Source organism: Diabrotica undecimpunctata, chromosome 7 (genome assembly GCF_040954645.1).
Source record: "Diabrotica undecimpunctata isolate CICGRU chromosome 7, icDiaUnde3, whole genome shotgun sequence".
NCBI classification, from domain to species: domain Eukaryota; kingdom Metazoa; phylum Arthropoda; class Insecta; order Coleoptera; family Chrysomelidae; genus Diabrotica; species Diabrotica undecimpunctata.
In genome coordinates this window covers 76683136-76827314 of record NC_092809.1, presented here as the reverse complement: position 1 = coordinate 76827314, position 144179 = coordinate 76683136, and positions in this window count along the sequence as shown.

Here is a 144179-nt window from a genome sequence, read left to right as displayed (position 1 = left end):
GATATGACCTGGGCCCGCATAAACGCAGAAAAAACAACAGAGCATCTTGCAATTGTATTCTCAGCACCACATACTAATAACGTAATGACGATAATGCTCGAAACTCCATGTCAACTATCTTTTCCTCTGACAACATTTACTCTGACAGAGGTTCGACAACAAATCACAGATCTCATAAGAATCATAAAAAATTGCAAAAATCGCGCTACGTTTATTTATTTAACACTTTTATAAAAACAGTTCATTCGCTGCAAAATACAAAAACTGCATACAAAAGCTGCACTCTTTACCTTTAAAACGCCTTCATTTTTGTCGATAGGACACTTGGATCAAAAGATATCGATTTTTTACCGTCGAGTTGATACAAATTTTATTGAACATTGATTTCGCTCACGTGACTGACATTCAAAATCAACGGTCGATTCAAGCGTTGCTTCTGAGACAACGGTTCACTCTACACAAAAAGTGCTTATAAACATTTTTGTTTAAAATTATCTCAGCAGTTTTTTCTACGGCATATAGATTCTTGGTAAATCGATTTTGTTGCGTTTTTACCCCCCTACGAGGGGGGTTTTAGGGGGAAGCCCGGGGATAAAAGTGGTAAACTTTATTGCATTTTTTGGGGGTCCCAGTTTTCCCCAAAGATTCCTGCTTAGAAGGTTAATTACAAAAGCATCCGTAATAAAAACGTTTTCTAGAATAATAGTTCTAGGTCGGTCAGCTTTTCACTTGTGAGTTTGATAGGTCCGTTTCAAGTTAGCAGCGATTAAGCAACACATAAAGTAAATTTACTCAGTGACATTAGAAGTGTTACACCCAGAAGGAATAATTTCTTGAACTTAACTTTTTTGGCAACATGGTAGATTTGCATCAAGAATGAAATGATGACGTTGTCAAGAATTTTTATTAACAAGTAAAAAAATTAATTGCCTTTCTAGGCATTGACAAAATCAGATGATCGATGTCTGCTTTTGGCATCTCGTTCCAAGTAACTTGAACTTCATGTATTAACTGTGCCAGGGTCTGTGGAGGATGGTGCAAAGTGGACAGTCTCCTTAACATCATATCCCGTACATGTTTGATAGGATTTAAATCCGGAGCACGAGGCAGTCAAAACATTAACGTCAGCTTCTCGGAGAGACTCCATAGTTTGGCGAGCAATATGGGAATGCGCGTTGTCTTGCTGAAAAAGGACGTCTCAACGGCCGTCGAGATAAGGCAGTCAAGTTGTTTGTAAGATGTCATGGCTCGTCATGTCATTGCCTCCAATAAACAATACATAGGCAATAGCTCCTCCAACCATTACTACAACTGTCCTGTGTACTTGCCTATCAACAGCAAACTCTATATCTCGTCGCTCTCCATGGCGGCGTCTTACCATCCTACGACCATCATGCATTCCTAAATAGAATCGTGATTCATCGCTGAATGCTGCATTGTGCCATTCTGCTACCCAATGTTGCCGTTCTCTGCACCAATTCAAACGTTGATGACAGTGGTCCTCAGTCAAAGGAAGCAGTAGCCGTGGGCGGAATGAAACCAGTTCAAAGGTTCGAATGCGACGGCATAGTGTACGCATACTAACAGGTCTACCTAGTACTCCAAACCATGGGGCAAAGTAGTAGCAAAACAGTAATCTTGACACTCTGTGGTACGCTTCGGTTGACCAGTTGGTCTTCTTCGTGTTATTCTACCTTCGTTTGTTCACACACGACAGACACGCATAACCGTCATTGCCGTACAATTAACACGACGGCCAATTTCGCGATACGACAAACCCATATCTCTATACGCAATAATTCTACCCCTGTCATAATCGCTAACATGGTGGTAATTTTGGTGTCTTCGAACTCGAGGTATTTTCTTACACTGAATACAATTAGATTGAGGAATAATAACTAAAAATTTCTATACGAACCGGTTTTCACAAAGCGGTCTCTTCACAAAAAAATTTAAAGATAAAACTTTTATTCTTATTCTTATTTTTACAAAAAGTAGAAAAGATAAAACGTTGGTATTGTTATCATAGCATGTTTTAAATGTATCATTCTGTTACCAAAAAATTAATTTTAAGAAATTATTCCTTCTGTATGTAACACTTCTAATGTCACTGAATATTTAAACATTTGCCTAAAATTGACTAAAATTATAATATAGAAATCCGGTATTGATCATTGTATGGCCATTCTGTAGTGTTGAATTGAATTACAATTTCAGTGATAAATGTTAATAAAAAAAGCTGACCAGGTGGACATTAATTGGGGATCATTAGAAGTGGATTGAAATAATTTTACACACTTAAAGAGGAACGACTCTAAATCGCTTTAAAAATGAACAAGTTGGACCCAAAAATTTTTAACTATTTTAACTAGTAATTAAAAAACTTTATATAAACCGATTATTTAAAAACTAGAAAGTCATTTGTATAAAACGAATATATTAAGTAGACAAATTCTTAAAAATCTATATTTGCATATTTCTAGTTTTCATAACCTACTTTTACAATTCGATTTAAAATTCAACAAGTTCTCCCCTCGCTGGTGCTCAACAAGGGAGCGAAATAAATTTTTAACCGTACTCAAACCTTTTCCAGAACTTTCCACTCCTGTTTAGCCCTCATGCAAATTTGTAACTTTTATTTTCGTCCATTTTTTAACCGTCTCTCTGACATCGTCGTCGTTCCAAGACGGCGACGCGTTCAGGTCTCGAGATGTGCGAATGCCGCTTTTACCTCCATAAATTATCCTTTTTGTACTTGTGCTCCGATCGGGGCCACTTTTATATATTCCCGTACACAGCAAAATGTCACAAATTAAGGTAATTGATACAACTAATTTAAACTGTAATTCTTTTAAATAGTTTATATGTTTTTTATATAAAAATTTTGGAAATTAAACAAAAATAAAATTAAGTGATGAATTCGACAAGTGACGGATTTGATAATAATTAAGTATATATTATACAAATAACAATGCATGACTTAGGATGGGTAATCCTCGAAGCCCATTGCTATCAGATATTTTTATGGATCATCTGGAGACAAAGATTTCAAAACATCCCGTAATCAAACAGTTTTTATATTGGTGGAGATACGCAGACGGTGTACTGGTATGTTTTACAGGAACTAACAGACAACTTGATCAATTTTTATTGTATATTAATTCACTCCATAGTCATATTGAATTTACAATAGAAACGGAACAAAATCAATCCATAAATTTTTTAGATTTAAAAATTATCAGACTTAAAAACAAACATGACTTCTCCATATTTCATAAACCTACACATACTGACACGACTATTCACAATTCATCATCCCATCCCACAGTATGTTACATAGATTACCAGAAATTCCGATTTCAAAATACAACTTTGAGACAGAATTAAGTATTATTAAGCAAATAGCAGTAAACAATGATTACAACGAACAAACAATTAATAAAATTTTAAATAAAAAACTACGCAAGAAAACCCTGAAATTAGTATTTCCACCATCAGAGAAAAAACCCAGTGCCTTCTGCTCGATTACATATACAGGCAAAATAACAACAAAAATAGCCAAACACATAAAAAAGAAAGGAATAACACCAGTTTTTAGAACAAACAACAACTTAGGAAAATATATTAAAAACAACAAGAGTTACAATAAAAAGCATTTACACAGTGGTGTTTACAAACTTAAATGTGGCGACTGTCCAAAAACTTACTTCAGTCAAACTGGTAGAACCTTTAACAAACGTATAGCAGAACATAAAAGCTTTCAATAATAGAAAAACAGATTCTACATACGCACTTCGCCTTCTAGATCATAGTAATTCTTTTAATGACGAATTTCAAATTCTTCACATCCAAAATAAAGGCTTTAAGCAATCTTTATTAGAGTCTATGGAAATTAATGAATTAAAAAACAAAGATATAATTCTGAATGACCAACTTGACACGAACAGTTCTCCCCTTCTCAATCTACTTCGTTAAAGACTATAAATTGTAAACACATCCAAAAATAGATCACTTGAGAAAGGCACTCTGCCGAAACAGCTGTAGTGATAAAATATTATAATAAATTTTGTGGAAGTTTTGAAAACATAGTTTTTAGTGTTTTATTGTTATATAAAAAATATAAATGTTTTGTTAAATAAAACTTTGGATGATCAACTAAAGTTTTTGGAAACGAAATTCTTTTATCACCTTTAGTTGGGCAATTCATGACACATTAAATATTTGCTAAGCAAGGGATTTTATATGGGATCCAGAAATCGATTTTATAGATACAGGTGATTAAGTGCGACACTCAAGTAAACCTTAAAAAAATTGGCATTCTACAATCGAAGATACAATCTTTATGCCAAAATTCATCCTGTTTTATCTATTGAGTTTTTGCTGTAAGATGTTATCCCAATAGAAATGTCATTTATATTTTGTTAAATGTCTTTTTAATTAAGAGACTGTCAATCTTTTATACACATTCACAAAATGTGTTCACAAATTCAGATACTTAAGAGTATTACTATAAAATGATAAGTGGGATCCAGATACTCGTATAGAAATAAAAACACGAATAGAACAGGCTAGGAACATGTACAAAAAATAAAAGCAAATTATCTATAACTGAAAACTAAGCTTACACATCCGAATTAGAGTTATTGCATGCTTCGTTTTATAAACAAGGAATAGATGGAGTGAGAAGGAGAGGCAGACCCAGAGCACGATTTAAGGATCAGGTGGAGGAAGACTTGAGAATGTTGGGAGTACGAAACTGGAAAGCCAAGGCGAAGAATAGGAGAGAATGGAGACTTATCCTTGAGCAGGCCAAGACCCACCATGGGTTGTGGAGCCAATGTTGATGACATGCTTCGTTTCTGTATGGAGTTGAAGCCTGGACATTAAAATTAAATACCATAAGACGACTAGAAGCCTTTGAAATGTGGCTTTACCGGAGAATGCTCAAAATATCATGAACACATTACGAATCCGACAGTATTAAACACCATAAATAGAGAGTTAAAAAACTGAAACATCGAAGTAAAACACTTCTGTTATGTGGTATATTTAATTTAAATTAAATTTAAAAATTCAAATGGATTAAAAGTTCTGAACGTTTTCAGACTAATCAGTCCGTCTTCAGTGAACTTTTGTAGTAGTTACGTAAATAACCGCAAAACCAAACAGTGGTTGGGTTTATATTGATATACCTTACTTGAAAGTATTAAATTATACGGCAGTATGCTGATGAAATTTGATTACTAATCGGGAGCATAAGTCTATACTCGAAAAAATGATTTCTACATCTGAACTGTCGAAATGAATAAATACTCTGACGTTTAACGTCCCTACTGCCAATTTGTCCGCTTCGGGCAAGTGGGAGAATTTTGGGTTTCTCAACATTTACAGTTAGCTGGTTTTGGTCACTATATTTTTCTAGATAACTTAAATGTTTACTGAGTTCAACTTTCGAGTCAGAAAGATTGACCAAATCGTGAGCATAAAGTAGCATTATTATTTGATTTTTGCTATCAATGGGCCTTTTGAGCCTTGACTGATAAAAAATTGCTCTATATCCGCAATAAATAAACTAAGTCATAGTGGACTCAAAGGTTTTCCCTGTAAGACTTCTGTTGCGATATCAAATGGTCTTGTGTAGTCGTTTGTAGTTTTAATGTACATTCTATCGTTATCATATATCTTTTTCAAAATAGCCCGTTTATAATTTACAAATGTAGCATACTTTGCGTTTTTTCAGTCGCAGTTGCAGTAGTGCAGCAGAAATGAGGACGAATACATTATAAATGTAACACTTTGATCCCCTGAACCCTGACTGACACACTGGAAGAATATTATTTTCTTTCCAATTTCTCTTTAACAAAATATTATTAAATATTTTCTCAACAGAGTTAAGTTAAGTAGGGAATACCTCTGTAGTTTGCTGGATTATCTCTGTTGCCCTTTTTAAATATCATGGTAAAAATGACTTTACTCCAGCTATACGGGGTAATGGTTGTTTCCAATATTCTATTAGACATGCCCGTTAAATAAATTATCCAATTATTTGGAAGATTTAAAAAAAATAAAAGCGTCAAGAATGGGATGTCTTGCATAAAAAAAAAACAAATATGGCTTTGATATTTTTTTTGTGTTAAGGTTAATTTTCATGACTTTTATACATTCTTTTGTAGCTTGCATTTTCTCCCCTTTTTACTGGGTTTGTCTCAAACTTTAATACAAATTTAAAAATTTTCTAGATATTAGACGTAAAAAATGAAATTAAAAACTTTTCTGTAGTAAAGGGTGCGTGTTTAAATTTTTGTGTTAATCAAATAAACCAAATTTTTAAAAGTCAAAGCTCTGTGTTCAAATTTAATGCACAATATGTACCAACGATCGCTTATTAAATGCGGAATATTTTTGTATTTATAAATAATTTTACAGTGTACTTTTACACGAAGAAAATAGTGATTTTCCTGAGAATTTCCGCGGTCCGAGAATGTGTATGTGTGTGGAAATCGCATTCGCCACTACATTTATCATAGTAGGAAGGAAAATGCGGCTAAAGGAAATTGAAACGATATTTTAAGAGACGAGACGTTTTCCTTTACAGTTTGTGCAATGTTTAGGATTTTTTCGGCAGTAGCCGAAGATGGAGGAGGAAATAAAAGAATATTCCCGAGTGTACATAAAAACTTTTTATGTTGAAAGTGAAATATTAAGGGTCCGCTTAATTGGACTTTACAATTTGGCATGCAATATATAATTGAAAACTTTCACTTTCTTTAATAAATAATAATGACACTTTAGAACTTGGGATTATAAATGTCAAAAGCAAGTAAGAATATCTAATAGACTGCCAGCAAAATTATTAAATTCTTTTGACTGGACCCAAAACATTTATTTTTGATCATTTGCTAAAAGTATGGAAATTTAATAAAAGAGGGAACAGAAATTTCCATGTTCTAATACAATGATCTTAGCCTCTACTCGTATTTCTATTTATTAAACATATACTTTTGGTTCATTATTATAAGAAAATTTTTAAGAGTTATATATATTCTACACTGGAGTGGTGAAAATGAAAGCCAATTTGTAGAAACTGAAGACCAGAGTGGTTTCAGATATGGGCGATCTTACGTAGATAATACCTTTTGTATTCGACAAATTACATATAAAAGGCAAACGCATAATCTAGAAACGCATATAGTTTTTATCGTTTAAAAAATAGCGAAAGGAGCGTGTAGGTACTGGAGTATAAGTTAGCGGAATCGGATTTGAATCTGGCCAGGCTCTCGGCTCCCATGCATCAGTCTTTTATGCCGAGATCTTTCCGATCCTGGTATGGGCTCAGGAAATAATAGATAGGGCTTGCTCAGGCAGGACTATCTCTATCTCCTCTGACAGTCAAGCAGCGAAGGGCTTTGGAAAGCGCTCAAAGTCAGATCTAAGCTGGTTCTTCAGTTCAAGAGAGCACTGTCTGATGTTGCGCTGACAAATATGGTTAACTTAGTGCGATTACCGGCACACAGGCGTGGAAGAGAACAAACGGGCTGACGCCCTGGCAAGCCAGGGCTCATCTACACTGTCTATGGGACCCACACCTGTGATTAGTGTGCTCTTCAGTACTGGCCGGGGTAGTCTCAAAGAGCTGCTTCTGCGGAGGTTACAGAACTACTGGACCAGTTGTGGAGGTATGAGACAGGCTAAGCTCCAAATAGGGGGGCCATCCAAAAGTCTTACAGCACAAGTTCTCCTTCTAGACCGTAGAAGATGCTCTCTGGTGGTCAGTATGCTTACCGGCCACTGTAGACTCGCGGCATTTTCACCTGCTTAGATTGGCGGATGGCCTACGGTGCCATCTGTGTAATGAGGAGAAGGAAACCTCCTCACATGCCTTCTGGGAGTGCCCAGTGCCCATCAGAGATGGCAGATCCTGGGTTTGGTCTTGTAACCGAGCCAAATCAGTGAGTTACCCTTGAAGAGACTTGCGGCTTTTTGTGAAGCCACAAAATTGGTAAAGGATTAGACGCTCGGAACGGCTCTTGCTGATTGTAGCAGATATGGTGGCCCGAAGCAGCCTGGGCACCAGAAACGTCGAAGTCTAGGTCCTATGGGCCTAGTCTGTATGGTATGGGTGATACAACGGATACAACTAATCCCAGAGGATAGATGGCCTTTGAAAAACCGGAAGTGGAAGTCAGCTCATCGAAGGAGAAGAGCAGGAGGTATAATTGGAACAAAGCAATGCAAATAATCAGAAAACTCCAAAGTAATGATTGGAGAAATAGAAAAAGATAAGGGCTAGGAAGCGAGAGACGCCGAATGGTGTAGATCCACTCGCAAATAACAGGTTATAAAAAATACATTGCCTTTCTAATGTTTACTTACGATAGTCTTTTGTCTAGGAAAAGGATATGCAATGTTATACAGGATAATTGCAAAATAGTTATAATTATCCATTTATCCAATTACCATAATAATTATCATTTCATTAACTTGATTTCGATCCCTAAGACATAATTTGTGAGATTTGTATCCTCTCTAATTACAAACATTTTCATCAATGATTCTCTCGTTTTAAGGAATTTCACGGCATAAATGTTTTCTTCCATTTATGTATTTTTCTTTTTGAAAAAATTACTTCAGACAAGTATCTAGGACTCTATCGGCTTTCCTCTTTCTCCGGTTGCTATTATCTTCAAATTTTTTGTCTTTTGCTCTGCAATCACATTCCCTTTAATCACAAACCAGGGACCAGAATTAATGCCAGAAAATGCAGGAAATTGTCATGGAAAATGCAGTCATTGTTTTATTCATCGAGCAAAAAGACAAAAGAGGGAATCTAATCGTTATGAAAAGGCGACCAAAAAAGTGGCCTCTGATGGCCGACATATCCGGAAATGCGAATGCGCCAAATTTAAATTTTCCGACACTTATTAACAGTAGCTATAAAATAGTTTTCAGAATGTGTCTTAGACGAGAAAATTTTAATTAAATATTAACGATAACAGGCTAAAATGTGAAACAATTGTTAAAAAACTTCAATATAAATAAGATTTCATGTGACATTTGGGACAAATAATAACATAACCCAACTAAATTTGATTTCTTAAACAAGGAAAGACTCTCTTTCCTTGTTTAATTTGGCCTCTCAAGATGGCACTTCCTGTCTAACAATATTTTTGCCCCCACTACCTTTACATTCCCTCTTTTGTCTTTTTGCTCGATGGTTTTATTACACAAGCAAGGAGACATAACAGGTCTAAAAACTATCATCCTAACAGTTTGCACTGACACAGATATAAACTTTTCACAAAAATGATCAAACAAGGACTGGACGCTAAGTTAGACTTCTATCAAACTAGAGAATAAGCTAACAATAGTGTGACAAAGAACCTAAAAAAAAGTCTGCAGAAGACAACAAACCATTGGCACTGATATTCGTGTACTACGAGAAAGCATTCGATAGCATAAGTCAGCACAAAATGTTAAAAGCATTGACAGAATGCCTAATAGACCATCTACACTAACATAATCAAATATATCTACCAAAATGCCACAACTAGCGTAAGACCATCTAAAGAAGAAATAAATAAATTCTGTATACAGCGAGGTGTACGCCAAGGAGACACCGTTTCTCCAAAACTATTTACGACGCTCTTAGAACATACTAGTAAGAAGGCAGATCTGATCAAGCTTGGTATTAACATAAAGGGATATAATCTAGGTCATTTGAGATTCACAGATGACCTAGTATGGATGATGCAATAATAATGTTGGAAAAATTAATTCACGCTACCTTGGAGGTCTAACTAAAGATTAATATGAACAAGACGCAAATAATGACTAATCTGGTGCTAAATCGAAATATTGCTGTTGATGAATGGGATATGGTCCAGACTACATCGTATAAGTACTTAGGACATGAAATTCGGTTGGGCAGAGAGAACCAGGCATGTGGGCTCCCACGTCGCATAGGATTAGTGTGAGAGCGTTTGGTAAATTAGTCTATGTATACAGGGTGGTCCTTAAGTAATTGTACAAACAGAAACCGTAGATTCTGCACTTTAAAATATTACGATTTAAGCCAACTTGCTTTAATAAATTGTTGATATTAAGAAAGATACAGGGTGTTAAAGTGGGAATTTAAAATTTTATTTTTCGCTATAACTTTTAAGTTTGTAAATATTTCTGGACAAAAATTTACAATTGGATGCTTTTGAGTAGGATAAATTATAATTTTATACATACTTTAATGTAACTGATAGAGGGCGCCACATATGCCACATGTGTGGCATAAATTTGCGCTTAACTTTTTTGTTCTTTAAAGGCGCGTGTGACTTGAGCACACATGCTGCGGGCCAGAGTGGTGTCGGTTTTTTTCGCACACATTAAAGAAACATACGTGTGCGTTCGCGCTCAGTTTAGACGGATAGCGTGGGGATTTGTTGCATTTGCAAGACAAGTTCTGATTTATTGAGTTTTATTCATTTTATTGATTTATGTGTAAAATGGAGTGGTCAAATGAACAATGTTTGCAATTATTAGATTTGTATAAAGAAAACCCTATATTATGGGATCCAAAAAATAAGTTTTATTATTCAAAAACAAAAAAAAGAAGATGCATGGGAGTCGATTTCAAGAAATCTTGATATAGATTCAGCAGTGATGAAGATGAAAATGAGCAGAAATTGTCCAGTATTAGATTCTAACGCCAAATCTACTAGTAAATCGGACTTCATTTGTAGGTTTCTTCTTTTAAATAAATGCGTCGTCCATCATAGCCTATTTTTCCTTTGTTTTTTCTTTGTTAATGAACTAATAACCACAAACGCGGCACTAACCATAAGCAGACATTTTTTCACGAATGGATGGAGGGCCTTGAGCACGCATACATATGCGGTGAATTCTAATTTTAACGAATGCTCTGAGCGCGAATGGTTTGGGTACGCACGCATATGCGTGGCTTCTCACCGCATGCGTGTGCTAGTCTGTACGCGCCTTAAGATAACTTTATTTGTGTTAAAAAATATTAAAGATACATTATTTTTACAAAGAAAAGGTATACTTGTTAGTAACCTCAAAATTCAACCGTTTTCGAGATAATCGCATTTTATAAGTCAGCTGCATAATAATTCTTAGTTTGATATTTGTGCGGTAAAGCACTGAATACCTCAAGATAAGCATAATTCATAGTTTATTCTTATTAAAATAACTTGAATATGAATGAAAAATGATAATGTAACATCACAAAATGCTTTGTTATACATCTTCTTCTTTAGGTGCCGTGTCCGTATTCAGACGTTTGCTGTCATCATGTTTACAATTTCCCTTTTCTATCGCTTCTTAAGTTTCTATACTGGCGTTGTATTACTTTTTCTCTATTATAAAATGCTGAAAACCAAAAATATGTGGTTAATGCAAAATGGTACACCACCACATTCTAGAGAGAAGGCAGTTAGAACATACTTAAATACAACTTTTCTGAACGTTGGATTAGTCGTGATAGTCATATTCCTTCGCAATGTGGTGAGATATTGATATAATTATTTAATTCATAAAAAATCCGAAAAGAATATTTATTATTCATTACGAAAATTGTTTACCCATTTTTATTAGGACAAATAATAGAAACTAGAGCATAGGTATTGAATAACACATATGTGTCTTGTTTCATAATACTTTTGCTACAAATCTAGCCTTAAAGACTTAGCATTTTTACAAAAACATCTTTATAAATATAGTAAACACACGGGCAATTTAGTTTAGCATAATATTAGTTCGTTAGTAAATAATAATAGTCCATTTGTTCGAGATGTAATTATAGTTACTCGTAAACTGTAACAATCATATAAATAAGTAATGTCATCGATAGGTTATTCCGTGTGTATAGAAGTAACCACTGAACGAGATACATCACAGTTTAATACATTATTTAACCTCTGCGACAAATAAGATGTAGTTCCATACTATACCATAACATTTGGATATGTATCCAAAAGAATATATTCATACATTACACATTATAGCCACCAAGTAGCCCAGAATTTAATCCGCTTGATTTGTTTGTATGGGGCGCATTAAAACAACGTGTCTATAAGAATCCCATTCATATTCGCAACCAACTATGGGAAGAAATAAATACTGCAGCAGTTTCTTTAGAACCAATGATGCTATTTAATATGAGAGGATCTTTTATGGAATATATCGACAAATGAATTAAATAAAATGGTGGACATATCGAACACTTACTTTGACAAAAAGTTATGTTATTTAGTTTAACTATTTCTTAATTTGGTTTGTAAACAAAATGTTTTGATTATGACTTTAATTTAACATAAAACGTAAAATGTTTGGTGTAAAATTCTATTATTCTGTTATTTTGTCAAATCCTGTTATTAATTATACTGCTGATATATTTATTTTATTTAATATTTCGTTAACTATTAACTTTAGTTTAAAGTATTTTATACCAAAATTCAGAAGTATTAATGTTTTTGTCTATTTTTCCTTCGTTGCCTGGAGTAATTGCTTTAAATCAGAATTATGCAGCTGATTTGTAAAATGCGATTATCTCGAAAACTGTTGAGTTTTGAAGTTATTAACAGGTCTACCTTTTTGGTTTTATGTCATTATTTTTGTGTTTTAATTTTTTTTTAAATAATGTATCTTTAATATTTTTTGTCCCAAATATAGGTAACTTAAAGAGCAAAAAAGTTAAGCGCAAATTTATGCCACATATGTGGCGTATGTGGCGCCCTCTATCAGTTACATCAAAGTGTGCATCAAATTATAATTTCTCATATTTAAAAGTACCCAGTTGTAAATGTTTATACATAAATGTTTACAAACATGAAAGTTATAGCGAAAAATAAAATTTTAAATTTGCACTTTAACACCCTGTATCTTTCTTAATATCAATATTTTATTAAGGCAATTTGGCTTAAATCGTAATATTTTAAAGCGTAGAATCTACTGTTTCTTATTGTACAATTACTTAAGGACCACCGTGTATAAATCGGATCTACCCATATGCCTCAAAAGTAAAATGTTTGACCAAGGTGTGTTATCTGTACTCACTTAAGAAGCGGAAAGATTAACACTGACAAAAAAGATAAACATTTTCGTGACTCAGATGGCTATGGAGCGCCAGATGTTGGGTGTCTCTCTGAGAAACTGAATCCCAAACGAAGAAATACGTCGTAGAACAAAAACAACAGAAGCTATCGAAAAAATCGCGTCGTTAAAATGGAATTGGACAGGACACGTTGTCATAGTATCAGACAATCGATGGACAAAAAGTTATCTGTATTGCCATGTTATCTAATCCACTGGGAACTTTAACATCCTAATATATAAGACTAAAATAATGTAAACTAAATTGTAAACTATAACTTTTAACGGGTTTTTACACAGATATTTAGTGGCTCACTACATGTACACCTAGACACTGATGATGGAACATGGTTTCCGAAAACGTTTTGTCTTCATGACATAGCTTGATTGGGTTTTTTAATTTATATACCTTTTATAAAGGATTTTAACAAAAAAATTTTTTAGTGGTATTTTTGTAAATATTGTAAATAAGTTCACTATACCTATGGTCAATTATGCTGTCTTCATTGCTTCTATAAGACTGTCTATTTCGATCGTGTCAAACGCTGTATGAAAATCTATGAAAGTGGGGACAGGAGGTAATTCTATAGATTTTTTATTGTGTCTTTACTGTATGGAGGTGATCATTGCTACCATAATTTGATCGGAATTTTATCGTAAAATTTCATCCTCTCCTGGGCCTTTGTTATTTTTTATTTTTGTTAATGCTTGTCGAATCTCATCTACTCAGTGATAGTTAAAGTAAATCCACTTTAATTTAAGCAAAGGGTAAAATTTAGACTGAATAATCAACATGTAGTGTTATTACTTACTTGAAACATTTGCAAACAGCCACTAACAAAATAGTATAAAATCTTTAATTTACATACAAAATATTGTGTTAATATATTTATAAATAAATAATTAAATAATTTTAGTAATATATTTATATAAAACAGTTCACATAATTGCTACATTAAGATTTCTAAAACTAAATCGGTCGATTATTACATAATTTATAATTGAAAATTAAATTCCAATTGTTAAAGTCTTCTCTTGATCAGTAGATGAGTATTTCCAAACTCTATATTTAAAGTCTATTTACTTGAATGCGCAATTAAAAAGTATAGATTAAGTAGTAAATAATTAAATTAGAAAAGTATTAATTGCAATTCATGAAACAAAGGAAATCGAAGCAGGTGGTAATCAAGGGAATTGGATAATATCAGTTACTGTTCTGAAATTTGCTAAGTGCATTGTATTCATCGGAAATATCGTTCAGTTCATCGAAAAGCAAAGAGTAAGTAGCGAAAATCGGTAGATCGCATCAATACTCTTAATTAAGTTGAAAGCAGTCATCCGATTGAATTTTCCATTATACCCACTACACAGTAGTAGTGTTGGTTTTCGTGAAATGACAATTACTCTAATTAATTCGGTACCTGAAGGCGGCTCATATAAAATACGAAATAATAGCTGCGCTTTGTTCTAGTTAGATCTTCTAATGAACGGGAAACTACGAGTACTTCAGACGTACATGGAAAATGGTGACGGAACTATTGTATTTTATGGGATTGTATTAATAATTCTGTTGTATAGAATCGGCTGTTGTATATTTTACTATATTGTTTAAACCATTGTGTATTACTTGTTTGAGTATATAAACACAAGCAAATCATTCAAGTAATGGCAGCCTAACTTAATGCAACTGAATTCGTTGAGGGTAAGGTTTCCTAATTTGGACCACTTTTTAAATATCTACTGTACTACACATGTTAATAATTATTTCAAAATTTTATCATAAAAATCATTTACTGAATACTGTTTATATTAAAAAAAAATACAAATAATAGATACATGGTAGTTTATAATATTTTATTTTTCAAAAGAAAAAAATATAAACGAAAGTCCAATTTGATATACCGGCATTTTTAATTGGACCATTAGCGCCCTAAATTGGACCGACTTTAAAACCCATATTTAAACATCAGAAACGTGTTAAAAAATATATATTAACATAACAAAAACTAATATTCACCGTTTTGTAATTGATAAACTTAATCTAAATATAAAAAATCTGTATTGTAATGTGATTTTCAATCTTAATTGGATCATTTCTTCGGCTGATTCAGACTCGCATATTTCACAATACTGGCTGTCAGATTTAGCTATACTCTATTCCATGAATATACGACTGTTTTAAATTCGGTTTAAGGTATCGATTTAAATGGTCCAATGTGCTGAATTGTACAATAGTAAATTCTCCCCATTTTTAAAATACTGTTATGGCAGATATAAACCTTAGATTTAAATATGAAGTCATGATATAAATATAGAGTTGATAGTTTATAGAACAGTTATAATTCAGATTTTGAATTATATAATTACTATCATTGGGTTTAGTATTGGAAACAAGTTAGTTTTTGAATTAAATGATTTAAACGAAGTGGAGCAATACTTAAGTGATTAAATAGTGTACTTTATTTAGTCGAATATTCAATTAGTATTAAAAAAAAACAAAAAAACTTACTTATTCTCTTATTCTCCCAATCTCCTAAAACTATCATCAACCATCAGATTCACAGCCATAATCACTGTCGTCGCTATCCTCATTCGGATGGTAAATTATAACAGGATTAACTGCTTTGATGCGACCTTCACGGATCCACCATTCTTCAATTAAGTCTTCACATTTTTTTACACTTTTTCCCCAAATTTCAGGAGTGGCAATGTCCAATGCTTGTCGCCATGTTTCCAAGACTGCCTCGTCACTGTAACCCTTATATCCAATATGGTTATCATAATATGTTTTGCATATCCCCAAATATATTGAATTGGCAATGATAGGGCGGTAGTCTTAACACAGGATGTCCAAAGCTATGTATAACTTCGTCTACTATATATATATATATATATATATATATATATATATATATATATATATATATATATATATATATGTTTAGTTGTGCATGACTTTTAGCTAACGTTAGTAATTGAGGCTTAAAACAGTATGGAGGAAATGTAATATTTTTATTCGTTAACCATTTTTTTATTTTATCTACGGTCCAGGTGTTTGTTGGTTGCTTATTTAAAATTTCCGAATGGTACACAGCATTATCCAGTACTATAATGGATGGTTCATGTAAACTTGGCAACAGTTTTTCTTTCAACCATTTCACACACATCTCCGTATTCATATTGTCATGATAATCGGCTGATTTTGATTTTGATGAAAACACAAGATCTGATCCCTCAATAAAACCATGTTTTCCACCTGCATGCACTATAATATATGTCTTTCCCTCGTTATCGATGTGTTTTATGGATTTTATGCTCTCGTCCTGCCAAATTCGTTTGATACCGCCTTTAACAAAAATCCATGTTTCGTCTAAATAAACAAAGGAAGAACATTTTTTTTTAAATTTGTTATAATTTCTTAAAAATTCTATTCTTTTGTGAACGACACTAGCTCTTTCACACAAAGCCTTTCTATTGTCTTCCTTTTTGAACTTAAAACCAATCTCTCTTAAAACTCTCCAGAGACTTGTTCTGGAAATTTCAAATATATTTTTGTCTTTTAATTTTTGTAGCACTGAATCTAAAGAAACATGTTTTTTTGTTTTCGCGCATTTTATATATTGTCTCACGGATTTCAAATTTGCAACCTTCGGGAAGATCTATAGTCTTTGGTTGTCGGCGAGATTTATATTGTGCGACATTTTGTTCACTTTGTCCACTTTTTTTTTTTTGCTTTTTGCAAAACCCACTTTAGTTTTGTTTCACAGTGCATCACACACACGTCTATGTACGGACTGAACAGGTCGCAAAGGGCCCCCGTTTGTTTTCTCAGCAGTAAAATAAGAAAGTACATTAAATATAAAGTTGTCTACATCTAAAACACGTCTCGGCATTTTTGGGTCCAATAAACAAATACACTACACTAAACTCTCTCTTAGCGGACCCCTCTTCACCGGAAACCTCTATACGGACGGTTTTTAAAACTAAAATCAGTCGGCGATATATAACACTGTATGTAAATTTTCGTTAATTTTTAATATCTGTAACGACTCGGTATTTTATACCCGTTACTTTCGGAACTTTGAAGAGTACATCCACTCAAAGCAAATAAATATTTAAAACTAACAAAGTGAAATATTATATAGATTCTTTTTCTGGTTTCTGAACCATCGTTCTGCCAATTTCTTTTCATTTATATTAAAAATAGTACATTTATTTTTATTACAGTTGTAGTACCTAATAAAGTAATAAAATAGTGTAATATCAAAGTAACCAGGCACGCCTCTTTGGTGTATACATTTCACCGAAATCCAACCCAAATGTCTGATGAACACATTTGCGTAAAAATGAGCGTTTGCGTAAAAATTTTTGTTATTTTCGGATTAAAATTCACAATAAATTTTGCGTCTATCTGAACATCCATTAACTGAAATAATTTTAGTTCAGATGTCATACTAACAGTAGACTCTTTTTATTGGAATAATAATTAGACCAATTTACTTTCATACTTCTACTTGTACAGTAAAATATTCGTTGTCGCTATAATCCCAAACAGTCGTATATTCGTGGAATAACCTATACATATAATTTTGCTACCTTTTTCACAACCAATTTTTGACAATTTTAAATGTCCTGAAATGAAATAGTATTTAGGGAAGTTAATGCTGCTCTCTTCGTTCGTTCTGCCAATGGAGAAGATAATGCTTCCTATTGAGATTCGTGGTTAGAGTTTGATGCACTGTCAAACATCATTGGAGCTGCAAAATCAGTTTCTCTAAAAACATTTTTATCTATAGGCCAAATGCCACTAGCACGAAAAGCGTTCAAAGTGCATTTTTCACTGTTACGGGAAGCCCATAAGCCTCTCCAATTATCCAGGAAACCTGAAACATTGATAAAGTTCCACCCACGTTATTCCGCAACCATTTTTGAATGCATTATCCATAAACATTTTGAAAGGATCTGAATAATCCAACATCCAACGGTTGAAGTCTGTGTGTGGCGTGACTTGGTAGCTGCAATAACCTAATTCCATTATCACTGGCAATTTGTAGAGCTTTTAGGTTTTTACTGTGGATGCTGTGGCCGTCCAATCCTGAAAAAACAGGTGTCTCACGGATTGGATTAACTGTTTCAATGACATGATTAAGCCATGTTACAAAAAGATCGTTACTGATATATCCAGTATCGCTAATATGTAGTAACAATGCTGCCAGGCAGACCACGTAATGAAAGTTCTTCTCGAAAACGTTTCCTTTTAAAAATTATTAGAGATGGTACAAACTGCCCTGCTGCACTAGCACAACAAACCACAGTAGTACTTACCCCCTCTTTACACTAGAAATGCCCCCAATTGATGTTTTTCCTTCTTGGCTAATATTTTTTGACATTGCCGTTGTACGGTTGAGCATCCTGTCTCATCGACGTTGAATACGCGTGTGGTGGTCCCTTTTTCCTCTTCACAAATTCTTTGTAAAAGTTTATAGGAAGTTGTCAATTCGTGCTTTGATAAATCCTGCAGCCCTTGCCATTGATGTTTTCTCCGGCTGCCGTAACGATATTTCTTTATGTCTTGACATAAAGCCATAATACCACTTCTTGCCTGCCATATGTGCTCATTTTTGCCTTGTCTCGTATCCTCATCCCGAACATTCGCTCTTCGAAAATCAAAATATGCTTAGCCAATTCTGCTTCAACTTTTTCATTAAATACAGTAAACCTGACCATTTTTTTAATTGCATTATTTGCTCGTTTGTTTTTCTCTTCGAGATATCTATTTAGTGTAGCTTTGGATACTTCAAACAACATTGCACATTCATTAAGCACATAAGAATCATTACGAAAAGCGGAAATAGCACTGCTTAAATCTTCTGTGCTCCACTTGCCGTATTTACCACGTGATGACATTCTAAAATAAAAAATAAATCTATCAAAAACTAAGTGGGACTGGTTTAATTTACAATACGGTTGCCTAAATTGGACAGGTCCAATTTGTGAGTCAATTGCTGGGCCAATTTAGGAAACCTTGTTCTAAACCTAATCAATATCAAATTTCACCCACAACGGGTTTGACCAATTTGGAGGTTAGGTCACGAAAATAATCTCTAAACTATAGCCTCTTTAATGAATCTTAAGAAATAAAGATATTATAAATATTGTGATTACTTACTTGAACGGTAAGTAGTAGTATCTCTGTATCGGAAGTTAAATAATCACGAAAACACTAATATTTTCTCAACTGTTGTTTACAGCTGCACACGTGTTGAAACTTCGGGTTTCGGGATGTAGTTCTAGTTGATATTAACGGATAGCACCACTCTTGTTCTTGCAAGGTCCAATTTAGGAGCTGGTCCAATATAGGCGACTCTACCCTATAGCGAAATAAACACTCCCGTTCTAAATCACGAGCAAAACCATGAAAAATTTTTAATCCTTTTCCAAAAGAAGAAAATTCTAATTTTAGTAATTGTTTTTCTTGGAATACCGTTGCAAATTTCATTGCATTCTTTATAGTAGATCCGCCGGATCTTTACACATTGTCATTATTTCTATTATAGGAAATAAATCAAAACATGTGAGCCGTACTTACGTTGGTTTTAAGAATTGAATCCTCGATTTCTAAAGGGACATAAGTATTCATATTCATGACACAACAATTCGAAAAAATGTCCCGAATAAAAGTTACTTATTTTTGCATAAAACTTCAAATTTGTAATAAAGGGGGTTTTTATTTAAGATTTCTTAGTTGTCCCCAGACCCACTTTCAGGGATTGGGTTTGGTAGGTTGTTTGGTGTTATATTGAACACGTGTTTTTCAGTTTTTTTTATTCGATCGACGTAAATTTCGCGAAATATTAGATCGTCCTCCTTCTTTTGGTATACCCGGTATAGTAATTTCATGGTACAACTGTATTTCAGATTATCGATATCGGTGAACTCAAGTGAACTGTTATTGGCATTTTATTATTATCTTTCAATTAATTTTATAAAAATTTCCATAGGTAAACTAACGAACCTTTTTCATTCAAAATAGATTTGTTTCGAAACATATCTTATGTAACAACTATTGTTAAATCAGCATAGGTTCCAATTATCCCTATAGTGGTATATTATTTCGTAAAGCATCAAAGATCGATGACCACAGGACCTGCAGTGCATTCGGAATTACGACGTCAAATATACATTACGTATTGCAATGGGGCATCCACCACCAGACATGTAATTGACTGAGTTTTAATTAATAGAACAAGGCGTTTGAATCGAGACTGGGAAACAGAACAAACCCAACGATGCAAGATGTAACGATACAGTCGCTAGCGCCGAATTGGTTACTCATTTTACCAGACATCTGTCGTCTCTGAGGCTTTTCTGGTTGTAATAAATCCTCGAATATCATTGAGCTTGTGTTTGATATTTACATGCACAAACGGTGCATTTATTGCGGTGCCAGCAAATCCATTTGATTCTGTTTGATTAAACACTGGACTACAAAGCCTAGAATATTAACTAGATTACATAAGACAGAATGTAGTGAAGCTAATTTAATGAAATGAGCTACAAAATGTAGCTTAAGAAATTTAAACTCAAACTAAAATAAAGGTAATGGTAAAACTAACGTTCTTAAACTGTTAGTCTGACATGTGTAAGTTAAATAATTAAATATTGTGTTTATATAGGATTAAGCAGCAATTGAGTTTTTTCGAAAATCAATCCTTTTAGACTTATTCGTCATTGAAAATTTCAATTTTTTTTATGTTTTCAATCGATTTGTCACAGGTGACTTAAAAACATTTTATCAAAAAAACTTAATGGATAAAATGTAGCTTATAAAAAATCAAACAGATTGCTTTTTTATTTTGGCTGTAAGCCTAAAACAAATCACTAAAATCACCGAAGAAAAATTTAATGTAGAATCACTCTGGAACGACTTTACAAGAGAAATGTACCAAAGAAACTAGCACAGAAGATACAGCTGAAACAAATAGACGACATCGAAGATATAAACGCGAGCTGGGAGAAAATTAAAAACAACTTTGAAGAAGCAGAAACAGAAGCTCTAGGAAAACGCAAAGTCATACCGAACAAAAGAAACAACATCAATATACCATGGTTCAGAAAAGAAATAAAAGAGAAATGCAAATAGAAACCCGACGCCTACACGAAATACAAAAATTCAAATACTCTAGAATACTGAGACACCTGCCTGTTTTCTTCTTTATTGACACGATATGAATAAATATACGTAGTCACAAAAAGGAATAAAAATATGGACCAGTTTTGTCCTGGTATAATACCAAAATATAGTTTACATGTAAAACAAGAAAAAGCCGTTTTCGTTAGAAAATTGATAGAATAACATGATTTAAACTGGAAGAGTATTGAAGAATTAGGCTATTTTAAACATATCTTTGAACAAGATAACTTTGGAAGACATCCACCTGCAGACAATTTCATAAATAATTAGTTTAGTTTCAACAAAAATACTAGTAAAATAAACAAGTTCCACTGTTTTCCTGTTTATCGACACGATATGAATAAATATAAATAGTCATAAAAAAGCATAGAAACATGGGCCAGTTTTGCCCTGGTATAATACCAAAGTATAGTTTACAAGTAAAACAAGAAAAAACAGTTGATGTTAGAAAATTGATAGAAAAACATTATGATTTAAACTGGAAGAGTATTGAAGAATTAAGCTATTTTAAACTTTGGAAAACATCCACCTGCAGACAAGTTCATGAATAATTAGTTTATTTTCAACAACAATAACTAGTAAATTAAACAGGTTCCACTGTTTTCTTGTTTATCGACACGATATGAATAAATATAAACATCTCGTTCTGCGCATGCACGCTTCGAACTAGACGGTCTTGCAACATTACGTTTTATTACTATATATATAATAAATCACAAAATTCCGAAACCGCTAATGCATGTATTTATTTTAGAATATATCTGAATGGCTGACGAAAACAGAACTGACTAACTGATTTCTAACGAAGGACAGACCCATATTACTTGAAAATAGTCACATGCACAGCATGCACTCGACGCACATGGTGAGCCGTTCGACATTAGCCGATGGCGAACGGTGTGTACCGTCGGCACTGAAAGTGTTAAATTGAATTTACCTGTCCTTTTATGACAAACTTTAAAAGGGAGAGGGAATAAGGAGGACATATTCCATAAAAAGGAAGAAAAATAAGGAACAGAACATTTTATGCGTAAGAATTATAAATGCCAGCTTCAATTTACTAACCACAGAAATAGATTTGCCAGTAAACAAAGCTTGAAAGGAGGAAATCAGAAGAAATAACTCTCTTAAAAACTATCAACAAAACTTTTATGTTTAATTATTTGCAGAAAGATTAATTAAACTAAAGTTATGCCGTTAATATCTTGAGAAACTCGTACATTTTCTTATTATAAACATCTTTTAACAAATAACTTTCGAAACTGACGATTACGTCCAGAAGTTAATCTCTAATTAACCCCTTTCCGGAGAAATAGAACTTTCGCAACAGCAAACTTCTTCAAAGGCAAAGAAATAATCATTAATCACTGAACTTTTTGTGAAAAAAGACGCTTCAAAAATATTTTTACTGCTCGTCCGTCTTATTCCGTTCGAATAAATCTTTTCAATTTCTGGAAAACTTCCTACTTTTATAATTACGAACCTGCCATGGGTTTCCTTCAATGAATATTCTTTTCGTGGTATTTTGCCGCTAGGCCAATTCCAGAATGTTAAGAGAATAAAAAGGCAAGAGTAAGATCAACTCACTAGTACTGATTGTGATCTACAAAAATTAAAAATAGAGTTTTTTCAAATGTTTCTTGGATGTCTTCTATGAATAAAATACTAAATATTGCTGGTTCCTAAAGTTTCATAAAGTTTTTAGGCTTTTATACTTTTTAGGTTTTGTATAAATACATTGATTTCTAGGCTTACCTGGTGTGCGACAGTATTTACTAAAATTAAGCTGCATTGGTGCTACTGGTCTTCAGAACAACTGGTTACTGACATGTGTCACTATTCGACGGTGTATATTATAGTTAAATCTTTTTCTATTGCTAAGTTAAAGAGGGCGCTTGCTAACACAGAATTTCTGTTTTGCGCAGCGCAACCATCGCTATACAAAATATAATTAGTTTTTTTATCACGAGGATTGGCCTCATTCTTTTTGAGGAAATTCACTATTATGGTTGCAAACTCATTAGCTGTTACCCGACCCTCTGTTTCATTCCACAAAAAACATTCACCTTGCTGACGTTTTAGACCGTAAATCGTAAAATTACGGTAAGTTTTGTTTTGTTATAGATAGAGCTCACATTGGACTTTGGACAGAGTAGCACATATTGCAAATCAACTGTAAAAACTTCATTATTTGATTCTTTTTCAGTAACCTTTTCTTGATGTTCTTCGTTTTTCAGCAGAATGTGAAAATTGTACTCATCTTGCGAAATATTCTTTGTTTCAAAAGCTACACAAACATCGACCTTATCCTGTTTGAGGCTGTTATAAAGATAGATTTTGCTGATCGAAAATTATGGAAAAGGTGGCTCTTGACATGGGTTTTATATTATTTTCCCCAGCAAAATTTTTGCAGTATGCTCTATATAATTGTGCTTTTGATTGCCATACTGTTTCCAAGTATAACTTTGAACTATTTGTCCTGCAGTAATGGACTTAAGTTTGGGTAATTTGTCGATAAAATTTGTTAAGTTTTTTATTGCTTCTCCGCTTTTCGGCTGCTGTTCAACTTGCTTATTATCTGTAACTGTTTCTGTGGTCCTCTTCTTTATGGCAATTTCTCCAATACAGAGTGTATTTAAAAACATCTTTTTGCATACTCGTATTCGATTATGTTCAGCGTTTAAATAAAACTCGGTCGATGTTTGCCTTCTAAATATTTCACGTTCTCCCCTTCTCTCGTCTCGTCTCTGTAGGTTTCACAATTACTAATGTATTCACAAAAGTTTTTTTCCCACCCCAAGTTTTTCTGCAAAAGTTGTCGAATATTTCGTTTTTAGCCTTGTCAAAAATAGAACCATATTTCAATTTTGTCTTGTAGTCCCTACTTAACTTGCAATTGCAACGAGGTTTCATAGTTTTTGCCGCCTTTTCTATATTGTAATTCCATGAATCATTTTCTCTTTTTCTTCCCTGATATTTAAGCTCATTTTCTCTATTCTTGTAGTTTTCGTGTTTGCTCCATTTGTTTTTGTCTGTTTTACTCCTTTTAGACGACCTTGAATGCTTCGTTGATTCTTTTGGATTCAGCGTACTGTTGTTCGGATCGTTTTCTTTACATCCTTCATTACTCCTAAATTCTTCAAAAAGCTACCTATCTCTTCTTCCATCTCTACTTCCATGATTATGCAGTCCGGGTCTTTGGACGTTTTATTGTCTTGGCAGTTCGTTTTTTTTGTTATTTGGCTACATACTGTTTGTTTGCACGGTAATAACACTCTCGATGGTATTTTGTTTCATGGATGAAGCAAGAGCAAGAGTAAAGATGTCTAAATCAGGCTCTTTAACTTGAAAAGGGTCCTCTTTTCAGTGTTGTCTAACTTTCACGGCACTGGTAGAAGGTTTATAATCCTGTGCTCTTTTGGCCATTTATATAACAAAAATAAAATGTGTAGTCTTATTTTACGTTTTACTTTAATATGAAAAAAAAAGAAATTAACTTTACACAGAATTTTTTTTATTTAGAGAGAACAATTACTCTGACTTAAAATAGGTATGCATATTATTAAACACTAAATCTGTACAAATAAAAATTAAAATTGTTTAATAACAGTAAAAACTAGTCATATTTATTGTGAAAATATTCGTATCTCCGTTGTGTGTTATCTTTTCAGTTTGGCGTATAGTGGGTATATCCAAACGTAAATAAATATTAATTTATATTAGTCATTCTTAAACTTTTTCGATTATTGCATAAATAATAATAAAAAATAGACTTACCTTTCTTATGATAGATGAAACAACAGGCAGAATTTAAGCAAAAATTGAAGATTTTTGCGATAAAGTTCAAGAACAACTACTGACTTGCGTCAACCAATACGAATGGCGGAAGATAAGCATTGTGCTTACGGCAAATGCTGCAGAGATGGGTATTTTTCAGGCTAAAGATATGGTATCGTTGTACCAGATGGCGCAAAAAGTCATATTTGAAAAAAAAAATGGAGTTACGCACTATGCGAATTACAATAACGTATTGTGATATCTATAGTCTTAGTATTAGGCGAAAATGTGAATCGATATAGTGAAATCGATAGATACAATCTAAATCAATTCTTACTTCTAATATACAATACTGTTTCCACAAAGTATTTTTATTAAAAATTTATAAATTATATAAAAAGTTAGAGAGTCCTTAATTGTAACGCATTATCAATTGTTTTACTAAAATCCCTAGTGTCTTCTTCTACAATATAAAGGTTAATCTTTAATGCTTCTGTCTACAAACGAAGAACTTTTTCGTGATCTTCATAGCCGAAAAATCTTTATAATTAGCATTAAATGCTCGGAAAAGTTTCGCGGTTAGCACAATTAAAACTAAAACTAAGATTAATATTATTACAAAAATTAATATTAAGCTCACCAGAGTTAAACCGCGTCGATTGTCACTGTGCCGAGCTTTCGACATCCTCTTTGATGTCTTCTTCGGGGCTTCTGGTGTCTCAGTCTCCTCAGTCTCCTGAACCCCCAGACACTACACTGTTTACTACTCACTGCAGTATTGCAATACTGTAGTAGAATAGTGAACAGTGTAGTGTCTGGGGGCTCAGGAGGTAATGTTGGGACATGTTTTTGTTGTTTTTATTTTTAAGTTTATATTGACAATATTTCATATATGCCTAAACGATGGAGAATGGGACAACAGAGATAGATGGAAACGGTTGAGCGAGGGAAGGCAGTGAATACTGTAGAATCTCTGAATATATATATATATATATATATATATATATATATATATATATATATATATATATATATATATATATATATATATATATATATATATATATATATAAGTTTAATTCATCATCATCGTCGGATGTAAGCCTCCCTTAGGTGTACCAGCCATTCGCTTGATGTCATCAGTCGATCTGGTTTAAGGTCTGCCCCTAGCTACTTAGTCCAAATTGTAGCTCAATCGTAATTAAGATACAAAATTTTTATGTTTAAGAAAAAATTAAAGGCTGGCCTAGATATTAACCTCGCGAAAACAGAGTACCTATCTACAAGTGAAGAAGACATAGAAGATCTACAGATTGATGACAACGTAACAATCAAAGGAAAGGATAAATTCAAATACCTGGGGTTTATAATCACGAAAAAGGCAACAACAGAGGAAGAAATTACACAAAGATTAGGACAAACAAGAACAGCAATCCGACAACTTAACTAACTTAACATATGGTGGGATAGACACCTAAATATGAAGAAAAAAACGCAGATTTATAAAAAATTAGTGCGAAGTATTATGACATATGGGGCTGAAAATTGGATCATAAACAAGAAAACCAGCAATAAGATAGTAGCAACAGAGATGGAATGATTGCGAAGATGCTGCAGAGTAACAAGAATGGATAGGAGAAGTAATGACGAAATAAAGCAAAGAACGTCAATAGAAACAGACATACTAACATATATAGAACAAAAAAGACTAAAGTGGTATGGACATGTAAGAAGAACTAGCGACAGCAGATGGATAAAGAGAATAACCGAATGGAGCCCCATAGGAAGGAGGAAAAGAGGACGACCCCGTAAATCCTGGAAGAACGAAGTAGACGACGCCATGAGTAAGAGAGGACTAAACGATGGAGAATGGAACAACAGAGAGAGATGGAAACGGTTGAGCGAGGGAAGGCAGTGAATACTGTAGAATCCCTAAATATATATATAAAAAATCCAAAATATTTTGTTTGACATTTCACCCATAAAAATGTTGAAAAAACCTCATCGGACTCCAACCAGTCTTCACTCGACTGGCCTAGTTCATCCGCTTCGTATATTTCTTTTTTTTTCAGAGTATAACTACAATTAATCTTAGATAATAAGAAATCTTCTCGAATAATCAATGTATTAGTGTTCGACGATATATAAAAATCTATTTTTTCACGGAGTCAGCTTTTCGCTTTTCTTGGGAGAAAATGTAATAGATGTCGATTTGGAGCATCTTTTTACAGATAAAGGCTAAAACTGATGGTCTGGAACAATTGCTTGTGAAATTGCTTTTTTTTGTAGTGACATTTGGTAGTAGAGAAATTAAATTTGTAGAGTTTTTTATTTAAATTAAAATGTTTCGATGCCACAAGAAAATCGTTTCAGAACCATAATAATATGATTACAAAACGGATTTTAATAATATTTTTTATGTTGTACATAATTATACAAACAAAAAAATGGATAGTTTTGGATTTATTAGTGGTGTATTTGTTTCCTTTAACTTCGTTTTTTTTTCTGGCAGTGTTACATTTCCACTACAGTTTTATATTAAATTTTATATTATTTTGAAGCTATTTTCTTGAGGCATCTTAATCCAATTACTACCTTTAATGGGAATAAGCCACAATTTTAGTTTAGTTTATTTTTTCGTTTACTCTCAATAAACACCAAATTCTGATTTTATATGTATTTTATTTAAACATAAATGATGTATCCTCGATATGTTATTTACTTACTAATAGTGGTATTTTCTTTTTATTGATTTCCTCTTTTAATAAGGGTAACCAGATCCTACTGCATTCTGCCTAGGAATTTGCGACGGAATTGGCCTCATTTAGCATAATTAATAAAAAATAAAAAAACTACTCACTTCATCGCATCTACACAAAAAGCAACGAAGAACGAAAAAAATTCTTCATGATTTACTGTGGAATCACTAACAGGAGAATTTTACTGTCATCATTGCATGTGGTTGTCTTTTTAAAGACGAACCACATGCTTTGATTTTTCATACGGATATTCTTAAGTTATAAAGTTGATTTCATGTAATCGAATGATCTTACAATAAAGTCGTCCCAGGAACGCAACTCAGCAATACATTGACAGTATCATTTTAAAATCGTCTACTTTTAAAATGTATAATGTATGTCTGAATTGACAATATGAATTTGTCAGATAAAATTAAATTATTATAAGAATTTTTCACCAAGGAACACAAAATCAAAATTTGTTTAATTTATTTTTTTGTATTTCGAGAACGATTTCCGAAGTGGAAATCGAAACGTCAGAAATAAACTTGTTTAAACTTAAATTGTGGGTTATTCCCATTAAAAGTAGTAATTGCATTAAATTTTATATTAAAATACGATCGAATAAATTGTCTCTTAAAAGTTTCGTTTAAAAGAAATCACCTCCCTTTTTCTTATAATACTCAGTATAAAAGAACTGTGTGTATTTATTATAAAATTGCAAGTAAATAATTTGTATATTAACGAATTTTTCTTTTCAGGTGAGTAATAATTCAGATATATAATTGGGAAGGATGAAGCATCGGATTTGGTAAGTTCATATTGTTTTATCTATATGCTGTAAAAGAATGAATACATTATACTCTTTTTCTACTACTACTACTACTACTTACTATTATTCACAAAATGCTGAATTCATTATTGTTATTATTCGAAAGCTGTATTATTTACAATAAATTTGTTATCTATGTTTTATAGACCTGACAAAGGCATCCAAGTCGAAGACGTGTTACACCTACTATATAAAAGAAACATACCAAGAAATATTATACAGACCATCGAAAACATCTACTTACATAATCGGATACAGGCAAAGATAAATGGAAAACTAAACACAGTGTATACCAGTACAAAGCGGAGTCAGACAGGGTGACTCGTTAATCCCACTTCTCTTTAATATAATAATAGACGAAATAATACAAGCAGTACGTAAAGGTCATGGTTACAGAATGGGGAATAAAGAAATACAAATATTATGTTATGCAGACAACGCCGCATTAATCGCCGGGACAGAAGACGAGCTCCAACGATTAACACATATCTTCAATACAACAGCCAAGAAATACAATATGATAATATCAGCAGAAAAAAACCAAATGTATGACAACATCTAAATACCCACTACGATAAAAAATCAAAATTGATGGGAAAATAAAACCAGGAAGCAATGTTTAGATATCTGGGAATAAATACTACGATAAACTAGTTACGGAGATGTTGAAGAAGAAGTACAACAACAAAGCTTAAAAGCAAGTAATGCGGCGGAAGACACATTCGGGAATAACAAACAAACAAACATACGAATAAACATAACAAACGAATATTAGGGAAAAGTCTGTTGGATAGGGAGAGAAACGAAAAAAAAAAAATGAAGAACATGCAATATAGAGACTTCAATGGATTGGTGACAAAACGGAAACAGGAGTGGAACGAACATATTACTAGAATGGCAGAGGATAGGATAAAAGGAATAGCACGAGATGTCACCAAATGGACGAAGAAGTATTGGCAGACCAAAAAAAAGATGTTGCGATAATGTAAACAATTTAGGAGGCTAATATTAAAGAAGAAACAGGCTTTAAAGCCTACATACAAGAAAAAGAAGAATTTTTTATCTGTATGAAAAACATATTTTATGTTTATTTTAAGACTGCTCTTTACAGACCAGGCGAAAATTTCGGCTTCGTTAAAATAATATATTATTCCCAGAATAACACTGACCAACAAAAAAAATATTGACTGCTTCTTATAGTACTTTTTATACTGAATCCAAAATTTTTATAATTGTTTTTCTATCACGTATGGTTTCCTTGTGGTATTTACTACATTAAAATTGAAAAATCTTGATAAAAACGTTCTACATGTTTATCACTAACATCTCCAAGATTTTGTCTGAACATGTTTAAGTGGGAATCAAGCAAATGGATTTTAAGAGACATGTTGCAGCCCAAATCACTATAGTTTTTCAGTAGATTGTTCACATATTCCTTGTAGTTATCATATTTATAGTACCTGACGTTTTTAAGCACTTTTTAAAAAAGGTGCATGCCCTTTTTTTAAGTCATTAGTCGTCTTTCGAAATTGTTATCTTTTATCAAATCTCGTATTTGTGAACCTACAAAGATGTCCTCGTTGATTTTAGCCTAGGAAACCTTTTTTTAAGTAGAAAAAATCTTGTCCATTCTTGTCTACAGCCTTGACAAATATCCATAATTCTTAACTTAATATTTTATTACCTAATAATTATGCCTGTGTAGACACAGACATAATCCTGAATGACCAACTTGAGACAAACAGTTCTCCCCTCCTCAACCTATTTCGTCAAAGAATATAAAGTGTAAACGCGTACCAAAAATAGATCATTCGAGAAAGCCACTATCCCGAAACAGCTGTAGTGATAAGATTTTTTAATAAATTTTGTGGAAGTTTTGAAAACAAAGATTTCAGTGTTTTATTGTTACATATAGCGACTTCTTTAGAAGCAGCAAAATCTCCTTGTGACAGTGCTTGTATCTTTGTAAAATGAAAAGGGTATAAATTTTCGTTGTGTAAAATATTGTAACGTTTTTAAATAAAACGAGCGGTTCGAATTTATATAAATATATTTATTTATAAGTTTACAGCACGATTATATCTTAAAGACTAACTTAACTCATAGAAGGTATGTTTATATATAAATTTAATTATGTACTAGAACATTCTGGAGTATCCCACCTCTAATTCGCCTATTTGACGGGTCGATCCCTCCCGCGCTCCATACATCGCTGGAAACTTCTAGTCGCTTTCGAGATGCAACCGTTACACGGGCCACGCCGAATGCATGTTCATAACACTACTCCCCTCTTAGATCTGAGCGTCCCGATTAGCAACTCTATATGTAGGCTCTGAAGCTTAGTTTCTGTATCATCATCGTTCTCAAAGGTTCAATACAGAAGATCATCTTTTAGCACTAGGTAATTCCATTGGCTCCAGTAACACTTGACTTCTGGACTACATGCACTAATGTCTTGCCAAGAGGGTCTTTCACTTCGACGCACCCAATCCAATACTCCTTTTATAGATGGATCATCTGCTTGAGCGTCTTGTAGCTGTTGAGGCTGCCGTTGATCATTAATGACGGTGGTTCCTCTCACGGGGCAAAGTCGTTCTTCTAATTTAAGACAGTGGTTACAATTTGCACTGTATAGCCGTCTTGACTGAGCATCAGCATTTGAATGACTTTTTCCAGCCCTGTGTTCGATTTGTTTTAGCTTTCGAACTGTTATATTATTTTCTTGCAATTTACGGCGAATGTGACCTACGTCGCCACCATTCCAACATCTGGTTTCGCGTCTCTTCGGCATCATGTTACGAACTACTTTCCGTACGATTTCCTCACATCTGCTTCAAACTCTTGGAAATTTTCACTTGCTCGTTGAATTCTACTTCTTAGTTGCGCCTAGTAGACTTATTGTAGATGGGTATCTCCGTAACGTTTGTCTAGTCGAGTGAACAAGGTCTGGTAACATTTTTCTTGATCCTTGGGAATCGATCTTAGGATATCTGCAGCATCACCTCGTAAAACAGCAGTCAAGGAAACAGCCTTTTCTTGTTCTGTCCAATGATTGGCTGTCGCAATAGCTTCAAATTGTCTAAGGTATATGGACCAAGAGGACTTTCCATCAAATGGTAGCAATTTGAATCTCATATGATGTGTCGTTTCGCCTTTAGGTGATTATTCTTTCACTACCGGATCTAAGGCTACTGTATTAACTGGTGGCAGCACTTTTGTATTGGTTATCATGCTCTCTAACTGTTTGATCTTCTCTTCTACTTTATCGAATGTTTTAGACACTTCTTCAAATTTCTCACTGTTTTGAATACATACTTCGTCGAATCTTCTGGAAACATTTTCGAGTTTCTCGTCGTTTTGTCTAGCTACTTCTTTAATAATTTGAGACGTTTCATCGAATCTTTCATCATTTTTTTTAGAAGTTTCTTCAATAATTTGCGAGACATTTTGAAATTTCTCATTTATTTTTGTTAAAACTGTTTCTTGTGCTGGTTGAAACTGGAATGTCTCTGGGTCATCTCCATTCTTCTTATGAACATTCTTCAGTCGTTATTGGAGGATCTTCGTGGGCCCGCTTCAGTCTTCATCGCGTTCTTCTAGTTGCTCACGCAACTATTTTACTGAGAGTTGTACTAGCAGCATCTTTGATCAGGCACACACGTACTTTTAAAATGTTCTTTTTTTTTACAAAGATCACTACCGAACTACGTGGATGTTCCCGACGAACAATACTTTTCAAAAGTTCAGAAGTCTTTTTTTTTTAAGTCACTGCTGAATTTATTTTTAAATAAATCAATTGTCCTCACACTGTGACACCAACTGTAACGTTTTTAAATAAAACGAGCGGTTCGAATTTATATAAATATATTTATTTATAAGTTTACACCACGATTATATCTTAAAGACTAATTATACTCATAGAAGGTATGTTTATATATAAAAGTAATTATGTACTAGAACATTCTGGAGTATCCCACCTCTAATTCGCCTATTTGACGGGTCGATCCCTCCGGCGCTCCATACATCGTTGGGAATTTCTAGTCGCTTTCGAGATGCAACCGTTACTCGGGCCACGCTTAATGCATGTTCGTAACAATTTCTGCGTTTTCTTTCGTTTTCGTTTTCTTTCGTTTTCTGCGGAAGATTTTGAAATTGTGGGATACATGGCAGATAGTCTTCGAACGCTAATTTTGAAATTTTCCTCAACTTCAGTTAAAGTAACATCTTCATGTCCTGCTTTTATATTATTATGTCACCCTGTTTCATTATTTTTGGAGAACACTGAACTTCTTTCTTTTAAATGGGGAAAATTTTCAGCGCATCTACGTTACTGCTCGAGCGTTACACCTCAATTCGCAATAAACTAAACGTATATCAGCGTATTCTTCATTAGTAAGAACTATTTTTTTTTAATTTAAATTATTTTGTTTTAATGCCACAAAGTAAAAACAACAAGAGAAACGAACTGACAAAAATTTGATAATAAAAAACCTAGGATATACTTCTATTGACAGTTCAAAGCCAACTAGTGTAAAGAATATTACGGCAAAATAATACGGTGTATGCTACCGACATAAATTAGGAGTACCTTTTAGTACTAGAATACCTGAAAATCTAATAATCTAGTATCACAAATGCTTAAAAGTTAAAAACAAAAAAGGTATGCGGTAAAATAACCGTTGACCTACCCAAACCGAACGATTATGACCAGTACTAGAAATTGGCAATTGATGGAATCGATTCAACTCTGGACGATAATTAATCGTACAAGTTTTCGTTTTTCTAAATAGAAGAGTTCTGTAGGTATTTAAAAAAATTAATTACACTCAGCCATATTTAAAAAGCTCTAGCCCTTTTAGGAAGCATTTTCAAACTAGGTGAATTGGGTTAAATTTTCTTAAAATTATTTTTGGAATCTCGGGTCTTCGTTTGTCGGGAGAGTTTCTGGAAACCCTGTATAATATTGGCATAATTGCTATATATTTTCTACCATGCAGCACCCTAATACGGGTTATTGTAATTTCAGCATTTAATTTGCCATGTACCGTAGACCTGATGATGCATAGAAAATTGTAGTATGCGAAACCGGTCGTAGGGCGTAAAATAAATTGATTGTAAGTCTTATTCATATTTATCTTTACCTAAATAGATAATAGTTAATCATTTACTTTATTTAATACTTAACTTGTCCGGATCATTCAATAAAACTGATTTTCCTTTCTTAACCGTTAACCTTACTACAGTAGCTTTTCTTCTCTCGGATATAATTAAAATTTCGAATACTATCCCTTTAACTCGCACGACTATGGATATTTGAACAGATAATCTTAAATGATTTTCCGATATTTAAGCATCTGTCGAACAAGCCGTCCTTTATTTTGTTTCTTAGATAAGATTTGGAAGATAATGGAATTAATATCTTTTAGTACTAAGTCATTTTTCATTTTCGACAAAAATTCGTTTTCTGGACAGTTCTGATAACAAATGACTATCGGCAGATTCAGTGTCGGGTTATTCACTCCGTTTTTTTTTTAAACTACGTTTATGATTAAAAAACACACTATGTTTCGCTCACAGTTTGATATTACTGGTAATATACTAGAACTATTTATAACACCTGGCCAACGCCGTTCTCAAAGAAATATTGACCGAAAATTCAGTTTGTTGACGTAATCATTCATTCAAAAATTCGGATTCTCCTGCACACGGACAGCGGTACAGATACAGCGATACAGATCTTACCTTTCGTTGCCCGAACATAATAACCATTTTGGTCAAACAATTGTATCATTGCAAGTATCAACCTCTTTATGTTGTGAACGATTGGCTAAATATTTTTAAAAGTACGAGGTTTGGACGAGATAAAAATAAAACTTATGAACTATATGTTACCAAAATACTTACGGTTGAATGGATTCCTACAATTAAACGAAGAAACGATAAATCGAAGAATTTGCTAGAAAATAGGGTAGTCTGTAACGATGTCCCGATCAACGCTTGCTCTCACCCTATGTACCCGCACTCCCATCAACAACCTACCACTACCATTGATGAGCACTTGAGATAGATCACTGGCAAGAGTATAAATTGCCATGAAGAACGTCGGCAAATAAGTTCGATCCGGAGTATTGATCTGGTAAGAACTTCTACCTCCGGGTCTCTGAGTATTGATGAGAGGCCACTTTCTTTTTCATACCTGCGATCGAGTATTAATCGGTCGCTTCCCTTCTTTGTCTGGGTCAAGTATTGATTTATATAAACAAGTTTTAGGTATTAAACTTAATTTGTAATTGTAAGTATTGTACTTGTAATTGAGTTAATATTCCTTTGTAGTTTGTTAAAATATTAAAATAAAAAAAGTTGACGAGCTTGGACAGTCCATAACAAAGTAATTATCGACTTGAGTGGAGAACTACAAATGCGTTGGCTGTGGAACTCTGAGTACCTTATCGTCTTGTTTATATATAAATAAAAAAGCATGTAATAGGAAAAAAAGTAGTTATAAACAAATTACCATAGTGACCGGTCAATGAAAGTGATAAAATTTATTGATCTCATAAGAATCGTAAAAAGTGGAAAAATAGCGCAACATTTATTTATTTAACTCCTTTATTAAAACTGACTTTATTTGACAAATACAAAAATTGCATACGAAAACTGCATTCTTCATCTTTAAAACTATTTTGATTTTTGTCGATAGAGCACTCTGATCAAAAGATATTGAATTTTTACCGACGAGTTGATACAAATTTTATTTAAAATTGATTTCGCTGGCGTAACTGACATTTAAAACTGCCGACGGCTTCAAGCGTTGTTTCTAAGAGAACGGTTCATTCTACAGAAAAAGTGCTAATAAACATTTTTGTTTAACCCTTTCCCGCCGGACCGTCATACGGTAAGTGGCACCTACATAAGGATTCACGCGCTTACTATTATCGGTTAACAGTACTTTTTTGAACCAGTAGTTTTTTTGGCAGTATTATATGGTTTGATTTCTTGATCAATCATATCTACTGCACCCATGTTCATGTTATAATACTCTTATATTTATAGTACCTGTTACACAAGTATTTTTTGATATTAAAAATTGAGCCAAGCGGCCAGACAAATACCAGCTGTCCAGGATTACTTCACGACCTTCTTCCAATAGATTTCAGGAAAAGAACTATTCGCTCAGTCATTGATAATGATGCTGTGCCTGGTATATAAGATACATCATATATATATATATATATATATATATATATATATATATATATATATATATCTTTTCCAATATACAGTCCGAAGTTGAATGTACAAACCCTCATTAATTATTTTAATAATTTTAATAATACAAATAATTTTCTTCCAAATCTGGACCTCTTTTAAAAAAAAAAATGCTGTTTCAAATGCAAGCGGCCTTTGTATATCATGAGACATTCATCAATTGCACATGTTTCACCTATGCCAATTACAAGTGTGCTATTTTCACTTAACGGCGCGAAAAAAAAAACAGCTAAAAACAGACTGGATCTCAAAAACTTAAAAACAAACATAAACTTACATATAAAATGAAAAAAATCTACATTTCTTATTTGTCTCTAGTCATAATTTTTCCAGAAAACACCGGTGGTCCTCTTAGTAGAAACGATTTTCTCCAATAGCCATGCATTTTAGATGAGTTATCCCCATCAACAATAAATGAGAAATAAAAAACATACATGTTTTTTACAGAAGCATCCTTCCATATTAGACCATAAATTTTGCCATACAAAGTTTCATTTTCCTAAAAATACAGTTTGGCACGTTGGTTGGTCCAGTCACAAATGCTTCTAACTATTTTAGGTGAAACAAATGCTTCAAAGCATTCTCTGGCGGATTTCTAAGAATTAATGTCTATAGCAGGCTGAAAATCATTAGAAAGTTCAACACGATTCATTGAATATCTTTGGTCGTAAAATGGATTTGAAATAACTGTTTAATACCCGAATTGTACTGGTTTGTCATCTTCCTTCTCGTCTGTAGTTGAATAATCACTTTCTGAACTCATATCATTGTCAAAACCTTCTTAACTAGGATCTGCGACGGATTGATAACTTTATTAATCGCTGCTCTGAGACGTTATAAACACCTACTACTTTAACGACAAAAGCTCAAAGGGTGAGTAAGTAGTAAATGGCAGGGCAGTAACCTCACTTGCGTGCACACATTCCTATGTGATTTCCCCACCTCTAGATTTGAATAAGAACATTCGGATCGAACAAAAACAGCTTAAATATGACGGGGCTGCACTGCCGTATATGGCGAACGCAAACTTATGCTGGATGGGGTTAAAATTATCTCAGCTACATTTTTTATTTAAAACGTTTTTTTCTATGGCGTACAGACTCTTGGTAAATCGATTTTTTTCCATACAAATGGGGGTTTTAACGAAGGTAGTAGTAGTAAACTCTATTTTAAATTCTATTTATTAGTAAAATCTATCTTTTTATCAAAATAGACATTCTCGGCAAAATTCAGCTTGTTCGGACGATGTTTGAGGTTGAGTGGCGTTTTCGTCTCTGACGACTGCAGTAAGTGAATTTTCTATGACAGTCACATTTTTGTAAAATACGTCTTGTAACTATTTTTTATTGTCCTCTTAATAAAAGATTTTCCATATTTTGGGCCATAAGGATGGAATGTTTGCAGATTTGTGTAATTAAATCAACAGAAAAGTTGGTCTGACTTATTGAAGCAAATTTTTAGGCGCTCTTTTTTCAAACAATCTTCCCCGGAAAATGGCCATATCTTTTACGTGGATCTGAGTTATATTCGGTAATCCAAACTTCCGTAATATACCCACTTCTACGAAAATTTATCACCGCGGAAGTTAAAATTGCTTTTGTTCTTTTGTTTTACGTAATCAAATGCTGATGTGGAAAATAGGTTTAGATTTCCCGGGAGTATTTACAACACGTTCGACCATGTTACCGGCAAAATTGTTCGGAAAACTCAATTTAGAACGCAAAAGATACTTTATTTCGAAGAAAAATGTTTGCACTCGGCGTAGGCAACTGAAAATAGGTTTTGGGCTTTTAAGAGAACATGATCTACTCTGCATAAACGGGAGGAAGGATACATGGCGATTTAAAATAGTTTCTCGATCAAATAAATCAGAAAAACCCTTTTATAGAATATACTTGCGTTTGTTACGAGAAAAAGACGTAAGATTGATTTGGAGTTCTACTTACACAGAGTTAGGATAAAGTATGGATAAAGTACGTTAATATGTTTAAAACGAAAAAGACGATATTTATGAAACTTTGCATTCAAGTACAATGGCACATAACGCATTTGATGTGATATTTTTTGTTACTACTCTACTTCCGGTTTTACTTGGAATACCCCCAATAGATTTTATTTAAATGAGACACCTGTTGATTGTTATTTCCTAATTCATATATATATATATATATATATATATATATATATATATATATATATATATATATAAACACTGGAAAGCACGTGTTTTGTCCCATTTATTATTTCCACTGTTTAATGTCATTTGGTTACTGTTATTTTGGTGAGTAGAATTTACTTTAAAAGTTCTACTTTATTTTTTGTTTTTTCCTATTTTTTGAAATTTCATTATATATTTACAATAACCCTTAAATATGTATATGTATATGGATGTACATTCAGTTTTATTAGTATCTTCCCGCGTACAAGATCATAGGCACGTCGAACAATGCTCGCTTTTGTTGACTCAAGCTTAGTCAGTGCTGTGCCGTCTCCCAAACAGTAAGCTTCATTCAAGTCACACTGCTTTTAAGTTGTGTTATGCATAGTTACTTGCCTCGTAGATGTCTAAATCACATAGACACGTTTGGTTATATGTGTGGTGAGTTAACTTTTAAATCACTGAGGAGAAATTTTAGTCCTTTGCTGAGCTTTATTTTTGGCTGTAAAGTGAGTGACCAGGGCAAAAACTGAACACCTCAAATATGGGTTAAACGGAAATCCATTGAACCTGGTAAGAAAATTCTTGAAAACACGCCTTTGTTTGATCCTAAAGAAGTGTATCTTTTTTTTTTGGTCTTTATAGAGAGGGGGTCTGAAATCTTCAAAAAACATCTCAGTCCAGGACGCCGCCTGACTGACTTTAGTGCAGGATTCGTTCTTCGTACTCCCGGCGATAGTTCTCGAGGTACTTTAAAATACCCTCTCGTCGCCGAGTCTACGCCGAACGCCTACCTGCTAAACCAGACACTCCTCGTTTATCCAGCGATCTGGAAGCGGAATGGCCGCTGTAAGGCCGGCATCACTTCCGAAACACTACCTTCATTCATTCATTCTCCATTCATCCACATCCACAGTCCATTCATCAGCAAGGAGGCTCCCTGTCTCGTTCCAGGTAGCGCGTAGAAGACCCTCATCACTCCTAGTACGGCATCACTCGGGCATTTCCTCCTTCCCCACAGTCTGACTCACGCATTCTAACTCATACAGTCTGACCCACTTTTCTAGCTTCAACGTCCAGCATCTTTCCCTCTTACCTTTGCCGTTGGTCCAGCTGTCTTTCTTCCTTTTCTTTTTTCTTGATCACTGCACGGATATAGTTGTGTACGCTAGTCCAACCTTTTATTTTCAATCATTCTCTCAATCATTTCCCTCACTGTAACAAAATTCACACCTGTCTCTCTTTCCATTCTGTTCCTTTCTACTATCCATCTGTTGCAATATAACATCGTATGTGTCACAGTGTCCGAGTGTCCCCAGTATAGGCATTCATCTGTGTCAGCCTTTCCGAACCTAGCGAGGTAGGCTCTAAAACACCCGTGTCGTGTGAGCACCTGCGTCAGGAAATAATCCAGTCGCTTGTGGTCACAGTCCACCCGATCTCTTATGTTCGGTATCAGTATTTTCATCCACTGTGCCACATCCTCCGTGTTGTTCCATTCTTCTTGCCAGTGTATTAAGATACATTATATATATTATAAAGAAATGTATCTACCACCGTTGCATATCAAGTTAGGATTGATTAAAAACTTTTTCAAAATCAAAGAGGGCATCTTTGTAGGCCCACAAATACGAGATTTGATAAAAGATAACAATTTCGAACGCAGACTTCAAGACATAGAAAAAAGAGCATGGAACTGTTTCAAAAATGTGGTAAAATCTTGGAAATGTTGGTGATAAACATTAAGGATTAACATTTCCATTAGGATATTTGAAGTATGGAAAAACGTTATCAAGTAAAACGGAGTCCGACAATGCTGGCTGACTACTGCTGGACACTTAAAAGAGATGTTTCAGAAACAAAATACTCTCACAATTACCTTTTAAAATAAGCTTTCACAGGTCCGCATAGTACATATCGGACGCATCGTATGCATCTGATTTTAGTTTAACTTGTATAAAAACTTATGTACCTGCGTCCGTTATACGTAATTCCCATTATGCGTTATACGGAATTCTGATCCGTGGACGCACTCCGCGCGCTTTGTTCGCAATTTCGCATGGTAGCAAGGTCCAGTGGGAGCTAATGTACGGCTATTTGCATTTGACGATCGTCTTGTTAACACCTATTTTTGTTCCGAAAAAACCAAAGTTTAAAAATGTCGATCTCCCCAGCTTTTTAATATTTGACATTTTTAATTATTTTTAATGTATAACTTTTTGTACGTAATCAAACAAGTAAACTCAGTTTTAACTTTAATTTTATATATACATAGGTATATTCAGAAAAAAATATTACAGGCCATGATAAGTTGATTATGGGGATTAAAATATCATAAATTTTACTCATTTTTCATGTTTATTGGTCTTTCTCAAGATATCTTGAGTATCTAACTATGAAAATTATTTTCGTTAAAAAAACAACACATTTTTTAATTACATACACCTATTAGAGTTGTTAATGATGTTACTGAGTGAAGTGTAAAATTGAATGTTTACAAAGTGAATAACGCGTAAATTATAAGAATTATTATGTTAATTTTACGAATTAATACTTAATAATAATAATCTATTTGTCAAATCAATTTGAAATTTTATTCGGATTATCCGATTGCCGATACTCGTGGCAGCAAATCCGATTGCTGCCGATACAGTGGACGACGCAGTATGAAAAATTAATCCGATGCGTCCGATGCATCCGTATAATACGATGCGGATTTATGGACGCTTAGCTTTAATGTAGTAGATCCATAGCCATAGCTATACATATGTAGGTAAAAAAGTGTATTATTTGAATTTGACTGTCACAAGAAAACCATACGCGATAGAAAAATAACTAATATCATTTTTGGATTCAGTGTAAAAAGTATTATAAGAATCAGTCAATAAAACTTTTAGAGCAAAATATTATATTTTTTTTTGTGGCTCAGTTTAATCATATTTTCGATTACTGATCTAAGTAATCTTAAGTCTCGAAACATTAGATCAGTTATCTCGATAAACATATTAATCGTATTATATTATTTGTGGCAATACAATTTGCCAAATTTTCATGAATATTAAGAAAGCTTAAATTAACAAAAAAATATTTTAGACATTTACAATAAATAAATACTGATTCATGCACCTAGGATGTATTTTTTTAATTGAACAAGAACTTAAATTAATCAAGGTATTTTTTAAATAATCATTATAAATTAAGATGTCTATCTTTGAATGTTTATTGGTTTTTACCTTCTCAATATTGTTGCTTCTTATGTCTTTGAATAAATTTAAAGGCAATAAACCTAGTCAGATTTAATTGCACCGACATTTATGATAATTAATAATCGTAAATTTCGACAAACTATAAATTGAAATTATTTCTGTTTAAGTTTTAGAGATATCTGTGATATTATAATTAACCAAATATTATACTGAAGTGGTAGTATCTGTCAGAGAAACGGAAGGAATGTACGTTATACCTAATAGTTATAATTTGTTGAACATTAAACTTAATGAGTTTGAGAACTGCGAAGCTTGCTTGATAGAACCGCAGCGTATCAATGAATCAAGAAAAGTGAATTTGTACTTTAACAGTAACTAAATATAAGTTAATAACCAGCATATATTTACAATAATTGGTTCTTTTTATAAACACATTAGCGACATGGTACAATTTTTTTTATTAATTTTATTTTTTATTACCTATTTTTTATCATCATCATCATCATTCTGGCTTTACAACCCTGTGTGGGTCCTAGTCTCCTTAAGAATTTCTCTCCAGTCTTCCCTATCCATCTTCTTTTTTTACCAACCACATATTCCCATATTTATCATGTCTTCATCGATATTATCAAGGAGCTATCAAGGAGCGTTTTATTAGCTGGGTCATTTTGTTCCATCTACATTACATGCCCTATCCACCTCAGACGTCATATCTTAATATGTTTTACGATATCAGGTTCCTGGTATATTCGATAAAGATCGTTGTATCGTCTTCTCCACACTCTATTGTCATTCCATTCCATACATTTGCCTTAGTACTTTTCTTTCGAAACATTCCAACATGTTTTCTTTACTTTTTGTTAGAGTCCAGGTCTCTGAACCATATGTTAGGACTGGGCGTATTATTGTTTTGTAGAGTTTTATTTTTGTATTTATCGATATAATTGAGGCCAGGAGATTGAGCCCAAAACAGCATCTGTTGGACGTACAGATTCTGCGGTAGTATTATTTTCAGTGTTAAGGAGCGCTCCCAGGTATACAAATTCGTTCACTGCTTCGATGACGTCGTTTTCTATAACAAGTGGCCGTAGTATTTGTGGTTGCGTGCTTATTTTAATATACTTCTTTTTGTTGGTGTTTATTATTAAACTCATTTTTATAGCTGATCCTTTTAATGCTACATACGCCTCTCGTACAGCGTTTTCCGTTCTGCCAACAATATTGATATCATCAGCATAGGCCAGGATTTACACTAATTTATTAAATATTGAACAAGTGGTTATGATTTGTGACATACGTATTACTTCTCCAGAGCCAGATTGAACAGTATAAAAAGAGAGGGTCTCCCTGTCGCCTGACAGCTCCCCCTGAATTCGTACTCTATATTCAACTTTCAAAGAGTCAGTTTTGTAAAATTTACCATTTGATTTGGTATTTCATCCTATTTTATTGCTTTAAATATATCTCTTCTATTCACAAAGTCGTAGGCTGCTTTGTAGTCTAAAAATATGTGATAAGTTTCGATGCCATATTCCAGTGTTTTTTTCAAAATTTGTTTCAGGATTGCAATCTGGTGAATTGTCGATTTACCACCTCTGAAGCCAGCCTGATATTTTGCTACTATCCGTTCTGCATATGGTGCCATACGGTGACATAGTACTGTGGAAAATAGTTTATACGCTGCATTTAGAAGCGTAATTCCTCTGTGGTTAGAGCATTCAAAGATATCTCCTTTTTTGTGTATTTTGGGGAAGGGCTAGGGAGGATTTCTGTGTCCTATTTTTATCACTTTACCAATACACATTGATATAACGATATATTAACGATAACGAAATAGAGCACAACTAAAACCACTCAAGTGAAGACATTTATTTCAAATAACCATCTGTTTAGAACTAAGACAAAGAATGATTGAAGTGCTATGTTTGGTCTGCACCCTTGCATGGAACAAAAGTGCGGATCCTTAAATTATCAAGCATGAACTTGCTTGATACTTTAAGGAAGTATAAGGAATGCATGAACTACTTAATGAAGGGAAAATCGATATAGAATACTACAACTAATTCTTCGGTGGGAGAGGTGTAGGACGAAAATAGATTTCTTAACTAAAAAACATTCGTGAATAGACTCAGATACCAAATGCTGGACAATAATTATTCCATGTAGCAAACAATCTCTATATATATATATATATATATATATATATATATATATATATATATATATATATATATATAATTCTAATATGGCACGTGAAGAAGAAGGGCTCCTCTACAAGTAAAAATTGACGGGTCTGAGAGTTTATTTTTTGTTTTTTGCATCAATAAGAGCCAAACCTGGATGAAGAGTTTTTATTTACCCACACAGTATTTATTTTTATAACATTGCTTCATAAATAAATCAATATTTGCACTATAGTGTCGCAAGTGTTCAGAGGGGGGTCTACGCGGCTTTAGACAGTAGACAGAAAGCACTACTGCTCTCAACACCTAGAAGCGTAAGAAAATTTTTGGGAGATACTCCGACGTACCAAGTCACCTATGGCTCATTAACACGGGAGGAGTACCACCAGAACTCAATCCTTTTGATACCGTAGACATCTGGGATGAGTGAATTTTCCTCTTATAGGGAGTGTGAAACGTATTGCTAAATCTGAAAAATTTTCGGTAAGTCGTTCCCCCCTATTATGAATTTCTAGATCAGCGCCTGCCTGTTTTTTCATATTCATGATAAATGCGTTATCACGTCATTTTCACCCACATAACTTTTAATGTTAAATCCAAATCCATCAACAGTTTTTTCTGAATCTGTTTGTAGTTTTGGCTGCACTAGTGCGGACGCGCACACTGATACAAAAGTAAAGAATAAATATTAGAGAATGTATCTGTCAACTTTGCGAGCAAACTGAGAAGGCTGAATAACGATAATGTCAGTTATTATTTTAATACCGTTTAATTAAAACAGTTCTCCAGAGTTCTTCGGCAATTATTTTTTCCTTACATAATTTCGCTATGTATAATTAATTGGGAGTACGGACAAAGAATGGTTTGTCCGTCTACGAATGTGACAAGCTTATATAACTGAAAGATAAAAAAACTGAACAAAATTAAAACGACGATTTCATTAACTCTCTTTTTCAAAGTTGTAATGAAAAAGTACGAAAGTACAGTGTTCTTGCTCTGTACAAACATACATGCGGATTAGTGCAATTATTTTCTGCCTCAGGAGATCTGTGAATCCAAACATGAACGGATTCCAATTTGTAGGATCTACTTTATTTCTTTGTATACATTTTAATTAAATTAAATATAAAATGTAATAATATAATGTATATATATACATACATATTTATATGAAATTTTTTATTCGTTTTAAAGGCCCTCGATGTTGACATTAAATATGTATGGAATATTTGAAACATCGTTCAAAACTCCTCCGCGGCTTGGCTCTGTGGCGCGCATCCGAAATGGCCAATTTTACATGACTCTGGAGCATAAATTTAACCGTTCGCACGGGTTATGTTGACTTTTGAGAGCTGCTGTGGTTTGAGACATATTCGCATAGACCTGTAACTTAAGAAAACCCTAGAAGAAATAGTCTTATGGGGTAAAATCTCGGGGTCAATTCAGAATACCTCCACGTGAGATGGCCATGCCCTCGTGCTTGAGTAGAATGTCGGGCATGAGCTGTGTGACACGTGGCGCCGTTATGCTGAAACCACAGATCGTTGACGTCCATATCATCCAATTCAGGCCAAAAGAAGTTGGTAATCATTGCTCTTGGGCAATCAAAGCTCTTGGGTTTTGAAAATTTAAAAACTAATAAAGAAATTAAAAAATGATACCAAAAAACTGGTTAAATTGAAAACACGACGATTTAAATACCGCTATAAAGTACCTACCATAAAAATCAGCCAAAAAAGTAATGTAAAAAAACATGAAATAGTTAAGATATATCTATCTATTTATACATAAAGGGCTATGATGACAAGTCACACCATTTGTCCAGTAAACTAACGACGCCATCTAGGAAAGAAATCTGAACTACCAACGTTTGACATTTCAATCAAATTTTGTTCTTGAAACGATACTACTGACATTTCAACCTATGAGTCAATCATACTTTGTTTTTGAAACGATTAGTTTAATTAATAATACAAAAAATATTGATTACATGTATTAATATAATTAATAAATAATATTTTTAATGTACGATTTAATAAAAAATAATTTAAAGTTTTATGTTAGTTTATATTTAAAATTCTAGCGTCACCTAGGAAAGAAATCTGAAAAGATAAACTGACAGATAAAATATTTATTTGCCAAATAAAGTACTGAATAAAACTGGAAAATAAATTGTGTTTATTTTAGTTCGTTATGTTGTAGGTTATCGAGAAATCAAAAATATAACCCAAATATTGTTGTTTAGTATAGGTTAGAGACATGGATATTAAAAGATTTAATGAAATCGGACAGTATGATCAGTATGATGTTTAATGTTTATAAACTTAGTGCGAGAATATATTATTTGATGCAGAATTAAATATTTTAATTTTTGTAATAATAAAGACTTTTTTAAAAGATTAAGATTAAGTAAATCGAGAGTGATCTATATTCTGAGAAAATATTATAAATAGTTGTTAATAAATAATTGTAAAAGTAGGTGTATACATATTTTCATTTAATTAGTTTAGGGTTTCAATATTTTCATAATCTTGATAATTAAAAAATAGATTAATTAACCTTTTTCAAGAGATATTGGTGCTATTGATTCAATAATGAAAAATATGCACATAGTATAATATAGTATATAGTCAGATTCTTTTAATAATTATAAAATACATTCAATTATATATAAACAAGACTCAGAGTAAGTATACAAGATATCCAGAGTATAGTAGGAAATTTTCAAAACTTTCAATAAATCTTCTATAATTTGAAATCCTTGAGACAATAATATATAAAATGCGCGAAAAGAAAGAACATGTTTCTTTAGATTCAGCTCTACAAAAATTAAAAGACAGAAATATATTTGAAATTTCCAGTCCAAGTCTCTGGAGAGTTTTAAGACAGATTGACTTTAAATTCAAAAAGGAAGACAATAGAAAGGCTTTGTGTGAAAGAGTGTCGTTCACAAAAGAATAGAATTTTTAAGAAATATCAAATTTAAAAAAGAATGTTCTTCCTTCGTTTATTTAGACGAAACATGGATTTTTGCTAAAGGCAGTATCAAACGAATTCGGCAGGGCGAGAGTATGAAATCCATAAAACACATCGATAACGAGGGAAAGAGATATATTATAGTTCATGCAGGTGGAAAACATGGTTTTATTGAGGGAGCCGATCTTGTGTTTTCATCAAAATCAAAATCAGCCGATTATCATGACAATATGAATACGGAGATTTTTGTGAAATGGTTGAAAGAAAAACTGTTGCCAAGTTTTCATGAATCATCCGTTATAGTACTGGATAATGCTGCGTACCATTCGGAAATTTTAAATAAGCAACCAACAAACACCTGGACCGAGGATAAAATAAAATAATGGTTAACGAATAAAAATATTACATTTCCTCAATACTCTTTTAAGCCTCAATTACTAACGTTAGCTAAAAGTCATGCACATCCAAACATAATATATTATATTATATAGTAGACGAAATTATACATAGCTTTGGACATCGTATGTTAAGACTACCGCCCTATCATTGCCAATTCAATCCAATTGAATATATTTGGGGGATATGCAAAACATATTATGATAACCATATTGGATACAAGGGTTACAGTGACGAAGCAGTCTTGGAAACATGGCAACAAGCATTGGATATTGCCACTCCTGAAATTAGGGAAAAAAGTGTAAAAAAATGTGAAGACTTAATTGAAGAATGGTGGATCCGTGAAGGTGGCATAGAAGCAGTTAATCCTGTTATAATTTACGGATAGTCACGACAGTGATTATGGCTGTGAATCTGATGATTGATGATAGTTTTAGTAGATTAGGAGAATAAGAGAATAAGTAAGTTTTTTTACTAATTAAATATTCGACTAAATAAATTACACTATTTAATCACTTAAGTATTGTTACACTTCGTGTAAATCACTTAATTCAAAAACCACCTTGTGTACAATACTAAATTCAATGAGAGTAAACATATACTTCAAAATCTGAATTACAATTATTCTATAAACTATCAACTCTATATTTATATCATGACTTCATATTTAAATCTAAGGTTTATATCTCTGTCAAACAGTATTTTAAAAATGAGGAGAATTTACTATTGTACAATTCAGCACATTGGACAATTTAAATCGATACCTTAAACCGAATTTAAAACAGTCATATATTCGTGCAATGGAGTATATTATAATATATGGGATATTGATTTTAAATTCTGACAATTTCGTGATACTTCTTGGATATGTTTTTATAGGAATAAATAATTCTGTATTCTTGATAAGAAGTTTAAATGGAGATAATTGAAATGGGTTCTTACAAGGAGATTCTGACTATAATATAATGCCATTTTGAAGAAGTCCACTAAACAATACAATTTCTATAATGAATTTCATATTAGACCCAGATGTGCAACATAACTTTTTATGTATGGAAGAGAAGGTTAACGTACTATTTCATCCAGTGGAAGTGGCTGTAAGGTTGAAAAGATTCAATTGTTCTAATCTACAGCAACATTTTTGTTAGAGCTAACCTTATATAATGTTTTAGTGTTAAGGACAAACCTGAGAAGATTCATTAAACATGTATTATTTTTTTATTCGTTATTAAATTTTTCTTAGGCAAGGTTAGACAAGGTGATGCCTTATCAACAACACTTTTTAATCTAACTTTAGAAGCTGTTGTTAGAAAACTGGATATAAATGACTGTATTAATACAAGATCAATGCAAATATGCGCTTATGCGGATGGTGTTGCCATAATAAGCCGCAACAAAAGGGTATTAAGCTAAAAAGTTATAGAACTGAAACCAGAAGCTGTTACGTTTTGTCTATATATAAATGAAAGCAAAACAAAATATATGGAGTGCACAAAATTGAATGAACATGAGAATCTGAAGGTAGACAACCATATCTACAAATATACCTCCACTTTTCCCTACCTAGGCTCAAGAATAAATGACAACAACATCAGTCAAGAAATACAAGCACAGATTCTTAGCGGTAGTAAGTGCTTTTATGCATACAAAGACTTAATGAAAAGTAAGTTACTGAATCGTGAGTCTAAGCTTAGAATCTACAAAACAGTAATTAGACCAGTGGTCACATATGGATGTGAAACGTGGACCCTCTCAATCACTGATGAAAATCAACTGAGAATATTTGAGCGCAAAATACTAAGGAAGATATTTGGACCAACCCAATGCAGCGATGGATTTGTAAAGTCACAAAAACTAAACTGGCTTGGCCACCTATAAAAAATGACAGATAATCGAGCTGTAAAAGTAGTCCAGAGATGAAAGTCCCAAGGAAACAGAACAAGCGGAATGCCCCGTAAAAGATGGATAGACGACGTAGAGAGGGATCTTAAAACCATGAACATCAGGCAGTGGCGAAGGAAAGTATCCGACGGAGCAGAATGGAAGAACATTGTTAAGCAGGCCAAGACTCACAAAGGGTTGTAGCGCCATTAGAAGAAGAAGAAAAAGATTACATTTTTCTTAACATAATTTAATTTATTACTGCCATCACAAATTGTATAATTAAAACAGATATTAAAACATTACTGTAATTTTTCTGACAATTAATTAAATATTGGTGTGTTCCGAAATAAAAGTTTACATTTATCTTACAGATAAGTAACTGCAACATAATTTGACGTGAAAAGACGGGTACATTTTATTTTATAAATAAATGTCTATCCTTCATACAACTATCTGTCAGATAGGAATATATTTATCTGGAGGTGAATAGACCGGCCCTTTCATTCAAGAAGTTTATTATTTTAAAAAATTAATTTTTAATTCTTTTGAAAATTTTGTTGATCCTAAAAAATTGGCTGCGAATTATGTGATCGGTAAGAAATATAATACAAAACTCGAGCTTTCCCAACAAATAAATTGTCAAACTAGAATTACGCTGGTTTTATACGTAGGTCGATTTCGTAAGACGACTTTACGCAAACAGTGACTTATTTGTTATGAAAGTTGTACAACAGATTAAAATATTATTCTGTTCTAGCCTTAAATAGGAGAAAGACAGAAAAATTAAGTGGAGTGATTGTAGATGCAATTGGTTGGATCCCCCATCGCATGGTGACAGGCAAAATCGCTAGTAGTAATATAAATGGTGATAAATTGACATTTAAAAGAATTTTGTCAAAATAATGTCATGTATTTATTTAGAATAATTAAGTGTTTTTGGATGTATAATAATTTTTTTAAATTTTTAAACATAAAAATAGTTTTTATATATTGAAAAAAGATGAGAGACTATGATAAATTTTATCAACACATCATTTATTATAATACATCTTCGTTGATACAACCTCATTAATTTTGTAAGTAGAAACATTTTTTAATTAATTATACCAACGCCAACAATTTATTCATCACATTTGTAGCTCCCTGATGAAGGACAACCAATGTCCGAAAGCTTGGAATAAAAATTTAAAAGAGTACTCGTTTCATTTTTTATTGCTGCAAACCCACTATTTAACGTTTACTTATATATATATATATATATATATATATATATATATATATATATATATATATATATATATATATATATATATATATATTATATATATATATGTATATATATATACATATATATATATATATATATATATATATATATATATATATATATATATATACATATATAGTAAACTCTTAAATATTGGGGAAATCTGCAAGAAATACTCTAATGTGTATCAATTGTTTCGCCGAACGTTTTCGCCAAAGAGAATTAATTTGGCTTCTTCAGGGCTGAAAGAGAATAAATTATAATTAGCTACCATATATTATCTATTAAAACATTATTGATCTTACCGTAACTTAGAATTGTAGAGTTAGAATATTAAAAAACTTTGCTAGTAACATAGTGGTGTTTTTTGTTACTATGTGCAAAAAAAGTTTTTTATAAGGATTGAAATGTATGGTAGCTTCGAACTTGACACGTAAAGGCTTACCCAAGGTTAATCGAAAAACCCAATGCAACTACATTTAAAAGGAGGTAATTCTTTGAAATGTCGGCAATAACTAAATTTTTGATTTTTAGATAGTTAAAAGTGAGGTTCTGTTTAAGCCAGAACGCAAGCGCTGACAACTTCATTATTAGCTGGTAGGAATCTTTATGTCGTTAAGGTTCATTGGTAAAAAACGAATGAATTTAAATCCCAGTAAAGGGAAATATTATTTTGATTTTCTTTATTTAATTATATTATATTGTTCATGTATTATTGAATCTTATTGAGACGTATCTAAGAAAAGCAAGGGAATGTTATATATTTTTTGTTAATGAAAATTAATTATAAAGGTATGTTAGTTGTTAATGGATATATCAGTCAAGTTAGTAATCTGTGATCTAGTATTGTTCTTGGTATCTGATTTAAGTAACAGGTGGTATATATCGCTTAGATTCTTGATGTCACTCTTAACATTAATGGAGAAATCGTTAAGGAAAATATAAGACATTTCAATGAACTCTCTTTTAGATTTATTGTTCTCACGGTGGAGAATTGTGGTGTTAGTATAGTCCATGAGATGACCAGTGGAATGGACATGTTTGGCTAATGCACAACGGTCAGGGTGAAGTCGAGAATCACTTTTGTGTAGTGTAATACGTGATTTCAATAATTGAGATGTTTGACCGATGTAGGAATTGTTGCAAGAGAGACATGGAATGTTGTAGACAATATTACTAAGCCTATCTATGGGAGTCTTATCTTTTATCTTAGAATAAAGATTATTAATTGTTAGGGCTGATCTACAAGCTACATTAAGTTTAATGTTGTCATTATTATTGCCAAAGCTATTTTCAACACTTTTCAGAATCCTTGTTAACCCCGGAGTGATATCTCTGAAATATGGTAATGAAAAATATTTGTTTATAGGAGTATCAGAGACTGGGTTCCCACTTAAGACATCAGGATCAGCATTGTTAGTCGCGAAGGAAGGTGAAATATCTTCGTCATGGATAGTATTAAACAAAATCTTATTAACTAATGGTGTTGGATAAGCGTTTGAAATAAAAAGTTTCTGTAGGATTTGTAGGTTTTTTGTATGAAATGAAGGATCTGATAGTTTTGTTAATCTATTTTTCATCTGTTTGATTAAGTTGACTTTGGTAGAATTATTATGGTATGAGTTGTAGTTAAGGTATCTACCAGAATGGGTCGGTTTTTGATACCAATCTATTTTGATGTTGTTGGTTTCCCTGATCATCCTTATGTCGAGAAAGGGGACGGACCAATTACCATCTTCCCTCTCTATAGTGAACTGGATGTAGGGGTCATAATCATTAAAAGTGTCTAATAGTTCATCTACCTTGTCATTGGGTATAGCCAAAAGGATATCATCAACATATTTTTTAATAAATGGAATATTAAAGGATAGTAAAGGAATGACTGAGTCTAATACATAATCCATAACGTAAGTTGCAATGATAGGAGAAATCTTAGCTCCCATAGGGGTACCGAAAGTTTGTTGATAGAATTTATCATTAAATGAGAAGTAAGTGTTGTTAAAGAGAAATTCGACGATGCTGATGAATCTGTCGTAAGACATGGAACAACAACCTCTAATACGGTCCCAGTTGATCTCTATTGATGTCAAACATATTCCTAGATGAACATTGCTGAATAAGGATACAACGTCAAGGCTAACGAGGACATAATTTGATGGAAGTATGTAGCCATTATATTTATTTACCATCTCAAAAGAATCTTTAATGTAATATTGACTTTCATAATTATATGCATTAGTAAGTATGTCTGTAACAAAAGCTGAGATATTTTCAGTGGGTGTTCCAATGGAAGCTACTATGGGACGAACCGATAGTGTTGGTTTGTGGATTTTTGGCAAAGCATAAAACTTTGCAATGTTCCCATTATATGTTGTTAGTTTTTTCTTTGTGTTACGGTCAATCTCATTGGAAGAGGCTAAGGATGCGATTAATGTATTGCATTTCCTTTGCAGAGAAGGAGTGGGATTGGATGTAAGTGAAACATAAGATCTATCATTATCTATAAGAGAAGAACACAGTTGTAAGTAGTGAGTTTTTTCTAAGATGACTGTAACATTACCTTTGTCTGCTTTTGTTACTAAGAGCTCAGGATTGTATTTAAGAAATTTTTTTGTTTTAGTATATAAGTTATGAAAAAAAGTATTAGATGATTTAGAAGTATTCAAAATGTGATTAGTGATAATGTTGGTGGTTCTTGATCGGATTAAGTTTTGTTCTAATTCAGATGGCAATGAAGAAATTATGTATTCTAAGTCTGCTAAAAGTGTTTTTACTTGAAAATCTTTTCCTAACTTTGGTTCGATGCTAAATTTATTTCCTAATGCCAAGAAACCTAGAATATCATCAGGAATAGTTGTGGTAGATAAATTTTTAATCCATTTTGGATCAGTTTTAAGAACAGATTTACAACAGGACTGATATAGTGAGTTAATTTTTTTGATATTGTCTGATTTAATTGAATAAAATATTTTATTATATCTAATAGATTGAATATGTGAAAATTGCATCCAATCATATTCCGAGGTTGATCTAATGATTTCGGTTTTTTGTTCAGTGAGTGATTTTTCTAACTGTTTGAGAACTCTATGATTGGTTGCAATCTCAACATTTAAAAGTTTGCTATCTAACCTGATAATTTGTTGACATCCCTGCAATTGCCAGAAACCATTTCTGTGAATATAGTTTTGGACAGAGGAGGTGGCATGAACAATGTGTTTTGGTGTTATACCTTTAGAACGACATGACAATAAAAAAAGTCTCCGATTCCTTTCTTTTGCTAGTCTTACATTAGTTTTTTGGTAATCCTTGAGCAACCTCAACGCCTCAGCACCATAATTAACCCATATCTTGTTATAGAACCCCATGTTCCTCTAAAAAGAAAAGAAATTTAATCTTTGCAGATTAGTTAAATAGTAAACTCTTAAATATTGGGGAAATCTGCAAGAAATACTCTAATGTGTATCAATTGTTTCGCCGAACGTTTTCGCCAAAGAGAATTAATTTGGCTTCTTCAGGGCTGAAAGAGAATAAATTATAATTAGCTACCATATATTATCTATTAAAACATTATTGATCTTACCGTAACTTAGAATTGTAGAGTTAGAATATTAAAAAACTTTGCTAGTAACATAGTGGTGTTTTTTGTTACTATGTGCAAAAAAAGTTTTTTATAAGGATTGAAATGTATGGTAGCTTCGAACTTGACACGTAAAGGCTTACCCAAGGTTAATCGAAAAACCCAATGCAACTACATTTAAAAGGAGGTAATTCTTTGAAATGTCGGCAATAACTAAATTTTTGATTTTTAGATAGTTAAAAGTGAGGTTCTGTTTAAGCCAGAACGCAAGCGCTGACAACTTCATTATTAGCTGGTATGAATCTTTATGTCGTTAAGGTTCATTGGTAAAAAACGAATGAATTTAAATCCCAGTAAAGGGAAATATTATTTTGATTTTCTTTATTTAATTATATTATATTGTTCATGTATTATTGAATCTTATTGAGACGTATCTAAGAAAAGCAAGGGAATGTTATATATTTTTTGTTAATGAAAATTAATTATAAAGGTATGTTAGTTGTTAATGGATATATCAGTCAAGTTAGTAATCTGTGATCTAGTATTGTTCTTGGTATCTGATTTAAGTAACAGGTGGTATATATCGCTTAGATTCTTGATGTCACTCTTAACATTAATGGAGAAATCGTTAAGGAAAATATAAGACATTTCAATGAACTCTCTTTTAGATTTATTGTTCTCACGGTGGAGAATTGTGGTGTTAGTATAGTCCATGAGATGACCAGTGGAATGGACATGTTTGGCTAATGCACAACGGTCAGGGTGAAGTCGAGAATCACTTTTGTGTAGTGTAATACGTGATTTCAATAATTGAGATGTTTGACCGATGTAGGAATTGTTGCAAGAGAGACATGGAATGTTGTAGACAATATTACTAAGCCTATCTATGGGAGTCTTATCTTTTATCTTAGAATAAAGATTATTAATTGTTAGGGCTGATCTACAAGCTACATTAAGTTTAATGTTGTCATTATTATTGCCAAAGCTATTTTCAACACTTTTCAGAATCCTTGTTAACCCCGGAGTGATATCTCTGAAATATGGTAATGAAAAATATTTGTTTATAGGAGTATCAGAGACTGGGTTCCCACTTAAGACATCAGGATCAGCATTGTTAGTCGCGAAGGAAGGTGAAATATCTTCGTCATGGATAGTATTAAACAAAATCTTATTAACTAATGGTGTTGGATAAGCGTTTGAAATAAAAAGTTTCTGTATGATTTGTAGGTTTTTTGTATGAAATGAAGGATCTGATAGTTTTGTTAATCTATTTTTCATCTGTTTGATTAAGTTGACTTTGGTAGAATTATTATGGTATGAGTTGTAGTTAAGGTATCTACCAGAATGGGTCGGTTTTTGATACCAATCTATTTTGATGTTGTTGGTTTCCCTGATCATCCTTATGTCGAGAAAGGGGACGGACCAATTACCATCTTCCCTCTCTATAGTGAACTGGATGTAGGGGTCATAACCATTAAAAGTGTCTAATAGTTCATCTACCTTGTCATTGGGTATAGCCAAAATGATATCATCAACATATTTTTTAATAAATGGAATATTAAAGGATAGTAAAGGAATGACTGAGTCTAATACATAATCCATAACGTAAGTTGCAATGATAGGAGAAATCTTAGCTCCCATAGGGGTACCGAAAGTTTGTTGATAGAATTTATCATTAAATGAGAAGTAAGTGTTGTTAAAGAGAAATTCGACGATGCTGATGAATCTGTCGTAAGACATGGAACAACAACCTCTAATACGGTCCCAGTTGATCTCTATTGATGTCAAACATATTCCTAGATGAACATTGCTGAATAAGGATACAACGTCAAGGCTAACGAGGACATAATTTGATGGAAGTATGTAGCCATTATATTTATTTACCATCTCAAAAGAATCTTTAATGTAATATTGACTTTCATAATTATATGCATTAGTAAGTATGTCTGTAACAAAAGCTGAGATATTTTCAGTGGGTGTTCCAATGGAAGCTACTATGGGACGAACCGATAGTGTTGGTTTGTGGATTTTTGGCAAAGCATAAAACTTTGCAATGTTCCCATTATATGTTGTTAGTTTTTTCTTTGTGTTACGGTCAATCTCATTGGAAGAGGCTAAGGATGCGATTAATGTATTGCATTTCCTTTGCAGAGAAGGAGTGGGATTGGATGTAAGTGAAACATAAGATCTATCATTATCTATAAGAGAAGAACACAGTTGTAAGTAGTGAGTTTTTTCTAAGATGACTGTAACATTACCTTTGTCTGCTTTTGTTACTAAGAGCTCAGGATTGTATTTAAGAAATTTTTTTGTTTTAGTATATAAGTTATGAAAAAAAGTATTAGATGATTTAGAAGTATTCAAAATGTGATTAGTGATAATGTTGGTGGTTCTTGATCGGATTAAGTTTTGTTCTAATTCAGATGGCAATGAAGAAATTATGTATTCTAAGTCTGCTAAAAGTGTTTTTACTTGAAAATCTTTTCCTAACTTTGGTTCGATGCTAAATTTATTTCCTAATGCCAAGAAACCTAGAATATCATCAGGAATAGTTGTGGTAGATAAATTTTTAATCCATTTTGGATCAGTTTTAAGAACAGATTTACAACAGGACTGATATAGTGAGTTAATTTTTTTGATATTGTCTGATTTAATTGAATAAAATATTTTATTATATCTAATAGATTGAATATGTGAAAATTGCATCCAATCATATTCCGAGGTTGATCTAATGATTTCGGTTTTTTGTTCAGTGAGTGATTTTTCTAACTGTTTGAGAACTCTATGATTGGTTGCAATCTCAACATTTAAAAGTTTGCTATCTAACCTGATAATTTGTTGACATCCCTGCAATTGCCAGAAACCATTTCTGTGAATATAGTTTTGGACAGAGGAGGTGGCATGAACAATGTGTTTTGGTGTTATACCTTTAGAACGACATGACAATAAAAAAAGTCTCCGATTCCTTTCTTTTGCTAGTCTTACATTAGTTTTTTGGTAATCCTTGAGCAACCTCAACGCCTCAGCACCATAATTAACCCATATCTTGTTATAGAACCCCATGTTCCTCTAAAAAGAAAAGAAATTTAATCTTTGCAGATTAGTTAAATAGTAAACTCTTAAATATTGGGGAAATCTGCAAGAAATACTCTAATGTGTATCAATTGTTTCGCCGAACGTTTTCGCCAAAGAGAATTAATTTGGCTTCTTCAGGGCTGAAAGAGAATAAATTATAATTAGCTACCATATATTATCTATTAAAACATTATTGATCTTACCGTAACTTAGAATTGTAGAGTTAGAATATTAAAAAACTTTGCTAGTAACATAGTGGTGTTTTTTGTTACTATGTGCAAAAAAAGTTTTTTATAAGGATTGAAATGTATGGTAGCTTCGAACTTGACACGTAAAGGCTTACCCAAGGTTAATCGAAAAACCCAATGCAACTACATTTAAAAGGAGGTAATTCTTTGAAATGTCGGCAATAACTAAATTTTTGATTTTTAGATAGTTAAAAGTGAGGTTCTGTTTAAGCCAGAACGCAAGCGCTGACAACTTCATTATTAGCTGGTATGAATCTTTATGTCGTTAAGGTTCATTGGTAAAAAACGAATGAATTTAAATCCCAGTAAAGGGAAATATTATTTTGATTTTCTTTATTTAATTATATTATATTGTTCATGTATTATTGAATCTTATTGAGACGTATCTAAGAAAAGCAAGGGAATGTTATATATTTTTTGTTAATGAAAATTAATTATAAAGGTATGTTAGTTGTTAATGGATATATCAGTCAAGTTAGTAATCTGTGATCTAGTATTGTTCTTGGTATCTGATTTAAGTAACAGGTGGTATATATCGCTTAGATTCTTGATGTCACTCTTAACATTAATGGAGAAATCGTTAAGGAAAATATAAGACATTTCAATGAACTCTCTTTTAGATTTATTGTTCTCACGGTGGAGAATTGTGGTGTTAGTATAGTCCATGAGATGACCAGTGGAATGGACATGTTTGGCTAATGCACAACGGTCAGGGTGAAGTCGAGAATCACTTTTGTGTAGTGTAATACGTGATTTCAATAATTGAGATGTTTGACCGATGTAGGAATTGTTGCAAGAGAGACATGGAATGTTGTAGACAATATTACTAAGCCTATCTATGGGAGTCTTATCTTTTATCTTAGAATAAAGATTATTAATTGTTAGGGCTGATCTACAAGCTACATTAAGTTTAATGTTGTCATTATTATTGCCAAAGCTATTTTCAACACTTTTCAGAATCCTTGTTAACCCCGGAGTGATATCTCTGAAATATGGTAATGAAAAATATTTGTTTATAGGAGTATCAGAGACTGGGTTCCCACTTAAGACATCAGGATCAGCATTGTTAGTCGCGAAGGAAGGTGAAATATCTTCGTCATGGATAGTATTAAACAAAATCTTATTAACTAATGGTGTTGGATAAGCGTTTGAAATAAAAAGTTTCTGTATGATTTGTAGGTTTTTTGTATGAAATGAAGGATCTGATAGTTTTGTTAATCTATTTTTCATCTGTTTGATTAAGTTGACTTTGGTAGAATTATTATGGTATGAGTTGTAGTTAAGGTATCTACCAGAATGGGTCGGTTTTTGATACCAATCTATTTTGATGTTGTTGGTTTCCCTGATCATCCTTATGTCGAGAAAGGGGACGGACCAATTACCATCTTCCCTCTCTATAGTGAACTGGATGTAGGGGTCATAACCATTAAAAGTGTCTAATAGTTCATCTACCTTGTCATTGGGTATAGCCAAAATGATATCATCAACATATTTTTTAATAAATGGAATATTAAAGGATAGTAAAGGAATGACTGAGTCTAATACATAATCCATAACGTAAGTTGCAATGATAGGAGAAATCTTAGCTCCCATAGGGGTACCGAAAGTTTGTTGATAGAATTTATCATTAAATGAGAAGTAAGTGTTGTTAAAGAGAAATTCGACGATGCTGATGAATCTGTCGTAAGACATGGAACAACAACCTCTAATACGGTCCCAGTTGATCTCTATTGATGTCAAACATATTCCTAGATGAACATTGCTGAATAAGGATACAACGTCAAGGCTAACGAGGACATAATTTGATGGAAGTATGTAGCCATTATATTTATTTACCATCTCAAAAGAATCTTTAATGTAATATTGACTTTCATAATTATATGCATTAGTAAGTATGTCTGTAACAAAAGCTGAGATATTTTCAGTGGGTGTTCCAATGGAAGCTACTATGGGACGAACCGATAGTGTTGGTTTGTGGATTTTTGGCAAAGCATAAAACTTTGCAATGTTCCCATTATATGTTGTTAGTTTTTTCTTTGTGTTACGGTCAATCTCATTGGAAGAGGCTAAGGATGCGATTAATGTATTGCATTTCCTTTGCAGAGAAGGAGTGGGATTGGATGTAAGTGAAACATAAGATCTATCATTATCTATAAGAGAAGAACACAGTTGTAAGTAGTGAGTTTTTTCTAAGATGACTGTAACATTACCTTTGTCTGCTTTTGTTACTAAGAGCTCAGGATTGTATTTAAGAAATTTTTTTGTTTTAGTATATAAGTTATGAAAAAAAGTATTAGATGATTTAGAAGTATTCAAAATGTGATTAGTGATAATGTTGGTGGTTCTTGATCGGATTAAGTTTTGTTCTAATTCAGATGGCAATGAAGAAATTATGTATTCTAAGTCTGCTAAAAGTGTTTTTACTTGAAAATCTTTTCCTAACTTTGGTTCGATGCTAAATTTATTTCCTAATGCCAAGAAACCTAGAATATCATCAGGAATAGTTGTGGTAGATAAATTTTTAATCCATTTTGGATCAGTTTTAAGAACAGATTTACAACAGGACTGATATAGTGAGTTAATTTTTTTGATATTGTCTGATTTAATTGAATAAAATATTTTATTATATCTAATAGATTGAATATGTGAAAATTGCATCCAATCATATTCCGAGGTTGATCTAATGATTTCGGTTTTTTGTTCAGTGAGTGATTTTTCTAACTGTTTGAGAACTCTATGATTGGTTGCAATCTCAACATTTAAAAGTTTGCTATCTAACCTGATAATTTGTTGACATCCCTGCAATTGCCAGAAACCATTTCTGTGAATATAGTTTTGGACAGAGGAGGTGGCATGAACAATGTGTTTTGGTGTTATACCTTTAGAACGACATGACAATAAAAAAAGTCTCCGATTCCTTTCTTTTGCTAGTCTTACATTAGTTTTTTGGTAATCCTTGAGCAACCTCAACGCCTCAGCACCATAATTAACCCATATCTTGTTATAGAACCCCATGTTCCTCTAAAAAGAAAAGAAATTTAATCTTTGCAGATTAGTTAAATAGTAAACTCTTAAATATTGGGGAAATCTGCAAGAAATACTCTAATGTGTATCAATTGTTTCGCCGAACGTTTTCGCCAAAGAGAATTAATTTGGCTTCTTCAGGGCTGAAAGAGAATAAATTATAATTAGCTACCATATATTATCTATTAAAACATTATTGATCTTACCGTAACTTAGAATTGTAGAGTTAGAATATTAAAAAACTTTGCTAGTAACATAGTGGTGTTTTTTGTTACTATGTGCAAAAAAAGTTTTTTATAAGGATTGAAATGTATGGTAGCTTCGAACTTGACACGTAAAGGCTTACCCAAGGTTAATCGAAAAACCCAATGCAACTACATTTAAAAGGAGGTAATTCTTTGAAATGTCGGCAATAACTAAATTTTTGATTTTTAGATAGTTAAAAGTGAGGTTCTGTTTAAGCCAGAACGCAAGCGCTGACAACTTCATTATTAGCTGGTATGAATCTTTATGTCGTTAAGGTTCATTGGTAAAAAACGAATGAATTTAAATCCCAGTAAAGGGAAATATTATTTTGATTTTCTTTATTTAATTATATTATATTGTTCATGTATTATTGAATCTTATTGAGACGTATCTAAGAAAAGCAAGGGAATGTTATATATTTTTTGTTAATGAAAATTAATTATAAAGGTATGTTAGTTGTTAATGGATATATCAGTCAAGTTAGTAATCTGTGATCTAGTATTGTTCTTGGTATCTGATTTAAGTAACAGGTGGTATATATCGCTTAGATTCTTGATGTCACTCTTAACATTAATGGAGAAATCGTTAAGGAAAATATAAGACATTTCAATGAACTCTCTTTTAGATTTATTGTTCTCACGGTGGAGAATTGTGGTGTTAGTATAGTCTATGAGATGACCAGTGGAATGGACATGTTTGGCTAATGCACAACGGTCAGGGTGAAGTCGAGAATCACTTTTGTGTAGTGTAATACGTGATTTCAATAATTGAGATGTTTGACCGATGTAGGAATTGTTGCAAGAGAGACATGGAATGTTGTAGACAATATTACTAAGCCTATCTATGGGAGTCTTATCTTTTATCTTAGAATAAAGATTATTAATTGTTAGGGCTGATCTACAAGCTACATTAAGTTTAATGTTGTCATTATTATTGCCAAAGCTATTTTCAACACTTTTCAGAATCCTTGTTAACCCCGGAGTGATATCTCTGAAATATGGTAATGAAAAATATTTGTTTATAGGAGTATCAGAGACTGGGTTCCCACTTAAGACATCAGGATCAGCATTGTTAGTCGCGAAGGAAGGTGAAATATCTTCGTCATGGATAGTATTAAACAAAATCTTATTAACTAATGGTGTTGGATAAGCGTTTGAAATAAAAAGTTTCTGTATGATTTGTAGGTTTTTTGTATGAAATGAAGGATCTGATAGTTTTGTTAATCTATTTTTCATCTGTTTGATTAAGTTGACTTTGGTAGAATTATTATGGTATGAGTTGTAGTTAAGGTATCTACCAGAATGGGTCGGTTTTTGATACCAATCTATTTTGATGTTGTTGGTTTCCCTGATCATCCTTATGTCGAGAAAGGGGACGGACCAATTACCATCTTCCCTCTCTATAGTGAACTGGATGTAGGGGTCATAACCATTAAAAGTGTCTAATAGTTCATCTACCTTGTCATTGGGTATAGCCAAAAGGATATCATCAACATATTTTTTAATAAATGGAATATTAAAGGATAGTAAAGGAATGACTGAGTCTAATACATAATCCATAACGTAAGTTGCAATGATAGGAGAAATCTTAGCTCCCATAGGGGTACCGAAAGTTTGTTGATAGAATTTATCATTAAATGAGAAGTAAGTGTTGTTAAAGAGAAATTCGACGATGCTGATGAATCTGTCGTAAGACATGGAACAACAACCTCTAATACGGTCCCAGTTGATCTCTATTGATGTCAAACATATTCCTAGATGAACATTGCTGAATAAGGATACAACGTCAAGGCTAACGAGGACATAATTTGATGGAAGTATGTAGCCATTATATTTATTTACCATCTCAAAAGAATCTTTAATGTAATATTGACTTTCATAATTATATGCATTAGTAAGTATGTCTGTAACAAAAGCTGAGATATTTTCAGTGGGTGTTCCAATGGAAGCTACTATGGGACGAACCGATAGTGTTGGTTTGTGGATTTTTGGCAAAGCATAAAACTTTGCAATGTTCCCATTATATGTTGTTAGTTTTTTCTTTGTGTTACGGTCAATCTCATTGGAAGAGGCTAAGGATGCGATTAATGTATTGCATTTCCTTTGCAGAGAAGAAGTGGGATTGGATGTAAGTGAAACATAAGATCTATCATTATCTATAAGAGAAGAACACAGTTGTAAGTAGGTGTATATATACATATATATATATATATATATATATATATATATATATATATATATATATATATATACATAATATATTATCTGTTAATATAAATAATTTATAACACCATTTTTTGCTAAATATATATATATATATATATATATATATATATATATATATATATATATATATATATACTAATAATAAAAATAAATTTGAATTTACCTACCTACTCTCATGAATAGTAATAATACTCACAATAAGATACCGTTTTTTTTTCTGAACGTAAAACTGTAAAATTTATAAAGAATTGCGCAAAGCTATATCGCTTTTTCTAAAAGAAGAAAAAAGGGAGTGAACAATGGATGAGGAAAACAATCAGTTAAAGGGGGTGGAAAACCGGAATCCGTAGGTAAATAATCACTCTTTTCCGCTTGGCTTTGATTCAACCGCTGACACTCAACATATCTACTCAACCTGTTCATCCATTGCTGTGTTTGCTGGGGGTATAATATTAAATTTTCCACTTTGAAAAACACGTATATAAACACCACGCGGCGAGGAAAATTTGTCGAGTTTTTATGACTTTTGACGTTTCATTTCCATAAAGGGGATTATAAATGCAATAATTTAATACAGATTTTACATTTTTGTACACGCATTGAAAATACTGTCATGTTGAAAACAAGATTAACGATATTTAGGATTATTCTGAAATACTGTTACATATTCGTTTACAATTTTTTAGTTGAAATCTCAATTTGAAAAACGTGATCACCAATACAACCGTCATAACACATACTTTGAGAGATATTCTTACATTTTACCTTACACAAAACACCCTTAGACTAAATTTATATTTTTGTTTATTTATTTACAATAAAAATAGAAATTCTATCCTCTAATGTACTTAATGTCTTTTTTTATTATTTCATTCATAATCAGGTTGAAGAAGAGGACTCAGGAATCAGAAACTGAGCATTGGCTAAAAAAGCATTACCGGAACTCTGCTCCATCGATTACAACTATTAAACGATGATTTGCTGAATTCAAACGTGGTCGTACCGAAACCAATAATGCTGATCGCTCCGGAAGGCAAAATCATGCAGTTATTCCCAAAAACATAAAAAATTATTATGGAAAACCGCAAAGTTAACTTGCAAGAGATAGCTGACACTTATAAAGGGGTTTTGCCTATTATACTTGAACATTTGGGTATGAGAAAGCTGTTTTCCAAATGGATGCCGCGATTTCAAATATGGATTTATCACTTCACTCCAGAATCAAATCGGCAGTCATTTGAGTAGACAGCGGAGAAAGCCGTCCAAAGCAACCAAAGACGCATCCAAGCCGCCAGAAAGGTTATGTTTTCTGTAATTCTGGGACCCGCAAGAAATTATTTTTAGAGACTCTTTGAAACGTAAAGAAACTATCACCAGCGAATAATATATTGTGATATATGGTTAAATGCTCGAATAAATGAACTTTAATCAAATAAAAGGCAGATATCAAGCATAGTTTTTTTATTAAGTCTTGTCTAAGTACGCTCCTAGAGCATCTTCACATCAAAATTATAGTCTATCCAACAATTTGGTGAATGTCATAAACATTAAATATTACTTAGGAGGAGTGATTCTCTCTCCTACTGTCACCCACTATGTAGCTTCTTCAAATTTAAAAAACTTTTTAAACTGTTTGTCCTTTGTCTAATGTTGTGCAAATGTATTATTTAATGTTTATGACATTCACCAAATTATTAGGATAGCCTATAATTTTGACAAAGTACCCCAGAAGATGCTCTAGGAGCGAAAGTACTTGGGCAAGATTTAATAAAAAACTGTGCTCGATATCTGCCTTTTATTTGATTAAAGTTTAAATAGTATATTGGGTTATTAGAGCGTTTTAAGGCCTCATTTATTCAAGAAAATTTGTGGTTTCAACAAGACAATGCACTGTGTCACAAGTAGATGAAAACGATTGCAAAAATGCACGAATTGGGCTTTGAGTTGCTTCCACACACACCGTGTAGTCCAGATGTGGCTCATAGCAATTACCACCTTTTTTTTCAATCTAAAAAATACTCTGTGGCAAGAGATATCGCTGCAATGAGAAAGTAATCGCCGAAACTGAAGCAAATTTTGAAGGCAAAGAGATTTAAAGGGTTTTACAAGGGCGGCATCAAAATATTAGAAAACTATTGGAATGATTATCGCATAAAGGAGGTTATATTGATGAATAAATAATAATTTTAATAAAAAAAAGTTGTTTCAATGTTGTTTTAGCCTGGGACTCTGATATTTATTGATCGACGGATTATAACTGAATCGGCAAATTAAAAGACAGCCTAATATAAATTTAATAATATAAAACGTTTATTTAAATCACTAAAAAGTAATAACAGAAAAAATAAGTATCCCAAAAGAACGAAAAAATTAACATTCTTCCAAAAATTAAAGAAAAGAAAAAATAAAATTTTAGTTGCTCACAGTTCGCTGTTTTTTAGGTTTATTATCGGGTATTACATTCCCTACATCTGCATAGGATTTCAATGCGCCCATACTTGCAATAAGTTGCTGAATCTGTTCTTGTGGCAGGTATAACAAACATTAAAAAACGGAATTCAACTTTCAAACCCATCAAAACACATCAAAAAGTGTCCGGATTTTTTTGACCAGGAGTGTACTTGTGTATTATACTAATATGAATTGCGAATTTCAATCAATTGAAAATCGTCATTATTACCAGCTATTGATAAGCCATTTCAGTTGAAGCCGTTAATGGATTTTCGAGATCATGTCTGTCGACAAGTTGCTGGTACTTAATTCCCAGTTAGACATACTTGGCTCATCCATCACACAAGGAAGGAATCCATTACGTGTTGGCGAGCTTGTGTCGGTGGACTGTCGGCTTATTATGAATTAGGAATGCAATGTCAAGGCGGTCATGAGATATGCAGATCGCTTTCAACCTGCTGTCGCTATTATTAGCGTATAATGGCCTCCTAGATTGACCATCTTGTCGCTTACGGAAAACGACGAATTTGTTAGTGCTCCGTGAGATCTCAAAGCAGTTAAATTTATGTTTAGTTACTATTTAAACACAAGGTTGTAGCTGTAGTTTCCATATCGTTATTTTTAATCAAATTTGAAAAAAAAATTTCAAACAATGTTTAAAGTAGTTAGTTTATTTATAAAGGACATCGTAGTGAAGCTATTTTCTTGTGTCATTTTAATTTTATCAGTTCGATATTTCGTTGATATTTATTTTTCAATCTTATCAGGAACACACTACAAAATTAACTAAAAATTAGATAAACATAACATTCACAATATTATTACATTACATACACAATAGGATTATATTCGAAGCCCCATTGATATTGGCCAAAAAAGAACCGCGTTGAGAATTTAAAACTTGATGTTTCGGTAAACCCATTATTGGAGCCATTAATAAGAGGGATATAGTTCCGTTCGAGTTCGGGGTCTCAATCTGCCTACTCCCCTTACTCGTGACGTACCAGTATCTTGTTCTCCAGAAATCCAAGAACCGTCAAACGGCACTAAGGTCTCAATCTGCCTCTTAATGTTTTACAGATATAGAATTTTCGTAAATACGGTTGTAGATTCGTTAATTTGTCTGTCCTATGTATGTTCATGGGCAACTGGAACAAGGTATCTCGTAGACACCATGATCTTCATTGGGGATTTGGTATGTTACGGATCTGACGAAATTGGACAACATGGAGTAAGTACTGAAGATGGTTTTGAGGTGTAGAGGATTGAGTTCTACTGATCTTGAGTCAGTGACACCTTTGACAAAAGGTAGAAAGATTTTGGGTTGATTAGATGGCAAGGTTTCTTTTTGGACGGAATGGGGTTTAGATGTTTTTGAATGCTCCTATTGATTTGGGTTTTGTGATAGCCCTTTTATAATTTGGCTTATTGAATTGATTTCGAATGATCTGTGATGGTCGTCGCTAAGTCTTATGGAACGGGAAACAAGAGTGTTGATAACTGAATTGAGTTAGGCGGGGTGATGCTGTGACTAGGCATTGAGATGGCGGTTTGTATGGATGTAATGTAGTATGGGTAATGTCAAAGACGCTTCAGATTCAACTTCCATCATGAATTGAATACTGGGATGGATTCCAGTCAGGTGGGAGATGAAGAGATTTAATATGTCTTTACCATGGGGCCAAATGACAAAGATGTCATCAACGTACCATAACTAGAAGTAGGTTTTAGATTTGACGAGGATAGGGCTGTTGTTTAGAAACGTTGCATGTAGATATCAGCTATTACGTGTTATCAGTGTAGATATCAGTGTTTTATACGAGGTAATGTGTCTTGGGGAATTTGATGTTTAGAGTCCAAGATGGAAATGCAATAGGAATGTTGATCAATAAAGAAACAATGTCAAATCTAAATCTGAAATGTTTTTCAGAAGATCAATAAAATTGAAAGCTTTTTTGACAAAGGACGAGGCGTTTTCGGCTAAGGGTTGTAAGGATAAGGCGAGGTGTCTTGGCAATTTCTGAATGGGGCAATTGTATGCACTGACGATGGGCCTTAAGAGTTTTTTTAAAGTAGGGAGGTAGAGTGAACTTATTTATGATGGATTTGGTCGTTTTTTTAGATAGGTGGTGGGATCATTTAGGACGTGTTTGTATTCTGTGGAACTGAGAAGTTCAAACATTTTGTCGCAATAATTAGAAGAGATGAGAATGACGGTGGCCGAAAGGATGACAATGTCAGGGTTGTTATACAGTTCTTTGAGAGCACGTCGTTCTGAAAGACTGATATTTGACGGTGGGGGTTTAAAAGTATGAACAATTCTGGCGACATATTGTTTGGCAACTTCGGCTTGGTGAAAGGAAGATGAGAAATAGCTTCTTCAGTTTGACAAATAATTTTCTTAGTTGGGATGGAAATAGGAGTGACAGAAAAATTGAAGCCTTTTGACAGAGCTTTGGTAGCTGAATCGGATATGTGAATATCAGAGAAATTGCGTACCACAGTAGAAGGTTGTTGATTCGAAAAAGGCTGTGGATTTGGCTGACAGATGAGTTGGGCCAGTTTGCGTTTCTGGGTTTGGATTTTGTTGTCAGAAATCTTTGAAGTCTTTTTCGTGAGAAAGACGATCGAAAGTATCCCATAATAATGGATGGATATAGTGAGATTGGATGTCATTGAAGGTTTTGAAAAGTTGAAAAGCGAAAGCGAAAGCGAAAGAAAAGCGAAAAACCAGTTGCTCTAAGAATTTTGGAAATCCCTCTTGATAATGGCTCCAAAATGGGTGCCGAAATGTCGAGTTTTAAATTTTCAACGCGGTTCTTCCCAAGAACTTAGTAAACGGTAAGGTAAACATGTATATATATATATTATGATATATACATGTATAATAAAAACGTAAAAAGTAAAAACGAAACAACTTACAAAAATAGAACTATTTAATTTTTAATTTATATATGTCAATAAATTTTTTTTATTTTTGATTTGCAGAAGCAATTTGCCTTTTATGTATAACGTATAACTTATCGTAACTTGACAGAAACATCCAAATCCCGTATTCAGAGGAGAGACTTTTGTGAATAAGAATTCGTATATCATGTGCAAAGAAAATCATTTGATGTAAATACTGTCGCTTTGAAAAGTAGATACAACTGTGTCATGCAGTTTTCTCGCAATGCAGGTGTTAAGGAGTGTTTTATTAAAAAAAAAATGCTGCCTTTGAACTGCTTTTAAATTGATTCAGGATTGAATTGAACTACACTACTTTGTTTGAAATATATTGCAGTTTTTTAAGAATCAAACAAATTAATGTGTCTACAGAAATGTTACACATTACTATAAAAACGAGTTTAAAGGTCATTAAAAGTACCTTTCAATTAAATCTAAGGGGGGGGGGACTTTTATGCTAGGGTATAAAGCAACGACTATTACTACTGAGTCATTTCAAAATATTTCTTAAAATCGTATCTAAAAGAATACACAAGACACTTAAGTACGATATTCGATAATTCAAGAAGCATTGAAAGAATCAAAAACGGATATAAAAGTAAATTATCGAACCCGCAAAAATATAATATACGATTTGAAGATGATACGTAAATAATGAGCAATCAAAGATATCAAAAAAAAAGGACAAGATCGAGCAATATTTTCAGAGCAAAATGGTGAATTATATGATGCCGAGCACCATGATAACTATCACAGATATCCACTATAAAGCACACAGATAACCATCTTGGTTGATGGTGGTAAATTAGTTGGATGAGTGGGAAATAAAAACTCACTCACCTCTGTTTTTTGTGGATACTACGCTAATTCTAAACTAAGCTCCCAGGAAACTGGGAAGGTGTACAGTCTTAGGAAAATTCGAAAACGTGGCTGAATAGTAACTGTACTTGTGTGCGACTCAAGAGTTCCAAAATGGAACAAAGGCTCGAATATGGCACACACTTTCAATCAGGCACACCCTGTACAATCAGCAATCACTATTCGCCGAATCAGAGTACGTGCTCTAAGAAGTGCTCGTATTACTGATCCAACGAATATGGATTCCTAGCTCTACCAACGAGGAGGTCTGTACTAGGACGATTTTTGTGGGAAGGTGAAACACGACGTTCACCGAGAAACAAATAAAACTGAAGAAAAACTTAAAAGAAATTTGGATAACTCAAGTACAACGCAAACTTCAGCTAATCATGTCTGGCGAACTACGGGCCAAGCAATACCACTTTGCAGAGCCGTTAGATATCCTATAGCCAAGGACAACATCAATACTAAATAGAATAGGAACAGTTAAACTGGACTTTATGAGAAGATATCTACAATTCACCAGAGCGGATAGAATAGGACCAAAGAAAATATAGAACAGAATAGAATTAGAATGCTCAAAGGATGCCTGAGCACAGGTGGCCGAAAAGAATATTGGATTGGGATCCACCGGGAAGAAGACATAGAGGAAGAGCTGATACAAGATGGAAAATATACATAGGAAATGTATGTTTTTATAAATGTCTTCGTATGAAGAATGAAAATTGATAGAAAATAAGGTTTTTTCTAGCGATTAGATCCGTAAATAAATTACCTAGTCAATATATCTACCGATAAATCGGTAGAAGTAGCGCCACAGCCAACACAATTAAGTGAAGTCTGTTGTTTTTAAGGCCTCTTGTCACAAAATGTAAATTTTATGAAAAACCATTTTGTACTTTTCTGATTTTTCAAAACATATTAAGGACCTTAAAACTGAAAATAAATCATGTTAGCTGATTTCATGTCACCTTATAACATTATTATTGTATTTTTTTTTATTGAAAATAGTTGACAAAAGTCTTGTTTTACGGGGAAAGTTTTGATTGGTGGATTAATTTACACAGTGTTTATTTATAATTAATATTACTTTATTAAAACAGTTTTAAGACAATACAATTAACTAAAATTAATCGCAATTTTGTAAATTTTTGCTCATTTTTTGCTTGCAACTGAAGTATATTGGGCACTCTTTGCAAAACCATCGTGTTCCTGAGGGACGTACTGCAAAAGTTTATTAATTTTCTTGGTGAATTAGTACTTTTGCTTCATGAGTTTTTCTTGCTAATGAGGAAGGGGGAGATGGCTCAGCAACATACAGTGGGTTAGATAATAATCACGGTTCGATGGTAATCATTGAAGGTTTTCTTAAGAAATCACCTATAAAATCAGATACAACAACCACTTCTTTTTTAAATCTTTCGCAAGTAAATTCGTGGTAGGAAGAAATAGTACATTTCCTTTTTTTGTTTTTCTCAATTTTACTTTTTTCTGAAATAGTATTTTTCTTTTAAAATTTGGTCCACCAACTTTGAAAGTCCAAAACATCTGCATTTTTTACGTAATTCACAGTAAACTTCCCCTGTGTTATAGATGAAAGTATTATTTCTGATATATCTTTCATAGTGTAGATTCTATCATGTTTCCTTAGGTTTCGTTTTACAAGGCCGAAGACACTGTCACATCGCAAATAGGAGTGACCGCTTATTGGAAGTCTATAGAGAACTGTTTTGAATCTTCCACTGTATGTAAGTTGCATTAAAAACCTAATCATCGTGTGATTTTTATTTTGTCCTGTGCCTTGTACAGTTGTCACTGTATATGTACTCATCTATATTAGCTGGAACATTCTCGTCAATATACTTCTTTAAGAAAGAGCAAACTTCATTACTTCCCAGCAATTCTCTGGTGGTATAAAAAAAATGTTCCAGTGTCATTATTACTATTGTGGATGTAAACGGATAGACGGACAGTTGTCTAAGCCTTAGACTCTAAGGTAATATATTTCCTGTACTGGAATCGTAGGAAGCGATCTCTCTTGTCACTGTCCCATTACTGAGGATCGTGATGTCTTCCAATATTCCTAACAATTTTTCTCCATTGGTCTCTATCTTCAGCTGCTCTGAGAGCTATGCAGAATATATAGCAGCTAGGAAGCGATACGTTTGCCATATATTCAAAACATAAAAACATTTCATGTTCGGCACAGTATTCCTTCGTCTGTCGAAGGGATGAATAAAACTTTTTGCTACGCCTCGTATGCACAAATAGCTGCGCAACTGCAACTTGTTTGGTTGTTTTATTCAACCGAGGATATTTATTCTAGTATTGAGCACTTGAGCAGTTCACATTCACAACAAGTGTCAATTTGGGGCCTTCCAAATCTATAATTGAAATGTTCTTTGAAAAGTTTGTAGTAAAAACTATACTTCAAGTTCAACTCGTTATATATCTCTTGGAACAAATTAAGCATTTTTATGTCCAGTTTAGCATCTAGGTATTTTATTTCCTTAGACGAATAGTGACTTGTTTTCAGTGGGAATGACTGAATGTATTCTTTTACAAGATCCGTCTAACCTTATGAAAAGGTCTTCCTATTCATGTGTTGACCTCTTAAATCTCTAGGAGACACCTTTCACAAAAAGATCTTGCAGTGTGCTTATTTTCTTTCACAAATACCGTGCAGATTCAAAAAAGCCTTTTTGCAGAGGTTGATCCTTTTCTTATAAAGTATTGAATTTAAAATAACTTCTATGCTCAACAGAATATTTGGGCTTAAAACAAACATCTTCACCTTCATCTTCGGCAGTGTTTTGTTTTAATCTAGATTTATTTTTCTGTACGGGCTCTGCTTCTATTCATCATTCAATCTTTGCCTATCCACTGCTGGACATAGATCTCCCTCATAATTTTCCATCTATTTCGATCGTGTGCCTCTTGCATCCAATTCCTATGACAATGTTTTAGATCGTCAGTCCAACGTGTTGGTGGATGACCTATGCTTCGGTAGGCATCATCTCTTGGTCTCCATTCCAGTATCCGCTTTGTCCATCTATTATCTGTCATTCGAGCCACGTGACCTGCCCAGTTCCATTTCAGTGTTGCTACTCTCTCTACTGCATCAGCCACTCCTGTTCTTTGTCGTAGCTGGCGATTTGGGATCTTGTCTCGTAGTGAAACGCCCAACATAGCACGCTCCATCGCCCTTTGACACACACGGATCTTTTGAACTGTTCTCCTTGTCATGGTCAACGTTTCCGCACCGTCAGTTAACACTGGCAAAACACACTGATTAAACGTTGTTCTTTTAAGGCATATTGGTATATTAGACGATTTGAAAATATGGTTCAGCTTGCCGAAGGCTGCCCAAGTCAGTCTTATACGACGGAGAAGCTCAACGGTTTGGTTATCTTTTCCTATGCGAATCTCATGACCTAGGTATTTATAGGCCATTACCTGGTCTATGGATCTTGTTCCTACGCATATATCTTCTGCTTCTATTAGGGACTGTAAAAAACGTCTTGCTCATTTTTACACCAATATTTATTGGTCTCCTCATTACAAAAAGATGTATGTTCGTATCACATTGATGAATGTCCAGGTCTTTTGAGAACCAGTCTAATTGGTATATACATATTTCGTTTTACTTAAGGGGACCCTTACCTTCTAAATTGGAAACAAAGACACTTTTAAATATTAAACAAAAAAACTACTATATTTATGGTAATAATTTTTTCTGTTGAATTGTTATAAGAAACATTTGAGGTATACAAAACAATTTTTTTTGACACTTTTCGTTGTTTTTTTACCACTGCAGAGGAGGTCTTCAAAGGATGCAATTTAATTTGCGGGATTTTTCTGCCCCCAAACATTTTTTTTAATTATAACGGGATTTAATTCTTGAGCCTTAAAACTAGTAAAGAAAGCTTTTAAAAGTTGTTTTTTGTTTATATTTTTAAGGTCTTTATAAAAAATTCCAAAAAACGCATGTTTTGTGGGTGAATTTACCGCTCTATTAAAAAGGTGGGGTCGTCTGAACCGTTTAGGGGTTTATTTAGAAGTCGTATATATAATGTTTAAAAAAAATTGGTTTACTGAAATTGGTATAGTGGATTTTGAGAAAAACGTCTCCCAGTTTTGAAAAATGTGATTTCGAGAAAAACGCGTTTGTAGTATTTTTCGCTAATCGCTAATGCACCAGGAATGGCTAAGTGGCGATTCCTGGTGCATATTGGGTGCCCACACTGTCTAGTGAAAGCTGTAAAATGGTCGGTGAAGCTTTTTTTTATAACTTACCCCTTTTTTTGATGTCTCGCTGCTCCTTCTATTGGCTTAAGCAATACGAGCTTTGTCGATATTTTACGAAAAACTACTAGATATATCTCCAATTTTTATTCAAATTTTTATTTTTATGCAATTTTGTCGAAGAACTGAGTAATTCAGAATTTTTTTCTGCAGTAAGCTGATTGATTACCTTTGAAGTTGCTTTTCATATTATGCGTATTTCAATGCGCCCTTACTTCGACCGCCTTTTAAATGACTACCAGATCGAGGCCTTTTTTCCGATTTTAAAAACAATAATAATTTTCGATAAATTTGAATAATATAATTGATTAAAATATAAATATATTTTATATATTTCAATATATAAAACAAGTTTTCGAAAGCAATTGTCGAGTTACAGGTTCATAGGTGAAGCGGGGTGCGAGGTGTTGTATAAAAACGAGTTGTAACTCAGGTGCGTACCGTTATAAATACAGCTATAAGGAATGTTTTTAACAAAATTCGATTTTTTGGTAATTTAGAAAGTATGAGTCCACTTAAACTAAAGTATTACCTAAACTAATCTATATATTCCATCGTTACGTTCAATTCTTCTTCTTCTTCTTTTGGCATCATAACCCTGGATGGGTCTTTGCCTGTCTGGCTATGTCCTTCCATTCAGATCTCTCTTGTGCCCTTCTTCTCCATTGTCTTATGTTCATTGTTTTCAGGTCGTCTTCCACGTCATCCAACCATCTCGTTTTGGGCCTTCCTTTTTTTCGCCTTCCTATGGGCTTCCATTGTAACATTTTCTTTGTTGTTTTTGCATCGTTTTGTCTCTGCACATGTCCCAGCCATGACAGTCTTTGACTTTTCACAAATCTTACAATGTCATAACCTTCATTTAACTCATTAACCTCGTCGTTTCTCCTGATTCTCCATGTGCCATCTTCCTCTTGTACCGGGCCATATACTTTCCTCAGTATTTTTCTCTCGAATGTCCTGAGTTGGGCTTCATCTTTTTTCGTTATTACCCAAGTTTCACATCCATAGGTTGCTACGGGTCTAATCAGTGTTCTGTAGATAGTCATTTTGGTTCTTTTGTCTAATAATTTCGATGTCATCAATCTTTTATTAGCATAGTGTGTACGATTCTCGCTGGAAATACGTACATTAATTTCGCTACTTCGAGTTCTTCTGATTGATTTCTGTGCCGAGATATGTAAAGGCATCCACTCGTTCGATAGTATAGTTGTCTATTGTGATATTATTTTCATTGTCAGTTATTCTTTTGACTGTCATATACTTCGTTTTTATTTCGTTATATACTTCGTGTCATATACTTCGTTACGTTCAATAGTCTTCGGTAAATAACGAAAAACTGACAATGAAGGCGTAATATAATTTTTTGGATAAAAACAAATATTTTTCAAGACTTTACTTAAAAATAGATCAAACCATGTATATTGTCGCAGGATATATTAGTAAAAAACGCTTTAAGAAACATTTTATTTCTTTCCAGGTGCCATATGCGGTGGACAATGTTGCGACGAAAAGACTGAGACCTTATTAAGGAAGCAGGGTCAAAGGGACTTTGCAGCCCTTCTCCGTCACAACTCCAGGTCGCTTCAGGGATTGCTCACTTCCACAGCGACAACTTTGCAAAGTAAGTTTCCGAATAGCTCTAATTAACTCGTAAGGTTTCCAAATTTAATGAATGGCGGACTTCGGAGAAATCAAACGGGGCTTAGGGGTTGTAAATTTCGTTAAGAGGTTTCCTATTGGCTGGATGGACTTATAGTCACTAATTGCTTCTGGGTAATAACTGAACAATATAACCGTAAAGGTAAACTTACGTAGCCGATCAAGTAAAGTATCAAATAGCTAGTTTATTCGAAAGACACGTTTACAAATAAAGGAAATGAAGGCTATTCACAAAGATGTCTCGACACGCTTTGACTTACTGTCAAGCTTTCGAATTTATTTTAATTCTTTTCCAAGACATCTGTTAACAAATCAATATAAAAATTATCTATTTACAATTATTAATTGTCTTACTTACTAGTCGTGAGATTACAGTTTATGTTATACTTTATGAAACAAAACATTACACATAAATTAATTTTTTTTTTAATTTCTTAAAATAACTATACTGTCACTATATATGTCATTGTCATGTTGGTTTGATTAATATACATATATGAATGAATATACAGTATAGTGTATTTTTATGTATGAGAGAGTAATAAAACAATAAATTATGTATGCAAATCCCTAAACTGTTGATACGGGTGACTCAATGAAAAACAGATATTTGTCAACAAGTTTACAGAAGTATATAGGAAAACAATTTTAAATTGAGTATGACCACCAGGTATAAAGGTTGGAGCAGAATAGAATACAATAGTTGTGAGGGTTACTAATCCCTAAATAAGGTTGCCAGTGTCGGAGTGATGGAGGTTAACAGGTACTAATGAATTTGCAAGAAATGTAAGATGTTTATTTTATTGGTTATATATAACCAATACAAGTTTAATAAGTACCTACCTATTTGCAAAATAAAGTTTAATTCTTTAGATAAAATAAAACGTTTAATTTTATCTATTTGCAAAATGAAGTTTAATTCTTTGCCTATTTGCAAAATAAAGTTTAATTCTTTAGATAAAATAAAACGTTTTATTTTATCTGAAATAAGTGCATTCCACGAAGTAAAGGTTTCAACAATCAAACATTTAATTCTTTAATTCTAGGAATCTACGACAGTAATTGACTAGATAATTACCTTCTAAACTTACTCCACAGAAAATGTGATAGTGGGTTTTTCCATTTTGTATATAGGAAGGTCCAAGTGGCGTATTCAAAATTCTTAACAGTTCACTAAAAGTAGGTACTTCAGTTGCAAGGTGCAGTTTATTGTGTATACTAGTGTTATGGAAAATTTGGAAGTGCCGTGTTAACGCCGAAAAATTGGTCCTCTAACAGTTAATGAAAAAACATTAATATTTAATTGTTTTAAATCATTTACAGACAAACGTTTATGTGAAAGTGTTGATGAGACCGTTCAGTTAGTTAGCAGTACACTTGGTGTTGGGAAATCTACGATTTACAGAGTTATTAAAGAAGAGAAATGTGGTAGTTTTCAAATGCTACGTAATGCTCCAGGGAAACCAAAATTTCAAATAGAATATCATTTTAAAGAAGGACTTCGACGGAAAGTGCATGAATTCTTCTTTAGACAAGAATTTCCAACATTGGATAAAGTTCTTGTCTCAGTTCGAGATGATAAGGATTACCCAGAAATGAGTCGAAGTACGTTATGGAAACTTTTAAAAGAAATAGGCTTCCGCTGGAAAAAGAATCCCAGAAAGTCTATTTTATTAGAAAGAAGCGATATTGTTATATGGAGAAGACATTTTCTAAGAACCATAAAGGAAATGAGAAACCAAAAAAGAAAAATATTTTATCTTGATGAAACATGGATCAACGAGGGTCATACACCAAATAAATTTTGGCAGGATGAAACTGTTACAAGTCAAAGGCACGCTTTTGTAAATAACTTATCTACTGGTTTAAACCCACCATCAGGAAAGGGACGCAGGCTGATAATAGTACACATTGGCAGTTCAGACGGTTTTGTTGAAGGTGGTTTATTAACTTTTGAATCAACTCGTACCGGTGACTACCATGAAGACATGAACGCTGATGTCTTTCAAGAATGGTTCGAACAAATGATAGATCTTCTTCCTAAGAACTGTGTAATAGTAATGGATAGTGCAAGTTATCACTCCAGACTTATAGAAGGACTGCCCACAACCAAGTGGTTAAAAAAAGACTTGCAGAATTGGCTGAGTTCAAAAAATATTACGTACCATCCCGGATCTATAAGAAAGGAACTTTATTCGTTGTGTGCCCTTCATAAAGAAAAATTTAAAAAATACGAAATTGATGAAATTGCCAAAAATCGTGGAATGACAGTACTTAGATCCCCACCATATCATTGTGAATTAAACCCGATTGAACTGGTATGGGCACAGATAAAGAGTGAAGTTTCAAGAAAAAATGCCACTTTTAAAATTCATGTTAAACAGTTGTTTTTGGAGGCCGTAAATAATGTAAAACCTGAAAATTGGGAAAAGGCAGTAAATCACACTATTAAAGAAGAGGAAAAAATGTGGAAGCTGGACAATATTACTGATAAAATGATCGAGCCAGTTATTATAAATCTTGGTTCTGAAAGTTCATCTTCTGAATCTGATTTGGATTTGTAACAAGTAGCTGTAAGTTTTATATTAATATTTTTATTCATCTAGTTAACATACCTTAGACGGTTTTAAAAACTCTTTTTCTCTTTTGTAATTTTTAAAAATTAAAAAAAATGTGAATTTTTTAAAACCCTTTTTAATGTAGGCCAGTCAGTTCTAATATAGTGTGTGATAAAAGAGGTCACTTTTGTTTACATACACATAACACTTTATAACACTGAAATAATTCATTTATTTTTTACAATTATTCAAAGTAATTTTTCAATTAATCTTGAGCACGCCCATGGAGTGGTCGGAGCTACCAGTTAAAATTATGCTAATTACTCTCTCGTTCATAAAAATAAACTATAACTAAATACCAACAATAAAAAACAAATCGCAGTAAAAACAGCAATCCAAGAAATAAACAATAATCTAACAATCAACACCTTAATACCAATAACACCACAAACTTTTGGATCTTTACCTTATATTCCATTCTTAACACCAAAACTTCTCAAATTATTTAAAGAATTAGAAAACATAAAAATTGCCACTAGAAATGTTAAAACCATAGCACATTTATACACTAAAACTAAAGATTCTTTAACAACCAAGGAAAGTTCTAAAATAGTGTATCAAATACCTTGCTCAGACTGTGATAAGGTTTATATAGGAGAAACTTCTCGCACATTACACAACAGAATTATTTTTCACAAAAGTGATGTAAAAACAAACAAATCACAAGCTTGTGCATTAGCCGACCACTTCATCAATCTAAATCACACATTTAATTTTTCACAAGCTTCAATTCTAGAGAGGCAGAAAAATGAAAAAAAAACGGTTATTTTTAGAAATGACACATCTACAGAAAAATAAAAAGTGTATAAATAGAAAATCAGATATTGACAAATTAAGTAACATTTATTGTTACATATTAACATATCAATATACAATTGGCCTAACATCATAATCTCATTTTCTATCTACATCCCAACATTAAAAAATTCATATTATGCTTAAGCTAAACTGACAAGATTAATTTATTTTTCATCAACAATTAAATTAATAATAATAAAAACTATTGTTACTTGTTTTGTTTTCCACATAAAGTAACTGTATATTCATTCATATATGTAGATTAATCAAACCAATGCAGTACTTGTGACGTGGGCGGCGTAGGTATGGCAGGTGTCTGGACAACGTTTATACCCAAAAGATTTTTCACAATACCTACTCATTTGGGCCTGCAATATTGTACATTTATATTGCTGGTTCAATTTATTAAACAAATAAACTGTATTTATGATACTCACTCCAAACAGAACATCGACAGCAACTTTTTTTTACCAGGTCAAGGTTTTGCGAATTGGTGAATAGTAGCTAGCCAATTCGTCAGAAAGATTGATACCTTTTTTTGATTATTGTATTTCAATATCATATTAGGCTTTGGACGCGGATTTCGACCTGTATTCATCGTTTGTTCATCTGCGTGACAAGTAGACATCATAAGGACGTCCCTCTTGTCCTTCCATTTTAGAATCGCCACATTATTTTTTGTGCAGCAATTTGCTCTCCTCGCTTTAATTTTTTTTGTTTTTAACCAATAAAGGTAAGTTTTTTACAATTTTTTCTCAATGTCCCACAAAGATCAGTTTTGCGTTGAAGCAAGTATTCAGCTAACGGAACACTGGTGTACCAATTATCTGCAACAATCATTTTCCCTTGGTCTAAAAGTTCTTCACAAATCTCAACAATTACTCTTCCACGTTTATCAAGATTGGAGATTTGAGGATCTTGGTCAGAATAGACTTTATATTTCCAAACATATGCATCATCAGTTCTGGCTTTGTAAATCTTTAGTTCATACTTGTGAGTTTTGTTTGGATTATACTGACGAATCAGCAGTCGTCTGTGAAAGGAAACGTCTGTTTACAAGGGAATATTAACAGGTTTGTTTTGTTTTGATTTTCTACTAATGTCATAAACGTCATTTGTCAATTAAGTAAATAATTTCACGTATTTTGTTGTCTTAGAACATAAAGTAGACCTAAGTTTATCGCAATTGATAAGTTGTCTATGTCTATTTCTTATTTGATACAGGGTAAAATGGATAAAATGAGGAAAATACGCACATACCACATATGGTCTGCGGACTCACGAGACAACTTTTGGTCATTTTTGTCCACAATGTCCACAGTTCATCTGTGGTATACTTTAAAACAAATGTCTTTTAATTACATATTTATATATTTTATCTTTACTTATTTATATTCAGAAGATATCAATTTTTACAAAAACCTAACTGGACTTAAAAGCAATTTCCACTCTAAAACCTGGACAGTGGATCTGTTAAGAAAAAATGTAGGCAATGATTTTCTTTAGGCTTGGTTAGATAATATATCTAATTCTACAGGGTTAGGGTCTATGTAAAACGTATTGAGATCGCTGGTTTAATAATTAGAATAATAACGAAAAAATGCAATATGCGATTGTGGATAACATTAGTCATGGATTAAAAATAAGAAAACTACCTCGCGTAACGCATTAAATGTTATCAATTCGTGAAAGCTCACTTACCTTTTTGTTGGAATGTGTTTATTAGCAGGTAGCGACGGTCGCATATAAGGTCGACGACGACGTCGCAATGTAGAAGGACTCTGTGGTACTAGCGCGAGAAGAAGTCATTATTAACACGAAACGGCAGCTCTAACCATATCAAATACTTGTGAGCTACTGATTCATTCTGTTTTTATCGGTGTGTGTAGTGATAAAAATCCGTAGATTTTTGTAAATAGAAATAACTTAGTCTTGTGTAATAAAATAAGAAAATTATTCTTATTCAATAAATAACTTAAGTCTGGCAAATATTAAATTAAATTAGTCATCCGAAACCACGGGGACCGAGTGGTGAAATGTAACCGAAATCGTGTGCCCATCATGAATTCTAGGAAATTTTTAAACCGATCATTGGCGGCGCGTGAGAAAATATATTTCCTTGCTGGTCACTCTACATTGTAACAATTGAATATTATATTTCTGTTTATAATAATAAATTAGATCTAGTTTATAAAATAAGTTTTCATTAACATTAAAAATGGGTCGACTGAGAGGATGAGCGGAAGTCGACTATATATCTAAAGATGTCAAATACTCGAATTAGTATATTCTTTTTATTTCAGAAGGATATTGAGTTATTTAGTTTGTCAATAGAAAGAGTACTAGCAACCGCAGATGTTTGTTTGGTCTGTATGTACATAATGTCTCCTAAAAACATGCCAAAATGTGTTGATTTGGAAGAAATTATTTAAGAGACATACATTACATGAATCATATTGTTACAAATATGATTCTACGTATTGCGTGTACGGCAGTAAACAGAGCGAAAAACAAGTTTGTTTCTGAGAAAGATTTAATTCTCTTGAGCGTCAAATAAGAGAAGTCTGTTTAATAATGGAATTAATCAATGTCGTGACATTATGTCCACATTAGTTTACACAGCAAAATAAAAAACAACAGATAAATCAACGGCTTAATAAGCAGATTGATGTAACTACACAACGAAGCAAATACTTTTATTTTATAAGCGTTAATAAAAGACAAAATTCGGTCAAAGGAAGAACCGGGATACAAAGTAAACGCTTAACTTGCAATAATAAAACAGCCCAACAAAATGAAAAAATTTGGTGCGTGAGAAATAACTAAATTTAAATGTTTTTTTTTAAATATTTTTACCAAATTTACAAATAATTTTCATTAAAATTAAAATATAAATAGGAACTTCTTCCATGTTACTTGTAAAATAATTACTCAATTTACTTATTGTAATATTATTACAGACTGTAAATAAATTGGAATAAAAAAAATTGATGCTCTGATTTCAGAGATGACTTTTTTTCATAGTAGTTTTTTGTGAATCGGTTGTATAATTCTAACTTCGCTCAAAAAGTATACACAAAGGCATCTGAAAATCACCAGACAGACATACAGTAAATATGATAGATCATGCTATTGTAGACTCACAACACCAAACGAATATAATAAACGTCCGCACCTGAATTTTTAAACATTTGAAAAAGGAAATAGGTTCTAAACATAAACGATACCATATAGAAGGACTTAAAAATACAAACAAAAATAGAGAATATAAACAAAATATACCAACAGACAAAATAAAAAACAGACTAAATCATGAAAACAAATGAAGAGTCGGAAGAGTGCAGAAACATCATGAAAGAAGTAGCTAAATAATTACTAGGTTTGGAAGATAAACAAAGAAGAATAAGAACTAATGACGGTTTTGACGAAGAATATCATATTATAACAGAAAGAAAAAACAGAGCATATTTACTGATGCAACAAAGGCACAGTACCCGACAAGCAGAGGAAGAATGTAACTGACTATGAACAAAACTAACTAATAAATATGAACAAAGAACTTCAAGAACTACAAGATTTAAGTAAGCCAGTAGAGACGAAAAAATTTTACCAGAAACTGAACAAAATCAAAAAAAAATTCATACAAAAGAAATGAAGAAATAAGGAGGGTAATATATTGACAGAACAGCAAGAAAAACTAAGAAGATGGAATTGTGGAATGCGACCGAATATGTTTCAGGTTATATTGATACATTAGATGTTTAAATGAAATCGTAGGCTTCCACGGCCAGAGTCAGAATTATAGTTTATTCGTCTTCCGGGTTTGGACCGTGTCATTTGTAAGTGACCCAAAAGTGGGTTCATCTCGACGTTTCGCTACAATTGTATGTAGCTTCTTCAGGAGAACAAAAAACGAAAAAGAAAACAAAAGACAGGAAGATGGGTAGTTAGCAACGGTAACTCAGTTACTCAACGCAACCAGAGGCGAATACTAACTACCAAGATGGGCGTTTGGTCACAGTAACTCAACTACTTAACGCAGCCAGAGGTGAAAACCAAATGCCAGGACAGGGATTCACGTCCAACAGCTCAGAACACTAACGCGTCGAGAGGCGGGGAGTGAATCCGACGATTACTCCACTACCGCTCTATTTATAGTCGCGGTGACCTGTCGTGTCGGGTCTTAAGGCACACTCCGTGGCGCGAACGTCAAGAAGCGCGCGCTGGCCAATCATGTGGCTGCATCGTGGTAGCGGGACCGGACGGCGGCTCTAGACTGAGATTCCAGATGGGAGACAAGTAGTATCCTTCCTCTCGATTGTTGTGAGTTACGGATGTTGTGAGTTAAGAGGATCTAGGAAGGGAGAAAGGGTATGTTGACCATGGGGCCAGATGATAAATGTATCATCAACGTAGCGGAACCAGACTTTTGGTTTTAAGGGGTAAGATTCTAGGGCTAAAGACTCAAAGGCTTCCATGAAAATGTCAGCAATGACAGGGGAAAGGGGAGAACCCATTGGTTCCGAGTATAAAATTCACAATGGAAGTAGAAAATAATCGGTCCCTTCCCTTTCTCGATGTGTTAGTCACCTCCAAGCCCAATGGCCGATTGGGTCACTCTGTTTATAGAAAAAAGACTCACACGAATCGTTACCTACATGCTTCATCACACCACCATCCTGCCCAAAATAATTCTGAGATCAACTCTCGCATCCATCGGGCCATTTCGATTTCTGAACCTGACAACCTTAGAGAAGAACTTGGCCATCTGCAAAAAACCCTTGTCGCCAACGGTTACTCCAAGTCCACAATTCAAAATATTACACACCGACATCTACATCCCCCTTTACACCCTAGGACGACAAATTCAGAATCTTCGGGTAATACTCCTGTGGCTTTTCTTCCGTATATTCGAAGTGTCACTGATAGGATTGGCAAAATTCTTCGCAAAGAAGGTATCAGGACTACTTTTCGACCACCCAAGAAAATCTCACAATATCTACCCTCTCCTAAGGACCCATTACCGCCCCTATCTTCCTGTGGTGTCTATTTTATTCCTTGTTCATGTGGACAAGTGTATATTGGCGAAACTGGTCGTTCCGCCAAAACTCGGATTCAAGAGCATCAAAGATGCATTCGATCAGGTCTTTTCTCCCATTCTGCAGTTGCAGAACACTGCCAAGAAACTGGTCATTCCATATTGTTCGAAAAAACCCATATTATTTATAAGAGCCCCTTCTTTTATTCCAGGAAAATCCGCGAATCTCTAGAGATCCGAAAAAATCCACATAATATCAATTGAGAGGAAGGATACTACTTGTCTCCCATCTGGAATCTCAGTCTAGAGCCGCCGTCCGGTCCCGCTACCACGATGCAGCCACATGATTGGCCAGCGCGCGCTTCTTGACGTTCGCGCCACGGAGTGTGCCGATACGTCCCGACACGACAGGTCACCGCGACTATAAATAGAGCGGTGGAAGTAACATGGAAGAAGTTCCTATTTATATTTTAATTTTAATAAAAATTATTTGTAAATTTGGTAAAAATATTTAAAAAAAAACATTTAAATTTAGTTATTTCGCACGCACCAAATTTTTTCATTTTGTTGGGCTGTTTTATTATTGCAAGTTAAGCGTTTACTTTGTATCCCGGTTCTTCCTTTGACCGAATTTTGTCTTTTATTGACGCTTATAAAATAAAAGTATTTGCTTCGTTGTGTAGTTACATCAATCTGCTTATTAAGCTGTTGATTTATCTGTTGTTTTTTATTTTGCTGTGTAAACTAATGTGGACATAATGTCACGACATTGACTTTTGGGTCACTCACAGATGACACGGTCCAAACCAGGAAGACGAATAAACTATAATACATTAGATGTTTGTTTGCAATACTCCGTTTATCGGTTTTTATATAAATAGTGCTTTTAATTATGTGCTCTTAATATTCCATATGCTAAATAAAAAATAAATTCTCCACTACTGACATGCTTCTTGGCAAAACTCATAGGAACATCTAAATTATACGATAACTTAAGAGATCACGCGTATGACTCATTTCATTATTTCTTTGCTGGAGTGTAATACGAAACCTAAATCAAAACAATATGCAGTAAATGTAACAGTGTTTAGATTAATATTGTATAAACAGTATTCTAAGTCAAGAAATTTTTAGCAAAACAGTTTATAAACAATTGTTTATAAGTAGAAGGCCACTTGTATCAGTTAACAATGGTAAAACAGTAGACTTAAAAAAATGACAGTGTTCATATTCTTATTTTTATCTGCCAATGCTGTTGCAAAATTTGCTACTTACAATTCGACAAAGAATGTGGTTTTCACACGACAATGCTACGGTTTATCACACTACTCTTATACACAATTATCTAAATAATACCTTTTCTGGAGGTGGATTGTCATAGGAGGACCAACTACTTACCATCACGATCACCGGAATTGTCAAAAGTTGATTTTTTTGTGTAAGGCTATATAAAAGTCGTTGTTATACCAGAAGCCTCCAACAACTCCAAATGATCAAATGAAATAAAAAAATGAACTGAAAGAAATGAATAATATTAACTTAAAAACGTTAAGAAATGTGGCTCGGTCATTTACATATCGGTTACAAACTTAGCATAGACGTTGGAGGTGAACATTTTGAACATTTATTTTAGACTTATTACCTTAATGTCACTTTACTTGTTACATTAAAAATAATTATTTCTTTCCACCTATTTACAAAAATTGTTGTTTAGGTATAGAAAATGCTTCATAAAACTGAAGGAAAATCATAAATGAAATATTAAAAAACATAAAATATAGGGTTATGCATTTAAAAATATCGTGTTTTTTTGTAGCATACGAATATTCGTCAATAGTTTCTGTTAAACTTAATTTAAAGCGCATGGCCAACGCCGAATACCTAATATACTCAATAGATAATTTTTAATAGAAAAATAATACAGCGAAATAGTTGCATACGCGTTTTGAAACTCATTGGAAATCAAATATTTAAGACTTACAGTGTTCTTTTCAAATTGTTTTAAAGTAAAGATTGCAATGCATAACTATTTATCCCAAAGAATTTGAGAATTTCCGGCCCTAACACTTTCCATATGACCCTTGTATACGCTAATAAAACAACTGACCTGATTTCTGAAGCCCTACTGTTTACATAAACATCATATAATTAGCGAACTTTTGTGACTCCATATTTCGAAAGTACGAAAATTTTAATTAACTGTTCATCTCCCCTTCTCCCTTTATCTCTCTCACCTCTCACAGTTTTCAATTTTGCGGTGTGTATACTAATAGAATTATTTCTGTGGCTTTCACGAGTTTCACTTTTTATTGAAATAATCAATTTATTACTATCATGGGAAAATGTACCGAGTTTATCAGATTTAGAATATGTACAATAGTTATTATTTAATATTTTACCGGAGGATATAAAGTCATTTTGTTGAAACTAATTTATTTTAAAATTTAAAAGGACAATTCCTAGTGGTTGGCTCTATACCGTAGTTAACAAAAATTACAATAAAGTAAAATGGTATAAAATTTTATTATTAAAATTTTTAAAACTTATCCAAAATGGATTTATAAATTTTCAGAATTTTTTTTTCAATCCTATCAGATCGTGATAGGATCAGATCAGTGAAAAACGTTTATAAAGTAGTTAAAACTAGCCACATAATGTGGTCCGATGACCCTTAAATGACTTAATTTGAGTAATGAACATTTTAATTATTAAAACACTAGGGATTACATTTTTTAAGGGAACGTACAATTTCCCAGCGCGAAAAAGCTTTACGCCCTGAGTTGGTTGTTGCCTCTCAGGGCGTAAGGTCAGCTAAAAACCAGACATCAAAGAGGATGTCGAAAGCTCGGCGCAGTCGATGCGGTTTAACCCGGAGGCCTGTGAATATATATATATATATATATATATATATATATATATATATATATATATATAGTACAATTATATATATATATACATATATATTGAGATGATTGGTATTTAAAGAAAATAATTTATAAGTTATACACTAGATAATGTTAGATATAAAAAATATTTGGTTATTTTAATAAGTTGTATACTAGAGAATTTTATAAAAATTATTTATATGAGGGTATTCTTAAGAAATTAGCATATAATAAGTGTAAAAAGTTCTATTTTAATAATTATAATATTGTAAATATATTTAAGTGAGCCATGTGATTAGGCCAACCAAATATACCTACTCGGAATAAATGACAGTTAGAGAAATTAATAATTTGCGAATGTGAAATAGGGTTATATGTTGTTTAAAATGTGTAGTTTATTAAATTAGAGTGTTTAAGTTACTGATTTAAGTTTACATTCTGATCTGAAAAGCCTAAATGTCGATAAAATTCTCGATAGAAAAGTAAGGAATTCTCTAGATCACCGAAGATAACCTGTTTTTTTAAAATTTCAATTTTAAAAATAGTTTGTTTAAAATTTAGATTGTCTATATAATTTAATTAGTTTCATAAGAATTTTAGTTTAAAGATAGTTTATTTTAAATTTTACATTGGTTATGTTAGATATATATGTGTGTTTCATAATAGATATAATAAAGATAATTTCAAAAAGTGCTTACAAACTAATTCTTTGAGAACCGCGATAAAAACCCTATATATATATATATATATATATATATATATATATATATATATATATATATATATATATATATTATTAAAAAACAATCATTGCTCATCATTCACAAATAATACATCATAACAATATATATATATATATATATATATATATAGTGTTAGTCAAAAGTCCAATCCCCCCTCATATCTTTTGAACGGTTATTGTTATAATAGTGAAATTTTGAGGGAGGTACTAAACAGACGTAGGCTTCTCAACTAGTCATAACAGGTGACATAATAGTGACAGATGACGTTACACCGCCACTGTGACAGATAATTTTAAATGGGACCTTATGGAAAGTGATACCTTGTTTGAAAGGTATTGAAAGGTACCCCAATCGCCCTACATCGATAGCGTATTTGAGGAAGCTTCTTCGGAAGTTTAAACAAACAGGTAGTGTTTAAGATGTCAAATGATCTCGTCGACCAACACTTAGTGATGACAAATAAATTGACATAATGGTAGTGAACTCTACTTCTTCTAAAGCTCAAGTTGCATCTATCTATGGAATCAGTCATAATACAGTACACCTAGTGTTGGCTGAAAACAAATTTCATCCATACAAATTAAAAATTGTGCACCAACTTTCAGATGATAAATTTCAATAAAATTAACCATTAGCCCGATTACATAAAAACAATCGGTTTTAGTGACGAAAGTATTTTTTCTCTCAATGAAAATGGTAACACACTCAATGTGAGGTATTGGAGTGACACAAATTCTTACGTCTTTCGTGAAACACATACTTAATTTCCAAAAAAAAAAATAAATGTTTGGGCAGGTATTTTGAAAAGTGTATCTGGAGATGTTATAAAATGCAGTTGAACAGTTAATACTTGAAATTCTGAAGGATAATCCAAATGAATTTGGCAACTTGGAAATAACGTTTCAACAAGATGATGCTCCTACACACCATTCTGGCGCAGTACGACGTTACCTAGATGAGGAATATCGTGGTAGATGGATTGGACGACGGGGTACGATAGAATGGCCAGCTCGGTTACCGGACCTTACACAATCAAATTTTTTTCTGTGGGAATACTTAAAATCTAAAGATTACGCTACAGCACCCGACAATATTGACATTTTGAAAGCCAAATTGTTGAAGAATGTAGGGCGATTTCTTCCCACACATTTGAACTAGTACGGCAAGAGTTTAGAAATAGGATGCATTACACTCAGGAAGTACATGGAGCACATTTTGAACACTTACATATTTATTAATTAAATGAGAAGCTACAATTTTAGTATTTATTATAACAATAACCGTTCAAAAGATACGAGGGGGAAACGGATTTTTGACTAGCACCTCTAAAAAAGCTCTGGTTATCAGTACTGAAAGAAGAAGTCAGCAATAAGAATATAGTAACATTAAGCAAATAATAACAGATCAAAGACACATATAAGCATAAAAATATCAGATTTTAATATTAATCCGAGGGTGTAACAACACCTCTTAGAATTTCACTTTGAATGTATCTAAGAACTAAAAAATCGCGGCCAAGTAAGTCAACTGTAAAATTGATATTAGCGCCCTCCGCTAATTATAAACATTTATAGGTTAAGTATATAATAATTTTTATTGTAAATTTTTTTTTGGAAACGATTTCCGAAATGAAAATCGAAACATCAAAACAAATGTAAAATGTAATTCTTAGTACAATCAATTCTGGTTTAATCGTGCTTTGGCATATTCTTAAAAGTCTTATCAAGATGCTGATGAAGCCATAGTTTTAAATTTCTTAATATTATGGTCAGCTTAAGTGGTGCATAATGTCAACTGACTTGAATATCTTACTTGACAAAGTAAAACGCGAAAATAAATAAAGTCATTAATAAATTATTTATTTATAGGGAAAACGTATCGCAAACTTAATGTTTAAATTCTTCTTTTGACCCATCCCGTTAATTTTATGCTTTTGTTATAATTTTTATATACAAATAAAAGAACCACGTTTCATTGGTCATAAAACATAAAATATTTTTATTTTAAGAACATAGAAATTGTTGTCTGACTGTTATTTCTGCATCTGGCTCGAAGTCGTTTGTTATTTAGCCTCCGATATACCAGATCTTGTTAACTTGTTTGATCTTCTGATTGACAGTAAGTGAAGCTGAACGTTTATGCTTTCCGTAAATATTACCAACGATTTGGTTTTTTTTTAGACTGAATTCAATCCCAAACTTTTTAATAGCGATTAAAGCTTTATGGCTCTCTGTTATATATAGTCGCTATATACTGTAGCTAACGATGCAAAATGTCACCGCAGTGAACTTTTATCAAATTGAGCTCATATTTTAAATTTCCCAAACACTTCACAAATGGTAATTTAGATACCGCTACACGCTGGCCGGCCTCCGATTTTTAAACCAAAACAATTTATCCTCAATTTTAAGCCCCTCACTTGATGTCCTCCGCAATCGTTTTTACAGTACACAAAGCACCTCGTTACAAATTTGGGGAAATTGATAGTGATGTTATCGGGAGTCCCGTGGGATTGAGTCCGCTCGTCAGCCTCTTGTCCCAAGTTTTGAGCTCTTTCTTATCCAGAACCGTTTTAACTTTTTAGTTAATTGGGCTATAATTTTAGAACAGTCACCAATAATATCTTCTAATAATATTTATAGTATTTACTCAACTCGGTAATTACCTTTATTATCTACAAATAGAAAATTGAAATCAGAATACAAAGAATCAACTGAAAGACAAATAGGTCAAGCTGTAGAGTTTTTTTAGCTTTCAAAATTTAACAGTAAACCATCTCTACTATCTTTTGAAAAGTGGTTCGTAGAACGTAAACAACCAAAATCAGAACACAAATTAAATCTTCCCAGTCTATAGAGAAAAATCTAAAAAATCATGATTTTTTCGCTTAGGGTGAAAAATCTTAATGCAATAGTAATTTAATCGCAATACTGTCAATGAGACGTGTGGAGAGATTGCAGCAAGGAAGATATTTGTGATTTTCTACACTTTTCCTCACTTGTTTTAATCCCCCACTCCTCCGTTCGAAATTGAGTGTTCAGAGCATTGTTCAAAGCCGTTTTTACATTGTTCCCTACACTTAAATAAAAATTGAAGGTATTAAAGTTGAAGAATACATTTTGAAGTTTAATATTATCATCATCATCATTCTGACCAATGGGTCTATCAAGGACCGTTTTTCTAGCTGGATCATGTCTTATCTGATATCTGGTTCCAGGTGTATTCTATAAAGTATGAAGTTGCATCGTCTTCTCCACACTCCATTGTCATTAACTGCTCCATAGATTCAACATCGTACTTTTCTTGCGAAACATCCTAACATGTTTTCATTACTTTTTGTTAGAGTCTAGGTCTCTGAACCATATGTAAGGACTGGGCTTATTATTGTTTTGTAGAGTTTTATTTTTGAATTTCTCGATATAATTATTGTGGATTTAAGGAGGAGATTGGGCCCAAAATAGCATCTGTTGGACGTGCAAATTCTGCGGTTTACCTCTGCGGTAGTATTATTTTCAATGTTTCAAAGAAGTACTCCCAGGTATACAAATTCGTTCACTACTTTGATGACGTCGTTTTCTATAATAAGTAGTTGTACAATTTGTTGTTGCGTGCTTATTTTCATATAATTCGTTTTGTTTGTGTTTAATATTAAACCGATTTTTGTAGCTGATTCTTTTAATGCTACATATGCCTCTCGTACAGCACTTTCCGTTTTACCAACAATATTGATATCATCAGCATAGAAAAGCATTTGCACTAATTTATTATATCGTCGCAATAACCGCAATATGTCGTAACCCACAATTTTAATTTTTTTTTTTTTTTTTAAGATTCGTATTCTGTTGTTACTGACACATGTTTCTGCAAAACGTCGTAAGCCCTAGAACGTTCCCTATTTTTCTATTAATATTTAAGTAATACGTCGGAAGCCATAATGCATTTAAATTACCAGTGCAATTTGTCCAAACCCACAAAACCGTTAAAATATCTGGCTTACGACATATTTCAACAACTTGACAACAGTTAAACAGTTTTAGTATTATTTTCACAGTTGGCGTAAACCCACAAAGCTCTGTAAAAGTTTATTTTTTATTTTTCATTTAGTAGGTAATTACTAAATACAGTGTTCTAAATATTTTGTAGCTCTTCTAATATTAAGGTAAGTACAAAACAGTCTAGTAATTAGCAACTGGGCGTGTAATTGTATCATTTAACTATTCTAACCTAACTTATAATGTACATTTTTTATTTTAGGGCACAATGATTAGCAGAAGTAGACGCATACTTGCGTTATGTAATATGGAGGAAACCGTCATTCAATCAAACAGCGCCAGCAATTTGTAGTATGTAGTATTAACTCACCTGTTATTTATCCTGTTCAAAATCATTTGCACAGTGAGTGCCAAGCAGATAACTTTACAATTCCTCTTGATCTTGGTAACCAGGAAAATAAATAAAATAATGGTTTTACTCTGAGTATTCCTACTACTGATGACCAGTTAAATTTGACTATGTTGTTAGATCTTGATGATAATGTAATTACGTATTCAAAAAATGTGCAAGAGAACTTAGATTCTATTAATCTAACGAATGAAATACAATTATTAGACACGGACAGAGTTCAAAACAATTAAACCATCTTTTCCTTAAATAACGGAATACAAGTTGAGGAAATAGTGACAATTGAAAGTACATTTGTTACTCAAGGGAGCCATGGAGAATTTACAGATAGCTCCGATCAAAATATTGATGATGATGTAATTACCTATTCAAAAAATCTACAAGAGAATTTAGAGACTGTTAATGCACAAAATGAAATACAATTATTAGTAGAGATGGACATCGGACAAAATACGTCCGTTGATGAAAAAAATCAAACAGAGGTTGCCTTGAATAATGGAACACAATTCGAAGAAACAGTGACAGTCGAAAGTATATCTGTTGCTCAAGAAAACCATGAAGTGACAGATATCATAAAAAGGAAAAGAAAACAAAGATCTGTTAGATCTGAAAAATCAAAATGGCATAGAGCGGTTAATAAGAAAGTTAGATTAGAAGGTAAGGAATATATAGGCTATGAAAGAAAAGGAATAATAGTAACCCATAACAAGGCAAGGGCAAATAAGAGGATTGGACCCCGTTGTACGTCTGAATATTGTAGGAAACTCCAAAAATGTCACAAGATAAATGAGGATCAAAGACTAGAAATTTTTCTACGATTCTGGGGATATATTGTAATCTCAGAAACCTTTTTTGGATGGTGCTAGAAAGGTCACCAATGGAGACACTGCGGACGGCAGCCAGATGGTTGGTGGAGAGCGAGTCGTGGGTTCGAAACTAGCTTTTGGAATCAGGAATGGGTCCAACGGACGAAATAAGTAAAGATACGATAAGAGATATTGAAAAAGATACAGAAATAAACAAAAAGATAGATGGGTAAAATTACCAAAAATAAGATAAGATAGGAAACAGGGCGCCACTTAATTTTTTGGGGTTTAAGGAGAAAATTAAGAAACCTTAGAAAAGAAAAGAGCTAAGGAAAGATATTTAGGTTCAGAGGTCAAACCCAAGAAAAGATATCAACTGTTAATTATTAAATAAATTTGGTTAACACTCTACATAAACAAAAAATAAATATATAAGGTATTACACTTACTCACCTACGAAACTTGAATCAGCCTGATCTTTCTACTGGTCAAAGGTATAGTTATATTTAAAGGTAAAAAGCAAATATATCAGGGAACTTTGTTAGGAGTCGACAAATAAAATACATACATAAAACAATACAATATATTAAACAACAACAAAATTACGACGCTGCTGAATGCAACACAAGTAATAAAAATACACAAACAACTATGAAATGGTGGTAGGTATACATATAAAAAAATTGCAGAAATATAATTTGAAAATATCTTTACAAAGATATAAGTGTAACACAATCATGCACAAATAAAGTTTTGGCGTATCTCAAGATATTTCAGCAAAAAATTGAACAAAAAATTATAATAAACACCAAAGATAACAAAAATTAATAAAATCTAAATTTACAAAAAATACAAAAAAGTTACTGAAGTGAAAACATAAAAATTTAACCAAACCGCACTTGGTTAAGTCGATTATTTGATTCGTAACAAAAAAAATATAGAATGTTCTTTAATTGACTGCAAAATTCAGTAGCTACTCTCAACTACATTTGATGACATGTATGATCGTTGGATACGTCCAGATAATGGAAGATGATATGATGCTATACCCTGTTACTTGCCCAGATAGGTGGAGATATTAAGATTATGTCAACTTACAGTAATTATTCCTGACGACTGCTGCTTTAATTCACTGAAGTTAATACTGTACTTGTATTAAACACTGAATTTATGACTATATTTAATCTAATATAGTATAGGATGAAGAAACTCAAAATAACAAGTGTATACACACTTATAAAGAAAATGCACAGAGACGGTAAGGTAGCATATACGATAATGTGAACTAAGCGTCTTAACTCGACGAATGCCCACCGATAAGTTGTTTTCTCTACGAGTGCCCACCGAGAAGTGACTTGGTTCCTCTAAAATTTTACCAAGCTACCCAAGAAAAGGTGAGGGTATCTTCCCCCAAAAATGATAGGCCAGCCTGTATCTATTTCTAAGAAGATAAGGTTCTAATTAACATTGAACATAACGGTATATTTCTACCTACAAACGTGATGGAATATGAAATCCCGAGATTGGGTCTTTACAGAAAAATTACTATACGAGCCTTCGGAATATTTACAAATCTATCATAAAAGACCCGCCTTCACCGAAAGGCATTAGTTTCTTTCATACTCCGGATTAAGACGGAAAGGATTAAAAACCTTTCGGAATCAGGGAAATTCCGGGCATTCAATAAAATTTTGAAGACGGTAAACCGAACATAAGCGTATCATCACGGGGGTAAAAGAAATAAAAATAATTAATATTTTAATTATATAAAAAAATGTTACAACATCATGGGAACAAAGGCGAGTATACATAGCTGGCTTAGTAGAGACAATCCAACCCAAACGTAGATACACAACATCAGTTCATTCGAGAAGAGGACACACATTTATATACACGCTTAAAGTGGAGAATGAAAGATTTCCTGTGTGCAAAAAGATGTTTCTCTCAACTTTCTCTATTGGGGAGAGGTCTGTTCGTGATTAGGTAACCACTAGTAAACACGGGATAGCTGAATCTCAAGAGTTGAAGAATTCACTCCGCAAAGTGACAGACAATAAAGTGGAAGACAAAGAAATATTAGAAAAATTTTTAGACGATTTACCAAAGTGACCAACGCATTATTCTAGAAAAACCAATTCAAAATTTTTTTAGAGCCATGTTTTGACTCTTTGTCAAAATTGTACACAGTATACTGTGAAAACGTTAAAAACAGAGGTAGAACACCCTTAAGTAAAACCAAGTTCTCAGTTGTTTTCAAAGATAAAAATATCTCGTTACATGCGATCCAAAAAGATAAATGTGACACTTGCACAAAATATGAAGTAGGAAATATTACCGAAGATGTCTGGAAACATCATGTCTATCGGAAAATTCGAGCTAGAGAAGAACTGGAGAAAGACAAAGTAGATGCTGTTAACAAAAAAAAACTAAACTTATTCTAATGGATTTACAGGCTGTTAAGGTGGCACCTTCAGTACAATCAAGCTCAGCATATTTTAAAACAAAATTATGCTGCCGTAACCTGACTGTGTATGATATCGCTACTAAACATACTTTAGCGAAGTTGACACTGACTTAAAGGCATCGACATTTGCTACAATACTAATTAGTTTCCTGCAAAACCATTGTCAAGATGACGACGAAATTTTAATTTACTCCGATGGCTGCACGTATCAAAACAGAAATTGTATAATGGGAAATGCTCTGTTAGATTTTGCGATAAATCATAAAAAAACCATAAATCAGAATATCTCGAAGTTGGGCACACCCATATGGAGTGTGATTCTGTTTATGCGAATATTGAAAGGAAAGTTAAAAACAAGCCAGTTTTTCTACCAAGCTTTTCTTTGACAGCTACCGAAACTGTAAGATCTAAGCCTATGCCTTATGTTGCCAAGTGGATGAACTATGATGAATTTATTGACTATTCCGATTCATAAAAATATCGCTTCAAGTCACTTCGAGCAGGTACAAACAAAGTTGTTGACCTAAGAGCAATCAAATACACTACAGGAGGGGAGGTACTTTACAAAACAAATTTTAATTACGAGTGGCAGATATTACCTCAAAGGATGATTGAAGTTGCAGCACCCATTACTTGGAACAAGCTCAATAAACAACCAAGAAAAATATCTGCATCGAAATTCAAACACTTGCAGGAGCTTAAACCAGTTATTCCCAAAGACTGTCATGATTACTACGATAACATACCTCACTTTACATAATGAGAATTGTTTTACTGTTACATTGTTTATTTTAATTTAATAAATAAAAATTTTCGTGCAACTAACAGTAGTTTTTACTAAACCAAATTTCATAACACAGGATTTCTCTACTTGGAATGTAATGAGATTAAGGCAGAATGATCGGTGAAAGATTAACCAGACAAATGCATGGCAATGGGAGAAGAAAATCCCCTTAAAATTATAATAACAGAATAAAATAAATTTTAATTACTAATGAGAATGTCGAACTCACTTGAATTTGGTTAGTTTTTCTATATTACATAAAATAGCCCAATTAGGTAATATGTCGTAATCCACAGAATTAATCGTTAAAATTCAATATGTCGTAAGCCACCATTAATGAGAAAAAAATAATAGTACTAATTAAATCATAATAAAACAATAATGTAGCAATGAAATAGGTTTATATAAGTACATTTTTTAAATTTGGTTTAAATGACATAAAACAGTATTTGCCTTCTCCTGTAAAATTAAATGTTGGGGGCTACGACATATTGCGGTTATTGCGACGATATATTGAACCAATGATTGTGATGTGTGATATACGTATTACTTTTTCCAGAACCAGATTGAACAGTATATAGGAGAGAGGGTCTCTCTGGCGCAGCACTTTATTTGTTTTAGAAGGTTCAGACAGTTCACCCTGAATTCGTACTCTACATTCAACTTTATCAAGAGGTTAGTTTTGTTAAATTTACCAACTAATTTGGTATTATTCTTTCATTACTTTGAACATTTCTCTTTAATTCACAGAGTCGTAGGCTGGTTTGTAGTCTAGAAATAATTGATGAGTATCAATGCCGTATTTCAGGGTTACAATCTGATGAATTGTAGATTTACCACCTCTGAAACCAGCCTGCTATTTTCCTACTAACCGTTCTGCATATGGTGCCATACGATGACATAGTACTGTGGAACTTTTTGGAGATTCCAATCATTAATATTATGTTTCCTATATTAAAATCAGATAAGCTCACGTAAGTTGCTGAGCCATCCAAATTATCTTTGCAAAATATTCAGACTAAGATTTTGAAAAAACTATTTGTCAGATACCGTCTTTCTTGCGCCTGTTTAAACAACATATTATACATAAATATGATCCATAATATTAGCTCTCCAGCTCTTAAAGAGCCTAATTTCCGAATTTTTCAAAAAATTATCGATTTTGGTCGTTTTTTCGACTTTTTTCTGCGAAAAATACATCGATAAGTTTTATAAAAAAATTTATTTAGCTTATTTTTTGAATCTCTGTAAACGTCCTATTGACAGTATTTACTACTGTCAATATCTACTAGTAGTAGTAGTAGTCAGTATTTACTATTAGAATATTTTCACCCTAATAAAAAAAATCACGATTTTCTTAGATTTTTTTATATAGAAATTCGGGGAAAAGCTAATTTTATACTGATTTTGGTTTTTTGTGTTCTACGAACCAATTTTCAAATGATAGTAGAGGTAGTTTGATCACGTATAGATATAATATTAATATTCGTATATTATTATATCTGGACGTTTCGATTTTGACGTTGTTTTGGAATCTGTTTTGGTGATATTTTCCAATACATTTTTCTGAACTTAATGTTGAGTTATTCGTGTATCTTGTTTCGTGCTCTTACCACAGAAGCTTTGTATCGAGTACTTAGTAAGGTAATTGCTCTACTGAAATGCTATAATTGTGTGCAATTAATAAAGACTGGCTGTTGTAATTTTAATTTGCTGGCAGCTGACAATTTTGGTGGGAGTAGATGTAGTAGGCATCATAGAATATAGCAACAGTACCACTAGATCAGAAGTTCTCAAACCAATTCAAGACCGAGAGAGGTATTAGACAAGGATGAGTGTTTTCACCTGACAAATTCAACATTTATGATGAACATGTCATGAGGATGGCTTTAAATGGATGGGCCGGTGGAATAACAGTGGCTGGTTGGAAAATCTACAATTTAAGATTTGCTGATGACACTACACTTATAGCAGCAAATCAGCAAGAAATGTTTAATCTCCTGCGAAGAGTTGAGTACAAAAGCAATAAAGTTGGTCTGAAAAACAATAAAGCTAAGCCAAAAATAATGGTGGTCGATAGATTCCACACTATTCAACTGACTCACATCTTTTAGGAATACCACATAGTGGACAGTTTTGTCTATCTCGGGTCTAGTATAACTAACGATGGTAACTGTGAAGCAGAAGTTCGGAGCGTATTGGTATGGCAAAAACTGCAATGAGTCGCCTGACTATTAGAAAGACAGATCTATCTCTCAAAATATCAAGATGAGACTGGTTAATGCCCTTGTATTCTCATATCTATATACAGGACAGAGAGTTGGACTCTTCGCGGACAAGAGCACCAAAAATTTATGCGTTTGAGATTGGGTGCTGGAGAAGAATGCTGCGCATACTTTGGACAGCTCATAGGACAAACGTTTCCATTCTAATCCACAAGGAATCTAAGTTTCTGTAGTTGGCTGTATATCATATATAACAAAGATTTTTATTAAAAATCCTTTATAAAAGGTATATAATTTAAAAACCCAATCGGGCTATATCACAAAACGTTTTCGGAATCCATATTCCATCATCAGTGCACTAGGTTGGTATACATGTATTGAGCCACTAAATATGTGGGTAAAAACCCGTTAAAAATTGTTTTTGGTTTGGAAAGCAACTCGAGTTGCTTTCATCAGGTCCTCGTAGACACATCGTCTCAGGACCAGCAACTTCACGTGGAATCATACGTCGCCATGTTGAGTTGGTTTCATACGTCCACGTAGACACATCGTCTCAGGACCAGCAACTTCACGTGGAGTCATACGTCGCCATGTTACCAAATTCACTGGTAACTTTAACATCATAGAATGTATCACCATATAATATAAACCAAATTTAAAAAACAATTTTTAACGGGTTTTTACCCACATATTTAGTAGCTTATTAAATGTATACCCACCTAGTGCACTGATGATGGAATGTGGTTTCCGAAAAGTTTTGTGATATAGCCCCATTGGGTTTTTAAATTATATACCTATAAAGGATTTTTAATAACATTTTTTGTTGTAATTCTAAACCAACTCGAGAGTAAAAATAGGATGTCCACAATATTTCTGCAACGTATTCCAAATTTTTTCGGTCATGTGATTCGCAGAGGTGACGATAGTTTGGTGAGATTAATTGTTTCTGGAAACGTTCCGGGGAGAAGATCAAGAGGAAGATCACCAACTAGATGGTCCGACTAAATTAAGAATTCAGCTTGAAACCCATTCTGCGAAGCTCTCAGAGCAGCTGAAGATAGAGACCAATGGAGAAAAATTGTTAAGAATGTTGAAAGAAATCACGATGCTCAGTAATGGGAATGAGAGAGAGAGAAAGGAGAGAGAGGGGAGAGAGAGAGAGAGAGAGAGAGAGAGAGAGAGAGAGGAGAGAGAGAGAGAGAGAGAGAGAGAGGGGAGAGAGGGGAGAGAGAGAGAGAGAGAGAGAGGGAGAGAGAGAGAGAGAGGGAGAGAGAGAGAGAGAGAGGGAGAGAGAGAGAGAGAGAGAGAGAGAGAGAGAGAGAGAGGAGAGAGAGAGAGAGAGAGAGAGAGAGAGAGAGGGAGATCTAGTACAATCTTTTCAAAATCTCTTTTTCCATTATTTAGTCGAATTCCAGTGCATTTTCAGGTTATTTTTAATTTATCCAGCAACTTTTGTAGGAGGAAATAACGGAATTTTGTTAAGATACTAAATAAAAGTTGAGTTTTGGGCAATAGGTTAGCTTCCTTGGTGTGTTGTGCTTTCAAAATTATCAAGTACATCTTTAAAAGGACACCAGGTTTTAGTCTACTTTATCCAAATAAAGGCATTGATTAAATGTGTTAAACTGAAAAGCCTTTCGTTGTAATCTCTTTAAAATTTCTTCCGGTTTTAGTTGAATTCCGGTGCTTTTCAGATTATTTTTAATTTTCTCAACAACTTCCGTATGAGTATACATTAGCTTCCTTACTAGGTTGTGTTTCAAGATTATCAAGGATATCATCCAAATGATATCATTTTTTGGTTTACACTGTTAAGGTGCAAAAATTTGCAGAACGTTACATGTTGCATATAAATAAACTTTTTAGATCGAATAAGAAACAAATTAGAGGATTAGACAACGTAGAAATAAAAGTAAAAAGTCATAAAAGTCTAATAAATTGCAAGCAATACCGTTAGATAAAACACTTAGGGATAGAATAAGTGGATAATATTATAGCCATAAGAATAAAATAAATTAACTTAAGACACTTGTAACAGGAGGGATGACCACAGCACTACACAAAGACCATTTTAAAAAAGTGAGATTTCTATTGAAAGGCGCGATATAAATTAAGATAATTTAATATATCTGTGTATTCTTAGTTCGCTATTGAACTCTATCTACCGTCTTCACATTTACGCTAAATCTCCATCTGCTTTCGAAACCAACCCTGTTCTTTTCTCGCTTATTCTCTCCATTAACCGTCTGAATTATTCGGGTGCAATTGTGAGGCTTGAGAAACCCCTTTTCATATTAAATTACCATTTAATTTGCGAGGCGGTTTGGGACAAATTAAAAAACTCTCCAAGGTAATGGATAGTTGTCAAATATCTGCAACTGATGCATCGTATAATTAGATATTTCATAGCTTGAAATAAAACAGTTCTTACTATATATACTATATAATATATATATATATATATATATATATTATATGTATAATAATAAAATGATATATTTTAGGATTAGAAATATGTATATGTCTTGTATTCTGCTAAGTCTACCACAATAGTGCGACTAATAAACACTTACGATGAAAACAGCATTATATCCGTGAAATTCTTGTCAACATGAGCGGTCATAGGCCACGTGGATACAAGGCCACAAAGGCCAAGATCATTCCGATTGTGGGTGTACTAACTGGATATATAAAGGGTCATTATGTTGAATTACGAGAAACGTATATAAACAACAGATCGAGCGATAATCCGCTCTTCCACGTATATTAGCATAACTGAAAGCTCTTTCATTCAGGAAAAACACGTTATCTGATTCTCGGTGATTTGTGAATAGTTTTTTCATGACAAGCTGAGTGTTTTTTTTAATTGAGGAGAACTACTCTAGAGACGGAAACGTTATCATGTCGCCGTTTAATGTTGCATTTGATCATTTGGAAATCTTGATAATATAACTGTGATAGAGACACAAAAAATATTGCGTTATTTATATGGAGAAATTATCTTCTGATATATATATATATATATATATATATATATATATATATATATATATATATATATCTATATATTTAAACTCAACAGTTCCGGGTTGAACCGCGTCGATTATCGTTAGGCCTAGCTTTAGCCCTGAAGACATCAAAGAGGATGTCGAAAGCTCGACGCTGTTCAACCCGAAGAGTGTATATTTATAATTGTTACATAGAAAAAAGATATAGGGCACTATCCAAAGAGATTTAAAAAAGGGAGAGAAACAATAGGCGCAATACACGTAGGGTAATGGATCCCAATATGAAACCCTTTTTTGAATAAGTTTTCATCTGCCCCACAATCCTTTGAGCCCATCGGCAATATCTTCTCCACTGTCTGCATTGCTCCCCCTTTATCAGAAGAATACAAAAATCCACAAAATCTGCATCAACATCGTCCATGTCATCGCTGATGTCTTGGAGAGAAATCTTATAATCTTCTTCATCGCTCGTTTCACGTAAATAATGTTTTTCTTTGATTTGGTTTGATTTAGCACTCCGGATAGTTTTTCTTTTGCTGTTGGAACTACTTAACCCATCCCTTCACCTGAAACGTTTTTCTCTGTGTTTATTTTCCTATTTCTTTAAATATTTTTCGTGTTTTCAGTGTTCATAGGATTTCGGCTTGAATTAGATTTTATTGTAGTAAACTGTTTCTAGGCTACAGATGCTGATTTTTTAGCCTTATTTAGTTTTGCTTTGTAGGATGTGAATGTGATTAAATCCGCTTTGCCAGTTCGGTCTGGCTTAGGGTGGTACATGAATTCTGAGCTGACTATAGCTTGCTCAGAACCGCTACAGGATGGTTGTGATTCTGCTTGGGATGGACTTTCTTCTGGAAGTAGATTTGCAGAGTCCGGGATGTGAATAGGGAAGTCCTGTTCACTAAAAATATGTTTTTTAGTAGGTATACGAGAAACGCTCCTTGATAGACCTATTGGTCAAAGAAGAAGAGGAAGACCCAGAACAAGATTCCTAGATAACATAGACCAAGATATGAGAAATATGGAAATACGTGCTTGGCGGAGGAAGGCGATGGATAGGGACGACTGGAGAAAAATTCTTGGGGAGGCTAGGACCCACACAGGGTTGTAAAGCCAAAATGATGATGATGAGTAGGTATACGAGTAACGAAAATACGAGTGAGTCGTAAACCTGTTCTTTTGAAACTGTTGACAGAGTTGTTCATTGTGGCAGCTCTGTTGTAGGCAATTACAAACAACTCTCCGACCTTTAAGTTTGTCACAACCTTGTCAGGGTTTGAATGAAGCCAGTCTTTAATAGCGCTTGCGTTAAATGTTTTTAATGGGAACAAAAATCCCACGTCCAGGAGCTGCATTTTCTGGCTTGAGTGAGGAGGCAGGCGGACGATGCTCACATTGTTGTTTCGTACTCGGTTTATAAGGTCCGCATTACGTATGGTTGTTATGTCCGTAAGGAGGAACGGGTGATCTTTTGAGAGTTTTGTGTGCTTCACAAAGTGCTCAAACCATACGGTGAATATGTCGGTCTGAATCCATCCTGATGAGTTATAAGCAGGAATGGAACCAGTGAATATTAAGTTCATTAGTTCATACTTGGAGTTTTTTCTTGGCCATACAATTATAGGCGATAGATAAGATCCCAGTTTCGTCCACAGTCTGATCGAGTTACTGTTTATTTTTAAAAGTTCAGGCTCATAAATCTGAAAAAACAATTTCACATTTTCCTGGCTGAATCTCTTAACCAGGGCAACAGTTTCTTAAAACTTTCTGAAGGAAAGTTGAGGATTTTCTCATAGCCAGTTTAAACGCCACTCTTGTAAAAATTTTTTTTCTTAAGCCTAAAACCTAGAGTCCATTTCTAAGCAATATTTGACTAATAGTTCGTCAATATCATCAAACCACCGAAAAAGCTACGAACAGGATATAGAGCTGCACATATTGTTCATCGACTTCCGACAGACCTTGACAGCATATACAGATAACAATTATTTAAAGAAATGGAAATAACAGCGAAGTTAATTAGACTGACTAGAATGACAATGAAAGACTTATCAGCAAGAGTCAAAACAACCGAAGGAGATAAAAACGACAACAAGATAGAACGTGACGTCAGACAAGGAGATAGTCTGTCAACGGCGCTATTCATAATAAGAGACCAATGCTAAAATAGACAATTATTCAAAGTTCAACACAAATCATAGCATACAAAGACATTCTAGCGTTGGTAGCGCTTGACGAACAAAAGCTAGAAGAAACACTTTTAACGTTAATAAGAGAAGCAAATAACACAGGTCTAAATTAATCAGAATAAAATAAAATATTTGTTTTATTCCTCATAATAAAAATAAGTAACTTTTATAAGGAACATTTTTTCGAATTTTTGGTAGATGGCGTTGTAATAAGAAAAAACGATTTATCGTAATATCGTAAGAAAATTATGAAAACGGTTTAATATCTCGAGAAATACACTTTCAAGTAAAAAACCAAAAAATACGTGTCTAATAGTTGTCAAAATCTATCTAATGCACCAAACCCGACCACGCACCGTCACACCCTGGGGGTAGAGCGAGACGCAACTTTGAAATGTTATCTGATTTTTTTTTCGATTCGCGATAGATGGCGCTGTAGTGACAGAAAAACATTACAGAGTAGAAGACTGCAAATAAAAAATGTTTATCATACTGAATACAGTTTTTTAAGAATGTTCTGTAGAATCAGAATTTGCAATAAAAAATGGGGTTCCTATTTAAGGTTTCAAAGTTGCACCCCGCTCCACCCCAGGTAGTAGTAGAAGTGCGGGATCGTGTTTGGTGCCATGCGATAGAGTTTTGAAAAATAATAATTACTTGTTTTTTTTGTGTTTCATTTGGAAGTTTATTTATTGAGATATTAAACCGTTTCCATAATTTTCCTGGGGTATCATGATAAATCGTTTTTTCCAATTATAACGCCATCTATTAAAAATTCGAAAAATCTTCCTTCTAAAAGTTACTTATTTTTTTATGAGGAATCCAAATCCGCAATAATAAATGGGGTTAATGTTTAAGATTTCAAAGTTCCCGCTCTAGAGGGTGTGGCTGTGGGATGTGTTTGGTGTTATTCGATAGGTTTTTGAAAAATATGGTATACGTATTTTTTAGTTTATCGACCCGATGTTTAATTAGCGAAATATTCGGTCGTCTTCCTTCTTTTCTTACACCCTTTAATATATTCATTGTATATTTTCTTTATTAATGTTTGGAAAGTGTGGCATCAAATATTTTATGAATGGTGTGTTTGTCATAATTATATGACGATTCGTCTGCAAGAAGTAGTTATTTAAAATACATTTTTTTAATCAAAAATATCTTCTCATCTTTGGTCGATGTCTAAATTTGACTAGCCTAACTATTAGTAAATTTACTTGTTAGTTGGAACTTACTGTCAGTTCAGTCGATAGGGTATACTTCACTGAAGGAATTTTTAATATCGATATTTTTTGGCTGAATGTGCTTTGTTTGCAAAATATGCGCATTCTGAAAATTGTATCTTTAAAAAAGGACATTCTTTGGTTAATGTATACAGTAACAGGGTAAAGTATTTGATTGAAGTTAACTTTTACTGCAAGAACGTCGCAAATGTCAACGGCCCTAAGCGCAAACATTTAACTCTTTATGTTGACAGATGTTCCGTTTAATTAAAATTAAAGGGACGCGAACTTATAATAAAACATATCTTTTTATGAAAAACTGTAAATTCGTTGTAATAAGTGTTAAATGATACAACTGCATCGCGTGTTGCATGTCTCATAATTAGATTATTAAGGTATAATTATATTAAGCGAATTACAGTCATTTTATGAAAAAAATCTGTGCGTGTTGTAACTTTTTGTAAAGTATTCTTTTATTTTTTGTAAATTTGTTGCAGTGTCTCTGTACCGTTAGTTTAGTTCGTTTGTTTGTTGCGTGTTATTTACTGTTTGGTGTATTATATTTTTATAATACTGGATATTTAAATGACATTTAAATTTAAAATTTTATTAAAATGGAGCATAAAGAAAAGTATTGGTTATAAATAACAAACAGTTTAAATGAGGTGCTCATCTCCTCAATTCTGGACAATAAGCCAACCTTTGCTTAAATTCACGTGCAAAAGGTTTAAGTGTCCCTACAGTTATAAAGGTTTGTTATAATTTCTCTATGATGCAGTTTTTTCTTTCTCCTCCCTTTTCTGGAAGAGACGTATTAGTTAACATGTGTCTAGATACTCTGAGGAAACCAGTTTTGTTTGCAGATTTGTATTCAATGTTTCACAATTTTTTTAATTTGATACATTCATGATCAAACCAAGGCTGTTGTATTCGGTTATTATTATTATTACTGTTTATTTTACAAATATGAAGTTTCAGTTTAGTGGCAGTTTTGTTTAAGGCGTTAAGAAAACTATTGTAAGCAACGTACATGTTAGGTATCAATGTGACTCTAGGGAAATTCAGCATTTGTAATTTATTTATGACATATATTGTTCATCCGGAAATTTTAAAACGTATGATTTAATGGCATGATTATGATTTAAAGCAGGAACCCCACTATAATAATATTTGAGCTTGCATGTTACTGGAAAATGATCAGAAGAAGAAGTGATTGTATGAACATGTAAATCGTCTACGATATTTAAGTAAAGACTATTCATCCAAATCAAATCAATTAGACTTTTCCCTAGAAAATTAGCAAAAGTGAACTGAGCGGGAGAGTGTGAAATAGTTCTCCCGTTTATTACACAAAAACCGTTTGTATCCAAAAAGTCAGAAACAGTTCTGCCTCTTGTATTTAAAACCTTGTGACTTGGATCTTATACCAAACAAATAAGTATTTTACCGCAGTTCGCTAGGCAAAGTATCGAGATCTGAAATCCGTGAGTTAAAATTGCCACCAATTATTATAGGTATGTCATTAAATTTTTCCCTAACACTAGTTAAAGCTAATTGAAATATCTCGAGAGTAGTGCTAAAATCCAAACTAGTAATGCTTTTCTCATTCGCTGAATGCTTTTTCAGGTTGGGACACAACATCAGCAACTTACAAGATGGGTAATCTTAACTTTATTAAAATTTAACACAAACATCCTGGGTTAGCTGGCGGGACAGCATTATTTCTTAGTGAGAAAGTCGAGCCATCTTTGCTCACTGTTGTTGGCGAACGTTTTTTCGTCTCTTTATATGATGGAAATAAAAATGATTCTCTGTTGATGCTGTCATTATTTTGTTGCAATAGACACTTGTCTATTGCAACTTGTCAATCTTGTTAAGACAGGTTGTTATTAGGGACACTTAATTTTTATCCCATATTAGTTGTTTAAATGCATGCTTCACTGACTCATCTTTTTGTTTCAATTGCTTCCGAAAATTGGTGGTCAAATCTGATTGAAGCCGTTTGATCATAGTACAAGTTAGTAATAATTCCTATTTCCTTTTTGTTAATGTTAGTAGCTTTCAGTTGTGATATTTTGATGCATATAATTTTTTCAAAACTGTTGTGGAAGTATAGAAACATTATGGATATGAAGTGGTTTATATGAATTTCTTTCGTTATGAACTTTTATTGGTCTTTATAGGAAGATTTACATATAATAGAAAATTCTTAATAATAATTTTTCAGCTGAATAACTTTTCGATACAAAAGCAAATAACGAATATAAAAGGCATATATCTTTTATCGGCTAGTCTGAGGATTTTCAAAAAGTCTCAAAAATCCCTTTGTAACAAAGACACTCCGTTGTCGTATTTCTATGAAACCATCCTTATTTTCCGGAGAGTTCGAAATAATGATGTTATCTCCAGAATACCGTTCAGTTTTCTTAACCTGGATTCGAAGTCATATACTTACGTATATCCAGACACAATAAAAGTTCTTTCAGACTGTTTCGAGGTCAGAGTCGGCGATTCGGTTCGATTTGCAAAGGATTTTAAGATTCTATTATATTTGCTTACAATGTGCCTCTAATAGATTTAGAAGATGTTGGATTTTAATAAATCGGAAATACATACGAATTTTTATTCATTGTATAAGAATTCATGTGTTTTATCAACTATTTCATTTGGAATTAAATCAAAATTGTAAAATAAACTTTGTATGATGATATAAAAATTTATTATATTAAAATAACATTTTTAATTAAAGATACAAAATATACATGAAGAAGAATTATTACATCTTAAAAACTTGCTTACCAAATAAAAAAACTCATTGCAGCGAAGATCCATGTGTTTATGGGAGTCAAGATTTGGTTGACCGTTTCAGGTTCTCTGCTACAAAATCTGCATTACATAGCTCCATTTGGCAGACTATGTATTGTTGAGGGCTAAAACAGAATATGGGTATCAGATTGTGTGTATCACCCACAGTTCTTTTACAATATGACAGTGATTATTTTATGTAATAATTGGGAAAAGGGAGAATAGTGAAAACAATTATACATTATTAAAATAATACTTTTTTATTAAATTGTTATCTTATAATAATATTATATACATAATAATCATTTTATGAGTTAATGTTTTTGTAATTTGTTTCTCTTTTTTCTTTTTTTCAAAACTTATGGAGCTTTTTCTCAGAAACAGTAACTGGACGAACTGGTATCGTTTCTCTATCACTTTGATAACCTGCATAAAAAGTTGATGAGTTATCAGACATCTCAAATTTTTAAACTTATCTAGCAAATTAGCTACAAGCTAATACCTAAAAACTTGATCGTACCTTGTTTAAATGCAATTCAACTATATTTTTCTATCGTAGTTGTCTTTGTTACGAAGGTGAAATCAAACATCGTTTGGATAAATTATAAGACTCCATTTACTCTTATACCGATAGTGCTGGAAAGACACGTGGTGAATCTATAGGTGATGCAAATAGACAGGAGGCTTTGAATATTTTCAATAATTTTAATGAAAAAATTATCAAAACTGGTCATAATTTGTTAATTTCAGTTAAACGTTTTGTTTAAAAACAAAAAATAATAAAATTACTTTATTCAGTTATCTTTCTTCAACTAAAAATATTATTTAAAATTTAAAAATACAAAACACACTATAAAGTACATATAAAAATGGTAATTCCCACTGAGAAATTGAAAGACACAAGTAAGATAAAGAAATACCTTATGAAAAACTTATTTAGCCTTATTTAGTTGAGGTTATGTGCTAAAAACATGGTAAAAATATCAAAAAAAGCGTATAGGTCATATTTTAATCATGTTCTGGTTCGGAAATTTGCAAACAAAACAAAAATCGTTATGTATTGACTTGTGGGTATGTCGGTCTATTATAACTAAAACAACTTAATTATTGCTTAAACGTTGTGGCTATTTGCCATTTTCAATAATGCACTTTATTTTATAAACATTACATTACACAATTATATTTTATGTTAACATAGATAGATTTTTTGGAAAAAGAACAAAACTATAACAAACGATGCTTATTGTAGATGATTTACATAAAAAAATCAAAATTCTATCAATAATAAGGCTGACATCAAAGATCTCTCCAATATGTATCATAATTTAATCAATTGAGTTGTTTATTCCGGTCTCACCAACATACTCAGCGTCACACTGTTGGTGAGACCGGAAGAAATCTTTCAAATCACATTATTTCTCACAAAAGTGATTGCAGAATTGAAAAACCATCTTGTGCTTTGGCAGAGCATGTAATCGATAAAGACCATATTATGGATTTTGATAACATTAAAATTTTGTGTAGTGAAAGTAATAAATTCAAAAGGACTTTTTTGGAAATGGTTTGATTAGCAAAAGTGATAATAATTTAAACAAAAGATCAGAAATTCAAAATCTAAGTAAAATTTATAATTATATTATTTCTTTGTAGTTTATACATGAAACCAGTAAAATATCACATTTTGATTTAATTTTACATATATTTGTTACATTTTTTCAGAGGATCTATCAATGGTGAATAAATCTTCTTCTTTTTTGTTACTAAACAAAAAAGAATTTTTAAACAAAGTTTTATTTTTGGCAATATAATTGTCAAAAATAAATATTTTAAGTTGGCATTTATGACATTGAGGCTTAATTGTAATTGGTCCCTATTCTAACTTATTTATAAATTCAATTGTTTTTGTATTAAGAAACTTTTTCAAAATTATATTAAAATTTCAGGGAAACATTTATTAGATAAGATCATTTTTATAATAATTCTTTTTGAAATATGTTAGCAGCAATTTTATTAACCAAACTAATTTTATTTCGTGAGTTAACAAAAATTTTTTTTTTTTTCTTTCTAATTCAACTTTGTAAGACATTTTGTATTGTTTGCAGCTCTTGATAATAATTGTAAACACAATTGAAAGCTCGAGATAAAAAATAATTAACCAATAGCTTTTTTATTGACACCAACCCATCCAAAACATTTATATATTTTTTCCAAACGAGTCACAAGTACTTCTTTTTTCTTATATATATATATATATATATATATATATATATATATATATATATATATATATATATTAGTGATGTAACGAATATCTGTTGTTAAACATATATATATATATATATATATATATATATATATATATATATATATATATATATATATATATATTAGTGATGTAACGAATGCGAATATATGCCACCGACATTCGCGAATACGAATGCGAATATTTTTTAGTTTTTTTTAATTTGGCAATTTTAATTGTCTCCGGCACTGCCGGCAGTCTCATTTGTGTGAGGTGTGTAGTTAGATAAGTTCAGATAAATTTAGTAATTCAGCAATTTTCAGAACAATTATATAAATGATGTACTGTATTACATTGCAGTGTAGTGTACATTGCATCTTGTTCCGAAATATGTATCTTGTTCCGAAAATTGCTGAATTAATAAATTTATCTGAACTTATCTAACTGAACTCGAACTGTTTATGTTTGTTTGTTTAAACTCTTTACATAAAAACACATAGACTATTTTTAATTTGTAGTTTAATAATTCTTAGACTTTTTCAAGATGATTGTCTAAAATTAAAAACTTTTGGATAATAAAAGTTTCAGGGAATAATTTGTTTTTGTTTGTTTACACTGCATCATTTATTTTTTGTTTTCTAATTTTATAGTTTTCTAAGCTTGTAAAATAAAGTGAGTTTTAATAAAAAACTGAGAAGTGAATGGATTTTTATTTTATTAACCTAATCTTTAAATAATTTTTTTTTCTTATACATATTTATATTCGCAAAACATTCGCACAAATTTCGCGAATGCGAATGCGATATATACATATATATCGCATTCGCGAAATTTGTGCGAATGTTTTGCGAATATAAATATGTATAAGAAAAAAAAAATTATTTAAAGATTAGCTTAATAAAATAATAATCCATTATCCATATCCAAAATCAATATATTGTTATGTTTCTTCTTTCCCAACCAAAGAAAAATAAATAAAAAGATCCATCGAAATAAAATTTCAAGATATCAATATAGACAAATTGTATATAGTAATTTAAGATAAGATTTAGTGTAGATAAGAATAGAAATTTGTTTGGCAAACGACCGTTTTTTCGTTGCAAACAAAATTATAAAAAAAACCTTTGTTTAGAATTAGAAGACATTTTACCTGAAGTTAATCTCTTCATTGTTTGTAGAGTCGAGTATTAAATGACCACATTCTAATCTTTTGAAATATGTATAAATGATGTATTGAAAAAAAAAAACCAATTTTAAAGTAAGCTATTTAGTTTTCTCTGAAACCGAAATTAGGCTTTTCCAATATCATAGTAAACACAATTTAAGCTTTTTGATTGGACGGTCGTTTTTAAATGGGAATTTGGGAGTCGATGATGAGACAGGAGAGGTCAGTCATATTTTGGTCATCGAAAGGAAACAGTCGTGTGTCTCAAGATAAGGTGTGGTTCGTGAGTTTGGATCCCGGCGTAACGAAAAGAAGTGAATAGTTTGAAGGAGATAACAAGTAGATTAAAAGAGGTCCTTGTATCTACCGTGGGCATTTTATAAAGTATATGTGAAAGTATTCTTACGGCATCAAGTTGACAAAAGGAGGTCCTGGTGTCATAAATAAGTAGCGGAGTTTGGAGAAGTGAATCAGGTGTTTTTTGTGTAGTCTGAAGGAGGTTTGCAGAGACGTAAAGAAGGAGCCGAGGTGCCAAAGAGGGGAGATCACATCTTTGAGGAGACTGGACTTTTCTGGGTATGTTCCAACATACAACTCAAGAAGAAAATAAACTGTAAGTGTTTGTACAATTGAATTTTATATCTGTGAAGGATCGTTTCGACATCATGGTCATTAGCATTAAAATTTAAGAACTGAGGTTTTGTTAGGCTAATCAAAAGTTTAAAGTTTTGTGGTTTCTTTTTTTAAGTAAAGAAAATTTTAAGTAAAATTGGTTTTTTCACGTAATATAACTGTATGTAGCTTTATAATCTTATTATCATAATAATTTGATTTATTTTCTTGTATGCTGATTGATAAGATAACGACAGAATTTAATAATTGTTTTATTCGTTCATATAAAATAAAGAAACGTAAATCTTTGTAATATAATATATTTGTATTATTATCCTTTCTTCTCTCCCGATAAAAGACAACTAGAAAATCTTTTGAATCCATCGAACACAGGTAATATGAGGATTATTTTACTTTTGATAACAGATAAGTTATAATTTTTTTATTGGCTCAATAAACTAAGTTTGAACTCAAAATAAACAATCATAATAATATATATATATATATATATATATATATATATATATATATATATATATATATATATATATATATATATATATATATAATATATTATATACTCAGATGCAAAAAAACGCGACGGAGAAAATTTTGGCCAAATTCAAAGTATTTGGTTGGTAACGTGGTTTTATTATCCTAACTTTGAAACATCCTGTGGAATAATGCCGTTTGCGAATTTTCGTAAAACCCTATTTTTCGGTTGCAACCATGGCACTAAGTATTGTGTTTTTTGTTTCATGTCAAAATATGCCTTAGTCCATTTTTTAGAGCCAAATGAATTTGCCACTCACTATTTAGGACTTTTCTAATTATGATTATTTTTGGAGTTATTTTGTAATACAAGGAGGTGGCTTTGGTGACTGTTATCATTATATCATATTGACACTTACATTTTGTTTACCTATGATTGATCATGGTTCTTAGTATCGAAGATTATGCTAAAGCCGTTGCTCTGGTTGAAGATGGGCGAAATTATGAATATATGGCTAGAGTACACACTCATCGCTCTACGATCCAAAGGGTAGTGGAACGTTTTATACAAACTGGAACAAACAAGCGGGAAGTGGCAGGAAGCGCAAAACTACCGCTTTAGATGATCGTTTTATACGAGTCAACGCTTTGCGAGATCGTCATTTAACATCAGTGCAAACAAGAAATCAGCTTCAAGAGGTTGGAGGAATAATGTAAGTGTATTTACAGTTCGTTGATTACATGTATTTGGTTTGCAAAGTTGCAGACCAGCAACTGGGCCCAAATTAGTTCCACGGCACAGAGTGGCTAGACTACAATTTGCTAGGGAACATTTACATTGGAATTTAGGACAATGGAGTAATGTTATTTTTACAGATGAGTCGAGATGCTGTCTTCACTCATCAGATGGGATAGAACGAGTATGACGTCGAACTGGAGAGAGATTTGCGGAGTGCGAGGTTCGTTGACTGCACACCGGTATATTGAGGATATTTTGTCGAAAATCACGTAGCACCCTTGTCTCAATATATCGGCGACGATTTTCTATTAATGCAAGATAATGCTCGACCCCACTCTGAAATGTGTGTCACGCAATATTTAGAGAAAGTTGGTATTAATAAAATGAACTGGCCAGCGTGTTCGCCAAGTCTGAACCCAATAGAGCTCGTTTGGGACATGCTTGATAGAAATATTAGAGATCGTAAAGTAGCGCCAGCCTCAATTAACGAACTTCGCTTGGCTCTAGAAGGGAAATGGCAAAACATCCAGCAATATGATATTCACAACCTTATAGACAGCATGAGAGGGGTTAGGGGAGGCAATACAAAGTAATAAGTTATTTTTTAATAATTTTTCTTTGTTATTTGCCTACTTCGGTTAAGTTACATTTAAGTGGTTTTTTTTTATGTTTTGTTATTGTTATCATTGTTCATTAAAACCAAGGTCATGTCGTGGCTTTTAATCATTATTTAAATACAGTGCTTCTGGGATGTCGATATGACATTCCTTCGATATCACTCAGCAAAGCCCCCATCGTCGTATTACAAATTGATACAAAAGATAATGGTAATAATAGGAAAAGTCGTAAATTGTGGGTGGAAAAGTCATTTCACTCTCAAAAATGAACCAATCCATGTTTTTGCATGAAACAAAAAACATAATACTTAGTGGACATGGTTGTAACCTGAAAATCAAAGTTTTACGAAAATCCGCTAAGGGAATTATTCCACAGGATGTTTCAAAGTTAGGATAAAAAACCACCTTTCGATTAAACCTGTATAATAAGTCAAATATAAAATTTTATTAAAAAACTCACTATACTAAATTAAAATTTGTAAATTTTTACACAGTGTGCTAAAAAAACATTAAAATAGGGCCAAAAATAGAAAAACTGAAATACTTTGAATTTGACCAAAATTTTCTCCGTTGCGTTTTTTTTTGCATCTGAGTGTATATTAATGTTATTGGGAGTGTTCAGTAGTTCGCAGATGTTTAGATGAGTCAATTGATGTGTTGGACGCTAGGAGCCGCTATATTGAAAATACGCTACTGTATCAAGAGCCATCATTTCGGCGTCAAATCAAAAACAATTGGAAATTAATTACGAAAAAATTGTTTTTTCGGTCTAAAAATATGGTTTGTGAAAATTATAGGAGATTTAAGGACTATTGTAAAATCATGAGAGTACATAGTAAAAAGGCGTGTAATTTAGTTATAGTATATTTACTATAATTATAGTACGGTTGCTAACACTAACGCAGAGAAGAAAAGAGTAAAAAAAAATGAAAAAAATTGAAATCATTTGTAAGTTTGTGTGTCTAAAAATAAAAAGGTAATGGAAATTTCTGTTATAATGACTTTAGGTATACCAACCTTTATAAAAATTTCATCGCTTGCCGCCCTCACTGCTTGCAGAGGTGAATCGTGTTTTAAAAGTATATTTCTCTGAAATTTATCGTGCAGTTAGATACATCCGCGCCTCGAAATGCGCCTACAAAACGAAGTTATATTAGGAAAGTAGGAAAGCTGCAGAAAGCTCGAAGCACACCACGTTGGTTTATGTTTTAATTAATTTCATTACAAATGTGATTTTGTTGTATGTAGTTTTGGTGTGTTGAGATTAGCAAAGCGAGACTGTTTCTTGGGATAGAGGTAAAATAAAATGAGTTAGGAAATTATGCAGGAGTTGTAGTTGCGAATTAGTTAATAGAGTAATACTATACTTTAGAAAATGCAATAATATTATATCCTTTCTATTATAAGTTTTAGAATATTGTTGCAACGTGTGACTATTTCAACTTTCCAGCTATATCGATATACAATGTTTAACATATTCCAATATTTATCCAATATAAATCCAAGCAACGATAAACAACAAACTTACTAAACCAGTACCAGCTTTGAATAGGATCTACCATGTTTTACACACAAAATTGCACATTTTATAGCAATAGGATACAATGCTAGTGGCACAAATCTGTAGCAAAGTTCTACATCAATTTTATAGAACCGCCAAATCCTTTAACAGGCATCTCTAAGATTTAAACTTGGTAAATTGTTTTATAATGGGAATTAACCTTATCTACCAAATTACTCTTCCTTCTTTCACCTATTTACGGCCAAGGAAAGAAAAAAAGTTAAATATAATAATAATAAAAAATTATTGATTATAATTTTTAATTTAAATTATGAGTATCTTTTTTTATTAATTATAGTAGTTAAATTATAGATGTTTATTTTTTAATAATTATATAAAAGTTTTATTTTAGTTTAAAAATTAAATTTTATTATTTATTAAATGTAAATTATATTTGAGAATTTATTGCAGTAATTAAATTTAATTATTAAAGAAATTTAGAATTAGAAATTTTAAATAATGTAGAACACTAAAGTAACACATATGTATGGCTAAAAAATTAAAATAATTCATTTTTTAAAATAAATGGTGTTGCATATACGTATCAATGGCTTAAAGCGTAAGTGATATTGCCGAAAACAGTCTGCATGTTAATAAATTGCGCAACGTTCACAAATATAAATTGTTTGACTTTTTATGACGTGACGTTTGACACAAATATAAATTGTTTGACATGACATCTTCTACGAGAATCAGTTCTAATGATAATATGCCCAGTTTGATCAATCTTTACTTCATTGGGTGGTTCTGAAGGAAGTACCCTTGGCACGAAGTTCTTCATTTTCAGAAGTCAGACAGCGATAAATGATTTGAAATTTGAATCATAGCAACCTACATCCTGTTGTGAGAGCAATTTACTTGGTATCAAACAACAGTTCCTTGCTTGGTTTTCGCGAATAGTCACTGTGGCGAATAATCCTTATGCTTTCAAAATACACAATTGTTTGTAAGACGCGAAAAAGTTATCAAAGAAGATATTATGTGTCTAAACATTTTTCACATATTTCAAAAGTTCAAGAACTACACTCGCGCCAAGTCCAAGAACAGTTTTCTTTTCTGCAGCTCCTGCGTAAGGAATAAATTGATAAAGGTATCCACTCGAAGAACACATGCACCAAATCTTAAATCCAAAACGCTTGCCATTTCAATCCAAAGGCTTGCCTTTGATGTACATGTTGTAAGAATGTCACCCAAAATAAGGAACCCTTTACTCGTCAATAGACAAGTCACATGAAAAAACTTTAAACTGTAAAAACTTTTGGTTCAGTGAGTCAAAAAAGTGACGGAGTTTTGTAAATTTGTCAGTTACATCCAGGTTGTCATTATTACTAAGTGTAGGTTTCGCTTTATTGATCTGAACTTACTCTGTCTCATACATTTTCTGACAATGTCCACGCTTTTATCCTCATCTAAAGGCCACTACATATCAATCTAAAGTAATGTATGGTAGCTTGACAACAGTATGATTTCCAGAAAATTCAGCAGTTCTTCTCGTGATAGATGGAAGTCATGTCTGTTATTCTTCCGTGTGCATTTTTTTTTTGAAAAGGAATAATCAAATCCATTAGGTCCTTATCGATAAACTTAAAAAAAAATATCCAATGGTTACAGGCCCTCTAATTCACTTTTCAATCTAAGACATCTTAACGTGTTGCTAAATCTTTATTATTAGATTACTCATCTAGATCGTCTGGGCTGGTATGAATCTCGAAAGCCCCTGTTATGTCAATATTCTGGCCATTATTTGCAAGGTCCTCTGCGAAATCTTCCTCTTCTGTCTAGTTGGTCTACCTCGTGTCTACTATAGACAGCGTCATTTTACTCTAGAAAGAACGAAAACTTTGCTGAGTAATACTTAACAGAAAATAATATGTTCAAACGTGCATAAACCTTCAAGAATGAAGATATACTTACCTTTTCATCTCTTAACTCATGTACCACCTACTCTAAAGGTGCGTTCATTACGGAGACCATCGCATGGTATCCTCGCCTAGAGCATAGCACTGATAGTGAATGCTCGCATTTAAAATAATGCATTTATTTTACTTGGCGATGATAATATAATACCATCCTATGGTCCGATCGAGGGTCGGCGCCTCGTTTTGAACGCACACTAAGGCCACCTCTAGCATGCATAGCTCTTACATAGCTCTTGCATAAAATAAATCAGAAACACGCACTCAAACTCGATTATTTATATGAAGACTAAACAGTTGTAGGGTACGTCTAGACAAAAGCTGTTTATGTACTTCCCCGAACACTATTTTCTTACTTAGGGAATATTTGAATTTTTTAGACATTTTCCCAAAAAGTACAAACGAAGGACTTAATTTATCTATGATCTAATCACATTTGTTGGACATTATATCAATGATATATGTGCGTAGTTCATGTTCAAATTGAATTCATTTTTGATCAAAAAATAATTTGTGCTGTATTACGTAAACGCACCAACGACCGTAAAAGTTCTAAAAAGAAGTTCGTAACCTTAATGTCACCTGTGGTCCATTCTCATTTGATATGGCCTAAACTGCTCATTTCTTTGTTATGCTTACGCTGCATAGAACTGTATTTGTACAGACCGAAAACGGTTTAGTTCTTTTAAGCTTTCGCATTTGGAGTATTTGTAAAGAAGGAACACTTTAAGGTTCGGTTTGTGACGGTTTTCTTCATGGCTCGTGGTGACTTTGTAACGTAAAATAATTTGGGCGCTATTTTGGTTAATGTAAAAATAAACCCAAAGGGATGTTCTGTGGTTGTCTGATTGGAGAATCTATTGCAACTGGCTGAATGACTTTTGTTTATTCCTTTAAAAAAACAGCCGTTTGGAAAAGTATTTAGTACTTACAAATGTTTTATTCATTTTTAACGTAATGCAATCTGATTTATTTATATGATTTAACTATTTTAAATCTACCTTCATGTTTTTAAATTTCTTTCTCTAAATTGGTTTGGTCATATGTTTTCAAGTTCAAGGAAATACGCTTGCCTTTAATTGCGTGTTGAATATTCAAAACTCTTAAAATCTCAAATTTCTACGAAAGCCTATAAAAAGTATGGCTTCTTCAAAAGAACACTGCATACACAATACAAAACTTGAATTTATGGTGGCATTCACATTACTTCGAAGTGCTCTGGACTGGAGTGAGTAAGGGTTTTTGGTCACTACGAACGCCAGTATAAAATCAGAAGTCAGGATGGGAATACATATGTGTACAATGACCACTAATACTTATCGCAATGGTACCATTTCGATATGAGATGCTGCCCTAGCTACACTTAACTCCAACAGAATGATAATATTTATGATTTACAACTTACGCTAAATACTTTTTCCTTATTCTTTTCAATCGATTGCTAATTATATTCAAAATCACATATTGCGTTTTTCGTTACCTCGCGACCTCAATAAGTTTTACATAAAAAAACAGCTGTTTAAAAAGAGATTTATTCACTCACAATTTTATTTTCCACCTAGAATTTACGCGATAGTTTCAACAATGCTTTTTGTCTTTGCGAACAAGCTCATCGTAGAGAATGGAAAATAATTTATTTTAACTGCTCAGTGATCATATGAAGTACGACAGAACAAGAAAGTTAATGTCATGAAAATGGGGTATACATATACCATAGAGCATGACGCATTGCTCAGTATCCGTCACACGAGCTAAATAATTAGATTTTCCCGGAAACAGGGTAGCAAAAACAGGAGAGCTTTGAAAAAGCTTCAAAGCTCTACGGCTGAAAAATCAACCGGCGACACGCGCCTGCCGGTTTCGACCATGAAGTTTTTTTTTATCTTAGGCTTGGTTTTGAACTGATTCGGTTACTTTAACAGAATATAACTTTATGCTTTTCATACTTCTGCTGGAAGGGTTTAACTTTTTTGTTTATGGTAAATAGTTTACACAAAATAGAAAGAACGTAAATAATTTTTGCAATAAAAGAAACGCTTAGGATTAGCGACAGAAATATTGGTCATATTTGGAAAATCATCAGTAACATCCGGATCAGTGTTTTGGATCACTGAATCGCCGCATTAGAGATCAAGGTGAAATCGCGTTTAAAGGGATATAATATACAGTTAATAATAATAAATTGTTTATATTAGTTTGTGAAATCAAAGCTGATGTATATGCAATAACCACGGTAAAATGCATAACACCACTATAAAATTTAAATATTTAGGGATTTAACAAGGAGAAACCAGATTACCAAAATTATTTACTATTATTATGAAATATACTTTTAAAATATTCAGAGAGAGAAACAAGAAAGACAGTAGTAGGCTCAAGTTTGGTCTTCAAGCAAAGCGTTCATATTAATGAAACATAAATAGAACTGGTCGAGAAATATATCTGTCTAGAAAACGAAGTAAGGATAGGTAAAGACGAACAAAAAAACTTTATGCTTGGAATAATCTCAAGGGTAGAAAAAGCAACGAAGATATTCGAACAAAGACGAAAACAATGATATTCTAGAGAAGGTGGCAAACATAAAATGGACATTATTTGCGCAGGTTATCTGGCAAGTAACAAGTTGACAAGTGGACAAAATTTTCTACCTATCAGATTAATAGATGATCTAAAAAAAGAACAGGAATTAAATCTAAGAGGAAACTGATTACAAGACTGGAAACGCTTAGAGGAGATGTACGTTCGGCAGCGTACACAATTCGCTAGATCATGATACAGAAAAAACAAAGAAACTTTGCAATTTTTTAAAATTTCCGACAAATGTTATTGTAGAATTTTTAATGTAAAAATATGACTAATTAAATTAATTAATTGATTTCACCTGGTTTAACGAGAGAATTTCATACATTACCCCAATATTTGGCCTCTTTGAATCCGTTGTTTAAATCTCTTGCAGAATAAAGATTAAAGATACGATACTAACTGAAAATATAAAAAAAAACTAATTTTAGATATGCAAATAAAATTTACTTTTGTGTTTGGAAATTATTTACGTATTAATTAGTTCTGAGATCTAATCGGCTCGTCGTAAGCTCACTAACTTGGAAATAAAAATATAGTACTACGTACAAGTCAGTTTTTAAAGCTCTATCTCTTCAATCTTGACTCTCCGTAGGCAGTGTGGTGGTCATCGTTATGTCGTGTATTATCCGTCTCCAAAGATCTCTCACTCTGGTAATTTATTATTTTAACTCATGCATAGGTCTTTTGCATATTCCTGTAATTTGATTGATCTATCTTGTTAGGATTTTCCTCGTGATCTTCGGTCTTCTACCTACCTTTCCTTGGATACTCATTCTTCCCATGTTTTTTATGTTTGCTCTCATAGCATTTCCAAAATATTTTAATTTTGGGACTTTGGGACTTTTCGGGATAGCCATTTGCTGACATTTAGCTCATTTAGAGTTAAATTATTGGTCTTGTAGTCGGTTCATGGAATTCCTAACATTATTCTCCAACAGAACGTTAGTATTGGTTAAATAAAGCTAATCAATGACAAAAATCTAAATATTTTGGTGAAGTTATTCAATAAAATGTACAACAGAAATCATACCATGAGAATTTTGACAATTGAAGTATGCTTTCCAATAATGGCAATTCTTAAGAATGAAAAGAGTACAGAAATTCGACAAAAATTAATATTCTCAGAAACAAGCATCTGAACAAATGAGATATAAGATTGATATCAAACCTCTACTGCAATCGGCAAGCAGTAGTAAAATTGGACGTGAAATATTCGAAGAAGTCTAAGTAATGAGAGTGAGACAAGATAAATGTGAATTGGCTTTTAAGTAGCAATGATATGTATGGTGATATACGTATCATACTATATTATAGTATGATACGTATACTATACTTTTATTATAGTATATACTATAATAAAAGCCGTTAATTTAGAAAATTTACAAAGAATAATGAATAAAATGTTCGAAACGTCAAAATCGTGTAACAGTTGTGTAAAAATCGAAACGTCAAAATAAACATATTTTGACATCTGGCGCTCCCAAAGAGGACTGTAAGAAGGAGTGGAAACACAACGCATCACTTGTGTGCCTACTTTTCAACATCTAATTCAGCTTTCAGCAATCGCCGCTAGAGGCGCAAGCAAAGGGTGCTACAAATACAATAGTGTCTCTTATAGACTGATTTATTATTTAGTTCATTTTATTCATGTTTTTAGAGATGTTAGACATTAATTTATTGGTTGATTAGTGTCGAATATGTTTTATGCCATAAATAAATTATTTCAATATTGTAACATATCCAAGTGTTGTCAAAAGTGTATTATTTCTATACCAAAGATGGAGATGTGAAATCAAATTTAAATTTGTCATTACTCTAGTTTGAGACAGCTTATTTTGAAGCGGAAATATTTTGACACGTTATTATCTAACTGCTTCATTTATATACCAATGGAATTTCAACTCGAAATTAATTGATATCAAAAGTTTGTTAGTTGAAAATATCAACTAATTATTAGTGAAACAAATTAATATTTTTCCAGGAGCACCTTTGCCTGATTTTGAAGATAGCTAGTTATACAGTCAAATCTAATTATTCATATAATTTCGTTATTGATTGACGACGGATTATAATGATACTTTCCGATTATATCACTTTTCTGTAAGCATCCAATTGAGAGTGGAGCAAATTTACATAAGAATTTACCAAGATGAATAAGTAAATCTGAATTTATACATGCACACTTTTAATTTTATAAAGTGTAGCGGAAATGCTTTTTCTGTTGAATACTTCATTTATATTCTGAAGGCTTCTATAAAGATCTTTAAGTTTAGTTAATAAAAATATATGTAAGTTAAATATTAGCGATAGTCTGATTTTTACAAAATTAATGTTAAGTTTACGAAAATACTTTTGTCCCAAAAAAATTCATTGTTTCTACAGAAAACTTCAAGATCCTCTTACTATTATCATTATAATTTTACTGGAGGTTATTATATTATTATTTACACTGAAGAAAATAACAAAAAAACAAAAATAATCCATGAACGCTATAAATAACATAAAGACAAATCATTGTAAAAAAGTCTTAGTATTTCCGTGTTAATTCCAAAACATTTTTTTTATAGGGCTGAAATAGCACGCATTCTATAAATATAATATTGTCTTAACGTTATTTTATACCAAGACTGAAATGAAAACAAAAAATAAATCACAAATAAGCTACAAATTGGATGTTAATTGAAAAATCACAATTTTACTCACTTGGTCAATGAAGCTTTATAATTATTTCGAGTGCAAAAATAAGTAGTAATATTAATATAACTGTTTAAAAATTAAAAATTAATATGAAATTATAAATAAACACTTCTTTAAGATATTAATCAATACATTCATAAATCAAACATTTTCTGTTCGAAATACTTTATAATAAGATATAAATTATATAAAGCCCAATAATTATTAATATAATATTCGGTATCTCATATTTTTTACAGTTGCGTTAAGTATTACAAATAGTATAATAAAAATATATTCTCCACTTACTTTTAGTACTTTAAAAGGCTTGTATTAGCTTCGTCTTCCCTTTTTAAATTTTTTATCGGAACGATAACCCGTTATACATCCCGGTACGAAGAAAGTTCTACTGGTGTAAGCTGACTTGGCAATCATATTTAAATAATATTAACCACACAAACTACTAATATTTATTAACTACAAATAATTCATTATTTTCGAAATTTACACCTTCACTCCAATGTAGGTATCCTTCTCTATACTAGGGCCGCCCTAGTGGCAAAACAAGTAAACAGTGTACATAAATTTCAAGGTCGCCCAATCTCGATCCTTCTTCTGTTTTATAGGTCTCCATAGGCACTCCATAACCCTCTGAGTCAGGCGAATCTTGTTTACCACCTTTTTTGTTTGTGAGTGTTCATGTTTCTGCTCCATAAGTGAGTACAGGTAACACACACCGGTCATATGGGTAGGTCCGATTTGAGCTATTGGTAGGTCCGATTTAAATACATGTTTTAATTTGTGTCTAAAATTCATAAAATCAACCGAAATTAACTTCGAAGATTTATTTTTGGAGCTTATTGATCAGAAGCATAAACGCTTTTAATATGAATAGTTAAAATCGATACGTACCTATAGGCTATAAAACTACAGACAGGCCTAAATATCTCGACTGATACCGGCTCACTTTAATGAAGTTAGGCGTACTTTTGGCTGCGATCATTTAGAGCGTGAAAAATTTTTTCAGGTGGAAGGTCGTTGATTACAACGAGAGAAAAACATCACGGAAGAAAAAGATAGATGTACGATTGCGTTAAGGATGCTAAACGTTAACGATGAGGGATGTTTTTGCGAATGTAGGTTAGGAGGCATAGCAGTGTTTAAAAATACATTATTTTTATCTTTTATTTCTAATTGCTGCGATATTTAAAAATGACATGGATATGGAATAATTTAAGAACATATCTGATTATTTGCATATTAAACCCAACTATTTTCTTAAGGAACTAAGTGATATATATTTATATGCAAATCATAAGAATCTTCGGTTCTGTTGAACGTTTTACGGAACCTCACATTGTTTTTTAGTAACATAGTATCTGCCAAATTACTTGATCACTATATTTTCAATGTATAAAATCAATAATATTGCTTCAGAGGTGACCTGTCAAACGTGCTAAGTGTGACGATACACACTTACACTTATCAGCCTGTCCCGGTGGATATCACGGAATGAAGAATCGTTGTGCAACACAGATAAAACACATTATGGCTAACTTAGCATCTTAAACTGAAGGCTAACTTGTTGGAGCATTGGTTCTTCCAGAAATAGAATAGAAAATAGCAAATGAACTACCGATGAATTTAAGACATATGGGAGGACTTTGTCGAAATGCATCCTTATTGACACGGTCTCTTAAGTGTGTGTGGGGCCAATGAATTTTTGGATTACACCACCCTCCGAATCCCGCCTACCGCTCAGGATTTTCCTGTCAAAGCGAAAAACGTGAGGCAGGTCTGCTTCCAGATCACATAGTGAGATAGTTGCTCTGGGAAATGCAGGTGTTATCTTTCTAATACGATACGATAATACCGTATCGTATAATAATATATTGCATTGCTTCATGGCAAAGTGACTGCTTTCTGAATGAAATGGAATTTAAAAAAAATAACTTCATTATTACTACCGATGTTACATCCCTGGACAGATAGAGGTTGGTTGTTACAGTTTCCCAATCACATTGCACAATGATACCTCTTCTTCTCCCGAAGAAATAGCCTCAACTATTTTTTGATATCTCTTATTACTAACATATCACTACTAATACAAGTTTTTATATGTGTAATTCTCTCTCTCTCTCTCTCTCTCTCTCTCTCTCTCTCTCTCTCTCTCTCTCTCTCTCTCTCTCTCTCTCTCTCTCTCTCTCTCTCTCTCTTAATCTGAAAAAGCACTACCATCGTATCAACTGCAAACAGACAGCACACTCTCTCTGGCAAGAAATTTAACAAACATCAGCCACAAACTCTCAATCTAGCTAATATCTGAGTACACAACACTCTTAAACAGTCTCCAAAAACCCAACACAAGACAACCCTACAGGACTACTTCCGTACATACCACACCTCGAAAACAGCAACTAATATCAATCTTTTAGGAGGATCGAAGAATCCTAAACGGAGAAAAAAACACTACATGTTCATCACCCTAAATAATCCTTTCTTCCTATTCCAAAGGAATAGTATTCAAATATCAAATATTATGTTCTATAACTTTCTATTTTAAGGTAGTATTTACCATAATTTGTATACATGCAAACTCTTTAATAAAATGTAAACTAGGTTTGGTATGTACTTGACATTTTCTTGAAAGTCTAAATCATTTTGTAACATCAATCGCTTCTTGTGGACTTAAAAAATTGGTCACGATATTGATAAGCTCTTTTTCTCTAAGTCATTTTCCTTTGGTCCAAAAACCAATTGTCGGTTGTATTTTTCTCTCAGATGCCAGTTTAAATTAAACAACATGCTATGCCTTAAAAGTAATCCTACAATTCTTTTCAAACGTTGTGAAAACAACCAATATAAACTTCTTTGGGGTTTTAATTGCTCACGTAAAGATCAACTATGAGACGTATCTAATACTTTAAGAATTCTTTTCTGATTTTGCGAATTGTCACATTTTAATACAGCACATATGTGTTTAATATATAAAATGGAGGATATACAAAAACACACTATTTTTTATTGCTACGAATAAAATTATTCAGAAAATGTCAAAATCTAAAATAAAAAATACAAAACTCAGATCTAGTAATCAAATAATGAAAGTTCTTGCTCTTCAGCTAAAAGGATATGATTTGTAGATGATTTCATTCTATTTATATAACAATAAAACACCGAAAACTTTTGTTTTAAAACTTATCACTACAGCTGTTTCTGCAGCGTGCCTTTCTCAAGTGATTTATATTTGGTATGTGTTTACACTTTATAGTCTTTAACTGAATAGGTTGAGAAGGGGAGAACTGTTTTCTCAAGTTGGCCATTCAGAATTATGTCTGTATTTTTTAATTTGTTGATTTTCTAGATTTTTAAGGTCTTTATTTTGGATGTGAAGAATTTGAAATTCGTCATTTAAAGAATGACTCTAGTCTAGAAGGTGAAGTTAGTACGTAGAATCTGTTTTTCTATTATTGAAAGCCCTTTTATGGTCCGCTATACGTTTGTTAAAAGTTCTGCCAGTTTGACCGATGTAAGTTCTTGGGCAGTTGCCACATTTAAGTTTGTATACTGTCTAAGCCCTTTTTCTTTTGGCTCTTGTTGCTTTTAATAAATTTTCCCAAGTTGTTGTTTGTTCTAAAAGCTGGTGTTATTCTTTTCTTTTTTAAGTGTTTGGCTATTTTTGTTGATATCTTACCTGTACATGTAATCGAGCAGAAAGTACTGGGTTTATTCAATGGTGGTGGAAATATTAAGTTTAGGACTTTCTTATGTAGTTTTTGATTTAAAATTTCATTCATTGATTGTTCGTTGTGCCCATTGTTTACTGCTATTTGCTTAATGATGTTTAATTCTATTTCAAAGTTCTTTTTGACATCAGGATTTCTATGTAACGTGATATGGTAGGCTACTAATTTATGTTGTGTAGCATGGGATGATGATTATGTTTAGTCGTGTCAGTATGGGTAGGTTTATAAAATTTCATAGATCCCCAAATTTATCACATTTTTCCATATTTTGACTTAAAGGGATCCTAACAAAACTTCTAAAAGCATTTTTGGCTGCTTCTTCATTAATTATTATTATAATATAATATATTCAAATATAATTAAGCTAATGTGCGTAAGTGTGTAGTATCTCACCCATAGCATTTTTCAAGTGTTTAATCTTTGGGCGCATCTGTATAGTTTTCTTTTTAATGGCATCTTGAATCTCTACATTCTCATCTTTTTAAAAATAGCTTCTTGTATTTAAGAGTATGCAACATAGTTCCATGGTACTATTTTCTTAGTTTTACTGCGAGATAAACTTTAGATTGTGTAATCTACAATATTTATGAATATAATGATATGGTGCTAATGGGCATAAACGGAAGGCAAACTTTTTTACACATAAATAATGTCAACAAATCGAGATAGATAAGTTGTTAAATTATTTTAATATTATCAACAGATTTTACATTCTTTTTAATTCCGTATAATAATTTTTGCTTTTTTGTTTTAGGTGAGTAAAATATATTATTTAAAGAATTCTCCACATTAATTCGGTAAGTGTTGATTGACTCTTTATGAAATAAGGGTTGTAGCTACCAAAAGAACAAACGCAAAGATCAAGTGTGGTATGCAGTAGTATACGTCCAAAATATTTTATTTTTTTTTGTGTTCGTGCCTATGATTTCTGTTTGTTTAGTTGGTTAGGTACTTTTGTATTTAAGATCCTGTATACCAACGAAATTATCAACATATGCCGGCATATAGTTCCTTGCACATGACATCTGTAAGTGCCCATATTCGGCTCCACACGATGTTGTACTGAAAATATTGGCTGTGTGCAAGTTCGAAAGAGCGGCACCTAGTGTCATAGATCAGCGAAATTGTTAGCACTTTTAATATATTACTCGTATGTAAACCGCAAATAAAATGACCTAAACTTGTTTATTTAATAATGTATTTCGGAAGAGCGACACACAGTATCATAGATCATCGAACTTTTTAGCACGACTTAAACTTGCTTGTTTAATACAATAATAATTATTGTAATTTATATTAGAAATCCACTTTTCTCTTTGCATTTATTTCTGTTTATCAATTTGGAAACGAATAGAGCTTGAGTTGACTATTTCTTGTTGTATTTTTACAATTTATACATAAACATTTGCGAAATCTAATTATTAAAAGTACTGAAATGTGCTAATCAAAAAACAAGGTTTCGCCGCTTCACGCACACGATCGTTTCTCATATCTCCTCCAAGTAATTGCACACAGCGAATAGAATCTGAGAATACGAGGCCTTAAGGGTAGATTGATATTGTGAATGCCTAGTACAGTCCGGCTCGACCTTGTTCTATTTGGAACCTTATGTATTCTTCCATGATGCCAGATGTGTGTCATCTTCGTTTTCATTAAGTGTGTAGCCCAAATATTCTGTGTTTTCTGTCACATTCCAGAACACCTAACATGTCCTTTTGCTAGCTTACTAGTAGCGATTTAGTCACCTTAGTGTTCAATTTAAACCTCATCTCTCTAGATGTCGCTGTAGTGTCTTTATTTAAATTATTTTATTAATACTTCCCTTGACGGAAAAGATTTGATTTCACTTTTAGAGCTTCTGTACCAGTCGCTCTGATGAATCCGGGTGAGATGAAATAAGTATAAGTTAATATACAGAGGCACTATACGTGAAATCAAGTCTTTTCTTCATCTCTATTTACTCTTTATGAGTACAAGAAACCAGTTCACCAAAGATCTTTGCTTAGATAAATAGATATTTTGTGAAATGCCCTTTTATATTCCCATGTGGTTCCTTTTCATTGTCTGTTTTGCCTTGTAATTTATAGAAGGCACCGCATTTATAATTTCTCGTCTCATTTCTCTACTTTGTCTGCCACACACCTTAGCAAGTTGCTGTTTGTTCTTTAGAAGTTAATTCTCATTTGCGAATCTATTATTTGGATCTAAAGGATATTTTAGTGATTTACATGATTTAATTACAAAATTAATGATTATTAATAACTAAAGAACACTTCTTTAGCATATAAGTGCTATTTCAACTATGTAGATATGTGAATTGCGATATTTATGCATGTTTCATTGATTATCATAAAGAGTTCGATACGGTAAAACACGACAAGCTAATGGAGATATTAACAAATATTGGAATAAACACCTGTGATCTAAGAATTATTAGCAGTCTTTAATGGAATCAAACATCGTCTATCCGTACAGAGGCAGGAGAATCCGATGATAACAAAATCAAACCGGGGGTCCGACAGGGATGTATACTACAGGGACGTATATTATGTAGACCCTTGCTGTTTGACATATACTCTGGGAAAATCTTTCAAGAAGCAGTATAGGATGTTGAAGCCGGAATTCGAATTAACGGGGAATGCATCAATAGCATCAGGTACGCGTATGGCACGGTGGTATTCGCTGACGTTTATGAAACCGTTCAGGAGTTAATGAATAGAATCAAAGAATTGAGTCAGAGATAAGGACTTTCAGTGAACATTAAGAGAACAAAATGTATGATGGTCTCTAAAAAGGAACAGCAAATTGAAAGAATAAGTGTGAATGGTCAACCAATTGAAAGAGTAAAAACATACACCTACCTTGGTAAGAACGTCAATGGAAATTGGGACCATTTCCTAGAAATAAAATGTAGGATAGAGAAAGCAAGATATGTATTTCAAAAAGTGGCTAAGCTATTCAAATGCTATGATTTATCAGTACCCATTAAAATCACGTTAATACGATGTTATATCTTTCCTATACTGTTGTACGGAGTTGAATCGTGGACTCTCACAGACGCTACCTGCAAGAAAATTGAAGCTTTCGAAATGTGGTTTTATCGTCGAATCCTGAAGATATCTTATACCGACCATTTTACTAACCAGGACTTTCTTTTAAGAATGCAAAAAGGAAAAGAGTTGTTAACTACAATAAAAACAGCCAAAATCTAATACCTCGAATGCCGAACTAAAAAAATAGTAGTAAGCAAAGAGCCAACCAGATGTAAAATAGAAAGCTATGGAGACCAGGACAAAGAAGTGAAAGATCAAGTACAAAAAGCAAATAGACTGGCAGAATGCCTTAATAACACTTTATGGCGAAACATACACATTAACACTGAGATGAAGTCAAGAATTTATAAAGCCAGTCTAAGACCAATAATGACATACGTCTCAGAAACAAGACCCGACACAGCCACAACGCAGAGGCTACTGAAAACGGCAGAGATGAGAGTACTGAGAAAAATTACAGGAAATACGATGAGAGATCAAAAGAGAAGTGAAGACATTTGAAGAAAATGTAACGTACAGTGTATAAATGAATAGAAATAGAAAAAAAGAATGGAATAACCACATAAGCAGAATGTAGGAGACCCGTGGCGTCAAAATAGCAAGAAATAAGTCACCAATCGGCAGAAGAAGTATCGGACGACCGCGCAAAAGATGGAGTGCATAGAGGTATTAATCCGCCAATGAACAAGCAGAATTGCTTATAAAGAGGAAGAAGAAGATAATTTAATAATATACCATCATCTGTATATGTATGTATGCGTCCGGTGGGAGACAGACAACTCCACTCGGAAAAGCATGTGCTTGCATGTAAAATAGGATGTAACGTTGACTTTAATCCTTATTTACATATAATATATTCCACTCATACAATAGAATAATAGAACAAATATATATAAAGATTTCTGAACGACACAAACCAAATACACTCAAAAAATGTATAGTAAAAAATTAGAGTTAACGTCACATAGTGTGATTTTTCTATCCACAACAATGTTTGATTTGATCCCAGAAATGATTATGGGAAAAAATATGACACAGAGAAGAGGATGCATCTTTAACAATGAATATTAAATTATGGCGAAATTATGTAATGATAAAAGAAACAGAACAGCAAGGAAAAATTAATACCCAAACCAAAAATTTTTGTGTGTGTGTGTGAGAGAGAGAGATGGCATTAGACAAAAAATCTTTTTGCCACAGAAAATTGTTATAAGGATGTTTAAATTTTTATTTTAGAATCGTTTATAAACTTGATTAGAATATTATATATAGATTTGTCAGAATAAGATAACAGATTGCTGATGTTAACTGGTAGGCTAATATTGAGATCAATTAAATCTAGATATAGGCTTCGAGTCTGTTCCCTATGATTAGGACAATCGAAAAATAAGTGGTTCAAATCTCCGACAGATTTACTATCACAAGGACAGAAAGGGGTTTCATAGATTCCAATCCTATGCAGATGCTCTGGAAAGAGGCCATGGTTAAGTTTTAACCGGGTTATTAACGAAGAATGTACTTTATTATAGTTAAAATTAAAATGGGGAATATTTTTTGGTAAGCATGGATGAATAGAAAAGTAATGGTTTTTTGAAGACTTCTGAACCTCTTTATATTTTGACATCCATCTTTCCCTGCCAATACTCCTGATAATAGAAAAAAGATCTTTAAAGTAGTAAAAATTTGTAATTTCTGATATCTCAGATGTATTTTTTGCCATACCATCCACTAATTCGTTTCCAATTACTCCATTATGTCCTTTAACCCAGAGTAAAGTAACTGTTTTTTTTGTGAATTTTAGATCATGTAATAATTTTTTGATATCAAGTATAATGGAGTTTTGAAAACTATCCAATGGATGGCTACGAATAGCTTGTAATACTGCCTGAGAATCTGATACTATTACGATGTTCTCACAATAATTAGTGACACACCAAGTTAGTGCTTTCTGTATAGCAGCAGCCTCGGCTGTAAAAATAGAACAACATTCAGGAATTCGATATTTCTCAACATAATTGCTGTTTGAAACAAAAAAAGCGAAACCAGTACTTTCAACAGTTTTTGAACCATCTGTATAAATTATTGTTAAATCTTCCCCTAATTTGCTTAGTATGGATTTGAATATAATATTAGTTAAAATTGGCAAATCTGAATAAGAGGGCATTATAATGGTTGGTTTGTCTATCAGAACTTCAAAGTCTTGTATGTAAAAAGGAAATTTTGGGAGCTGTAATATATAAGATTGAAATGAATTCGTATCGATAAAAGATTCTGCAAGAGGAGGAGAATTTTTTATTCTCCAATAAGAATTTGTTAAATTTTCTGTCAAAAGTAAACCTATTTTGTGAACCATAGTTGTATTAAACGATCTGTATGTTATTAGACGTTTGTTGGCTAACATTTGCCTACGTATGTGTAAAGGTGGTTCCTGGGCTTCTGCTAGAACTGCTTGGTTTGGTGAAGACATCATAGCTCCTAGACAAATTTTTATTGATTTAAATTGTATTCTGTCAAGAGTTAATAGATTTGTTTTGCATGTTGAACCGTAAAGAACACAGCCGTAATCCAGAATGGATCGTATGTAGGATCTATAAAACATTAAAGAGATATTTTGATCTGCACCCCATCTTTTTTTAGAAACGAAACGCAGAAGGTTAATTCCACGCTCGCACTTTTGTTTTACGTACTTTATATGGCTGGACCACAAGAGTTTTTTATCTAGGATCATGCCTAGATACTTATACTCTTCTGCCAAGGGAAAATTATAATCACCTATCTGGCATTTGCCTGTGACTTTTTGTCTACGTCTAGTGAAACATACAATCGAAGATTTTTCTTGTGATATACTAAAACCCATTTGTTTCACCCACTTATCTAAGTTACTAAAGCTAAGTTTTAGATTCAACATACAATCTTCATAGGATTTATGGCTGGTATATAAACATATATCGTCTGCATATTGAATTATTTTGCATTTTTCATCCATCAAACCATGCAGATCTGCAGTATAAACATTAAATAATAAAGGACTTAGAATTGAGCCTTGTGGGAGACCGTTATATAATATTCTTGGACCGTGTAATACATTTCTATGGTCCCGTAAGTATATTTTTCTGTTCACATACAAATTTATTATATTTACAGATAATCTTTTATCAATACCACACCCCACCATTTTTGAATATAATATATCCAAATCAACCACGTCATATGCACCCTTTAAATCTAGAAACAAACATAGCATAAATTCGTTTTTTGAAAAACAGAGTTGAATATCCGTAACTAAGTGTATGAGAGCATCAATGGTACCTCGACCTCTACGAAATCCATACTGTGAGTAGGGAAAAACTGAACTACTTTCAATAAAATGTTCTAATCTAAATTTTATAAGCCTTTCAAAGGATTTTGTCACACATGATAATAGAGAAATGGGTCTATAAGATGATGGAAGTTCTGGGTTTAAGTTAAATTTGAGTAAAGGGCATATGATAATATTTTTTAAAGTATCGCAATATTCTTGTTTCAACCACCAACTATTAAAGATTTGTAAGAGAACATCTTTGGCATTTGACGGCAATTTGTCCAATATCTTATAAGTAAAACCGTCCAAACCGGGGGCTGTATTTCTGCTTTTTTTTAGTGCGAAATCAAGTTCTGAAGGAGTAAAAGGTTTTGACATGGAATCTACACTAGTATTAAAACGAAAAAATTCTTTAATCCTACCAACATTACCAGAGGCAGATGAAGGTGCAAGTTGGTCTAACATCTGTTTAATGAGATTTTCAGAAAGTTGAGGTTTTTTGTTGTACTGATAGTTATTGGAGATTGATCTGACGGTTGACCATATTTTTGAAAGAGGTGTGCTTTTGTTTAGACTATTTAAAAAATTTATCCAACTACTTTTTTTCTTTGTTTTAAATAATCGTTTGGTTTGGGCTGCTATATTTTTATAGTTTATGTAATTATTATAGTTACTTTGGGTTCGATACGCTTTCAATGCTTCTGATCGTTTTTTTATTATGAATGTACATTCCTCATCCCACCAATAAGGCCTTGGAATTGAGGGAGTAAAAGGTTTTTTTATGGGCATAGATTTGGAAGCAGCTAGAGAGATAGTCTGAAAGAGTAGGGCTGTCTTCTCATCGTTAGAAAGATTATTAGATGATAAAATTGTGGATAATTGTTTGTCTAAATCTGTCTGAAATAGCTTCCAGTCAGCGCGGCAATCGTTCCATTTTGTTGATGGATTAATTAGGAAAGAAGTAGGATTAATTTTAAGCTCTATTTTAATAGGAAAATGATCGGATCCCAATGTGTCGGGATATACTGACCAGTTTATACGATTTGTTAATGAGGCTGAGGTGATAGTCAAATCAACGGCAGAATGATTGCCACTCGCGGCGATTCTAGTAGGTGATCCGTCGTTTAGAGAAACTAATTCGAAAAAATCCATGCTTTCGACTAATATTCTACCATTACGGTCATCCGGGATCGGACCCCACATGTAATGGTGGGCATTAAAATCACCACAAAAAACTGTATTATTATAATCGAATTGTTCAAATAAATGTATCCAATCAGTCTTTTCTACTCTGATGTCAGATGGTTTATATATAGACACAAAAGATATATTAATTTTGTTAAGTAAGACTGCACACACTTCTATTCCGGTATTAAAATTATAGTTAATGTTAATTATTTGATAATCAATGCCCTTTAGTATGAAAATGCCTACACCGCCATAGCCACTTTCACGGCATTTTGAAACAAAATTATACCCTTTTAATTTAAAGTCTATTTGGTTTTTCAACCAAGTTTCGGATAAAATTATAATATCTACATGAGAATTATTAATATAATTTATGAGACTATCCCTATTACTTACTAACGATCTACAATTCCATTGTAAAATATTTAAGGAAGATTGAGTAAGTTGACTGTGCATTTGGAAATTAATAATACGAGTGAATGCTTTCATTGTCACTCGTCGCTAAATTATCCGTTTCTCTGTTATTACCTGTTTCTTCTAAATTATTAGAAATAAGTTTTCTTAATTCATTTTCTAAATTGCATATAGGTTGAGATTGATTATTGGTATACATAAGTTGATTAATATGAGATGTGACAAGTAATATAAGTTTCTCTTTATAGTCAATAAATTCGTCCCTGTAGGGATTGGGTATTATAGGATTAGATTTAGGGGTAGGTCTTTTGATAGAAGTTGACGCAGAGGTATGGGGTAAAATTGGTGGAGAAGTTGCTTTACGTTTATTATTTGTAGAAATATGAATAGCTTTCCTTACCGGTTTATTTAATGTGAAATTAGGGACATTGTTAGACGAGGTAGGTAAACTGGGAAAATTGGAAGTGTTATTTAGAATAGAAAATCTATTATTAGTTATTATTTTTGCGTAACTTGGATTGTTATGTAATTGTTCTGCTTCTCTGAATGTTATATTTTCTGATGCCATTATTGCTTTGATTTTCTTCTGTTTTTCGTATATTGGACATTTTCTAGACAACGAGGTGTGATCGTTGGTTTTACAATATATGCAATGATTATTTTCATTACAAGTTTCTACAGTATGGGTGGTGTCTGTACATTTTTTACACCTACTGTCCTTAGATTTACATTGTTTTGAGGAGTGACCATATCTGAGACATTTATAGCATTGCACTACCGGGTGTATGTATGGATCTACTGAAAAGTTGCATAAATTAATTATTATGTTTTGTGGAACCTCGTTTCCCAAAAATTCTACAATTATCATTTGTCTTGGTACTAATTGAGTTGTGCCATCGTTGTTCGTTACTTTTCGTTGCATCCTTTGAACATTTACCACTTGTCTCTCGGATATTATCGCATCCTTTAAATAATTCTCCGAAAAGAAAGTATCAACCATACGGACTATGCCCTTTCTATGTGTATAAAATTTTGGAATATAAGCTATAAGATCATTTTTATTTATTAAATCATGATTAATTATTTTATTTGCTATAGAATAAGTTTTAAAAATGACTTTTACCCTATTAATGCCAACTGTTTTTATATCAAGTACATCATTTTTAATGGACGAATCATTTAATAAAAAATGTCCTACCTTCATTGGAAATAACCTACCGATATTTTTATTTTTGTGTTCAATATATACAAAGAATGGGGCCTTATCGCTGGGTTTATACCGGTTTTCAAAATCAATTAAAGTATTTACAGACCTGTTATCATCAATATTAGTTTTTTCAGACGTGTTTACGGAATGTAATTCATCGGGCGGTCTATGACCTCCAATAGCATCTTCTTCCATACTTAGATTTTTTGGAATACCAAATTATGGGCCTAATTTGCACTAAACAAATTCACAAAATAACACAATAGCGATCACTATCAAACTCGCACCGACAGCAATATCAAAACAAACCGTTCTCTACGGCTATCGACTCGGGTATGCCAAAAATTTTTAGAAATACATTTACATTGAAATGGAAAGAAATGCATAAGTGAGAAACCGAGTAAATAAAAGATATCATAACCATTTTACATACAAATTTCTATAAACAAGAACAGCTGAATCACAGTTTTGTTACAAATCCTCCCACACACAATTAGTTTATTTTCAAGCAAACTATTTGTACTTGGCAATAACATTGACACTGAAACGTTTCAACGATTAATCAAATAATTTGAAATTATGCAAGTTGTACAGTATCAAACAAAAAACAATCAGTCTATACTAGATTTCTGACGTCAACGCAGTTTAATGAAAGGCAATAGACCATTTTATCGCCAACAAGTGCGTTATTTGCCTGCAAGGTCGTTCGAATATGAGGAGGAAAGAGGGAGTCCTGAGCGGTAATGGAAAATTATGTCTCTATAAATGTGGTGTTACGAAATAATATATGGGGAGAACCAAGTGTCCGATGCTATACAGAATATTGGAAAGAATGTATGGAGATGGATTATATATTAAAAATCCGGTATTAAATATGAAAATGTTGACTTTATTTTATCACATTTTAAGATGATTATCGTTCTTAAATTGAAAATTGTGCAAATAATAAACAATAGATGCACCTAAATAAATCTACGAAGAAGGGTTATTTCTTAATACAGTTTACTTATCCCTTATTCCCTTATCCCTGAGATGTTTAGTAACTTCTGTACTAGATTTATATTGAGCCTTTTCGATTCTTCAAAAAGGCCTTTACTTGCACACACGTTTTTCATTTTTAGCTACAGTTTTTCAAATATATAAAAAGCTTCGAAATCTCGATTCATTAGTGCCTGTGCTATGCTTAGAAACAGTGACAGCTTATTTAGACATCACTAGTGAATTTGACTGACATATTTTCAGGTCATGCCTATAGTGTATAGATAACAAAACTTATACAAAAACTAATATTGCACAAACAATTATAGAGGAATAAATCTACTGAACACCGCACTTAAGCTTACCACAAAAGTCCTAACCAACAAGATCAATAAACGTTAAAATATATTGCTTCCTGTTATTTCGTAAAATTCTTAAACTGGCTATCTCAGTTATTCTGTTTTAAGTACGGAGAATTTGACTTCTTTTGTTACTTTTGTGTCGCTAATACACACAAGTGTACGGTTTCGTATTACGGTCACAATTAACTTAAATTATCGCCACTCAAAATCGCAACACAATAGAGTGATTTATTGGTATACCCTCTTGCTAACAACCGTTTCGAAGCGTGGCCATAGGGTGGTTTTCTGACCTGACGATATCAAGACACACACTTCATCAAAAGACAGCGAACCAAACACATCTAGTTTGATCGGTCTCCTATTAGTAGACTCGGCGTCCCGGGCGTCGTGATGCACCGCTACCAAATCTTCAGCCTGTTACGAATACATCAATATTTCAAAAGGTAAGTCTATATTCTTTGTACAGACAATAATAATGAGTAAGACCAGTTAATTTCTTAATTTATTTACAGTTGTATTTGCTATTTTTCGCTAATTTATTTACAAACAAAGTATTGCATTTTTTCTTCATTATTATTTATTTAATATCATTTAACCAGCGACCTCTTAAGTTTTATACAAAACATTTGGTCCTTCGAGCCGGATGATAAATAATTATAACTTTGATTCAATTAATTTCATTGTGTTTCAATTAATTCATTTTAATTAATTGTTTTTTTTTTGTTTCTTTTCAATTTAAATCTGATCCTTTGAGGTCCTTCGCGCATTATTTTTAAACTTAATTTACATAATAAAATTGGATCATATTTATATAGCAATTTTTTAATTTATTTCTATTTTTATAATTCATAATTTCAGTAGGTAAAATACTTTTATATATATTTTGATTAATATCATATATTGATTATACATATATATTACATTTATGATTTATTGTTTTACATTTTTTACATTGTTTTTGTGCTGATTTTGTGAATTATTTTCATTCTACTTGTATTATACTTTCCAACTCATTCTGTACGTCTTGTTTGTTAACTTAAACACATTTCGTTACTTACCTTTTTATCGATATTCTTACTTGTTTGCAATTGATTTTGGTTAAAACCGTTCACTTCTTTAAATCTAGATATTCACTTCGTGTTGATTTGTTAATTTATGTTTGCATTGTTCTCTCTTTCGTGCTTGTATCTTACAATGCTCAACAAAATGAACAAAGGCAACTTTTCGCGCCATACTCGGCATTCTCTAGATTTAAGGAGGCCTATGAAACGCATTCAAGTATCAAAACCACACGCCTTCATTATTATCCGTAGCCAGGGTAGATTTTCATAAATCTCACAACCTTGTTTCGATTGAATTTATTGTCTTCTTCTACTCGCTTTCGGTTATCGCTGTCTTATTTCAATATTTTGATAAAATCTCCGTTAATGTTCGTATTTTTTGGGACTAAACGGCTTCAAGAACCTTTCTCGTTGGTTAATCCACATAATTCTTGTGTACGTGGCCTGATTCCACCTCATTCGAAACGACGAATTGTACGGTTTGCGAATCACGGTCTCGCGTTTTGCTTCGTTTGTTAACCATCGCTCAAATTCATCTTGTTCCTTTAGACAACCACTTCTTCAAATACTAACATTTCTATTTTGCTACACAACCACATTTAATGTCCTCGTCTATTTCTTTCCACATAGTTGATACAGATCAAATATGCTTTCTCATCTTTCTTATAATTCGTATCCTGCTAGATACAGGCTCCACAGCCAATTTTATTTCAGTGATCTACCAAATCACGCATTTTAGTAATCAGATCTTATAGACATACTCATAGGGGTTGAATTAGTTTTTCGTTTCGTGAATTTTGGTCAAAATTCTTGGCGAACCAAATCATCCTGTGGCCTTAGAAATCATTTTCAATTATGTTCTATAAGGGCGAGTCTCTACGACTAATTCTATATTTTATTTCACATCTTTCGTTACTTCTATGTATACAAACATAGATCTTTTCTACAAAGATTTTGGGAAGTCGAAAAGAGTAGGCACCTGTTAGTTTTGTCCCAACACGACGAAGTTCGTGAAGGATATTTCTTAGTTGTTGATTTTTCGAAAATTAACAAGCCGATTTTCTGTTATTCCACCGTTTTTATAACTCAATCCTCTTTATTTATCTTTTTTTTCTCTTGTTTATATTCGCTACTTATTCTTTATTCTTATGCATTTCTTCATTTTGTATGCTAGAGAATCGCCTCAGGAAACTTCCGAATCTCAAAGAGACATATGTTGCATTCATGGAAGCTTTTGTTACTTCTCAACATATGATGCCGGTTTCTGAATCCGATTTTATATCGATTATTTCTTATAACTCTTACACAGTTTTCAAAAAACAAATTTTTATTTCGCTTCTTTTATCCAAAATTCGTACTAGCCTCGACGCCAATCTATATGACGTTCAAGGTGTGTCGCTAATCGACGCTTTTGATACTGGTCCTAAAAGGGCATCTCGTTCTTTACTTAATTTTTGATATCTTCGTTGTTGTTTTATTTGCGATATAAAGCAAACGTATCGACAAATTAAAGTAAATAAGGAATTTTGGAACTATAAAAGGGGTTCTCTGGAGATCGGACTTTTTAAACCTCTCCAAGAGTTTTTACTACGTATCGTTACTAACGGTACTTTTTCTTTTTGTTTCGCTTATAAACTCTAGAAGAGTAACGCTTAGTTTTTAATGCTTGATGGTTTTCCGCTAGGCAGTGGGCCAGCAACCATCTCGACGGACTTACGTCAGAATCACGCTACAAGTGATTCTCTTTGATCTACTCACCTTCTGCAGTGAGAACTTGCTTAGCTTTTAAAGCACGATACGATGGTTTTCCGCTAGGCAGTGGGCCAGCAGCCATCTCGACGGACTTACGTCAGAATCACGCTACAAGTGATTCTCTTTGATACTACTCACCTTCTGCAGTGAGCACTCGCTTAAGTCTCGCTTCTTTCCTTCAAGAAAGAAAATAAAGAAGACCCAAACAATTATAGAGGTATAAATCTACTGAACACCGCACTTAAGCTTACCGCAAAAGTCCTAACCAACAAGATCAATAAACTAACAACTTTATCACATGAACAACAAGGATTCAGATCCGGAAAATCCTGCGTATACGCCGTATTTGTACTAAGACAAATCATAGAAAAGGCCATCGAGTACAATAAACCAGCATATCTATGTTTTATAGACCTGACAAAGGCTTTCGATCATATCCAAGTCGAAGACGTTACACCTACTATATAAAAGAAACATACCAATCAATATTATACAAACCATCGAAAACATCTACTTCCATAATCGAATACAGGCAAAGATAAATGGAAAATTAACACATATATCAGTACAAAGCGGAGTCAGACAGGGTGACTCGTTAAGCCCACTTCTCTCTAATATAATAATGGACAAAATGATACAAGTAGTACGTAAAGGTCATGGTTACAGAATGGGGAACTAAGAAATCCAAATATTATGTTATGCCAAGAAATACGATGTAATAATATCAGCAGAAAAAACCTGTTGTATGACAACATCTAAATACCCACTACGATGTAAAATCGAAATTAATGGAAAAATAATAAAGCATGAAGCAAGGTTTAGATATCTGGGAATAGATATAACTAATTACGGAGATTAAAAGCAAGTAAAGCGGTGGGATCTCTTAATGACATAATTTGGAAGAACAAACACCTAGGACAAGACACAAAAACAAGAATCTATAAAGCAGCAATTAGACCTATATTAACATACATAGCGGAGACAAGTCCTGACACATCAGGGAAAAGTCTGTTGGATAGGGAGAGAAGCGAAAACATAAGAGCATGCAATATATAAGACATAAATGAATGGGTGTCAAAACGGAAACAAGAGTGGAACGAACACATTAGTAGAATGGCAGACGATAGGATAGTACGAGTAGCACGAGATAAGCCATCAAAAATACGAAGAAATATTGGCAGACCAAGAAAAACATGGTGTGATAATTTAAACAATTTAGGAGGCTAATATTCAAAAAGAAACAGGCTTTTAAGCCTACATACAAGAAGGAAGAAGAAGAAGCGTATAGTGTATATTTGACCCTTTAATGGTTTTTTTGTTCTTTTTGCACAGACAGATAAAATTTAAACTTTGTATATTTGACAAGCTTTGTCAATATTTTTTATCTGAAACATCTAATACGACGGGTTAGACCGGCTGTTGCCGTGTCAACGCTAGGTCGCCCTTACTCGTAACTTTTCGAGTCTCTCTAGCGTATTAGTATTTTGTTCGTTAAACAAATCGTTTTGTTCGATAAACGTTCCCTTAAAAAATGTAATCCTTATTATCGACCTAGTGTCCAAAAAATAATGTTTGTTACTCTAACTATGTAATTTAAGGGTCATCTGACCTTAAAATTTATAGACGTAAGCACATATTCAATTTAACAGTCAAAATGCTACCCTTTTGTTTTCATTTTAAGTGGTTATACTTATTTCTAGGATTTTCACTGATGATGATCTGATAGGATCGAAAACGTTCTGAAAATTTATAAATCAATTTTTGATAATTTTAAAATTTTAATAAAAAGTTTATACCATTTTACAAAGGAAGTTTTTACTTCATTGTTTTTTTTTTGTTATGTACTAAAACAGTTTTAAAATCATATCGTTTATGATCGTATTGTAAAGCAGCTGTTTGTTATACGATTTCTTCTTGACTTCACTAAACATTCATATTTAAACGTAATAAATCTATAATGAATACTTTATCATACTAATTAATTAGTAATAATTTGTAAGGCTTTTATGTTTAGAAACAAATGTACGCATTCGAATATTCTAAGTACTAATTATATATGTAAGTTGCACATTTTATTTTCTATTTATATTCTACCGGGAATACTAGATAATTACAATAATTGCGCGGTTAAATAAATTGCACTGAATATTGTAAATATTAATCTACCTGTTTCGTTTTTTTTTTAAATTGTATTTTACTTTCCTAGTTTTAATCAATAATTTTTTTTATATTTTTTCATTTCTAATTTTTTATAAATGTGACGCCACGCGTACTGGACAACAATGCTACATGTAACATATTGATAAAATTTTCATTTGTGTAAACAATTTTTGGCTTCAAAATGTTATAATTTGAAAATTAGTGTGTTTAGAAAGTTAAAGTTAGGAAGTTGTAGAAGATTATTTCGCCTTAGCTCCGAAAAAAAGTAAAAATTCCCTGTATTTGGTCACATCTGAACTTAAAACTGAGCCGCTGAACAGTAAGGACGTGGAACAGAAGCGACACCTGAAGACCGCCGAGGAGCTGCAGCGTTGAGCCGAAGCCGGACTTATCAGTTTGTGCCGTGCGGGTAAGCACGGCAACGCAGAGAAAAATGTAAACAGAGGCCGAGACCACTAGAGGCAAAAGCCTATACCGAGACAAAGCTGAACCGGAGAAATTTGTATTAATTGAATCTTCACGGAGGCCAAAATCGAGGCATAGGCAAGTGAAAAAGTAAACGGGCTTAGCCCGTCTTGATACATCCCATGCTACGATTGGGATGACACTGTGAGGTGTAATATTTTAGAAATTACATCTGGCAGACACGGCCCCAAGGTCAGGGAGGTGAGAAATTCAAGCGGATCCCACTCTAGTTCTGCCTAGAGCGTGAACTTCCGAGTAAAGGTACTGGGTGGCACCCAGGAGCCCTGCTGACAACGGGTCAGACGGTCAAAAAATAAGCTTTCCTCCAAAGGTTAGGACTTCCACCCCCACGCGAAAATGGATCGCTCACGATCCATAGTAGCCTCGCAAAGAACAATAATTGGCCACATTGACTCAAAGTTCCAAGAACTTAGCAATGGAAAAGAAAACACAAAACCTAAGAAGGCAACAGAAACGGCCCCAAAAAAGAGCAGCAAAGAAGATACCTGGGAAACCCAGGCCAAAAAGGCGTCAAAATCTGAAAAGTCTACGGGAACAATCCCAAAGACAAAAGCAACCACAGAAAAGTCCACGGGAACAATCCCAAAGACAAAAACGACCACAAAGAAGACAAAAAAGACAACACAAGAAGAAGAACCCAAAAACAACAAGAAGAAGGCCGTGAAGGAAGACTTCCCTCCGCTAGCGACCCCTAGTGCAACAGCACCAGGTGCGCGCGCTACACCACGCCCTCCGACTTCATGTCAAGCACAAGTAATGGAAACCGACGGAGAGCCAATTACAAAACACGATAAACCAACGTGGAAGCCAAAGCCGCCTGTAATTAACTTACAGAGCGTCAGCCAGACAGGAGCAATACTAGACATTGCTCAGAAAAAGAAGGTGATAACGTCGAATAGATTATCGAGAAGCGGACGAGAAACTTTAATCTAGGCGAAAAGTCCAGAAAATTACAGAACTATGGTGAAAATCATAGACGATTATAATCAAAAAACACCTATACAATGGATTGCCTTCCCACTAGAGGAAGATATAAAACCAAGAATGGTTTTAAGAGGACTTCCTCCAAACACAGATGTTACAGAAATATTCAATACTCTCAAAGAAGAGTATGATATCGAATTTGAATCGATAAAGAACATGATTTCCAGAAAGAGCGACAAAAGAAAACTACCAATGTTTGTCCTGACACTGGAGAAAGAGGACGTGGAAAAAGCCAGGCGCATCACTAATCTGGTGCATATGAAGGTCCACATCGAGGACCTCAGAAAAGCAACTGGGTCCACGCAGTGTTTCAACTGCCAGAAGTACCACCACACGCCGAGAGCATGCTTTAAGACACCTCGATGCGTACGATGCGGAGAAAATCACTCCACAAGAAATTACCAAATGCCCCGAGAACAGAAGGCAAAATGTGCCAACTGCCAGGGACAACACCCGACAAATTGCAGAGGATGTCCCAGATGTCCAACCTGGGGAAGAAAACAACCACAAGGACAACAAGCCCCGCAAAAAAGGCCGCAACAAACATCAAGCTGATCTTCCTACGCACAGGCAGCGAAAGCGCAAAATACCGAGAACACCATCTTGATCTCGAAACAACAGCAAGACGGACTAGTGAACTCAGTTAAGGAACTGGTCACTAGAATTGTCCACGAGGCGATCGCAGACATAAAGCTAGCACTGAACTAGTGCAAGCAAATAGGGGATACTTGAGGATAGGCTCCTGGAACCCAGGAGGCATAAGGACCAACCAGCATATACTGAATGAACTTGTCAATAGATATAAAATGGATGTCGTGGCAATACAGGAAACAAAGCTCACGAACAACATCAACATCAAGTTTCCGGGCTACGAAATATACAGGAACGATAACACAGCAAGATCAGGTGGCACAGCAATATTAGTGAAAAAAGGCATAGGTCCTATCAGAATTCTAACACCACAACTAAATACTATACAAGCAACAACAGTAAGAATACAAATGAGGCAAGGAAAAGTCAGAATTACCTCTGCCTACGTAAGACCACAAGATCTACTGATCGAAGACGACCTAAATACGTTCCTAAACGACGAACCCTCAATGATAATAGGAGACCTAAATGCAATATCCCCAAACTGGAACGACAGAGCTACGAACAGAAATGGAAGACTACTAAACACATACTTAGAAAACAATGACGACGTTATGGCAATGGGCCCTACAGACCCAACACACTACCCAGGAAACGGACTTCCTACACACATAGACATTGTAATAGCAAGAAACCTAGGACTACAAACAAAATTACAAACATTAAACGAAGGCACAACGGACCACAACCCCATCCTATTAGCACTAGGAACGTGGGAAGAGGAAAGTAGAATCAAAAGAGTTAAAAAGAAAACAAAGTGGACGAACTTCAAAAGACTCGTGAGTACTGGAATAAATATAGTTCCAGTGATAGACAACCCACGAGAAATAGAAGACAGAGTCCTAGAGTTGGAAAACATCATCCAATAAGCACTCAGTAACAGCACTACAGAAGAGGAAGTAGAAATGCACACGGGAAGATTTAAGGATATACCGCAAGAAATAAAAGATTTGATAAGGAAAAAGAAAAGAGCAAAGCAGACAGCAAGAAGGACAAGGAACCATGCGGACAAAAATAGAGCAAATAGGTTAAACAGAGAGATCAAAACAGCACTACAACAACACCGTAATGAGCTGGGAAAACCACATAAGAGATTTGGAGGAACAAGGACCAAATGTGCAAAATATTTGGAGGCTTCAGAGAATACTGAGAAATGACAGAAACCCAATCCCTCCATTACATGGAAAAAACGGACTAGTCTACACTACAGTGTAAAAAGCAGAGGTAATGAGGAGTACTGTTGAGAGAGAGTGTACATTAAATCATCACTCAGACGAGGACATCGACTTCATAGAAGAAGTCGAAAGACTAAGAGAAAGACCCGAAAATCCAAACGAAATCATCCCTCCTACATCACCGGAGGAGTTAAACGAGCTAATTAAAAACAGCTCGCCAAAAAAGGCACCTGGTCCAGATCAAATAACGAACAGGGCTCTAAAATACTTACCAGCGAGAGCCATAGTATATTTAACAAATATAATCAATGCGATGCTAAGATTCAAGAAATTCTCAAACAGATGGAAAGAGGCCCATGTCATAATGTTACCAAAGCCCGGAAAAAACAGCACATTCCCGCAAAACTACAGGTCAATAAGCTTGCTACCTGCAATCAGCAAGATTGTAGAGGGAGTAATACTCAGCAGACTCC